The sequence below is a fragment of the Physcomitrium patens genome, chromosome 10 (assembly GCF_059467195.1).
Source record: "Physcomitrium patens ecotype Gransden chromosome 10, ASM5946719v1, whole genome shotgun sequence".
Taxonomy (NCBI): domain Eukaryota; kingdom Viridiplantae; phylum Streptophyta; class Bryopsida; order Funariales; family Funariaceae; genus Physcomitrium; species Physcomitrium patens.
The window spans coordinates 11933234-12077412 of record NC_143419.1 but is presented as its reverse complement, the minus strand read 5'-3'; the positions used below and the strand labels follow the sequence as shown (position 1 = coordinate 12077412).

The 144179-nt window shown below is 32.9% G+C and overlaps 7 protein-coding genes and 4 long non-coding RNA genes across 15 annotated transcripts; 5 read left to right on the top strand and 6 right to left on the bottom strand.

The window, feature by feature from the left end:
- Positions 1–11608: 11608 nt before the first annotated feature.
- On the bottom strand, positions 11609–13343 carry LOC112287499 (GDSL esterase/lipase 6). 2 transcript variants are annotated; one of them, XM_024530539.3, is made up of 3 exons: positions 12502–13343; positions 12204–12284; positions 11609–12058 (listed from the first exon to the last, which is right to left on the bottom strand). In XM_024530539.3, exons 1-3 carry the CDS (start codon positions 12725–12727, stop codon positions 11766–11768), a joined length of 600 nt encoding a protein of 199 aa, XP_024386307.1. In that variant the 5' UTR covers positions 12728–13343; the 3' UTR covers positions 11609–11765. The 2 variants fall into 2 exon arrangements, with proteins under 2 accessions (XP_024386307.1, XP_024386308.1); XM_024530540.3 differs by having other exon boundaries at positions 12204–12325; positions 12502–13293.
- A 13837-nt stretch (positions 13344–27180) lies between these two features.
- Positions 27181–29012, top strand: LOC112288049 (uncharacterized). Of its 2 annotated transcripts, XM_024531830.3 has the most exons (3): positions 27181–27659; positions 27788–27836; positions 28026–29012. In XM_024531830.3, exons 1-3 carry the CDS (start codon positions 27561–27563, stop codon positions 28346–28348), a joined length of 471 nt encoding a protein of 156 aa, XP_024387598.1. In that variant the 5' UTR covers positions 27181–27560; the 3' UTR covers positions 28349–29012. The 2 variants fall into 2 exon arrangements, with proteins under 2 accessions (XP_024387598.1, XP_024387597.1); XM_024531829.3 differs by having other exon boundaries at positions 27788–29012.
- A 1213-nt stretch (positions 29013–30225) lies between these two features.
- On the bottom strand, positions 30226–32102 carry LOC149988286 (uncharacterized). Its single transcript, XR_016505180.1, has 2 exons — positions 31863–32102; positions 30226–31193 (listed from the first exon to the last, which is right to left on the bottom strand). It is a non-coding gene; the product is annotated as an uncharacterized LOC149988286 (long non-coding RNA).
- Positions 32103–32769: 667 nt separating this feature from the next.
- On the bottom strand, positions 32770–36303 carry LOC149988285 (heat shock 70 kDa protein BIP1). The gene has a single exon (XM_090253765.1). The coding sequence runs from the start codon at positions 35152–35154 to the stop codon at positions 33166–33168; it is 1989 nt and encodes a 662-aa protein (XP_090109891.1). The 5' UTR covers positions 35155–36303; the 3' UTR covers positions 32770–33165.
- Positions 36304–68087: 31784 nt separating this feature from the next.
- On the top strand, positions 68088–71621 carry LOC112288048 (heat shock 70 kDa protein BIP1). The gene has a single exon (XM_024531828.3). It carries the CDS (start codon positions 69237–69239, stop codon positions 71223–71225), a length of 1989 nt encoding a protein of 662 aa, XP_024387596.1. The 5' UTR covers positions 68088–69236; the 3' UTR covers positions 71226–71621.
- A 667-nt stretch (positions 71622–72288) lies between these two features.
- LOC149988284 (uncharacterized) lies at positions 72289–74266 on the top strand. The gene is made up of 2 exons (XR_016505178.1): positions 72289–72528; positions 73198–74266. It is a non-coding gene; the product is annotated as an uncharacterized LOC149988284 (long non-coding RNA).
- Positions 74267–75378: 1112 nt separating this feature from the next.
- On the bottom strand, positions 75379–78028 carry LOC149988283 (uncharacterized). 2 transcript variants are annotated; one of them, XM_090253764.1, is made up of 3 exons: positions 76732–78028; positions 76555–76603; positions 75379–76365 (listed from the first exon to the last, which is right to left on the bottom strand). In XM_090253764.1, exons 1-3 carry the CDS (start codon positions 76828–76830, stop codon positions 76043–76045), a joined length of 471 nt encoding a protein of 156 aa, XP_090109890.1. In that variant the 5' UTR covers positions 76831–78028; the 3' UTR covers positions 75379–76042. The 2 variants fall into 2 exon arrangements, with proteins under 2 accessions (XP_090109890.1, XP_090109889.1); XM_090253763.1 differs by having other exon boundaries at positions 75379–76603.
- A 21593-nt stretch (positions 78029–99621) lies between these two features.
- On the top strand, positions 99622–102405 carry LOC112287341 (cytochrome b561 and DOMON domain-containing protein At5g47530). Its single transcript, XM_024530250.3, has 4 exons — positions 99622–100254; positions 100349–100785; positions 100915–101166; positions 101416–102405. The coding sequence occupies exons 1-4, from the start codon at positions 99921–99923 to the stop codon at positions 101695–101697; spliced, it is 1305 nt and encodes a 434-aa protein (XP_024386018.1). The 5' UTR covers positions 99622–99920; the 3' UTR covers positions 101698–102405.
- A 1810-nt stretch (positions 102406–104215) lies between these two features.
- LOC112287440 (uncharacterized) lies at positions 104216–105675 on the top strand. The gene is made up of 3 exons (XR_012218293.2): positions 104216–104341; positions 104879–104983; positions 105416–105675. It is a non-coding gene; the product is annotated as an uncharacterized LOC112287440 (long non-coding RNA).
- A 7014-nt stretch (positions 105676–112689) lies between these two features.
- LOC112287885 (E3 ubiquitin-protein ligase BRE1-like 2) lies at positions 112690–121634 on the bottom strand. 2 transcript variants are annotated; one of them, XR_016505176.1, is made up of 19 exons: positions 120651–121614; positions 119695–119856; positions 119375–119462; positions 118751–118990; positions 118288–118455; positions 117586–117794; positions 117195–117278; positions 116889–117008; positions 116569–116755; positions 116258–116418; positions 115941–116012; positions 115647–115723; positions 115286–115480; positions 114905–114977; positions 114695–114781; positions 114211–114348; positions 113664–113861; positions 113290–113455; positions 112690–113161 (listed from the first exon to the last, which is right to left on the bottom strand). XR_016505176.1 is itself a non-coding variant. In XM_024531481.3 (19 exons), the coding sequence occupies exons 1-19, from the start codon at positions 120765–120767 to the stop codon at positions 113030–113032; spliced, it is 2679 nt and encodes an 892-aa protein (XP_024387249.1). In that variant the 5' UTR covers positions 120768–121634; the 3' UTR covers positions 112690–113029. The 2 variants fall into 2 exon arrangements, 1 of the variants encoding a protein (XP_024387249.1); XM_024531481.3 differs by having other exon boundaries at positions 113664–113866; positions 120651–121634.
- Positions 121635–134468: 12834 nt separating this feature from the next.
- On the bottom strand, positions 134469–135583 carry LOC149988282 (uncharacterized). Its single transcript, XR_016505175.1, has 2 exons — positions 135097–135583; positions 134469–134968 (listed from the first exon to the last, which is right to left on the bottom strand). It is a non-coding gene; the product is annotated as an uncharacterized LOC149988282 (long non-coding RNA).
- Between the last annotated feature and the right edge of the window lie 8596 nt (positions 135584–144179).

The window sequence follows — 144179 nt, the reverse complement described above, 5'->3', positions numbered from 1 at the left end:
AATTGATGCTGACTTCCTTGACCAGGTACAGGCCGCAACCATTGAAGATTCTCTAGCCCTTGATATCAAGCAACATGCTAGTGATGATAAATTCAAGATAGAAGGAGATCTAGTATATTTCGAAGAGCGGTTGTATATCCCAAAAGGACCAACACGACTCCGAGTTCTTCAATCTCGTCATGACTTTCTAGCTGCGGGACATTTTGGATTCAGTAAGACCTTGGAACTTATTTTCTGCGATTTCTGGTGGCCTCAAATGTGGAAGGATGTGAAAGATTTTGTTGTATCTTGTGACATTTGTTCAAGATCCAAAAACCCTCGACATTGGCCTTATGGACTTCTACAGCCATTGCCTATTCCGCGCCGACCATGGTCTTCAGTTTCCATCGACTTTATTACGGATCTACCACCATCGAATTCATTTGACAGCATTTTTTTTGTCGTAGACCGGCTTACAAAGATGGCGTATTTTGTCCCTTGCAAGAAGACATCGTCAAGCGAAGACACAGCAAGACTCTTTCTTGATAATGTGTATCGATATCATGGTCTACCAGATGATATCGTATCGGATCGAAGAACCCAGTTTGTGTCAAAGTTTTGGAAATCTCTTTTTGAAATATTGAAGGTGGATATCAAGCTTTCTTTGGTATTTCATCCTCAAACGGACGGCCAAACAGAACGGGTGAATCAAGTTTTAGAGCAATATTTACGTTGCACCATCAACTATCAACAAGATGATTGGGTCGCATATCTACGGCTAGCCGAGTTCGCATATAACAACACCCTTCATGCGTCAACTCAACAAATGCCATTCTTTTCCAATTATGGATACCATCCGAAGCTTGACTTATAGAGTTCGTCAACGATTAACAATCCGACAGCTGAAGGATTGGTGAAGGAGCTTTCGCAGCTTCAAACTACATTGAAGCTTCAATTGCAAACTGCCCAAGAATCTTACAAGGCGTCCGCGGATAAATTTCGGAATCAGGCACCTAAATTCACGATTGGAGACAAAGTTTGGCTGCTTCGACGAAATATTAAGATCAAGCGGCCATGTGACTAATTGGACTATCGGAGATTGGGACCATTTGTTATCCAGAAGCAGATCAATCCTGTAGCGTATCGTCTGGAGTTACCAACTACTATGAAGGTACATCCTGTCTTTCATGTTTCTTTGTTGGAGCCTTATCGAGAATCGTCTTCTCCTGGAAGAGTACAATGTCCACCACCTAGCATAGAAATAGAGAACCACGAAGAATACGAGGTGGAAAAGGTCCTGGATTCACGGCAAAGACGGGGTAAATTAGAATACTATGTGCATTGGAGTGGTTACGATATTAATGAACGAACATGGCAGCCGGCCGAAAATCTCGCAAATGCGTCGCAAAAGGTACAAGAGTTTCATCGACGATATCCAGAGAAATCCAAGCCGGTTCGACGATAGCTTCTTACTGAAGCTTGCTCATCCAGAAAACAGAAAAGAGGAGAGAGCACCACCAAAATCTATAGTTGATGTAGTCATTCTCTCCAAGATAGCGTAGAACTTTGTTAGTAGCCCAAGTTTGTTCTTATTGATTTAGCCTATGAATATGGATAGCCAAGATACTACACTTGTCATGTCATCTCAAGCAACTAGCTCACGAAGACGACCGCGAGATAAAGAACCGCCTACACCACGACAACGTCGAAGGATTCCGAGCAACAGATCGCTGGTGATTGTATTTGAGGTCGAGCCTGCCTACAATGGTCAGCCAGAAGGAGTGTTTGCAAGACAATTTCACAATGAAGACACGGAGGTTCATGCTTGGTCAGAAGTTGAAGGCGTGGGCCACTATCGTTGGCTTCAAGGACCATTGAATCACTTGCCTCGTGAACAACAATTGGAGTTCATAGCAGAGGTTATGCGACAGATCTTCATTTTCTTGCGTTGGTATTGACTGATGATAACATTGCTTCTCGGAGACCTCGAAGCTAAAGGAAGAAGTGATGTTAGGGATATAGTCCTTAGACCTTTCTAGAGACAAGTTTCTAGAACCTTCTAGAAAGAAGTCTCTAGAAACTTCCAGAAGATTCCTTGAATATTCTCTTAGAATATTCTTCAAAGATTTCTCAAAGATTCTTTGAAGATTCTCTAAAGATTCCCTTAGAAGGCTCTAGAAGATTCTTAGAATATTCTAGTAGATTCTAGGAAGTTACTTGAGAAGCTTCCTAGCTCTTGGGTAGTTGCTTGAGAAGCTTCATAGTTCTTGGGAAGCTTCTTGATGCGCTTCCTTAGAACCATAGGCCAGTAGTATATATAGGAGTCGAGGCTGAAGGGTTCTTCAGTCTCGACAACGCATCTCTTGAAGCTCTAGCTCAATTCTCTTGGCGTTGCTCTTGTACTCATCTGATAATCTAGTTCTTGTCATTTCTTCTTGAACTTCTTGTTTAGATTTCTTGTTTGTATTTTTGGTCCGTGACAATTTCCTCAACATATGATGATCGGTCTTCGTGAAACTCGTCCCTAGAAGGGGAGGTAATATCATGGACATACTCATATAAGCTAATAATTACATATATAAATAGGTGGAAGTAAGCAAAAGTAGGTAAAAGTAAGTTAATTCTATAATATTTAATAAAAAAGCTTCCTAGAAGCTTCATAAACACTGCTTTGACTTCATAAGTGTCTTTAATTGACTTTTTGGATTAAAAACGTGGTCAACAAGTTAGCCATGTGCCACACATGTTGTTAGCTTGAAGATCAAGCTAACTATGTGGCCCACATGTAGAAAAACTTGCCTTGTAAGTCAAGGCATGTGTCTCACAAAGTCAATTTATATTGGAGGTCCTAGAGAACGTCGCCACGTAGTCCCTAGTTGGATAGTATATATAGAGACAAGAGTGAAGCCTTCTTCACTCTTGTCAATTTCTTTCTTGCTTCTAGTTTAGTTACAAGGGTCTCTAGTTTTCTTGTCTTTTGGTAATAGCCATTCCAGTTTCTCTTTCAATATACATACTTGTTTATTTACATTTTGTTATCTTTCTTTGAGTGAAGGCTCACTTGTCTGAATTTTTTTTTTCGAGTTCTTGTCGTTGACAACTATCCATCTTTAATTTGATAATTTAGTTTCTTAATGATGATTTTTTTCCTTCAAAAGAATGAATTGATATTCTTTGAGGAATTTATTGTTTAATAGTAGAGATTGTGGATTACCTTCTATTAATTTCACTCATAATTTTTTTGAATAATCTATGAAAGAAAACATTATGGATGCTATTCTTAACCAAAATAAGAATAGATTTGCAATCATTACAGATATCCATAAGCTTGTCAACTCTCTTATAGTAGAAATCTCATATTAACTATGGAAGTATTATTACAATGCCTATGGAAGAAACCTGAATCTTGTTGTTGACTTTATGTCAAGAAGTTGTGCAATTGAGATTAAATTTATAATTAAATGAACAAAGGTTTATTTCTACAAGTATGAAGGAAGCAAAGATAAGTATGCTGGAGAAGTATGATGGAATAAGATCAAAGTTTTGAAGATTTTTAATAAAAATGAAGCTCTTCTTAAAATTACATCGTTTCTAATATCTTGAAAAATTCACTCAAATAGGATTCATAGGTATACTTCTTTTTGGAAGTATTTTTTCTTCTTTTGTATATTTGATAGAAAAAGATTCATGACTATTCTACTATTAAAATTCATTCTTGAAAGTCTTTAGGTCCACATTTAGAGAAATTGATAGAAAAAGAATAGTAGAGACCAAATTCCTATCCTTACAACAAAGATCACGTTTAGCTAATATATATGTTGTAAAATTCCAAAACTTTGCTTGCAACATACACTAGAATAACAAAGCTTTTATCAATTAATTTTGATATGGATTTAAAGATAATATCAAAGATTTATTATTCACAATATCACAAGTAGATTCATTGAAGTAATTTATTACTTATGCTATAGTATGCAACAATTATTTCTTTAAAAGACTCCAAGAATAAAGATTTAGTTGAAGAGATTTAAGTCAATTCATAGCAACAACTTCTAAGTTCATAGAAGCTTATTCATTAATACCAAAACTTATCTAAATTAATATAACAGTCTCAAATGTCTTATGAAGCAAAAAAAGAATAAATGTTGTTAACAAAAATTGTGCTTATATTATGAAGAACCTAAGCACACTCCTCAACATTGTCCAAAGAAGCAACATAATTAAAAAATAAGGAGTATAACTGCCAAAGTAAACAACATGTTGAAAAACCAATCTTTTTAAATACAATAAGGACCATGTCACTAAAATCTTATAAAACACCTACTAAAGGTCTTGTTCTTTCTTCAGATTTTTCACTTTATTTTATGATAAAATTTTATTTAGAACCATAAAATCACAAAGTCTTAGCTTTATTAGATTTAAAAGCCTTAGCTTATTTTATAAACAAAGCCTTTGTTAAAAAAATAAGAAATATCTTTAATTAAGAAAAATAAATCCATACATGTAGAAGTCATAGATGGTCGATTTGTTGTTCTTTAGAGATGTTACCTATAAAAACTTTCTTTTAGATGTAGCTATTAAAGTTTATATGACATAGTAATATTCAATGTATTTAGATCTCTTTTTAATTTAATTATTTTAGGATTATTATAGTTAAAAAAATATAATCTTTAAATAGACTAGATTTCTTGTAACTTTGATTTTTTCTATAATTTAGCCCAAAATTTTGTAAGTCAAATAAAAACTCATAAGCTCAATATCTCCAAATCCTTATTAATAGGTGCAAGAGTTTTTTATGCATGCTACAAAAAAAAAGTTAATTTTTGTTATATATACCACACTTATTTCTAATAGAAAAAAAAATCAAGTTGCATTTCAAGCAAGTATCAAGATTATCAAGATGTATTTGAAACAAAGTATGTAAATATTCTTCTAAAATATTGTTCCTATGATTTGTTTTATTGGTTTTCAAAAAATAACTCAACTAGTATTTGAACCAATCTATAGCCTATCATAAAATAATTAGGCTAAACTTAAAGAATAAATTAATAAGAACTTGACTAAAAACTTCATATGCCATTCTAAATCTCCAACAAAAACTCCTATCTTATTTGTGAAGAAAAAAAATAAATCTTAGTAGATGTTTGTAATCTATCAATGACTCAATAAGATTATCATCAAAAATAGATATCTTCATCTTTGATTTCAAGACTTTTGGTTCAATTAAATCAAATAAAAATATATACAAAAATAGATCTATAAAGAATATATAATTTGGTATCCATTAAAGAAAGAAGTAAATGAATAATTATATTTTAAACCAAATATGGATATTTTGAATATGATGTCATGCCTTTCTAATTAATGAATATACAAGCTCTTTTTTAATATTTAATAAATAATATCTTTGTAGAATTTATTGATGACTTTGTCATTTGTTATATAGACAATATTTTTATCTCCTCTAAGAATATAGAAGAGCATAAACTTTATATTTATCGAATATTACAAAACCTACAAAATACAAGATTGTATGCTAAGATGGAAAAGTATGTATTTTACATTACTCAAGTTGACTTCTTAAGATATATCATTTCAAATGATGATATTATGATGGATTTTAAAAAAGTCTAGACTATCAGGGATTGGATGATCTAAAAAATAATAAAATATGTATAATATTTTTTAAGATTTGTCAATTATTATCAAATTTTCATCAAGAAATTTTCTCAAGTCACAGTTCTTTTTACATATTTGTCCTATAAAGACAAACTTGAGTGGAGCAAAGAAGCTAAAACATCTTTTAAAGCCTTGAAGATAATATTTATTTTTGTATTAATCTTATATTGCATTGATATTTCTAAGATATTTTTTATAAAAAAATATACATTATACTTTGTTGAAAGTGAAATGTTGTCACAACTAGAAGCAAATGATAAGCTCTATCTAATAGCTTTTCATTTCAAGAAATTTTCAGTAATTAAAATCAACTACAAGATCTATGATAAAGATTTTTTTTGCATTTGTGGATTCATTTCAAAAATGACATCATTATCTAAAAGATGCTTTTAGTTGAATCGTCATGTATATAAATCATAAGAACCTTGATTATTTCATATCAGTACATATTTTGAATTGTCACCAAGTCCATTGGAGCATGTTGTTATCAAGATTTGATTTCATGATTATTCATCAATTCATAAGACAACAAGATTTATTGAACACCTTTTTTAGATTTTTTTATCTTACACCAAAAGAAAGTAATGTATTATTTAATCAATGAAGAAATAATTTTCTTAAATATTATTTTTAATTAGTAAAAAAAATATTCTCTTGAAGTTGGAGGATTTTCATCTTCAAGTAATGAAATCAATATTGATTAGTGATTCAACCTTTTTCAAGTAAGTCTAATTTTGTATATCCTCTAATCTTCTTATTTATGATTTTAAGAATAATTCTTTTAAGTCTTATAATAATTCTTAGTTTGAATTCAAGAATAATCTATTATATTTCAAGGATTGATTATATATTCTATAAGATATATTACAATTACGTATTCTTTACACTCGTCATGACTTTCCAACAACCAAATATTTTGGATCCAACAAGACTTTGGAACTAATATCTTAAGATTTTTGGTAGCCTCAAATATAGAAGGCAATCAAAGACTTTGTACAACCATGAGACTTTTTTTTAAGATGAAAAACTCTTCTTCATCAACTTAGTAGACTTCTTTAGCAATTATCTATTCCAAAAAAATCATGGTTTTATGTTTCTATGGATTTTATGACAAATCTTTTAATCTTAAATTCTTATATTTTTATATTTGTGATAGTAGATTATTTTATCAAGATTGCATATTTTATATTATATACAAGTTATATCAAAAGTTAAGAAATAGTTAAGTTTTTTTTTTATAACATATATTGCTATTATAAATTTGTAATGGATATTATATCAAATAGAGAAATGCAAGTTGTATTAAGATTTTAAAAAATTCTTTTGTAGATTCTGAAGGTAGACTTAAAACAATCTTTGACATTTTATCTTCAAATTAATAGATAAATAATATAATTGAATCAACTTTAGTATAATATTCTAAATGTACCATCAACTATCAATAAGATGATTTGATAACTCTTTTCTCATTTACAAAGTTTGCTTATATTAACATGGTACATTTTCTATTCAACAATTATTTTTCTTTATCAATTATGGTTACCATTCCAAACTTGATACTTTTGACTTTTGGAAAGTTGATAATCTTGTTGCAAAAGGTTTAGCAAATTATTTATTAGAATTATATGCAAAAATAAAGGCACAACTTAAAAAAACTTGAGAATAACAAAATATCAATGCAGATGCTTATTCCAAGGAACAACCTTATTTCCATATTAGCAATATAATATAATTACCTTATTGTAATATCAAGACTATTTATCCTTATAATCAATAGGATTACCATAGATTTAAACCATTTCTTATGTATAAATAAATTAATTCAATTGCTTATCAATTATACCTACTAAAATTTATAAAGATCCATCTTATATTCTATGTGTATCTTTCTGAGCCATATAAGATAATAGATATATCAAGAAGATAACAAATACCACTTCTTCTTATAGAATTGAATAATAACCAAAAGTTTGAAGTTGAAGAAGTCTTAAACTCAAGGGAGCATCAAAATAGGTTACAATTTCTTATTTATTGGTACAAATATGATATTTATAAAATCACATAAAAGCTAGCCAAGAAACTTGCAAATGCAACAAAAAAGGTTGATATTTTTATATTGACAACATCCATCAAAATTAAGATAAAAGATAACAAATCTTTGTAATAAAATAAATGTGGTTCAAAAAAGATTACATTCTATCTTTTACTTTATAATTTTTATATATTAATCATGTTAAAGACATGAAGAATTAATAATTAGTAATTTCAACTTATGAGCTATTATTTGTTGAGTTACTAAATAAGACATTTTGACTATCAGAATCTTTAAGGTAGCATAATTGAGATGAAGACTCTTTAGTATGACATAAACTTCTTTGAATAGATAGTGAAACACAACGTATTTGATATCACAACCTTGGAAGAAACTTCCAATGCTTCATAATATTATTAGAAGTAGGAATTATTTCTAATGGTATTTTTAATGTTTTATTTAAAGGGAGTTACAAAGGCCTCAATAATGATCAAATAATAGAGTAGTCTTCTTTTTCTAGTATGAGACACTATCATTAGTTGAGAAGACCTATCAACCACTTTCAAAGGAAACAAATATCAAAATATGTGACAAATATAATCTGTCACATATTAGACTTTTTCAATATGTGATCACCACTTTTAGTAGAACTTATACCTAAAAGGAGGCATAATGTCATGGACATACATATTTACTTAAATAAGCATTAGATAGAAAATAAATATAAGTAAATTTAATATTATCTTATAGCAAAGCTTTTTAGAAGCTTCATAAATACATATTTGATTTTAGACTTGTTTGTAGTTGATTAATAGGTTAGAAATTTAGCCAACAAGTTAGCCATATGTTGTATATATTAGTTGTTTATGGAACAAGCTAACTACATGGTACACATATACAAAACTTATCTTATAAGTTAAACACATGTCTTGCAAGTTGGACACATGTTGGAAATCTTAAAAAACATTGTAATATAGCTTCTAATTAGATAGTATATATGGAGGCAAGAGTGAAGCCTTCTTCACTCTTATTAATGCTTTTTTACTTTTTAGTCTTATTTCAAGACTTTCTAGTCTTTTTATATTTAACAATAGTTATTTTAGTTTTAATACTATATTAATTTTGAATGAATATCTATTCTTTTTGAGTTACAAACAAGTGTATTGAGTTTTTGGTTCTTCAAGATTCATATCCTTGAATTTTTTTTTTAGAATAAGTTTCTAAATTTAATACTATATGACCAACTTATAATACAAGTAGCTAAATATATAACATGTGGCTAGCTTATTGATTAAGTTCTTAACCTACTTAATTCTTATAAACACATCTAAAGTCTACAAAGCTTCTTAAAAACTTTGTAACAAGATATTAAAATTTTAAGTTACTTTTATTTATTTCTATATAATTTTAATTATCAAGATAAATTAATTAATAAATTTAGCTATTTATTACATTTATAGTGATGTTAAATTTACAAAAAAAAATTCAAGTGATTTTTAGATGATAATGGTAAATGAAACTATTATCTACAATAGTATCTTTACATATTTTATAATTTAAATATAATATTTTATTTTTGATTTTATAATTAGTATGGACTACCACTTAGATTTTTTATAAATTTTGGTAAATTTTTTATTCTTTGGATTAGATCTCAAAATATATTAGTGAATTTATAAACATGTAGATAACAATTTAATCTACTTCAATAGTTATCTAGAGTACATGATACAAGTAAAAATGCAATAATACAAGTTAAATAATATGGATAAATAGTATATTAAGTGTATTATTAAAAATATTAAATATAGATATAAACTTAAATCTACTTAACTTAGTTTAATCTTTTTTACACAAACATATACTTTAGCCTTATCGAATTCTTATAACTTTATTATATAGTTATAAATTTTAATGTAATTTAGAATTGGATATTCTAACTAAAGCATAAAATAAAATAATATAAAATTATCAATAACCATAAAAAAATATGCATATTGAGTAATAAAATCAATCAAATTTGTAGTTGTATTAGTCTTGTATGTAGGTGTAAAATCTCTTATATTATATATATGCTTATAAAAAAATTTAATAGATACTTAAAAATATAAGTCTATTAAATAATTAGAAATTAATTCAAATATCTTTTTGAAAAGAAAAAAAAAAAAAAAAAAAAAAAAAACTTTTTGTAATAAAAAAGGATGTCAAAGAACAAAATAGAAATATTATTTCATGGCCTAATTATCAATTATATTATAAAGCACTGTAAAATATATATATATATATATATATATGCTTAGAATAGATATAAATATTTAAGAAAAATACATATATTATATAAAAAAAATAAGTTCTAATTAAGAAGGTTTTTATTTTTATTTTATGATTATCTTATTTACTTGTATTTTTCTCACAAAATACAAATGTACTAGTATAGTCTTGATTCAAAAATCTAATGCTATAGAAATTAGTATACAATAATAAAAGCATTAAAATCGAAAGTTACTATATTGTCTTTTATTGCTATATAAACATATTTACTATCTTACAATACTATCACATATATGTAAGCTAATTGTCAAGATTTTCTTTGTTGAAATGGTTCTTAATCTTAAAGCAATTGTACACCAAGCCAAAACTTTAATATAGTCAATTTTTGGCATTGTTTAATGAACAATTCTTCTCTAGTGTCAAACTAGATAATTAATTTTAGATGAAATATTTTTTAAAATTAAAAAAAATTATAAGTTTTTAATTTAAAAATCTTATTACACTATTATTATAAGAAATTCAACCATCTAAAAAATATATAAAGACTAAGTAAGACTACTTCAAATTATAAATGTGTGTATATATATATATATATATATATATATTAGCCCTTGAGTTGTAAAGATTTGAAATACAATACTAGACACTAAGAACTATTTCAGTAGCTTATTAACATGTGTAGGGAGCTGTAAGCTATCCATAAACTTGTGTGAGACACTTGAAAAAAATATAATAATACCAAATTATATAAATCTTCAATGTCATCAATAACTCTTTTATTACTTCAATGGGGTGCCAATTGCAATTATATATATAATTTGAGTACCTTCTAAGGCTTAGTTAATATTGTGGTACTATGATGTTATTGCACAAACTTTCTATTACTAGTAAAAGAGAGAGAGTGGAGATCTCTATGAATACATTTAAGTACCTAAAGAACTCTCTTATGCGCTGCTCAATGTCTTGTTTTTACTATGGTGCCACTACTCGTTACTATAGTAATTTCTACCAATGTGACTTTAGTTGATAAATTTGCTGATGTTACCACTAGCACTAAAAATATAGAAATATAAATTTCTTGATCTCATTCAATTGTGACACTCAACATATACATTTGATATGAGTTTCTACAAAATATTAGAAAACAAGTCTTTAGTTGCATTAAATGTTAAAAAATAACAACTATGTCTTAATGTAGATAAAATATAAATATATAGATCTTGCATCTTTTCTTGTTTTTCTTAATTTTTTTAAAAAACTTAATTTTTCTTAATTTTCTTAAAAACTTAATTTACTAATAATTTTTTATAATTTATTTTCTTGATTATGTTTAAATATAATATAAATTTTTATTGATATTATATATATATATATATATATATATATTCTTCTTAATAGATAAGCCATGCCAATAACTTGTCTTATATATAATTGAATAGTAAAGTAGAGTATTCTAAAGTTTGATTATTTAGAAAGTTTTTATTTTTCCATATGATTTGAATAAAAATATTTTTTCTTTTATTTATTGAATAATTATTAATTTTTCTCTATTTTGATCTATCTAAATAGACAATACAAAAAAAATTGCAAGTAAATCAAACAAAATAAATTAGTTTGAAACCAATTCAAACCACTACTATCTTGATGTAGAATGTGATATTTCTTGTCAATGTCATGATCATTGTGAAAAAGACCATAGCAACTCTTTTATATAAAGAAAGAAAGAAAATGTACACACCGGTCCGAAACCAGAACCAACTAATGTGCGTTCACACTGGAAGGTAGCAGTATCAGCCAGAGCATTCTAAGGCAAACCCGACGGGGCATTGCAGCAGATTCTTGAGCTTCTTTCCAAGTATCCGCTTTGATGTCTTGGCATTCTATCCCTCACAAATGACGAACAATCCTTTACAGAGCTGCCAACGCTTTTAAGTTGATAGGGTATGCCATAGTCGTATTGCCGGTGATCAACAAGTCGGCGAGGATAGATACCACATGCTCTGTTGGGTGCGCCCAATCCCAGAATTGGGACTTGTAGGGGCGGCTGCACAGATCTTGTGTAGCGCCGAGTTGAACTTGGGCGCTCATCGACACAACCTGCCATGGCCAAGTAGGCTAATTGTCAGTGGGACTAGTCACGACACATTGAGTTAGCGGAATTGTCACCACCAAGATTCACAATTGAAGCACGCAGATGACTTAATGGAAACTTAGAGGTCCCAGAAACGAGGAATGGACTCACATGACGATCTTCGCTGGTGGATTCTAGGAGCCCGCTCCCGCCTGAGGCGAAGTTGACCCCTTTGATGAAGGAAGCGTGAGGCTGCAAGAAAGGTGGTGCAAATGGGAGCTCCAATTTTTGAGCTGTTTCAACAGTAAAAAGCATCAGGACTTTGCCTTTTGATGCATACAACTAACAAGCTAAATCTCTAGTAGTACGATTATCGAGATAGCAGAGATTGAACTCCACAAAAACGGTCATGATGTGCAAAAAATTGATCAAACCTTCTGCTAATACTAACTACAGCTCCGGAGCTCACATATAAAATCGACAATGGTGCGGCCATTTGTGAATCGTCCTGTGGGTTTCCAGAAGAACGTCTTGCCGTAAGGTGGAAAGTCGGCTCTGACTGTGACTTGGGGAATGAAAGTGTTGGTTCCGGCATCAGCTAATGAATCACCAAATACAAAAATCGCAGGTACGTGAAGTTCCTTGTGCTCTCTACTGGCGTCTACCGAAATCACCGAAAGTGCAGTCAACACCATAGCAGCAAAAACCTAAACAGCTTTAAAATCCATTAACTCCTACGTCCGATCACGCCCACTTCGTCAGTGCAGTACGTTCAACTCCGCCTCCACCACAGTAACCCAGTACGAATCTGCAGTACATCAGCTGGAGCAGAATCAACGTCCTAGTAGAGCTTCACAGTCGCTCCGACAACCCCTCGAAGTTGCAATCGGGTCTTCAATTCAACCTATGCGGTTTTCCAATAGCTTCAACCGAAAGCGTAAAACGATTCTCAACACATGGTCCAGTAACGGTTCGCTGATTGTACATGTCATCAGTCCTCATGAAACAGTCTCGGGACTCGGCTGTGGTTGAATCCCCGAACTCAACTGTTCCGGAGCCGCTACGAAATAGTTGAAAAAACGCAACCACGTGTTGACTATCGCAAACACCAAAGCTTCGGTGATCAACTTGGTCCGTCCGGTGGGCGAAAAAGCGTGATCGGAGAGCATTATTCAAGAAAGAATCGGAAGGAAGGGAAGGGAAGCGTAGCAGTGCTGGAAGGTGCGTGAGTGAGTGAGGCCCTGACTCTAAGTGACCCGGAGTCTCGTCGTATGCTTGCTTGATTCCTCATCCATCTCCCTAATTTCTCCATTCATTCGTTTGTTGCTGAGGTGGCACTTCTCGTTCATCCCTTGTTTGTAGAGTCGGATTCATTCATCCAGTCCAATTTTTTGTGAGACTCGTCGCCAAGTTCATGGCCACATCATTGATCTTGACATGTCATTGTTGAGTGTAAAGTATCCCCATTCGATTTGATTTTTTGTATGTTTTTCTTGGTTTTTGACACTATTTACAATTATGAAAATAAATTCAAAAATATATATAAAAAAAATCTTGTTGCAAAACATAATTAGCATTAAGGAGGTAAAATATAAAAGCCTTCTAAAAGTCTTTTGCTTTGTCAAAAAAACCCTTTTTTTGAAGTTACAATCATTGCAAAAAGTATCAAGTGAGTAAAAACCAAGAAATGGTTCAAATTCAATTTTATTAAAAACTTAAATATGATGACCTATATCTTGACTTTGTCAAATATAAAAAATATAGTATAGAATTTTTTCTTTAACTAATGGATATTCTTGACTTTGTAGCATAATAGTTTGTACATCATTTTTTTTTTTTTTTTTTTTTTTAAATAGCTTGTTGAAGTAGACCTATGATAAATCTTAGAGAATTCTATTCATACCACATAGCAATAAAGTGCATTTCATCTCATCTTTTTAGCTAATAATTTTTTTGAATAATTTTCTTCTTACTTTTAATTAAGAGGTCAAATAGAATAATTCCTCTAAGTCTCATGATACTGTCAGTTTTGAGTTTAAGAATAATCTATTCTATTTCAAGGAATGATTATAAATTTAAAAAGGCAAAGCACAATTACATGTTCTTTAAGATTGTCATGACTTTCTAATAGCCAGACATTTTGGATACAGTAAGACTTTGGAGCTAATATCTAGAGATTTTTGGTAGCTTCAAATATAGACTACAGTCAAAGACTTTATATAATCATGTGATATTTGTTCAAGATCCAAAATTCTTTGACATCGACCTTATGGACTTCTTCGACGATTATCTACTCCGTAACAACTATGATCTTCTCTTTCTATGGATTTTATCATACATCTTTCAATCTCAGATTTATATGATTCTATATTTGTGATAATAAATCATATTATTAAGATGGCAGATTTTGTACCATGTACAAAATCTATCATAGGTAAAAAAAAAAAAAAAAAAAAAAAAAAAAATAGCTAAGTTTTTTTTGACAATATCTATTACTATCATGGATTGTTCAAGGATATTATATCAAATAAGAAGACTCAATTTATATCAAGATTTTGGAGAACTCTTTTTAAGATTTTAAAGGTGGATATAAAGCTCTCTTTAGCTTTTTATCTTCAAATTGATAAAAAAATGAAATAAATAAATGAAGTTTTAGAGTTGTATTTGAGGTATACCATCAATTATCATCAAATAATTGATATTTTTTTTACCATTAGCAGAATTTGCATACAATAATTCAACACATTCTTTTATTTAATAAACACCTTTTTTATCCAATTATGGTTATCATCTATAATTTGATACTTTTAACTTTTTGAAAGTTGATAATCCTATAATACAAGATTTGGAAAATTGTTTATCAAAGCTATATACAACAATGAAGGCATAGTTAAAGAAAGTCAAGAATAACAAAAGATGAGTGCAGAAACCTATCACAAAGAACAACCACAATTCAATGTAAATGACAAGATATGGCTATTTCATTGAAATATCAAGACTACTCGTCCTTGTCACAAGTTGGACTATTGTAGACTTAGACCTTTCTCTATTAGTAAACAAGTCAATCCTATTGCTTATCAATTATATCTACAGAAGCATATAAAGATTCATTTCATATTCTATGTATCTTTTCTTGAGCCATATAAGACAATAAATATTTCGAGAAGAAGACAAATGTGACTTCCTCCACAATCAATAATCAATAATTCGAGGTAAAAGAAGTCTTAGATTTAAGGTGGCACCAAAATAGCTAAGCATATCTTGTTCATTGGTGCAAATATGATATCAATGAATATATATGAAACTAGAAAAGAATCTTGCAAATGCAATAAAAAAGATTGAGATTTTTTATCAACAACATCTATCAAAATCAAGATAAAGAATAGCAAATCTTTGCTATAAAAGAAATAAGATCCAAGAAAGATAGCATTCTACCTTCTACTTTTGTTTGTAACTTTTGTATATTTGTCATGCTAATGAGATGGAGAACCAACAACCATCAAATTCAATTCAAAAGCTATTACTTATTGACTTACCAAATAAGACATTATAATTGTTACAATCTATAAGATAATGTAATAAAAATGAAGTTCCTCAAGAATGACATATCCTTCCTTGAATAAATGATGAAATACAATGTGTTTGATATCACTACCTTATAAGAAACTTTCAATGTTTGGTAAATCATTATGTTTGGCAAAATAATGTCACACATATATATACTTAATCTAATATTTATCTAAATGATTACGTATAAGAAAATAAAAATAAATTTATTTCATTATATTTTCTAGAAATGCTTCCTAAAAGCCTCATAGATGCTATTTTGATTTTATATGTCATTATAGTTGATTGACAGGTTACAAACTTGGTCAACAACTTAACTATGTGCTCGTAGCTTATGCAACAAGTTAACTATATGGCATACAATTAAAAAAATTGTCTTACAAGTTAAGATATGTGTCTTATAAAGTCAACATATTTTGGAGGTCTCACAGAACATCGCCATGTAGCTCATAATTAAGAGTATATATGGATGCAAGAGTAAAGCCTTCTTGACTCTTATCAATGCCTTTCTAGTTCTAAGTCTTGTTTCAAGACTTTCTAATCTTTTTGTCTTTTGCGATAGCAATTCTAGTTCAATATACTACCTTCTTAAGTGATTTATAAGTCTTTTTAAGAAATACAAGAGTGGATGTGATGGTGTCATGATGTAACATGACTAATAGATAAAAGAGTGTGGAAATTATTATAATGTACGAGATCTTAGTTCAAAGTATTAGAAAAAATTATCTTAAAAATATAGTTAATAGTAAAAAGGATAATAAAATTAAAAATAATCAATACAACTTTTTAAAAAGGTGACTTCTATTTACTTTGTAGGACCATAAATAAGGCAAAATAAAGTAGATTGGAAAAATTAATATTGTAGTCATCTTAAGAAAGAAGTTAAGAGTACATTCTAGCAAAATTTACTAAGAAAAACTAGGTATTGATACCCAGAGAGGGCAGGTTATGAACCAAGGACAAAATCAGACCCTGAGGCAAAAAACCAAGTCTTGACGACGACTTTGGAGTTCTTTTGCAAATCGAAGAGTGGCATTTAATAGCACACTAGATAAGATTTCTATAAGCATTAATTTAAGATGATTTGTAGTTTTTATGACTTTGTGAGAGCTTTACAAAGTCAAGATTGTTTTTGGATGACTTGGCGATTGTGAAATAAAATAGGATTTATGTTTCTAGTGATTTAAAGAATTTTGTAATAGATCTATAAGTGAAATTTTGTGGATTAATGGTCATAGGTGTGCTTAATATGTATTATGAATCTTAGCTCGATCTAATAGATGAATTAAGGATTATTGAGGTTTAAGTGAGTCAAGGTCTCAAGAAGTAGAATTTTAGGTCCAATGACGGTTTTTAAGATTTCTTGCAATTTATGTGAGAGAATATTAGATTTTTTTTTTATGTGTATGAGACAATTGACATCAATCAAATGGTGAAAAGAAGAAATATTTGCTCTAGGAGATTTGCATCAAGATTAGAAAAGGAGGCTAGCCATTACCCGAGCACGTTTTTGAGATTAACATCTATTTGGTACTATCGATTCTTTTCAAAAATTTTGATCTTATTTTCAACTTAATTTTTAAGAATTGAGAAAAAATTGAGTTAAGATCAACAGTTCATTCATTAGAAATTGACGTTTAATTCTAATCTAGAAATTACTAGGATTTGCTTAGGATTTGATTTAGAATAAAGGTTTATTTAGGATTTGATTTAAGGTTAGAATTTGGTTAGGATTTGGTTTAAGTTTAAAGATTAAAATTAGGATTTAGTTAGGATTTGATTAAGGATTAAGATTTGATTAGGAATTGATTAGAATTTGATTTATGATAAGGATTTGGTTTAGAATTTGAGATTTGGTTAAGATTTGATTTAGGATTAGGGTTAAAGATTTGGTCAGTATTTGATTAAGGGTTTAAGATTTAGTTTAGGATTTAAGGTATAGTTTGGAGTTTAAGGTTTGGTTAAGGTTTGATCAAGATTTTATTTAAGATTTAGTATTTTATTTAGTATTTAAAGTTAGATTAAGATTTAATCAAGATTTATTTTAGAATTAAGAGTTTTATTAGAGTTTATTTAAAATTTAAGATTTAGTTTATTTATGCCTCAAAGTTTAAATGAAGTTAGATTTCAACTAGGATTAAATTAAGAATGAAATTGAGATAGATTTGAGATATGTTTGTAATCATTCTACTATTTCATTAAGATTTCTTATTGTTTCATTGGAATTCTTTTGGAGATTTTTTGAATCTGAATAAAGCTTGTTTGGCATTGTTAGTATTTTAAAAGAATTCGAATATTTTTGTGGTAATTTCTATTCTACCTTCCACAGTCAGGTGTCCAAAGTATTTTCAAGCAAGACTTCACGTATAACGACAAGGGCTACTCACATATAAGTCAGTAATTACTTATATAAATAGGTAGAAGTAAATAGAAGTAGATAAAATTAAGTTGATTCCATGATATCTTCTACAAAACCTTCTTAGAATCTTCATAGACGCTGCTTTGACTTTATAGGTGTCTTTAATTGACCTTTTGGATTAGAAACATAGTCAACAAGTTGATCATATGCCACACATGTTGTTGGCTTGAAGACTAAGCTAATTATATGGCCCACACATAATAAAACTTACCTTGTAAGTCAAGGCTTGTGTCATACAAAGTAAACACATATTAATCGTCTTTTGGAACATCATCATGTAGCTCTTGGTTAGATAATAAATATAGAGACAAGAATGAAGCCCTCTTCACTCTTGTCAATTCCTTTCTTATTTTTAATCTAATTTCAAGAGTCTCAAGTTTTCTTCTCTTTTGGAAATAAGCCATTCTAATTTCTTTTTAATATACGTACTTCCTTATTTTTATTTTGTTACTCTTTTTTTGACATGGGTTTCATTAGTTGATGTACATCTTTTAGTTCATGACCTTGACAAATAGACAAGAATACACTTACAATATCAAAGCTTTATCTTGTCTTGATTAAGAGTGGATTACCTCATTTTCATGATAAGAAATAAAGAATTACCTTCTTTTAAACTGATATTGTTCTTAGTATTTTCTTTGTCCTCAAGTATTTTTTTCTATTTGTCTTAATTGGTATTAGATATTTTTTTGAGTGTTATTATGGCAGAGCTTGTTGAAATGAAGAATGTAATGTTACATATACAAGAACAATTATAGGAGTTGATGCTTGCAATGCATCAACTTAGCTTACTACTATAAGGATCAATGAGAATAGTAGGAAGTGAAGATATAAAGATGATTAGAGCTACTTCAATATCTGTACCAAATCATATTCCTCCATCCATGATGGAACATTCATCAAATATTAAAACACCAAAAGTTGCTTTGCCCAAGAAGTTTGATGGTACAAGATCCAAATTTTGAAGATTTATCAATCAAGTACAACTTGTGATTGGACTTTAACCTCAAAACTATCCAACTCTAAGATCACAAGTTAAATTCATTGGTACACTTTTTTCAAATTTAGTACCATTGTGATTTTCATCTTTTTTTAAATAACGAGATCTAATATTGGATAATCTCAAGGTATTTTTGATAGAATTTCATTCCATGTATGGAAAATATGATGCAACTCGTGTTGCAACCAACAAGATCTGTATTTTACAACAAGATAATCAATCTATAACATTATATGCTTCATAATTTTGACTACTTGTAACTGATATCAAGTTAGATGATGTTGTACTTATTAGCCAATTTCTCTATGGATTCCAATATGAAGTAAAGAAATTGATGCTCAACATACTTAATCCTTAAACATTCAATCAAACAATAGACTTTGTTATAAAATACGACAATTGATTTTTTGAATTTTGATCTGAGAGTCACACAAATGGGCCTCAATGTTACTATAATTTGATGGAAATACCAACATCTTTTCAACACATACATTCAAAAGTAGAGGATATGCAAATTGATGCAGTACATTTTAAACCTCATATTGAGCAAAAAAAGACTCATCGCCATCAAGAAGGATTATGCTTATATTATAGAGAATCTAAACACATTGCTCAACATTATCCAAAGAAGCAACAAAACCACAAAATAAAAAATACAACTGTCAAAAAAGACAATGTGTCAAAAAACAAATTTGTCCAGTTATAAAAAGAACCATACAGCTAGAATCTTGTACAATTTCTAATGAAGGTCCTATCCTCTCTTCAAAATCTTCTCCTTGGTTTATAATAGATGTGAGTTTAGGACCTAATAATTATAAAGCCTCCACCTTGATAGATTTAGGAGCCTCAACTTGTTTCTAAGACGTAAAATTTATTAAAAATCATAAAATATCGTTAGTACAAAAAACTAAACTTTTTCATGTAGAAGTCATAGATAGTCGTCCGTTATCTTCTAAAGATGTTATTCATAAAACACTTCCTATAGATGTAGCAATAAATGGTCATAGTAGTTGCATAATCTTTAATATAATTAAATCTCCTTCTGATCTAGTCATTTTAGGTTTATCAAGGTTAAAAAAGTATAATCCTTATATAGATTGGAATTCTTGTATCCTTGGCTTCTCTTAAAGCATAATTAAGAGTAAAATTAATCCAATAAAAAGTCGTAAGTCTAATACAATTAAACTTATGTTTGTAAGAGCAAGACCTTTTTTGTATGTTGCAAAAGAAGGATCACCTTGTGTCATTTATGCCACACCTATTTCTAATGATGCAAAGTCTTCAAGTGGCATTCCAAGCCAATATTAAGAGTTTCAAGATTTATTTGAGAGTAAGAATGTAGATACTCTTCTAGAATATCATCCCTATGACTGCTTAATTGACCTTCAAGAAAGAGCACAACTACCATTTGGACCAATCTATAGTTTATCACAAAATGAATTAGTTAAACTCAAGGAATATATTGAAGAAAATCTGGCCAAGAATTTCATATGCCATTCCAAATCGCCAGTAAGAACTTCAATCTTATTTGTGAAGAAGAAAGATGGATCATTGCAGATATGTGTTGATTATCAAAGACTCAATAAGATCACGATCAAGAATAGGTACCTTCTACCTTTAATATCCAGACTTCTTGATCAACTAAATCAAGCTAAGATCTACACAAAAATAGATCTATGGAGAGCATGCAATCTAGTACGTATTAAAGAAAGAGATGAATGGAAGACTGCATTTTGAACTAGATATGGATATTTTGAATACAACGTCATGCCTTTTGGACTTACAAATACACCAACAGATTTTCAACATCTAATGAATGATATTTTTTGAGAGTTTTTAGATGATTTATTACTTGTTATCTAAATAACATCTTGATCTATTCTAAGAACACAGATGAATATGAATTTCATGTTTGTCGTGAGTTACAAAAATTAAGATATGTAAGACTCTATACTTTCAAGATTCTAAAAGTGGATATAAAACTATCTTTGGCATTCCATCCTCAAACTGATGGACAAACGGTGCATGTTAATCAAGTTTTGGAACAATATTTAAGATGCATCATTAATTACCAACAAGATTATTGGACAATTCTTTTGCCATTGGCACAATTTGCTTATAATAATATGGTACATTCTTTTACAAAACAAACACCTTTTTTTGCTAATTATGGTTACCATCCACAACTTGATACTTTTGACTTTTTAAAAGTTGATAATCTTACTACAAAAGATTTGGCGATTCATTTATTAGAGCTACATGCAACGATGAAGGCACAGTTAAAAGAGGCTCAAGAACAACAAAAGATCAATGCGGATGTCTATCGAAAGGAACAACCATCATTCCTCTTCGGTGATAAGGTATGGCTACTTCATCGCAATATCAAGACCACTCGTCCTTGTGACAAATTGGACTATCAAAGACTTAGACCATTTTCTATTTCTGTACAAATCAATCCAGTTGCATATCGTTTACATCTACCGGAGTCAATGAAAATCTATATAGTATTCCACATGTCTCTTCTTGAACCATACAAGATAGTGGATATACCAAGAAGACGATAAGCTCCACCTCCTCCTATAGAAGTGGACAATAATAAAGAGTTTAAAGTAGAAGAAGTTTTAGATTCAAGGCGATGCCAAAATAAATTTGAATAACTTGTCCATTGGTGTGGATATGATATTAGTGAACCCACATGGAAGCCAATAAAGAATCGTGCAAATGCAACAAAGGCGGTGGAGGCTTTTAATCGATGACATCCATCAAAATCAAGATGAAAATCTTCTTTATAAAAGAAACAATGTCTAGGCAAGATAACCTTCTACTTTCAATCCTTGTTCGTAGCTTCTTTACAGTAGTGGCGCTTTGGAGATGGAGAACCAACAACTAACGAATTTGATTCAAGAACCTTCATTTGTTGATCTACCATACGAGACATTACGATTGTCACAACCTTCAAGACGACGCAATCGAGGTTAAAATGTTCAAGAATGACATGTTCTTCTTCGAATAGATGGTGAGATACAACACGTTTGGTATCACGACATGGGAAGGATCTCTCGATGTTTGGTGATTTTTCTAGAGGTAGGAACAACTCTTGATGGTGTTTCAAATGTTCTATTCGTAGGAAGTTATGAAGGCCTCAACAATGATCAAATAACTAGGTGATCTTTCTGTCCTAATATGGGATACTATCGATGGTTGAGAGGCCCTATTCATCATCTTCGAAAAGAACAAAGATCATAGTATGTGACAAATATAATTTGTCACATCATAGATTTTGTCAACATATGATGGCCGCTCCTCGTGGAACACATCCCTAGAAGGTGAGGTAATATCATGGACATACTCATATAAGCTGTAATTACATATACAAATAGGTGGAAGTAAGTAAAACTAGATAAAAGTAAGTTATTTCTATAGTATTTAATAAGAAAGCTTCCTAGAAGCTTCATAGTCGTTGCTTTGACTTCATAGGTGTCTTTAATTGACTTTTTGGATTAAAAATGTGGTCAACAAGTTAGCCATGTACCACACATGTTGTTAGCTTGAAGATCAAGCTAACTATGTGGCCCACACGTAGAAAAACTAGCCTTATAAAACTAGGCATGTGTCCTACAAAGTCAATACATATTGGAGGTCCTATAGAACGTCGCCTCGTAGCCTCTCGTTAGATAGTATATATAGAAAAAAGAGTGAAGCTTTCTTCACTCTTGTCAACTCTTTTCTTGCTTCCAGTCTAGTTTCAAGGGACTTTAGTTTTCTTGTCTTTTGGTAATTCTAGTTTCTCTTTCAATATACATACTTATTTATTTATATTTTGTTACCTTTCCTTTAGTAAAGGATCACTTGTGCGAATTGATTTTTCATCGAATTCTTGTCTTGAATAAGAAGATGCTTCTAATCTAATCACCATATATACGAATCACAAGAATCTCGAGTACTTCATATCAACACGTGTTTTAAATCGTCGCCAAGCCCGTTGGAGCATGTCTTTATTAAGATTTGATTACAAGAACACATATCGATCCAAAAAATAACAAGATTTATCAGATGCCTTTATTACACATTCTTATCTTGCACCAAAAGAAGAAGATGCAACCTTTGATCAATAAAGAACAATTCTTTTGAAGTCACAACATTTTCATCTTTGAGTTATAAAAGCAACATTGACTATTGATTACATCCTTGTGAAACAAATCCAATCAAGTATGTCTTTTGATCCTCTTATTCACAATATCAAGAATCTTTTTTCTAAGTCCTAAGATACTTCTAAGTTTGAGTTTAAAAAAAATCTACTCTATATCAAAGGTCAATTATATGTTCGAAAAGAAGAATCATAATTACATGTTTTTCAAGCACGTCATGACTTTCCAACAACATGACATTTTGGATACAACAAGACTTTTGAACTTATATCTAGAGATTTTTGGTGGCTACAAATGTAAAAAGATATAAAAGACTTTGTTCGGTCATGTGACGTTTGTTCAAGATCAAAAATTCCTCGTCATCAACCTTACAAATTTCTTCAATTATTATCCATTCCAAAACAATCATGGTCTTCTGTTTTTATGGATTTCATCATGAATCTTCTAATCTTAGGTTCTTATGACTCTATATTCATGATAGTAGATCATTTTACCAAGTTGGTACATTTTGCACTATGTACAAAATCTATCATAGTTGAAGAAATAACTAAACTCTTTCTTGACAACATCTATCACTATCAAAGATTATCTAAGGATATTATATCTAATAAGAAAACTCAATTTGTATCAAGGTTTTGGCACATTCTTTTCAAGATTCTAAAAATAGATATAAAACTATCTTTGACATTCCATCCTCAAACTGATGGACAAATAGAGCATGTTAATCAAGTCTTGGAGTAGTATTTAAGATGTACCATCAACTACCAACAAGATGATTGAACAATTCTTTTGCCATTGGCAGAGTGTGCTTATAATAACACTATATATTCTTCTATAAAACAAACACCTTTTTTTGTCAATTATGGTTATTATCCACGACTTGAGGCTTTTGACTTTTCAAAAGCTAATAATCTTGTGGTAGAGGATTTGGCAAATCATTTGTTAGAGCTATATGCAACAATGAAGGCGTAGTTCAAAAAAACTCAAGAACAACAAAAGATCAATGCGGATGTCCATCGAAAGGAACATCTACCATTCCACATAGGTGACAAGGTTGATTACTTTGTTGCAATATCAAGACCACTTGTCCTTGTGACAAGTTGGACTATCATAGGCTTAGATCATTTTCTATTTCTACACAAATCAATCCAGTTGCATATCATTTACATCTACTTGAATTAATGAAAATCCATCCAATATTTCACATGTCTTTTCTTGAACTATACAAGACAATGGACATACCAAGAAAAAGACAAGAACTACATCTTCCTATGGAAGTGGACAATAATGAAGAATTTGAAGTGGAAGAAGTCTTAGATTCAAAACAGTGCCAAAATAAGTTAGAATATGTTGTTCATTAGCACAGATACAATATTAATAAATGCACATAGAAGCCAACAAACAATCTTACAAATACAATAAAGAAAGTGGAGGCTTTTCATCGACGACATCCATTAAAATCAAGATGAAGATATTTCCTATAAAAGAAATAAGATCTAGGCAAGATAACATTCTACTTTTAATCCTTGTTTGTAGCTTCTTTGTATTTGTGGCAATAAAGAGATGGAAAACCAACAACCAATGGATTCGATTGAAGAGCCTTCATTTGCTGACTTGTCAGACAAGACATTGGGGTTGTCACAACCTTTTAGACGATGCAATCGAGATGAAGATCCTCAAGAATGTCATAAACTCTTTCAAATAGATGGCAAGATACAACACGTTTGGTATCACGACCTTGGAAGAGACTCCTAATATTTGGTAATTTTATTAGAAGTAGGAATAACTCCTGATGGTGTTCCAAATGTTTTATTTAAAAGAAGTTATGAAGGCCTCAACAATAATCAAATAACAAAGTGGTCTTCTCGCCCATGTATGAAACACTACCGATTGTTGAAAGGCCCTATCAATCATCTTCGAAGAGAGCAAAGATTTGAGTATGTGGCAAATTTAATTCATCGCATCATAGATTTTTTCAACATATAATGACTGCCCCTTATACAACTCGTCTTTAAAAGGGAGGATAATGTCACGAACATATACATGTAAGCCAATAATTACCTATATAAATAAGTAGAAGTAAATAGAATTAGATAAAAATAAGTTAATTCTATAATATCTTCTATAGAAGCTTCTTTGATGCTTCATAGATGCTACTTTGACTTTATAGGTATCTTTAATTGGCTTTTTGGATTAAAAAAATAGTCAACAAGTTAGCCATGTGCCATACATGTTGTTTACTTGAAGACCAAGCTAATTATGTGGCCCACATGTAGAAAAACTTGCCTTATAAGTCAAAGCATGTATTCTACAAAGTCAACACATATTAGAGGTCCTATAGAACATCGCCACGTAGCTCCTAGTTAGATAGTATATATAGAAATAAGAATTAAGCCCTCTGCACTCTTGTCAACTCCTTTCTTGCTTCTAGTCTAGTTTCAAGAGTCTCAAGTTTTCTAGTCTTTTGACAATAAGCCATTCCAATTTATTTTTAATATACGTACTTCCTTATTTCTATTTTGTTACTCATTCTTTGACACAGATTTCATTGGTTTATGGATCAACTTTTAGTTTATGTATTTGACAATGGATTAAATATTTCTATTTTCTAGATTCATGTCCTTGACAAATAATGATAAAAGCAAATGTTGCAGATTAATATTAAATAAGCTTGCATTCAATTTTGGACCCAAACCTGGCAACTATATATGCTGATTAATAAGCCCAAAATTTTTTCATCCCTTTATATTCCGTGTTAGAGTCTAGGTATCAACAATCTCTTCTCTCTTCCCCCCTCCCTTCCTCCCCTCTCTTCCTTCTCTTCCCTATACTTCCATAGCTCCCTTGGAATGCTAACAATGAAGCAAAAGTATTGAGAATCTACTATGCTCCCTTCATCACCAAATTCTACCTTACTAATTAACTCACGAATAATAGAGTTCACCCTCCTTACCTTGTAATTGAGCTACACAACTACAAATGTAGAGAAACTCATAACTCCCTAGGTTTTATTCCAATCAAATCTTTCCAAATTTTCACCATGTTGCTTATGCAATTCCAAAGATTACAACCTTGAGGTGCAACCAAAATATATATATATATATATATATATTGATGATGTATAATTAGCCCCTTCATATGTACAACTCCACTAATGCAAAAATTAAATTTTGATAGTTCATGCATATCATTTCCAAGTAAATTGAATTTTATGTAATGCTCACAATGCAACATCAATTTAACCAGCCTCCCACCTATGTTTGACCATAGGATGCCAAAATTGGTCGTAATTAGGTTGCCAACATAATAGAAATACTCAACCCCCTAGGTCAAACGGAGATGGTGGCAAATAATAGGTTGGCTCCCTTATGTCTTCAAGAATGCATGACATGACACTACAGAGTCCATGGATTGCCACTACAGAGTCCATGGATTGCCTCTACAGGTGCAGTGTAAAAGCACACATTCCTCAACTGGACCCCATCCCTTGTCTTCACAGCCATTGCATACTTTATTGTATGGACTACATTTACTCTGGAAATGATTACTTGTGCTCAAATATCCCTTACGCTTTCTGGCTTTCCTCACTCTCAAGAGTTTCTTTAGCCTATTTTGTTCATTTCCATTTCTGTTCCCATTTGCGACATGAGACACAGGAAGTTGTGCATGTACCACCATTGCAACAAAATGGCACTGTTGCCCTGCTCAACTCCACAGATCCACACCAGGAAAAACAAGAAAGAAAGGGAAGCAGGTGCAAACCAGCACCAAAGACGATGCACGCTTGGAGGAAGAAGGAGATGAATGAAAGCATCGATGGATCGATGACTGATGGGAAATGCACCCACCGGAGAGGATGGGAAAGCCACGTCACGGAAACTAGGAGGATTGGAAAGCTCCCAAGAGGCCCGACCCATGGATAAGGAAAGTAGCGAGAGAGAGAGGCACAGAGAGAGCCCTCAGGGTACGCGTGCTTCCCAGGCCCCACTCTGCCTGCCTGCCTGCCTGCCTCCACTCTCACTGTCGCCAAGAACCCCACCTCCTCCCAACGCTTCCTTCCCTATCTCTCGCTCTCTGTCTGTCCGTCTCTCTCTCTCTCCCACTCCATACTCTCTCTGGAATCGCAACTCCCACGCCTCCCTGCGCTTCCTTCCTTCCTTCCTTCTCGCCCGCGGCGCTTCTCTCCATGGCTACTCCCGAAGGTGTGTCCACGCCGCCACGCAGGGATTCCAGAACCTCAACTCTACACTTCCTGCACTCTTCATCGAATGCGGATCCGCAATCCCGAATGTGCACCTGATCCTTGCGGACGTGCCCTGCCAATTCCCGCTAACTTACGCTTGTGCGCAGCCGCCACGAGGTAGCGCGCTCATCGGTGATTCACCAGACCAGCCATGAGGAGGCGGGGAGAGAACTCCTGCCGCGTGCCGATGTGTCGCGACTGCAAGGATGCCATGCGAGACGCATCCACACACGACGCCTCCGCCAGACAGGTCCAATTCTCGCTGTTTCTCGCCTCTGGGGTCAACCCAGTGCTTGCACCTCCGATGTATGCCCTTGTCTACCTCGGCACGGACTTGGTGGCCCCACCGTCTCACGAGCACGGGGTGTGTATTTGCAGGGAGAGACACCGCTGCTCACAACACCTGGTGGCAACAGCGCCGCACCTGGTACTGCACATTGGTCTCCAACTCATGGACGCGTTCAGCTCCCCGACGTGGATGCAATTAGGTTATGGGGTGCACGCATGTTGGAACCTCATGTCCCGAATGTCCGTCTCTTAGTGCTGAAAATTTCTGTTTCGGATTGTGGGTTGCCGGTTCGTCTCGTGGTGACCGTTTCCAACCGCACCGTGGCAGGAACTCAAGAACTCGACGACCCCGCCGTTCAGCTTGCCAACCTCACTATTGACCTCGACGACAACTGCGTGGAGCGCATCAAGGTGAAAGACAACGAGTCGGCCGAAGAAGTGGCCAGAAAGGTATGCCGGAGCAATAACCTGCCGGGCCAATTTGTGGCGCTTCTTGCAGAGCATATCATCGATCGCTATCCACGGCGACCGGTGGACCAGAAACCTGAGGAAGCCGCTGCAGTGGCAGGCGGCGAAGAAACCAGAGACAGCAAACCAGGGAGGAGCCAGAACGAGGGCACAACCATTCGGGAGAGCCCTCACAAAATATGACACGAGGAAGGGGAGGGAGCAAGGAGAAAGGGAAATGAACTTGCCACCTCAAACCGTGTAGTGCGACGCCCCTGGTCTTCCGATGCATGTTCTACTGCACAACCACCAACCTGGGGTACGAAATGCAGGATTCAGAATGCAACTGTGCATTAGAACAACATAATCGAATTACAAATAACCAATCCGTGCTAATACAGGGTTTGAGTCGCACCTCGTCGAGGAGTCGTGACACCTCCTGGTCGCGCCTTCCTCAACACCATAAAATTTAGGAATAACCATGTTTACTAAACATTAAACATTAAGTATTACTAAACATTAAAAATTTAGGAATAACCATGTTTACTAAACATCAAACATTAAGTATTACTAAACATTAAAACTACTTAACACTAAACAAAAGAGTAGTTCCAACATGTTATAAAGAGTTACAATCTAAGCACTTCTTAGAGCAAGTTCTAGAAATATAAGAATATAAAGCTTACAAAAGAGAGGATGAGTTGAAGATGTTCTACATAGAAACATGGGCACCAATAAACCTTTCTTCATAAGTATGGTTACAAATAGTCTTGCTTCCAACTAATGGCCAAAATTTGATGGCTCTTAATATACTATGTAGAGACAAAAAAAAATATAAATAAAATTCGCAATAGAAGAAATGTGAAAGTTAGTTTCTACCAGAGAAAAAGAACCAATTCCAATCACAAATTTAAATGCAACAATCACCCCACCACTAACAAATCAAGTAGCTATACTTCCTTGAAAGAAGTGCTTGCATCCATCTAAGATTGCTTAGACAACTTTATATTATCACATGCAAGAGCATGCAAAACAACCAGCTAAGCATCATTGGTCTTGGAAAATACTCTTTTTTCTTTGACAATGTTATAATTTAAGCATAATTACAAGAAAATCTTATTACATTAAAAAATGAAAGCAAATGAGAGATTAACATAACATTTGTACAACCTCAAAACACTATTCTAGCCATGTTACTTTGTAGGAATCATGATTCCATCACAAATTGAAGTTCTCACTCTAATAAGGTCCATGCCATCACAATATGGCACAATGATTCAAACATTGTGAACAAGGACAACAATCATATAAAAATTGCAATCCTCTTTGAAAAGAGACTACCATCAAAGGCTTGTCTTTAAAATCACAGCATGATGCAAAGGCAAGGACAAGTGGCAATCAAAATCAGTTTCAAAGTACCCCAAAAAAGACCACAAGAATCCAAAAAATAGATCCAAATCAACCTCCCCTTGCCCTTATTGCAAAAATATGGAACATTGCAATTATGACTATTTTTAAAACAAATCAAAAGATACCACAAATATACCAACAACTTCTTATGAAAACGCAAAGTCAAAATCTAGATAGAAGTTTAAAAAAATATGGAGGATATACCTCTTATATTCTATGTCCATATATACCACACAAGCATTTTTCTTCCAATAATCACTTTAATTAGAGACAACAAAAGATAAACAATGGTTCATTAATACAAAAGCCACACAAGATTTGATACACAACAAACAACAATTTGTCACACTCCATACTTGGTTGAACAAGGACTTCTCTACATTTGGTTTAATATTTGGTCAAGCAAAGACTCTACCTTGGTTGGTTCAATAGCAAGCCTCCATCTCCACACCTCTACTACCTAATCCAATCCTAATTCAACCTTTATCTTAATCCAATCAACCAAATCCTTCTAACTACCAATCTAATGATTGTTTGAACTAATTCTCAACCAACAACAAAAGAAGCATATTGATATCAATCCAACTCCAAACTTAAACTAATAATAAACACATATAATTACAAAAAATTTAACCATTCAACAGCCTGTATCACAACACCACCTCGACACCTCCTTTCCAATTAACATTCTAACCAAAAAATATGCACAATCTCAACCTTTCATAAATCCAAGATATCAAACAACTAATCAATGCTAACACATGGTTAGTATTGCACATTATCAAGGAGTCGCTACTCTTCATGCTTGCACCTTCCACCACACCTCCGAACTTCTTTAACCAGGTCTATACAATAACATTAAACACTAAACATTAAAACTACTTAAAACTTAATTAAGCAGTAGTTCCGATACTGTGCTTCACTGGCCTCGGGAGTGTGAGGTCGTCGGACTACAGAGCTGGGGCCACGCCTGGGGCCATGAGAAGCGGTCCAAGAGAAAGAACAAACCGGGTTGTGAATTCGGTGTCCATTGAAGCACGGAGTAAATATTCCACGTTTGCTGGGGCACCACGCGTGACCAAAGTTGCATTGGTCGCCATGACTGCAGCACGCCACCGGCACTTCGGCGAATCGTGTCTTCCATGAGCATTTGTTGCAACGTGGAGAGTCTGCGCCCAAGCAATCCCGCAACGCCGGATTGCTTCTCGCTCAGCTGACCTTCTGGTTCTGGGTTGCTGTGCTTGGCCTCGCTGACATCAGGAATGTCAATGACGAACGCATTTGTCGCAATAAATGTTTCGTTTTCCTGCCTTTTGTACATTATTCCGTTGACCAAATGATCGCCATCAAGTCTATCGTTGTTCATAACCTGACCCGAACTGGCGTTTTAGTCTGCGACGGACAATCTTCGTTGGGATCAAGAAGAGGTGTGCTTCAAACCGATCGACTGCGACATTCCTCGCTTACCAGAACCCTCCGCAACACTTGCCTTGTCGGAAACCGCACATTCTCTACAATGGTTCACGACGCCGCAGCATATGAGCAGGGCTTTCCTGTAACATCCAACTATCATCGATGCTAAACCCTTGGGTGTCCAGCCTACTCAGAATTGCCATAAATTCAGATCCTCTTCGTTGACCTGCCTATCAAAACGATGTCATGCATCTGTTCTGTGTATATCGTACTCTCAATACAAACTCTCAAAGTCATACTCGATTATGTCATTCCATAAATTGTCCAACTCATGGGACCCAAAACCGTCCATAAAGCGGTGCTAGGCTGAAAAGGATTCCATCATTTCGCACCATACCGACACAACACTAACCAGCACAATAGATATTGCTTACATGCACCAGCTCTGTTATGAACTTGCTATTCGACCGACTTGCACCCCCAATAACCCGATACCCATTTCAGAAGCTCCATGCACACAACGCAAAGCGGTCAACCAGCCCCAACATGTTCTTTGCCCCGTCAACAGCTCATCCATGACAACCATCACTTCGATACAACTCAGACGACATTCATCCTCAACACCAACTACACAACCTAGTAGCATCATCATCGTCATCAAATCCGTCATAGCCTCGAAAAGCAACATCGAAAATACACACACCGTCCATTCATTCCTAATCTCCAACCAAGCCCACCACCCTCAACATAACGTCATTACTTCGAGCCAGTCCACTAGTCAGCGATGCTATGTAAACAAGCAAAACATACACAATCGAAGCAGTCACCCTACGGACTCCGGAGGCGGAACCTATTTCGAAAACAAGACCGAGGTATCTGCCAAGCATCGACTCACAAATGTTGCATTCCCACTCCCGAATCCTGCCTGCTTCCATGACCAAGCCACACAACCTTCAATACCCTCCACCACTTTCACCCATGCACGGCACGAAATGCCCACCAGCAAAGACAACTGCCACGGATAAGGGATCCACAGAGCTTGACCAAACATTCCTCGACATACAACCCCTGACGACAGAGCAAAACCAACCCAACTCTGCCACGCCCCGGCACAATTCACGCATGTGAAATTCATGTCTCCAATCGCATTAGCAGCAGAATCCCCCTGCCCCTGACACCAAAATCTAGGTCACTTTCATCCACTCAAGTGGCTTCCATCCCCAACTAAACCCAAAACCTCAAAAACCCCACCTTGCACCACACCCTGCGCAGGTGCAATTGGCATTTAACCAGAACAACCTCCAGACAAAGCCCACATCACCTCGCATCCATAGACGTATGCCTCGCTTTCAATTCGATATCTTCACGGCCCACCTAAAACCCTCTCCAACCGCTGCCTTCTCAAGCTTGCAACAGCACCTCCCGCAATTGACTGGCCTCACTCCTAATACCCAAACGGCCCCTACAATCAAATGCTGCAACAAAATTGCAGCAATGTATCCCAACACAAAACACCCATACGCCCCAATCATGCACTCGAACTTCACCTGAAAGTCGGTGAAACTTCACCACTCCCCTTCCCCAAAATGACCCACTCCCATTCCACACATCCACCTCACCAACCACGCCTGCAATACATCGCACTCGCGTGTACCCATGCCTCCACAAATTACCAAACCGACGACGACATTCCCATACTCTGCTCACCTCAAAACCATCACAATCATTCCCATCCGCTCCACGACGACTCCAATTCGATAAGACAAAATGCACATGCCAACCCGCACCCCGACACCGCGAAATGTGAATGCATCACAGATGAAGTGATGATAGCTCTACATTAGTCTCACATGCATCACAACGTCCACATGAAACCCACTTAAAGACGTGGGATAGGTCGAAAAAAACTCCCACACCATCGTTTCTCTCCCTGCCCAATCTCTCTCCTCTGGTGGTGGTGGTGGTGGCTGCTGCTGCTGCTGCTGAATCTCGACTTCGGGCGAATCACTAAGCTGCGCCGCGGGTGCCCGTCCCTCGAGCCATCCCACGATGCCGCCGCGAGGAATCCCCACACCCCCGCCCTGGACGCCCGTCTCATACGAGCAGACCTACGCTTTACATCACCTCTACAATCCTCCTAATCACCGAACCGGGTGCGAATTCCGCACCCCGCCCGTTCCTACGCCTCCCCTGCCCCATTACAACTCCTCGTGGCTCTCGTCGTCGCTCTCGCCGTCCTCCGACGCGCCCGCACCCGGTGCTCCACCCGCGGCCTGGTACAACTTCGTCACGATCGGGTTGCAGATCCCCTCCACCTCCTTCAGCTTCTCCTGGAAGTCCTCCTTCTCCGCGCTCTGATTCTCGTCCAACCACTCCAACGCCTCCTTCATCGCCGTCTCGATCGTCTCCTTGTCCTCGGCCGAGATCTTCTCGCCCAGCTTGTCCCCCAGCTGGTTCTTCATGTTGTACACGTACGTCTCCAGACTGTTCCGGGCGTCGATCCTCTCCTTCACCTTCTTGTCCTCCTCCGCAAACTCCTCCGCCTCCTGCACCATCCGGTCGATCTCCTCCTGGCTCAGCCGACCCTTGTCGTTCGTGATCACGATCTTCTCCGACTTCCCGGTGCCCTTGTCCTCCGCCTTCACGTTCAGAATTCCGTTCGCGTCGATCTCGAACGTCACCTCGATCTGCGGAACCCCCCGAGGAGCCGCTGGGATGCCCGTCAGGTCGAATTTCCCCAGCTCGTGGCAATCCTTCGTCAGACTGCGCTCTCCCTCGAACACCTGGATCGACACCGTCGTCTGCTGGTCCTGATACGTCGTGAACACCTGCGACTTCTTCGTCGGAATCACCGTGTTCCTGGGAATCAGCTTCGTCATCACCCCTCCCACCGTCTCGATACCCAGCGTCAGTGGCGCCACGTCCAGCAACAGAATGTCCTTCGTCTCCTCGCCTCCCTCCCCGCTCAAAATCCCTCCCTGCACTGCCGCCCCGTACGCCACCGCCTCGTCAGGGTTCACGCCCTTGTTTGGCTCCTTCCCGTCGAAGTAGTCCCTCAACAGCTGCTGCACCTTGGGAATGCGGGTGCTGCCCCCCACCAGCACGATCTCGTGAATGTCCGTCTTCTGCAGCCCGGCGTCGTCCATCGCCTTCTTCACGGGGCCCATCGTCTTCCTGAACAAATCGTTGTTCAGCTCCTCAAACCTCGCCCGCGTCAGCGGCTCCGAAAAGTCCACGCCGTCGAACAGCGACTCGATCTCCACACGGATCTGGTGCTGGTTGCTCAGGGCCCTCTTCGCCCTCTCCGCCTCCCTCCTCAGCTTCCCGATCGCCTTCTTGTCCTTGCTAATGTCCCGGTTGTGCTTCTTCTTGATCAGCTTGATGAAGTATTCCATGATGCGCTGGTCGAAGTCCTCCCCTCCCAAATGAGTGTCGCCATTCGTCGACAGCACCTCGAACACGCCGTTGTCGATCGTCAGCACGCTGACATCAAATGTGCCGCCTCCCAAATCGAACACCAGGATGTTCTTCTCCCCGCCCTTCTTGTCCAACCCGTAGGCGATGGCGGCCGCGGTGGGCTCGTTGATGATGCGAGCCACGTTCAGCCCCGCTATCACTCCCGCATCCTTGGTGGCCTGTCGCTGCGCATCGTTGAAGTACGCGGGCACCGTCACCACGGCGTCCTTGATCTTCTTCCCCAGGTACGCCTCCGCGGTCTCTTTCATCTTCACCAGCACCATGGCGCTGATCTCCTCCGGCGTGAACACCTTCACCTCGCCGTCCTTCACCTTCACCTGGATGTGCGGCTTCCCATCCTTGTTCACGATCTTGTATGGAAACAGCTTGATGTCCTTCTGCACCTCCTTGTCCTCGAACTTCCGACCGATCAACCGCTTCACGTCGAACACCGTCCGCTCGGGGTTCACGGCGGCCTGGTTCTTCGCCGCCTCGCCGATCAGACGCTCATTGTCCGTGAATGCCACCCACGAAGGAGTGATACGATTCCCCTGGTCGTTGGCGATGATCTCCACATGCCCGTTCTTGTATACGCCCACGCACGAGTAGGTCGTCCCCAGATCAATTCCGATCACGGTGCCCAGCTTCGCCGCCTCTTCTGCGGCGCCGAAGCTCCCAGCCACGCCGGCCGCGAACAGCAGGCCCAGCACCAGCAGTGTGTGGCGCCCCATGGTGCCCCACTCCGCGCAAACTCTCAGTCCGCGAACAAAAACCTAACAGCAAGCACCTCCCGCAAAACCGACCCAAGGCGGATAACGTCCGACACCGAAAACAAAAACCTCCTCGATCGAAACTAGTCCCTTAGGCAGTGCCCGCAGATTTATGCAAGCCCAAGCACCGCAGATCTAAGCACGTAAAAGGTAGCCACGACAAGAAAGACGAAAGCGCACCCTCGATTGACGCAGTGCCAGAGGCGAGTGCTGGGAATATAGGGCTGCGCGGGGCCTCGTAAGTTCTGGAGAATTCGCTTCGCCGTGAACCGGAGGTTGGTCGTTACCAAGCCAGCCCCTCGCCCTGTCGGTGTGAATGCAACCGCTGGCCGAGAGGCTCTGGTTGGCCCAGATTAGTTCAGGCCTAGTCATCGGAGGCCGTGATTGGCCCAGGGGACGCCCGATCGCGTCACGGCCCCGGGGAGGGCTGCCATTGGTGGGCACGCGTATGACTGGGATCTATGACGTGAATTGGTGGGGGTTAAATTTCTGCCCACGTAAGCTTCTTCTACTTCCCTGCTACTGTTCTACCCCGCCCCCCCCCCCCCGCCGCTACATGCCCCATCCCTTGCAATCTTTGTATGCATGTGTATGGATTTCTGCTATTCCCACACTCTTTCAACAGAAATAAAATAAAATAAAATAAAATAAGCATCGCAACGCATAACTATTCAATTATTTATACTCATACACATGCACACAATTCGAATGCATCGGCATCGGCATCTTCACTTAATTTTAAAGAATTAGTTTAATGTAAAATTAAAATTATTTCAATAATAAAGATATCTAACCATGTTTGTTTTCTGAATTATTTTAAGATACACATGTTTGGTTTATTATTTTGATACCAATAATGTATTGATATTAAAATAGCAGCAGTAATTGTTTTTAACATGTAAAATATGCCAAAGTCAAACCTACAAGTGACTTTAATAAAAGACCATAAAAGATACAATAGTTCTGCAAGATTGCATAAATAACTAGGTACACATCACAGATAATGGTACATTCTAAACAATCAAGATTAACAAACAGTTTGGAATTAATTTCATTATCATCAAAGCCATACTTTCTTGATCAAATGGGTTGTTTTCTGTTTGGTGTGTTATACACTAATCCAATATATTGTTAACAAATACACTGACCAAAAATTGTAGTTTCAATATATTTTTGCTCTTAATATATAATATTACCAAACAAATATTTTTTTCAAAGACAAAATTTATCATAAATAATATCAAAGAATAGTTCCTATTTTTAAAATCTGTAAATTTATAAAATTATTTAATTTTGGTATAACATAAGTATTTAATCATATTTAAATTAATAAAAGATTTATCCTTGGTGCATCAAAGTTAGCATAATTACAAGATTTTCCAAATATTTAATGGTATATTTATTACTTCAATAAGCCAATATTTGAACTTGTTTCACAAATGATGTCTTATATTTGAAACTTTTTATGTACAACCTTGGTCAATGTGATCATATTATGTGAAAACCAACTTGGAAATGCAGTGTGCACCAAGATGTAAATACTAAATTGTATTTGCAAAAGACAAAGAACCTTACATCTCAATTAAATTCTAAACAAACTTAATTTGATGGAAAAGAAATAATGTCTTGTCTATAATCTTAATTAATTCTTAGAAGTGGATGTTTTTCATATAGAGGACACATTCAATATGACTTACAAAAAGGATCTAAATGTATTTTTTTTTATTAGGAAGACACATTAAACATAATCTAAATAATTTCCATCTTTGTATATATACAAAATTTAAGTAGTCTTAACATGTATAATTTATAGTTATTATATCTTTAAAGTAAAAAGATAAAATTATTTTATAATTAAAAAAAAGAAGAAAAATTAACAATACAAAAAATCTTCTTTCAAAACATAGTAAAAAACTACCTTAGAGATATAGATAATAGTCAAAGAAGTAGTAAAAGTAACAAGTGCTAATGCTATCTTTTTAAAAAATAGACTTCTATTTAGTTTGTAGAGCTATAAATATGACATAACAAAGTAATTTAATAAAATTATTATCATGGATATTTTGAAATAGAAATAAATAGTAGTTTATAGAAAAATTTACCTACAAAAATTAGATGTTGATACTTGTCACGAATATACTATATAAGAAACCAAACAAGAAGTTGAACAAAAGAATTTTAACAAAAAAAAAACTTACAAGAACTTGATTAAACTAGATGAGTATAAGATCAACACTAAGAATAGTGAATTAGAACCCTAAGAGATGTGTTGTTGAGATTGAGGATCTCCTCAGCCTCAACTCCAATATATATTAGATGTTAGGAAGTTTTTCAAAAAGTTTCTATGTTGCTTGAAGATGAAGCAACCTTAAGAAGCTCGTTGAGAAGTTTCTATGTTGTTTGAAGATTAAGCAAACTTAAGAAGTTTTTGAAGAAGTTCTTATGTTGCTTGAAGATTAATCAAACTTAAGAAGTTTTTGAAGAAGTTCTTATGTTGCTTGAAGATGAAGCAATCCTAAGAAGCTTCTCAAATAACTTCTTTAATCTTCTTAGAACTTTTTAAAACTAACTAGATTATTTTAAGAACCTTAAAGAACCTTTTAAGAATCTTTTAAGAATCTTTTGAAATCTTTTAGAATCTAATAGAATATTTTAAAGAATATTCTTTAAAACTTCTTATTGGATGTTTGTAACAATACTAAGAGATGACCAATTATGAATTTAAGTCAAAATTACATTTTAAGATACAAAATTTCATTCATACAATAATTTCGATATTTTTTTTTATTGATCAAAGAACAAAAATAAAGAGAAGGCTTAATAGAGTTTGGTCAAGAGTTGATTTTAAGTAGTTTGGATTAATATTGAATTGTTAAGAGTTTTTTAAAGTAAAAGGTGCTTTAAGTGGTTTGGATTTTAGAGAAATAAAATAGAGTTTATATGTGTGAGAATTTTGTGAACATTATAATATATTTGTGACTAAATATTTTTAGGCTTATGTATCTATTTATCTTAAATATTTTTTTGTAAATTTAAAATCAAAATAATAATTAGATCATAGATTATTAAAATTCAGCTTGGTTAGGATCTTAGAATTTGGGTTTTCAAATTCAATTAAGATTTCTTTGATTTTGAATATTCTTCCATATATATATATATTTTTTGTGAGCACATTGTAAAGTTAATTTTTAAACAGATTGTCAATTTTAAGTACAAGTAAATGATTCAACAAACAAGTATTACTGATAAAAGATCAATGTTAAGGTTAGAGAAAGAGGACAATTGATACATTAGAGATTATAATATATGCAAAAAATTTAAGCAAAATCAACAACTTCATCAATACTTATTAAGGTTTTAAGATTGTCTTAGGATAAACTAGTATCAATTAGATTTTGATTAGGATTGTTATAGACATCCAACAAGAAGATTTTGAAAATATTTTGAAAATATTTTATTAGATTCTGGAAGTTTTTATAAGATTCCTCAAATATTCTAATAGGAGGTTTTTAAAAAAATTTAAAATATTTTAATAGAAGATTTTAAAAAAGATTTCTAAAATACTTTAGAAGGTTTTAGAATATTCCTAGAATATTATAATAGATTCTAAAAAGTTCTAAGATGATTAAAAAAATTGTTTGAGAAGTTTCCTAAGATTGCTTTATTTTTAAGTAAAATGAAAACTTCTTAAGAAGCTTCCTGATATTTAGTATATATTGGAGTCAAGGCCAAGGGAATCTTTAATCTCAATAATATATTTCTTGAGGTTTTAGCTCACTTCTCTTAGTGATGATTTTATACTCATATGATTTAATCAAGTTCTTGCTAGCTTTTTTATTGAAATTCTTTTGTTCAACTTCTTGTTTGGTCTCTTGTATAGTATGCCCATGATAGTTTGTTAAGATTGCCTTCTTATCTATACTAGAGCTTGATCCTTCTTGATAGAGAGTAGATTACCCCTCTTCTTCAAGGCATCTAAGCAGTTTAGAAATTACAAATCATATTCTATTAAATTGGTATTGTTTAGAAATTTTATTTTTTATCATTTACAATGGCTAGAAGTGAAGATATTAGTATAATTGAGTCTCTTGAGTCTAAGTTAGATATTATTATTAGTATGCTAAATATTTTGTCTTATAACATTATTAAAATTGAGGAATGTTTTGTAAGTTTTCATAGTGATGCAAGACCTAAAATAATTCAACTTGTGATACAATTACTTTCTCAAGCTTCTACATATAAGGAGGCGGTGGTATCTGTACTTCAATAAGAAAATTCAACTATTCAACAACGTAAGGAGCCTTGAATTAATCTTCCAAAATAATTTGTTGGCACATGCTCCAAGTTTCAAGGATTTGTTAATTAAATTTGATTGGTATCATTTTTACAATCTAAGCGCTATTCAACGAAAGAGTCACAAGTTAATTTAGTTGGAACCTTGCTCACAAGTCAAACCTTATTTTGATTGAAAGATAAGATTTAGTGATCTAGCCTAGCCTTCATCAATCAATTTTGATATAAGTTGAAAGATAATGTCAAAGATTTATTGTTGACAATGCCAAGAATAGGTTCATTGAAGCAATTTATTGCTCGGGCCTTTGCATGGATCAATCAATGCTTAAAAAAAAGATTTAATTAGGTAAATAAAAGTGAAGCCATATCGACATCTTCTAAGTTTTTGGAAGTTTACTTGTCTAAACCAAGGCCTATGAAAATTAACACAATATATTTTAAACTTCTTATTGAACAAAAAAGACTTATTGTTGTCAAAAATATTTGTGTCTATCTTGTAGAGAATCCAAGTATATTGCTCAACATTGTCTAAAAAAAAAAAGCAATCACAAAATGAAGAGCATGGTTGCCTAAGAGGATGATATATTGAAAAACAAGTTTCTCCAACTACAATAGAGATCATGTAGCTAAAATCTTTCATAAATCCTATTAAAGATCCTATTCCCTCTTCAAATCCCTCACCTTATTTTACAATAGAAGTTTTTTTAAGACCAAAATATCACAAAGTCTTAGCCTTATTAGATTTAGGAGCCTCAGCTTCTTTTATAGATAAAGACTTTTTCAAAAAAATAAGATATAACCTTTGTTAATATAATCAAACTTATAGATGTAGAAGTAATAGGTGGTCGTTCTTTATGTTTTTGAGATGTTATCAATGAAATTAAATCTTGAGAAGTAATATTTAATAGTTATAATAGGTAAATAATATTTAATATAATTAGATCTTATTTTAATCTAATTTTTTTTAATAGTATTGTGTATAAAAAGTCATAACTCTGAAATAGATTAGTTTTTTTGTTACTTTGATTTTTTTCATAGTTTTATCGAAGATTTTGTTCGAGATTTAAAAAATAATAAGACCTATACATACAAACTATTATAAATTAGTGTGAGAACTTTTATGCATGTTGCAAAATAGTAGTCAACTTTTGTTACGTACACTACATCTATTGTTCATAGTGAAAATATTTTAAATGGCATTTCAAGCCTATACCAAGTTTATTTTGATATTTTTAAAAAATAAATAAAGATATTCTTTCAAAGAATTGTCTTTATGATTTTTTTCATTGATCTTCAAGAAAGAGCTAAACGACTATTTGAACCAATCTATAGCCTATCACAAAACGAGTTGATTGCACTCAAAGAGTATATTAATGAAAATTTTACTAATAACTTCACATGCCTTTTTAAAGCTCCAATTGGGGCTTTTATATAATTTGTGAAGAAAAGTCTAATCTGTGAGGATGTATATGGACTATTGAGGACACAATAAGATTGCTATCAAGAATTAGTACCTTCTATCTTTGATTTTAGGACTTTTTGATCAATTGAATGAAGCAAAGATGTATGTGAAAATAGACATACAAAGAGCATATAATCTAGTATGTATTAAAGAAGGAGATGAATGAAAAATTGTGTTTCAAATCAAGTATATGCATTTCAAATATAATGTCATGCCATTTGGATTTATAAATGCATTGGCTACTTTTCAACATCTAATAAATAATGTCTTTAGTGAGTTTCTTAATGATTTTGTCTTTCATTAATTAGATGATATTTTATTCTATTCTAAGAATACATAAGAGCATAAAGTTTATATTCATTGTGTTTTAGAAAAAAATGCATGATTATATGCTAAGATAAAAGAGTATATATTTCACACTACTCAAGTTGACTTCTTAAGATATATTATCTCAAACGATGGTTTTATAATGAATCCTAAGAAGGTCAAGACTATCATAGTTTCGAAGATGTGATAAATTGTCAAAGATATGCAATGTTTTTTAAGATTTGCAATTTGTTCTTAGATCTTAATGTAAAACGTTTTTACATTTGACACTTTGTCTGATACATCTGATAGTTAATGACAAAGTAGAGTAGTGCAATGAAACTAAAGCATTATTTGAACCTTTAGAAAATATATTTATTTATATATCTTAATTATATTAAATCAATTGTTTTGAGGCATTTTTTATTAAATCACATTCATTTAAGTTTCCTTATGGTGTTGTTTTATAATCAATGGGAATAGATGACAAGCTCTACTTGGTAACTTTTTATTTTAAGAAATTTTTAATAGCTAAGATTAATTTTTAGATTCATGACAAAGAGCTCTTTATAATCATAGATTCATTTTGTGAATGGCATCATTATCTAAAAGACACCTTATATTCAGTTCTTGTATATATGAATCATAAGAACTCGAGTATTTCTTGTTGGTATATGTTTTGATTTATCATTAAGCTTATTTGAGCATGTATTTATTTAGATTTGATTTTAATATTATTTATTGATAAAAAAATTTAAGATTTATTAAACTCTATTTTTAGATATTATTATATTATATTGAAAGAAGATCATCTATCTTTTTATCAATAAAGAATGATTTCCTTAAACTTAAAGAATTTTCACCTTCTAGTAATAAAATTAACACTAACTATTGATTTAGCCTTTGTCAAGTAAGTTCAAATAAGTATGTACTTTGATTTTCTTCTTTAAATATTAGAAATAATTTGTCTAAGTTTCATGATACTTTTAAGTTTGAATTCAAGAAAATATACTTTATTTTGAAGGTCACCTATATGTTCTATAAGAAGAAGCACAATTATGTGTTTTTCAAGCATGACTCAATTTTCTAGTAATAGGATATTTTGGTTTCAATAAGAAATTGGAGCTTATATCTAAAGATTTTTGGCGGCTATAAATATAAAAGGCTATAAAAGACTTTGAGCACTCATGTAATGTTTGTCTAAGATTAAAAATTCCTTGTCATAGATTTATGAATTTCTCTAGCAATTATCTATTTTGGAACAACCATAGTCTTTAGTTTCTATGGATTTTATAATAGATCTTTTAGTATCGAATTTGTATGATTTTTATTTGTAATAGTAGATTGTTTTGCCAAAATAGCACATTTTGTATTACATATAAAATCTATCACAAATAAAAAAAAACAACTAAATTTTTTCTTGGTATTATCCATCAATATTATAGATTATTTAAGGATATTATATCGGATAGCAAAATCCAATTTATATTAAGATCTAAGAGAATTATTTTTGAAATTTTAGTTATGGATTTATATCTCTCTTTGATCTTTTATCTTCAAATTAATGGACAATTAAAATGGATGACTCAAGTTCTTGAAGATGATTTGAAGATTACCATCAATAATCATCAAGATGATTGAACAGTTCTTTTGTCCCATGGCAAAGTTTGCATATAATAATTTAGTATATTTTCTTATTTAACAAATATCTTGATTTATCAATTATAGTTATCATCCATGACTTGATACTTTTGAATTTTCAAAAGTTCATAATCCTACAACAAAAGATTTGATAAATCATTTATCAATACTTCATACAACAATGAAGATACTATTAAAAGAAATTCAAGAATGATGAAAGATCTATGGAGTGTCATGATAGATAGAATTGCTTGAAGAAAGCATTGCACCTCTTGTTGCCACTAATTTTTCAAACAAGTTGTAAGATTAAAAAATAAAAATATAATTATAGTTTGTTTTCAAAAAGAAAAATACATCAAATATACAAATATAAGATGTTGTCAAGGACATACACTAGGAAGTTGTAGAAGATTCTAGAAGGTTCTAGAGAAGCTTTATAGTTCGTAGAAGCTACTTGAAAAGTTTTCAAGCTCGTGGAAGTTGCTTGAGAAGTTTCCTAGCTTGTGGAAGCTGCTTGAGAAGCTTCCTAACTTATAGAAGCTACTTAAGAAGCTTCCTAGCTTGTAGTATATATAAGAGCTGAGATTGAAGGGATCCTCAGTCTCGACAACACACCTCTTGGAGCTCTAATTCACCTCTCTAGTGTTATTCTTGTACTCATTTGATTAATCTAGTTCTTGCCGACTCTTCTTGAGCTTCTTGTTTAGATTTCTAATCAGTATTCTAAATTTGTGACAATTTGTTGAGACTGCACTCATCTTTCATATTAGAGCTAGTTCTTTCTTCTTAGAGTGTAGATTAGTCCTCTGCTTGAAGGTACTAGTATTTTAGAGGTTGCGGATTATCCTCCTCTAAATTGATATTTCTTCTATAATAATATTGGAGTCTTATCTTTCTTGGAGAGAGTGGATTATCTCTCTTCTTGAAGATTTTAAGGCATTTTAGAGGTTGCAGAGTACCCTCTTCTAAACTAATACTGCCTTCTTGTAGAGTCAATTCTTTCCTTTTCTTAGAATGGCTAGAGGTCAAGATATTAGTATGACTAAAAGTTTGGAGTCCAAGTTGGATGCCATTATAAATGATCTTGCTACGTTGTCGTATTACGTGCTTTCCTGCTCGAGAACACGCCGGACGTCTGGCTGTAGAAGGTAGTATGGAGATTCGCAGATAGTCAAGCAGTCTATCAGTTTTTGACTGTTGGAATATGAAAGACTGCAAGAATACACCGTAAATCTATACAGATGTCCTTCGACTGCTTGTCGAAGTCCTTTTTGCCCCAGCCGGTAGGTCTCTAGACGTTACAGAGAACCCCGAATAACCCAAACTGCTAATCTTCAATACCGCTTTATACTCACGATCTTGTATCCACCGACTGTCTTGTTAGATTAACCCAATAAATTTCATTCACTCCGCATACTCAATCCTATAGATACCCTTTTAACTCTTCATCATAGACGTAACTCGATTTCACAAAACAGTCAAGAGTAATCAATCCACTTCATTAAAAATCCCGATTCACCATTACAACACTGACTTCAGCAACGATTGCCTCAGTCTTCCCAAAACCCTATGAAGAAAAAAAAATCCAATTCTCTGTCTTCTTTCCCCGCCCGAAGCGTGAAGCTAGCTCTCTCCTATCCTTAAAACTCCTCCAAAACTTATTCTCCCCCCTAACCTTATCCTTTGAATTTCTTCAATCTTCCGTCTTGGATCCGAAATTGGCTCCCACCGTCAGAGCTTGGATCCAAAATTGGCTCTCGTCGTCAGAGCTTTTTTTTCTATTTTTACCTTTAAGAGATCCTTTTACCAAAAACAACGTTCCTTGAAACGGCACAGAGAACAGGACAGCCTGAAACAGAATCGAAACCCCGTAATCGGGACCACATTGCGTCCCCCGACCAATTCAGGCCTCATATTGGCTAAGAGTCCAGTAGTAAGACCCGGATGTCCCCGTAATTGGATCAAATTGGTCCTTCACATCAGATTGGCTGAGGCCCGTAGTAAGACCTGGATTTTCCCGTAATTAGACTACATTGGGTTGCTCGGCTAATTCAGGTCTCATATTGGGTAAGAGGACCCGGATTAGATTCTTGAAATTGGATCCAATTGGCTCTTCGAACCAAGCTCACCTGTCGTGTGAATTGGTCCTTTCTCTTCCTGCTGACTCCCATTATTGGAATCGAACGGAGCATTTCAATATGCCCCGACTGACTGTAACGGGGTGACTGAACCTGGCCACTCAGTATTTGCACTGAAGTTGGTCGTTGCTCCCAATATTCGAGGTAACTGAACATTAATAAAAGTCCCTTTTCTTTATATTTTCACGGTATACTCGTGTTACAACACGACATCCACCCCCTCTGAACCTGTGCATCCTCCGGTATGCACCAATTTATCCAATTGCTGTTTGATTCAGAATATATCCTCTACGTCTTTGTCCAGTTCGTATCACGGCCATAATCATGTAAGCTAGTAATTACATATAGAAATAGGTAGAAGTAAATAAAAGTATATAAAAGTAAGTTAATTCTATAATATTTAATATAGAAGCTTCCTAGAAACTTCCTAGACGTTGCTTTGACTTCATAGGTGTCTTTAATTGACTTTTTGGATTAGAAACGTGGTCAACAAGTTGGCCATGTGCCACACATGTTGTTAGCTTGAAGATCAAGCTAACTATGTGGCCCACACATAGAAAAACTTGCCTTGTAAGTCAAGGCATGTGTCCTACAAAGTCAACACATATTGGAGGTCCTATAGAACTTCGCCACGTAGCCCCTAGTTAGATAGTATATATAGAGACAAGAGTGAAGGCTTCTTCACTCTTGTCAACTCCTTTCTTGCTTCTAGTCCAGGTTCAAGAGTCTTTAGTTTCTTGTCTTGTGGCAATAGCCATTCCAGTTTCCTTTTAATATACCTACTTGTTTATATTTTGACTTATTATATCGAGATAGCCTTTTGGTGTATATTTTCCCTCATCGAGTCTTTGTCCTTGACAGATTGACAAGAGTACACTTACAATATCAGAGCTTTGTTTTTTCTTGAGTAAGAGTGGATTACCCCTTTCTCTTGACAAGACACAAGCGTATTAGAAGTTTGCGGATTACCCACTTCTAAACTGATATTGTTCTTAGTATCTTCTTTGTTATCAAGTCTTTCTTTTCTTTTGTCTTAAGCAATATCAAACAAATTTTTCTTCTTAGTGTCATTATGACAGAGCTTGTTGAAATAAAGAGTGCAATGGCACAAATGCAAGAGCAAATGAAGGAGTTAATGCTTGCGATGCATCAACTCAATTCACCAACACAAGAAAGAACAAGAATAGCAGAAAGTGGAGATATAGAGATGATCGGAGCTGCTTCAACATCTACAACAAATCACGTTCCCTCTCCAATTGTACAACACCCTATAAGCACTAGAGAACCAAGAATTGCCTTACCTGAGAAATTTGATGGTACGAGATCAAAGTTTCGAGGGTTCATCAATCAAGTACAATTGGCAATTGAACTTCAATCGCAAAGCTATCCAACTCCAGGATCACAAGTCAGGTTTATTGGCACTCTACTTTCTGGTTCTGCATTATCGTGGTTTTTGTCTTTTCTTGAACAACGAAATCCAATATTGGACAATTTGGAAGCTTTTTTGGCGGAGTTTCGATCTATGTATGGTGAACACGATGTAACTCGTGTTGCAACAAATAAGATCCGAATTCTGCGACAAGAAAATCGCTCAGTAACAGTATATGCTTCACAATTTCGACAACTTGCAATTGACATCAAGTGGGATGATGCTGCACTCATCAGTCAATTTCTTTATGGATTGCAATACGAAGTAAAGAAATTGATGCTCAACTTACCTGATCCTCAAACTTTGAGTCAAGCAATCGATTTTGCGGTAAAATGTGATAATCGACTTTTCGAATTTTGATCCGAGAATCATTCACGGGAACCTCAACGTTATTACTCAATGGCAACATCAACATCTTTGCCAAACGTACATTCAGAAGTAGAAAACATGCAAATTGACGCGGTACGTTTTAAACCCCTAACTGAGCAAGAAAAGATTCGTCGTTGTCAAGAAGGATTATGTTTATATTGCGGAGAACCTAAGCACACTGCTCAACATTGTCCAAAGAAACGACGCAACTATAAAATGAGGGGTACGACGGTCAAAGAAGACAACATGTCGGAAAACGGATTCGTCCAGCTACAATAGGGACCGTGCAGCTGGAACCTTGTACAATTCCTAATGAAGGTCCTATCCTCTCCTCAGAACCCTCTCCTTGTTTTATAATAGACTTATATTTAGGACCTAAGAATTACAAAGCCTCTGCTTTATTAGATTCGAGAGCCTCAGCATGTTTTTTAGATGAACAATTTGTTAAAAGTCGTAAAATACCCTTTGTACAAAAACCTAAACCAGTACATGTAGAAGTCATAGATAGTCGTCCCTTGTCTTCTGGAGATGTCACTCATGAAACTCATCCTATAAAAATAACAATAGACGGTCATGATAGCTACATAGCTTTTAACATAATTAAATCTCCGTCCAATCCAGTTATTTTAGGTTTATCCTGGCTAGAAAAATATAACCCTCGAATAGATTGGAATTCGCGTAAACTTGACTTTTCCCAAAGCGTTATTAATAGTTCTACCAACCAAGTAAAAAATTATAAGTCTAGTATAGTAAAACCCGTACTGATAGGTGCAAAAGCATTTATACACGCAGCAAAAGAAGGATCAACTTTTGCTATTTATACTGCACCTATTTTTGAAAACGTAAAGACTTCAAGTGGCATTCCAAGTCAATATCAGGAGTATCAAGACGTTTTTGAGAAAAAGAATGCAGATATTCTTCCTGAGCATCGCCCATATGATTGTTCAATCGACCTCAAGGAAGGAACTCAGCCACCATTTGGACCAATTTACAGTTTATCGCAAGATGAGATGGCTGAACTCAAGACATATATTGACAAGAATTTAGCGAAGAATTTTATACACCATTCAAAATCTCCAGCAGGAGCTCCAATTCTATTCGTAAAGAAAAAAGATGGATCTTTACGAATGTGTATTGATTATCGAGGACTCAACAAGATCACAATCAAGAACAGGTATCCATTACCTTTGATATCAGGACTCCTTGACCAGTTGAATCAAGCCAAGATCTATACAAAAATAGATCTAAGAGGAGCATATAATCTAGTACGGATCAAAGAAGGAGATGAATGACAGACTGCGTTTTGAACCAGGTATGGACATTTCGAATATAATGTCATGCCCTTTGGACTCACGAATGCACCAGCTGCTTTTCAACATCTCATGAATGATGTATTTCGTGAATTCTTAGACAATTTTGTCGTCTGCTATCTAGACGATATCCTGATCTATTCTAAGAACGTCGAAGAACATGAAATACATGTTCGTCAAGTATTACAAAAACTTAGAGATGCAGGATTGTACGCCAAGATGGAAAAGTGTGTATTTCATACTACTCAAGTTGACTTTTTAGGATACATCATTTCAAATGATGGTCTCATGATGGATTCTAAGAAAGTCCAAACAATCATGGATTGAAAGATTTCAAGGACGGTAAGAGATGTCCAATATTTCTTGGGATTTGCCAATTACTATCGGATCTTCATCAAAGATTTCTCACGAGTTGCAGCTCCACTTACATGCTTGACTAGTAAAGATAAATTTCAATGGAATCAAGAAGCGGAAGCAGCATTTGAAGCCTTGAAGACATCGTTTGTCTCTGCACCAGTCTTATATCGTGTTGACTTCTCCAAGGCATTTTTTATGGAAACAGATGCATTAGATTTTGCCTTGGGTGCAGTTTTATCACAAATGGGAACATATGACAAACTTCATTTGATAGATTTTCATTCAAGAAAATTCTCAGCAGTCGAGATCAATTATGAGATCCACGATAAAGAACTTCTTGCGATCGTGGATTCCTTTCAAGAATGGCGTCATAATCTAGAAGGCGCTTCTAGTCCAGTCACTGTGTATACAGATCACAAGAATCTCCAGTATTTCATATCAGCACGTGTGTTGAATCGTCGTCAAGCTCGTTGGAGTATGTCTTTGTCAAGATTCGAGTTCATTATCACTTATCGGCCAGGAAAACAATAAGGTTTGTCTGATGCCCTATCTAAACGTTCTTATTTTGCACCAAAAGAAGGAGATGCAGCTTTTGAGCAACAAAGAACGGTCCTCTTGAAACCGGAGCAATTTAATCTCCGAGCAATGAAATCAACATTGACTGTTGATTCAACTTTTCTCATGCAAATCCAGTCCAGTATGTCCTCAGACCCTCTTGTTTATGATATCGAGAATAATTCTTCCAAGTCTCGTGATCATTCTAAGTTCGAGTTCAAGAATAATCTATTATATTTTGAAGGACGCCTATATGTTCCAGAAGAAGAAGCACGTTTACGTGTTCTTCCAGCACGTCATGACTTTCTAGCAGCAGGGCACTTTGGATATAATAAGACTTTGGAACTCATATCAAGAGATTTTTGGTGGCCACAAATGTGGAAGTCAGTCAAAGACTTTATACAATCATGTGATATTTGTTCAAGATCAAAAATTCCTCGTCATCGATCTTATGGACTTCTTCAGCCATTACCTATACCAGAACAACCATGGTCTTTTGTTTCTATGGATTTCATCACAAATCTTCCAAGCTCAAGATCTTATGATTCTATATTTGTGATAGTAGATCGTTTCACCAAGATGGCATATTTTGTGCCATGTACAAAATCTATCACTAGTGAAGAAATAGCTAAGCTTTTCATTGATAATATCTATCGCTATCATGGATTACCTAAAGATATCATATCAGATAGGGGAACTCAATTTGTGTCAAGATTTTGGAGGACCCTTTTCAAGATTTTAAAAGTGGACATAAAACTATCTTCGGCTTTTCATCCTCAAACTGATGGACAAACAGAGCGCGTAAACCAAGTCTTGGAGCAATATTTAAGGTGTACTATCAACTACCAACAAGATGATTGGACAACCCTTCTGCCATTGGCAGAGTTTGCTTATAATAATATGGTACATTCTTCCACGCAACAAACACCTTTCTTTGCCAATTATGGCTATCATCCATGACTTGATACTTTTGATTTTTCAAAAGTTGATAATCCTGCAGCAGAAGATATGGCAAATCGGTTGTCAGAGTTACATGCAATAATGAAGACGCAATTGAAGGAAGCTCAAGAACGACAAAAGATAAACGCAGATCTATATCGTAAGGAGCAACCACAACTCAATGTGGGTTATAAGGTATGGCTACTTCGTCGCAATATCAAGACTACTCGACCTTGTAACAAGTTGGAGTATCGTAGGCTTGGCCCCTTTTCTGTTTCTGAACAGATCAACCCAGTTGCATATCGGTTATATCTACCGGAGTCAATGAAGATCCATCCTGTATTCCACGTGTCTCTTCTTGAACCATATAAGACAGTGGATATACAAGGAAGAAGACAAATGCCACCGCCTCCTTTAGAAGTAGATAATAATGAAGAATTTGAGGTGGAAGAGATATTAGACTCAAGGCGGCGACGAAATAAGCTAGAATATCTTGTTCATTCGTGCAAATATGATATTAGTGAACCCACATGGGAGCCATCCAGGAATCTAGGAAATGCTTCAGCTAAAGTCAAAGTTTTTCATCAATGACATCCATCAAAACCAAGATGAAAATCTCTCTTATAAAAGAGACAAGATTGAAGCAAGATAACATTCAATTTCCTATCCTTGTTTGTAACTTCTTTGCATTTGTGATGGTAATTAGATGGAGAGCCCACAACCAGCGGATTCAACTCAAGAACCTTCGTTTGCTGACCTGTCGGATGAGACATTATGATTGTCACAACCTTCAAGACGACGCAATCGAGATAAAGATCTTCAACAACGACATGTTCTTCCTCGAACAGATGGTGAGATACAATGCATTTGGTATTACGATTTGGGAAGGATCTCTCGATGTTTGGTGATTATGCTAGAGGTAGGAACAACTCCTGATGGTGTTCCGAATATTCTATTCGTACGAAGTTATGAAGGCCTCAACAATGATCAAATAACTAGGTGATCTTTCTGTCCTAATATGGGATACTATCGATGGTTGAGAGGCCCTATTCATCGTCTTCGATAAGAACAAAGATCATAGTATGTGACAAATATAATTTGTCACATCATAGATTTTGTCAACATATGATGGCCGCTCCTCGTGGAACACATCCCTAGAAGGTGAGGTAATATCATGGACATACTCATATAAGCTGTAATTACATATACAAATAGGTGGAAGTAAGTAAAACTAGATAAAAGTAAGTTATTTCTATAGTATTTAATTAGAAAGCTTCCTAGAAGCTTCATAGTCGTTGCTTTGACTTCATAGGTGTCTTTAATTGACTTTTTGGATTAAAAATGTGGTCAACAAGTTAGCCATGTACCACACATGTTGTTAGCTTGAAGATCAAGCTAACTATGTGGCCCACACGTAGAAAAACTAGCCTTATAAAACTAGGCATGTGTCCTACAAAGTCAATACATATTGGAGGTCCTATAGAACGTCGCCTCGTAGCCTCTCGTTAGATAGTATATATAGAAAAAAGAGTGAAGCTTTCTTCACTCTTGTCAACTCTTTTCTTGCTTCCAGTCTAGTTTCAAGGGACTTTAGTTTTCTTGTCTTTTGGTAATTCTAGTTTCTCTTTCAATATACATACTTATTTATTTATATTTTGTTACCTTTCCTTTAGTAAAGGATCACTTGTGCGAATTGATTTTTCATCGAATTCTTGTCTTGAATAAGAAGATGCTTCTAATCTAATCACCATATATACGAATCACAAGAATCTCGAGTACTTCATATCAACACGTGTTTTAAATCGTCGCCAAGCCCGTTGGAGCATGTCTTTATTAAGATTTGATTACAAGAACACATATCGATCCAAAAAATAACAAGATTTATCAGATGCCTTTATTACACATTCTTATCTTGCACCAAAAGAAGAAGATGCAACCTTTGATCAATAAAGAACAATTCTTTTGAAGTCACAACATTTTCATCTTTGAGTTATAAAAGCAACATTGACTATTGATTCCATCCTTGTGAAACAAATCCAATCAAGTATGTCTTTTGATCCTCTTATTCACAATATCAAGAATCTTTTTTCTAAGTCCTAAGATACTTCTAAGTTTGAGTTTAAAAAAAATCTACTCTATATCAAAGGTCAATTATATGTTCGAAAAGAAGAATCATAATTACATGTTTTTCAAGCACGTCATGACTTTCCAACAACATGACATTTTGGATACAACAAGACTTTTGAACTTATATCTAGAGATTTTTGGTGGCTACAAATGTAAAAAGATATAAAAGACTTTGTTCGGTCATGTGACGTTTGTTCAAGATCAAAAATTCCTCGTCATCAACCTTACAAATTTCTTCAATTATTATCCATTCCAAAACAATCATGGTCTTCTGTTTTTATGGATTTCATCATGAATCTTCTAATCTTAGGTTCTTATGACTCTATATTCATGATAGTAGATCATTTTACCAAGTTGGTACATTTTGCACTATGTACAAAATCTATCATAGTTGAAGAAATAACTAAACTCTTTCTTGACAACATCTATCACTATCAAAGATTATCTAAGGATATTATATCTAATAAGAAAACTCAATTTGTATCAAGGTTTTGGCACATTCTTTTCAAGATTCTAAAAATAGATATAAAACTATCTTTGACATTCCATCCTCAAACTGATGGACAAATAGAGCATGTTAATCAAGTCTTGGAGTAGTATTTAAGATGTACCATCAACTACCAACAAGATGATTGAACAATTCTTTTGCCATTGGCAGAGTGTGCTTATAATAACACTATATATTCTTCTATAAAACAAACACCTTTTTTTGTCAATTATGGTTATTATCCACGACTTGAGGCTTTTGACTTTTCAAAAGCTAATAATCTTGTGGTAGAGGATTTGGCAAATCATTTGTCAGAGCTATATGCAACAATGAAGGCGTAGTTCAAAAAAACTCAAGAACAACAAAAGATCAATGCGGATGTCCATCGAAAGGAACATCTACCATTCCACATAGGTGACAAGGTTGATTACTTTGTTGCAATATCAAGACCACTTGTCCTTGTGACAAGTTGGACTATCATAGGCTTAGATCATTTTCTATTTCTACACAAATCAATCCAGTTGCATATCATTTACATCTACTTGAATTAATGAAAATCCATCCAATATTTCACATGTCTTTTCTTGAACTATACAAGACAATGGACATACCAAGAAAAAGACAAGAACTACATCTTCCTATGGAAGTGGACAATAATGAAGAATTTGAAGTGGAAGAAGTCTTAGATTCAAAACAGTGCCAAAATAAGTTAGAATATGTTGTTCATTAGCACAGATACAATATTAATAAATGCACATAGAAGCCAACAAACAATCTTACAAATACAATAAAGAAAGTGGAGGCTTTTCATCGACGACATCCATTAAAATCAAGATGAAGATATTTCCTATAAAAGAAATAAGATCTAGGCAAGATAACATTCTACTTTTAATCCTTGTTTGTAGCTTCTTTGTATTTGTGGCAATAAAGAGATGGAAAACCAACAACCAATGGATTCGATTGAAGAGCCTTCATTTGCTGACTTGTCAGACAAGACATTGGGGTTGTCACAACCTTTTAGACGATGCAATCGAGATGAAGATCCTCAAGAATGTCATAAACTCTTTCAAATAGATGGCAAGATACAACACGTTTGGTATCACGACCTTGGAAGAGACTCCTAATATTTGGTAATTTTATTAGAAGTAGGAATAACTCCTGATGGTGTTCCAAATGTTTTATTTAAAAGAAGTTATGAAGGCCTCAACAATAATCAAATAACAAAGTGGTCTTCTCGCCCATGTATGAAACACTACCGATTGTTGAAAGGCCCTATCAATCATCTTCGAAGAGAGCAAAGATTTGAGTATGTGGCAAATTTAATTCATCGCATCATAGATTTTTTCAACATATAATGACTGCCCCTTATACAACTCGTCTTTAAAAGGGAGGATAATGTCACGAACATATACATGTAAGCCAATAATTACCTATATAAATAAGTAGAAGTAAATAGAATTAGATAAAAATAAGTTAATTCTATAATATCTTCTATAGAAGCTTCTTTGATGCTTCATAGATGCTACTTTGACTTTATAGGTATCTTTAATTGGCTTTTTGGATTAAAAAAATAGTCAACAAGTTAGCCATGTGCCATACATGTTGTTTACTTGAAGACCAAGCTAATTATGTGGCCCACATGTAGAAAAACTTGCCTTATAAGTCAAAGCATGTATTCTACAAAGTCAACACATATTAGAGGTCCTATAGAACATCGCCACGTAGCTCCTAGTTAGATAGTATATATAGAAATAAGAATTAAGCCCTCTGCACTCTTGTCAACTCCTTTCTTGCTTCTAGTCTAGTTTCAAGAGTCTCAAGTTTTCTAGTCTTTTGACAATAAGCCATTCCAATTTATTTTTAATATACGTACTTCCTTATTTCTATTTTGTTACTCATTCTTTGACACAGATTTCATTGGTTTATGGATCAACTTTTAGTTTATGTATTTGACAATGGATTAAATATTTCTATTTTCTAGATTCATGTCCTTGACAAATAATGATAAAAGCAAATGTTGCAGATTAATATTAAATAAGCTTGCATTCAATTTTGGACCCAAACCTGGCAACTATATATGCTGATTAATAAGCCCAAAATTTTTTCATCCCTTTATATTCCGTGTTAGAGTCTAGGTATCAACAATCTCTTCTCTCTTCCCCCCTCCCTTCCTCCCCTCTCTTCCTTCTCTTCCCTATACTTCCATAGCTCCCTTGGAATGCTAACAATGAAGCAAAAGTATTGAGAATCTACTATGCTCCCTTCATCACCAAATTCTACCTTACTAATTAACTCACGAATAATAGAGTTCACCCTCCTTACCTTGTAATTGAGCTACACAACTACAAATGTAGAGAAACTCATAACTCCCTAGGTTTTATTCCAATCAAATCTTTCCAAATTTTCACCATGTTGCTTATGCAATTCCAAAGATTACAACCTTGAGGTGCAACCAAAATATATATATATATATATATATATATATATATTGATGATGTATAATTAGCCCCTTCATATGTACAACTCCACTAATGCAAAAATTAAATTTTGATAGTTCATGCATATCATTTCCAAGTAAATTGAATTTTATGTAATGCTCACAATGCAACATCAACTTAACCAGCCTCTCACCTATGTTTGACCATAGGATGCCAAAATTGGTCCGTTTCAAGAGGACCGTTCTTTGTTGCTCAAAAGCTGCATCTCCTTCTTTTGGTGCAAAATAAGAACGTTTAGATAGGGCATCAGACAAACCTTATTGTTTTCCTGGCCGATAAGTGATAATGAACTCGAATCTTGACAAAGACATACTCCAACGAGCTTGACGACGATTCAACACACGTGCTGATATGAAATACTGGAGATTCTTGTGATCTGTATACACAGTGACTGGACTAGAAGCGCCTTCTAGATTATGACGCCATTCTTGAAAGGAATCCACGATCGCAAGAAGTTCTTTATCGTGGATCTCATAATTGATCTCGACTGCTGAGAATTTTCTTGAATGAAAATCTATCAAATGAAGTTTGTCATATGTTCCCATTTGTGATAAAACTGCACCCAAGGCAAAATCTAATGCATCTGTTTCCATAAAAAATGCCTTGGAGAAGTCAACACGATATAAGACTGGTGCAGAGACAAACGATGTCTTCAAGGCTTCAAATGCTGCTTCCGCTTCTTGATTCCATTGAAATTTATCTTTACTAGTCAAGCATGTAAGTGGAGCTGCAACTCGTGAGAAATCTTTGATGAAGATCCGATAGTAATTGGCAAATCCCAAGAAATATTGGACATCTCTTACCGTCCTTGAAATCTTTCAATCCATGATTGTTTGGACTTTCTTAGAATCCATCATGAGACCATCATTTGAAATGATGTATCCTAAAAAGTCAACTTGAGTAGTATGAAATACACACTTTTCCATCTTGGCGTACAATCCTGCATCTCTAAGTTTTTGTAATACTTGACGAACATGTATTTCATGTTCTTCGACGTTCTTAGAATAGATCAGGATATCGTCTAGATAGCAGACGACAAAATTGTCTAAGAATTCACGAAATACATCATTCATGAGATGTTGAAAAGCAGCTGGTGCATTCGTGAGTCCAAAGGGCATGACATTATATTCGAAATGTCCATACCTGGTTCAAAACGCAGTCTGTCATTCATCTCCTTCTTTGATCCGTACTAGATTATATGCTCCTCTTAGATCTATTTTTGTATAGATCTTGGCTTGATTCAACTGGTCAAGGAGTCCTGATATCAAAGGTAATGGATACCTGTTCTTGATTGTGATCTTGTTGAGTCCTCGATAATCAATACACATTCGTAAAGATCCATCTTTTTTCTTTACGAATAGAATTGGAGCTCCTGCTGGAGATTTTGAATGGTGTATAAAATTCTTCGCTAAATTCTTGTCAATATATGTCTTGAGTTCAGCCATCTCATCTTGCGATAAACTGTAAATTGGTCCAAATGGTGGCTGAGTTCCTTCCTTGAGGTCGATTGAACAATCATATGGGCGATGCTCAGGAAGAATATCTGCATTCTTTTTCTCAAAAACGTCTTGATACTCCTGATATTGACTTGGAATGCCACTTGAAGTCTTTACGTTTTCAAAAATAGGTGCAGTATAAATAGCAAAAGTTGATCCTTCTTTTGCTGCGTGTATAAATGCTTTTGCACCTATCAGTACGGGTTTTACTATACTAGACTTATAATTTTTTACTTGGTTGGTAGAACTATTAATAACGCTTTGGGAAAAGTCAAGTTTACGCGAATTCCAATCTATTCGAGGGTTATATTTTTCTAGCCAGGATAAACCTAAAATAACTGGATTGGACGGAGATTTAATTATGTTAAAAGCTATGTAGCTATCATGACCGTCTATTGTTATTTTTATAGGATGAGTTTCATGAGTGACATCTCCAGAAGACAAGGGACGACTATCTATGACTTCTACATGTACTGGTTTAGGTTTTTGTACAAAGGGTATTTTACGACTTTTAACAAATTGTTCATCTAAAAAACATGCTGAGGCTCTCGAATCTAATAAAGCAGAGGCTTTGTAATTCTTAGGTCCTAAATATAAGTCTATTATAAAACAAGGAGAGGGTTCTGAGGAGAGGATAGGACCTTCATTAGGAATTGTACAAGGTTCCAGCTGCACGGTCCCTATTGTAGCTGGACGAATCCGTTTTCCGACATGTTGTCTTCTTTGACCGTCGTACCCCTCATTTTATAGTTGCGTCGTTTCTTTGGACAATGTTGAGCAGTGTGCTTAGGTTCTCCGCAATATAAACATAATCCTTCTTGACAACGACGAATCTTTTCTTGCTCAGTTAGGGGTTTAAAACGTACCGCGTCAATTTGCATGTTTTCTACTTCTGAATGTACGTTTGGCAAAGATGTTGATGTTGCCATTGAGTAATAACGTTGAGGTTCCCGTGAATGATTCTCGGATCAAAATTCGAAAAGTCGATTATCACATTTTACCGCAAAATCGATTGCTTGACTCAAAGTTTGAGGATCAGGTAAGTTGAGCATCAATTTCTTTACTTCGTATTGCAATCCATAAAGAAATTGACTGATGAGTGCAGCATCATCCCACTTGATGTCAATTGCAAGTTGTCGAAATTGTGAAGCATATACTGTTACTGAGCGATTTTCTTGTCGCAGAATTCGGATCTTATTTGTTGCAACACGAGTTACATCGTGTTCACCATACATAGATCGAAACTCCGCCAAAAAAGCTTCCAAATTGTCCAATATTGGATTTCGTTGTTCAAGAAAAGACAAAAACCACGATAATGCAGAACCAGAAAGTAGAGTGCCAATAAACCTGACTTGTGATCCTGGAGTTGGATAGCTTTGCGATTGAAGTTCAATTGCCAATTGTACTTGATTGATGAACCCTCGAAACTTTGATCTCGTACCATCAAATTTCTCAGGTAAGGCAATTCTTGGTTCTCTAGTGCTTATAGGGTGTTGTACAATTGGAGAGGGAACGTGATTTGTTGTAGATGTTGAAGCAGCTCCGATCATCTCTATATCTCCACTTTCTGCTATTCTTGTTCTTTCTTGTGTTGGTGAATTGAGTTGATGCATCGCAAGCATTAACTCCTTCATTTGCTCTTGCATTTGTGCCATTGCACTCTTTATTTCAACAAGCTCTGTCATAATGACACTAAGAAGAAAAATTTGTTTGATATTGCTTAAGACAAAAGAAAAGAAAGACTTGATAACAAAGAAGATACTAAGAACAATATCAGTTTAGAAGTGGGTAATCCGCAAACTTCTAATACGCTTGTGTCTTGTCAAGAGAAAGGGGTAATCCACTCTTACTCAAGAAAAAACAAAGCTCTGATATTGTAAGTGTACTCTTGTCAATCTGTCAAGGACAAAGACTCGATGAGGGAAAATATACACCAAAAGGCTATCTCGATATAATAAGTCAAAATATAAACAAGTAGGTATATTAAAAGGAAACTGGAATGGCTATTGCCACAAGACAAGAAACTAAAGACTCTTGAACCTGGACTAGAAGCAAGAAAGGAGTTGACAAGAGTGAAGAAGCCTTCACTCTTGTCTCTATATATACTATCTAACTAGGGGCTACGTGGCGAAGTTCTATAGGACCTCCAATATGTGTTGACTTTGTAGGACACATGCCTTGACTTACAAGGCAAGTTTTTCTATGTGTGGGCCACATAGTTAGCTTGATCTTCAAGCTAACAACATGTGTGGCACATGGCCAACTTGTTGACCACGTTTCTAATCCAAAAAGTCAATTAAAGACACCTATGAAGTCAAAGCAACGTCTAGGAAGTTTCTAGGAAGCTTCTATATTAAATATTATAGAATTAACTTACTTTTATATACTTTTATTTACTTCTACCTATTTCTATATGTAATTACTAGCTTACATGATTATGGCCGTGATACGAACTGGACAAAGACGTAGAGGATATATTCTGAATCAAACAGCAATTGGATAAATTGGTGCATACCGGAGGATGCACAGGTTCAGAGGGGGTGGATGTCGTGTTGTAACACGAGTATACCGTGAAAATATAAAGAAAAGGGACTTTTATTAATGTTCAGTTACCTCGAATATTGGGAGCAACGACCAACTTCAGTGCAAATACTGAGTGGCCAGGTTCAGTCACCCCGTTACAGTCAGTCGGGGCATATTGAAATGCTCCGTTCGATTCCAATAATGGGAGTCAGCAGGAAGAGAAAGGACCAATTCACACGACAGGTGAGCTTGGTTCGAAGAGCCAATTGGATCCAATTTCAAGAATCTAATCCGGGTCCTCTTACCCAATATGAGACCTGAATTAGCCGAGCAACCCAATGTAGTCTAATTACGGGAAAATCCAGGTCTTACTACGGGCCTCAGCCAATCTGATGCGAAGGACCAATTTGATCCAATTACGGGGACATCCGGGTCTTACTACTGGACTCTTAGCCAATATGAGGCCTGAATTGGTCGGGGGACGCAATGTGGTCCCGATTACGGGGTTTCGATTCTGTTTCAGGCTGTCCTGTTCTCTGTGCCGTTTCAAGGAACGTTGTTTTTGGTAAAAGGATCTCTTAAAGGTAAAAATAGAAAAAAAAGCTCTGACGACGAGAGCCAATTTTGGATCCAAGCTCTGACGGTGGGAGCCAATTTCGGATCCAAGACGGAAGATTGAAGAAATTCAAAGGATAAGGTTAGGGGGGAGAATAAGTTTTGGAGGAGTTTTAAGGATAGGAGAGAGCTAGCTTCACGCTTCGGGCGGGGAAAGAAGACAGAGAATTGGATTTTTTTTTCTTCATAGGGTTTTGGGAAGACTGAGGCAATCGTTGCTGAAGTCAGTGTTGTAATGGTGAATCGGGATTTTTAATGAAGTGGATTGATTACTCTTGACTGTTTTGTGAAATCGAGTTACGTCTATGATGAAGAGTTAAAAGGGTATCTATAGGATTGAGTATGCGGAGTGAATGAAATTCATTGGGTTAATCTAACAAGACAGTCGGTGGATACAAGATCGTGAGTATAAAGCGGTATTGAAGATTAGCAGTTTGGGTTATTCGGGGTTCTCTGTAACGTCTAGAGACCTACCGGCTGGGGCAAAAAGGACTTCGACAAGCAGTCGAAGGACATCTGTATAGATTTACGGTGTATTCTTGCAGTCTTTCATATTCCAACAGTCAAAAACTGATAGACTGCTTGACTATCTGCGAATCTCCATACTACCTTCTACAGCCAGACGTCCGGCGTGTTCTCGAGCAGGAAAGCACGTAATACGACAACGTAGCAAGATCATTTATAATGGCATCCAACTTGGACTCCAAACTTTTAGTCATACTAATATCTTGACCTCTAGCCATTCTAAGAAAAGGAAAGAATTGACTCTACAAGAAGGCAGTATTAGTTTAGAAGAGGGTACTCTGCAACCTCTAAAATGCCTTAAAATCTTCAAGAAGAGAGATAATCCACTCTCTCCAAGAAAGATAAGACTCCAATATTATTATAGAAGAAATATCAATTTAGAGGAGGATAATCCGCAACCTCTAAAATACTAGTACCTTCAAGCAGAGGACTAATCTACACTCTAAGAAGAAAGAACTAGCTCTAATATGAAAGATGAGTGCAGTCTCAACAAATTGTCACAAATTTAGAATACTGATTAGAAATCTAAACAAGAAGCTCAAGAAGAGTCGGCAAGAACTAGATTAATCAAATGAGTACAAGAATAACACTAGAGAGGTGAATTAGAGCTCCAAGAGGTGTGTTGTCGAGACTGAGGATCCCTTCAATCTCAGCTCTTATATATACTACAAGCTAGGAAGCTTCTTAAGTAGCTTCTATAAGTTAGGAAGCTTCTCAAGCAGCTTCCACAAGCTAGGAAACTTCTCAAGCAACTTCCACGAGCTTGAAAACTTTTCAAGTAGCTTCTACGAACTATAAAGCTTCTCTAGAACCTTCTAGAATCTTCTACAACTTCCTAGTGTATGTCCTTGACAACATCTTATATTTGTATATTTGATGTATTTTTCTTTTTGAAAACAAACTATAATTATATTTTTATTTTTTAATCTTACAACTTGTTTGAAAAATTAGTGGCAACAAGAGGTGCAATGCTTTCTTCAAGCAATTCTATCTATCATGACACTCCATAGATCTTTCATCATTCTTGAATTTCTTTTAATAGTATCTTCATTGTTGTATGAAGTATTGATAAATGATTTATCAAATCTTTTGTTGTAGGATTATGAACTTTTGAAAATTCAAAAGTATCAAGTCATGGATGATAACTATAATTGATAAATCAAGATATTTGTTAAATAAGAAAATATACTAAATTATTATATGCAAACTTTGCCATGGGACAAAAGAACTGTTCAATCATCTTGATGATTATTGATGGTAATCTTCAAATCATCTTCAAGAACTTGAGTCATCCATTTTAATTGTCCATTAATTTGAAGATAAAAGATCAAAGAGAGATATAAATCCATAACTAAAATTTCAAAAATAATTCTCTTAGATCTTAATATAAATTGGATTTTGCTATCCGATATAATATCCTTAAATAATCTATAATATTGATGGATAATACCAAGAAAAAATTTAGTTGTTTTTTTTTATTTGTGATAGATTTTATATGTAATACAAAATGTGCTATTTTGGCAAAACAATCTACTATTACAAATAAAAATCATACAAATTCGATACTAAAAGATCTATTATAAAATCCATAGAAACTAAAGACTATGGTTGTTCCAAAATAGATAATTGCTAGAGAAATTCATAAATCTATGACAAGGAATTTTTAATCTTAGACAAACATTACATGAGTGCTCAAAGTCTTTTATAGCCTTTTATATTTATAGCCGCCAAAAATCTTTAGATATAAGCTCCAATTTCTTATTGAAACCAAAATATCCTATTACTAGAAAATTGAGTCATGCTTGAAAAACACATAATTGTGCTTCTTCTTATAGAACATATAGGTGACCTTCAAAATAAAGTATATTTTCTTGAATTCAAACTTAAAAGTATCATGAAACTTAGACAAATTATTTCTAATATTTAAAGAAGAAAATCAAAGTACATACTTATTTGAACTTACTTGACAAAGGCTAAATCAATAGTTAGTGTTAATTTTATTACTAGAAGGTGAAAATTCTTTAAGTTTAAGGAAATCATTCTTTATTGATAAAAAGATAGATGATCTTCTTTCAATATAATATAATAATATCTAAAAATAGAGTTTAATAAATCTTAAATTTTTTTATCAATAAATAATATTAAAATCAAATCTAAATAAATACATGCTCAAATAAGCTTAATGATAAATCAAAACATATACCAACAAGAAATACTCGAGTTCTTATGATTCATATATACAAGAACTGAATATAAGGTGTCTTTTAGATAATGATGCCATTCACAAAATGAATCTATGATTATAAAGAGCTCTTTGTCATGAATCTAAAAATTAATCTTAGCTATTAAAAATTTCTTAAAATAAAAAGTTACCAAGTAGAGCTTGTCATCTATTCCCATTGATTATAAAACAACACCATAAGGAAACTTAAATGAATGTGATTTAATAAAAAATGCCTCAAAACAATTGATTTAATATAATTAAGATATATAAATAAATATATTTTCTAAAGGTTCAAATAATGCTTTAGTTTCATTGCACTACTCTACTTTGTCATTAACTATCAGATGTATCAGACAAAGTGTCAAATGTAAAAACGTTTTACATTAAGATCTAAGAACAAATTGCAAATCTTAAAAAACATTGCATATCTTTGACAATTTATCACATCTTCGAAACTATGATAGTCTTGACCTTCTTAGGATTCATTATAAAACCATCGTTTGAGATAATATATCTTAAGAAGTCAACTTGAGTAGTGTGAAATATATACTCTTTTATCTTAGCATATAATCATGCATTTTTTTCTAAAACACAATGAATATAAACTTTATGCTCTTATGTATTCTTAGAATAGAATAAAATATCATCTAATTAATGAAAGACAAAATCATTAAGAAACTCACTAAAGACATTATTTATTAGATGTTGAAAAGTAGCCAATGCATTTATAAATCCAAATGGCATGACATTATATTTGAAATGCATATACTTGATTTGAAACACAATTTTTCATTCATCTCCTTCTTTAATACATACTAGATTATATGCTCTTTGTATGTCTATTTTCACATACATCTTTGCTTCATTCAATTGATCAAAAAGTCCTAAAATCAAAGATAGAAGGTACTAATTCTTGATAGCAATCTTATTGTGTCCTCAATAGTCCATATACATCCTCACAGATTAGACTTTTCTTCACAAATTATATAAAAGCCCCAATTGGAGCTTTAAAAAGGCATGTGAAGTTATTAGTAAAATTTTCATTAATATACTCTTTGAGTGCAATCAACTCGTTTTGTGATAGGCTATAGATTGGTTCAAATAGTCGTTTAGCTCTTTCTTGAAGATCAATGAAAAAAATCATAAAGACAATTCTTTGAAAGAATATCTTTATTTATTTTTTAAAAATATCAAAATAAACTTGGTATAGGCTTGAAATGCCATTTAAAATATTTTCACTATGAACAATAGATGTAGTGTACGTAACAAAAGTTGACTACTATTTTGCAACATGCATAAAAGTTCTCACACTAATTTATAATAGTTTGTATGTATAGGTCTTATTATTTTTTAAATCTCGAACAAAATCTTCGATAAAACTATGAAAAAAATCAAAGTAACAAAAAAACTAATCTATTTCAGAGTTATGACTTTTTATACACAATACTATTAAAAAAAATTAGATTAAAATAAGATCTAATTATATTAAATATTATTTACCTATTATAACTATTAAATATTACTTCTCAAGATTTAATTTCATTGATAACATCTCAAAAACATAAAGAACGACCACCTATTACTTCTACATCTATAAGTTTGATTATATTAACAAAGGTTATATCTTATTTTTTTGAAAAAGTCTTTATCTATAAAAGAAGCTGAGGCTCCTAAATCTAATAAGGCTAAGACTTTGTGATATTTTGGTCTTAAAAAAACTTCTATTGTAAAATAAGGTGAGGGATTTGAAGAGGGAATAGGATCTTTAATAGGATTTATGAAAGATTTTAGCTACATGATCTCTATTGTAGTTGGAGAAACTTGTTTTTCAATATATCATCCTCTTAGGCAACCATGCTCTTCATTTTGTGATTGCTTTTTTTTTTTAGACAATGTTGAGCAATATACTTGGATTCTCTACAAGATAGACACAAATATTTTTGACAACAATAAGTCTTTTTTGTTCAATAAGAAGTTTAAAATATATTGTGTTAATTTTCATAGGCCTTGGTTTAGACAAGTAAACTTCCAAAAACTTAGAAGATGTCGATATGGCTTCACTTTTATTTACCTAATTAAATCTTTTTTTTAAGCATTGATTGATCCATGCAAAGGCCCGAGCAATAAATTGCTTCAATGAACCTATTCTTGGCATTGTCAACAATAAATCTTTGACATTATCTTTCAACTTATATCAAAATTGATTGATGAAGGCTAGGCTAGATCACTAAATCTTATCTTTCAATCAAAATAAGGTTTGACTTGTGAGCAAGGTTCCAACTAAATTAACTTGTGACTCTTTCGTTGAATAGCGCTTAGATTGTAAAAATGATACCAATCAAATTTAATTAACAAATCCTTGAAACTTGGAGCATGTGCCAACAAATTATTTTGGAAGATTAATTCAAGGCTCCTTACGTTGTTGAATAGTTGAATTTTCTTATTGAAGTACAGATACCACCGCCTCCTTATATGTAGAAGCTTGAGAAAGTAATTGTATCACAAGTTGAATTATTTTAGGTCTTGCATCACTATGAAAACTTACAAAACATTCCTCAATTTTAATAATGTTATAAGACAAAATATTTAGCATACTAATAATAATATCTAACTTAGACTCAAGAGACTCAATTATACTAATATCTTCACTTCTAGCCATTGTAAATGATAAAAAATAAAATTTCTAAACAATACCAATTTAATAGAATATGATTTGTAATTTCTAAACTGCTTAGATGCCTTGAAGAAGAGGGGTAATCTACTCTCTATCAAGAAGGATCAAGCTCTAGTATAGATAAGAAGGCAATCTTAACAAACTATCATGGGCATACTATACAAGAGACCAAACAAGAAGTTGAACAAAAGAATTTCAATAAAAAAGCTAGCAAGAACTTGATTAAATCATATGAGTATAAAATCATCACTAAGAGAAGTGAGCTAAAACCTCAAGAAATATATTATTGAGATTAAAGATTCCCTTGGCCTTGACTCCAATATATACTAAATATCAGGAAGCTTCTTAAGAAGTTTTCATTTTACTTAAAAATAAAGCAATCTTAGGAAACTTCTCAAACAATTTTTTTAATCATCTTAGAACTTTTTAGAATCTATTATAATATTCTAGGAATATTCTAAAACCTTCTAAAGTATTTTAGAAATCTTTTTTAAAATCTTCTATTAAAATATTTTAAATTTTTTTAAAAACCTCCTATTAGAATATTTGAGGAATCTTATAAAAACTTCCAGAATCTAATAAAATATTTTCAAAATATTTTCAAAATCTTCTTGTTGGATGTCTATAACAATCCTAATCAAAATCTAATTGATACTAGTTTATCCTAAGACAATCTTAAAACCTTAATAAGTATTGATGAAGTTGTTGATTTTGCTTAAATTTTTTGCATATATTATAATCTCTAATGTATCAATTGTCCTCTTTCTCTAACCTTAACATTGATCTTTTATCAGTAATACTTGTTTGTTGAATCATTTACTTGTACTTAAAATTGACAATCTGTTTAAAAATTAACTTTACAATGTGCTCACAAAAAATATATATATATATGGAAGAATATTCAAAATCAAAGAAATCTTAATTGAATTTGAAAACCCAAATTCTAAGATCCTAACCAAGCTGAATTTTAATAATCTATGATCTAATTATTATTTTGATTTTAAATTTACAAAAAAATATTTAAGATAAATAGATACATAAGCCTAAAAATATTTAGTCACAAATATATTATAATGTTCACAAAATTCTCACACATATAAACTCTATTTTATTTCTCTAAAATCCAAACCACTTAAAGCACCTTTTACTTTAAAAAACTCTTAACAATTCAATATTAATCCAAACTACTTAAAATCAACTCTTGACCAAACTCTATTAAGCCTTCTCTTTATTTTTGTTCTTTGATCAATAAAAAAAAATATCGAAATTATTGTATGAATGAAATTTTGTATCTTAAAATGTAATTTTGACTTAAATTCATAATTGGTCATCTCTTAGTATTGTTACAAACATCCAATAAGAAGTTTTAAAGAATATTCTTTAAAATATTCTATTAGATTCTAAAAGATTTCAAAAGATTCTTAAAAGATTCTTAAAAGGTTCTTTAAGGTTCTTAAAATAATCTAGTTAGTTTTAAAAAGTTCTAAGAAGATTAAAGAAGTTATTTGAGAAGCTTCTTAGGATTGCTTCATCTTCAAGCAACATAAGAACTTCTTCAAAAACTTCTTAAGTTTGATTAATCTTCAAGCAACATAAGAACTTCTTCAAAAACTTCTTAAGTTTGCTTAATCTTCAAACAACATAGAAACTTCTCAACGAGCTTCTTAAGGTTGCTTCATCTTCAAGCAACATAGAAACTTTTTGAAAAACTTCCTAACATCTAATATATATTGGAGTTGAGGCTGAGGAGATCCTCAATCTCAACAACACATCTCTTAGGGTTCTAATTCACTATTCTTAGTGTTGATCTTATACTCATCTAGTTTAATCAAGTTCTTGTAAGTTTTTTTTTTGTTAAAATTCTTTTGTTCAACTTCTTGTTTGGTTTCTTATATAGTATATTCGTGACAAGTATCAACATCTAATTTTTGTAGGTAAATTTTTCTATAAACTACTATTTATTTCTATTTCAAAATATCCATGATAATAATTTTATTAAATTACTTTGTTATGTCATATTTATAGCTCTACAAACTAAATAGAAGTCTATTTTTTAAAAAGATAGCATTAGCACTTGTTACTTTTACTACTTCTTTGACTATTATCTATATCTCTAAGGTAGTTTTTTACTATGTTTTGAAAGAAGATTTTTTGTATTGTTAATTTTTCTTCTTTTTTTTAATTATAAAATAATTTTATCTTTTTACTTTAAAGATATAATAACTATAAATTATACATGTTAAGACTACTTAAATTTTGTATATATACAAAGATGGAAATTATTTAGATTATGTTTAATGTGTCTTCCTAATAAAAAAAAATACATTTAGATCCTTTTTGTAAGTCATATTGAATGTGTCCTCTATATGAAAAACATCCACTTCTAAGAATTAATTAAGATTATAGACAAGACATTATTTCTTTTCCATCAAATTAAGTTTGTTTAGAATTTAATTGAGATGTAAGGTTCTTTGTCTTTTGCAAATACAATTTAGTATTTACATCTTGGTGCACACTGCATTTCCAAGTTGGTTTTCACATAATATGATCACATTGACCAAGGTTGTACATAAAAAGTTTCAAATATAAGACATCATTTGTGAAACAAGTTCAAATATTGGCTTATTGAAGTAATAAATATACCATTAAATATTTGGAAAATCTTGTAATTATGCTAACTTTGATGCACCAAGGATAAATCTTTTATTAATTTAAATATGATTAAATACTTATGTTATACCAAAATTAAATAATTTTATAAATTTACAGATTTTAAAAATAGGAACTATTCTTTGATATTATTTATGATAAATTTTGTCTTTGAAAAAAATATTTGTTTGGTAATATTATATATTAAGAGCAAAAATATATTGAAACTACAATTTTTGGTCAGTGTATTTGTTAACAATATATTGGATTAGTGTATAACACACCAAACAGAAAACAACCCATTTGATCAAGAAAGTATGGCTTTGATGATAATGAAATTAATTCCAAACTGTTTGTTAATCTTGATTGTTTAGAATGTACCATTATCTGTGATGTGTACCTAGTTATTTATGCAATCTTGCAGAACTATTGTATCTTTTATGGTCTTTTATTAAAGTCACTTGTAGGTTTGACTTTGGCATATTTTACATGTTAAAAACAATTACTGCTGCTATTTTAATATCAATACATTATTGGTATCAAAATAATAAACCAAACATGTGTATCTTAAAATAATTCAGAAAACAAACATGGTTAGATATCTTTATTATTGAAATAATTTTAATTTTACATTAAACTAATTCTTTAAAATTAAGTGAAGATGCCGATGCCGATGCATTCGAATTGTGTGCATGTGTATGAGTATAAATAATTGAATAGTTATGCGTTGCGATGCTTATTTTATTTTATTTTATTTTATTTCTGTTGAAAGAGTGTGGGAATAGCAGAAATCCATACACATGCATACAAAGATTGCAAGGGATGGGGCATGTAGCGGCGGGGGGGGGGGGGCGGGGTAGAACAGTAGCAGGGAAGTAGAAGAAGCTTACGTGGGCAGAAATTTAACCCCCACCAATTCACGTCATAGATCCCAGTCATACGCGTGCCCACCAATGGCAGCCCTCCCCGGGGCCGTGACGCGATCGGGCGTCCCCTGGGCCAATCACGGCCTCCGATGACTAGGCCTGAACTAATCTGGGCCAACCAGAGCCTCTCGGCCAGCGGTTGCATTCACACCGACAGGGCGAGGGGCTGGCTTGGTAACGACCAACCTCCGGTTCACGGCGAAGCGAATTCTCCAGAACTTACGAGGCCCCGCGCAGCCCTATATTCCCAGCACTCGCCTCTGGCACTGCGTCAATCGAGGGTGCGCTTTCGTCTTTCTTGTCGTGGCTACCTTTTACGTGCTTAGATCTGCGGTGCTTGGGCTTGCATAAATCTGCGGGCACTGCCTAAGGGACTAGTTTCGATCGAGGAGGTTTTTGTTTTCGGTGTCGGACGTTATCCGCCTTGGGTCGGTTTTGCGGGAGGTGCTTGCTGTTAGGTTTTTGTTCGCGGACTGAGAGTTTGCGCGGAGTGGGGCACCATGGGGCGCCACACACTGCTGGTGCTGGGCCTGCTGTTCGCGGCCGGCGTGGCTGGGAGCTTCGGCGCCGCAGAGGAGGCGGCGAAGCTGGGCACCGTGATCGGAATTGATCTGGGGACGACCTACTCGTGCGTGGGCGTATACAAGAACGGGCATGTGGAGATCATCGCCAACGACCAGGGGAATCGTATCACTCCTTCGTGGGTGGCATTCACGGACAATGAGCGTCTGATCGGCGAGGCGGCGAAGAACCAGGCCGCCGTGAACCCCGAGCGGACGGTGTTCGACGTGAAGCGGTTGATCGGTCGGAAGTTCGAGGACAAGGAGGTGCAGAAGGACATCAAGCTGTTTCCATACAAGATCGTGAACAAGGATGGGAAGCCGCACATCCAGGTGAAGGTGAAGGACGGCGAGGTGAAGGTGTTCACGCCGGAGGAGATCAGCGCCATGGTGCTGGTGAAGATGAAAGAGACCGCGGAGGCGTACCTGGGGAAGAAGATCAAGGACGCCGTGGTGACGGTGCCCGCGTACTTCAACGATGCGCAGCGACAGGCCACCAAGGATGCGGGAGTGATAGCGGGGCTGAACGTGGCTCGCATCATCAACGAGCCCACCGCGGCCGCCATCGCCTACGGGTTGGACAAGAAGGGCGGGGAGAAGAACATCCTGGTGTTCGATTTGGGAGGCGGCACATTTGATGTCAGCGTGCTGACGATCGACAACGGCGTGTTCGAGGTGCTGTCGACGAATGGCGACACTCATTTGGGAGGGGAGGACTTCGACCAGCGCATCATGGAATACTTCATCAAGCTGATCAAGAAGAAGCACAACCGGGACATTAGCAAGGACAAGAAGGCGATCGGGAAGCTGAGGAGGGAGGCGGAGAGGGCGAAGAGGGCCCTGAGCAACCAGCACCAGATCCGTGTGGAGATCGAGTCGCTGTTCGACGGCGTGGACTTTTCGGAGCCGCTGACGCGGGCGAGGTTTGAGGAGCTGAACAACGATTTGTTCAGGAAGACGATGGGCCCCGTGAAGAAGGCGATGGACGACGCCGGGCTGCAGAAGACGGACATTCACGAGATCGTGCTGGTGGGGGGCAGCACCCGCATTCCCAAGGTGCAGCAGCTGTTGAGGGACTACTTCGACGGGAAGGAGCCAAACAAGGGCGTGAACCCTGACGAGGCGGTGGCGTACGGGGCGGCAGTGCAGGGAGGGATTTTGAGCGGGGAGGGAGGCGAGGAGACGAAGGACATTCTGTTGCTGGACGTGGCGCCACTGACGCTGGGTATCGAGACGGTGGGAGGGGTGATGACGAAGCTGATTCCCAGGAACACGGTGATTCCGACGAAGAAGTCGCAGGTGTTCACGACGTATCAGGACCAGCAGACGACGGTGTCGATCCAGGTGTTCGAGGGAGAGCGCAGTCTGACGAAGGATTGCCACGAGCTGGGGAAATTCGACCTGACGGGCATCCCAGCGGCTCCTCGGGGGGTTCCGCAGATCGAGGTGACGTTCGAGATCGACGCGAACGGAATTCTGAACGTGAAGGCGGAGGACAAGGGCACCGGGAAGTCGGAGAAGATCGTGATCACGAACGACAAGGGTCGGCTGAGCCAGGAGGAGATCGACCGGATGGTGCAGGAGGCGGAGGAGTTTGCGGAGGAGGACAAGAAGGTGAAGGAGAGGATCGACGCCCGGAACAGTCTGGAGACGTACGTGTACAACATGAAGAACCAGCTGGGGGACAAGCTGGGCGAGAAGATCTCGGCCGAGGACAAGGAGACGATCGAGACGGCGATGAAGGAGGCGTTGGAGTGGTTGGACGAGAATCAGAGCGCGGAGAAGGAGGACTTCCAGGAGAAGCTGAAGGAGGTGGAGGGGATCTGCAACCCGATCGTGACGAAGTTGTACCAGGCCGCGGGTGGAGCACCGGGTGCGGGCGCGTCGGAGGACGGCGAGAGCGACGACGAGAGCCACGAGGAGTTGTAATGGGGCAGGGGAGGCGTAGGAACGGGCGGGGTGCGGAATTCGCACCCGGTTCGGTGATTAGGAGGATTGTAGAGGTGATGTAAAGCGTAGGTCTGCTCGTATGAGACGGGCGTCCAGGGCGGGGGTGTGGGGATTCCTCGCGGCGGCATCGTGGGATGGCTCGAGGGACGGGCACCCGCGGCGCAGCTTAGTGATTCGCCCGAAGTCGAGATTCAGCAGCAGCAGCAGCAGCCACCACCACCACCACCAGAGGAGAGAGATTGGGCAGGGAGAGAAACGATGGTGTGGGAGTTTTTTTCGACCTATCCCACGTCTTTAAGTGGGTTTCATGTGGACGTTGTGATGCATGTGAGACTAATGTAGAGCTATCATCACTTCATCTGTGATGCATTCACATTTCGCGGTGTCGGGGTGCGGGTTGGCATGTGCATTTTGTCTTATCGAATTGGAGTCGTCGTGGAGCGGATGGGAATGATTGTGATGGTTTTGAGGTGAGCAGAGTATGGGAATGTCGTCGTCGGTTTGGTAATTTGTGGAGGCATGGGTACACGCGAGTGCGATGTATTGCAGGCGTGGTTGGTGAGGTGGATGTGTGGAATGGGAGTGGGTCATTTTGGGGAAGGGGAGTGGTGAAGTTTCACCGACTTTCAGGTGAAGTTCGAGTGCATGATTGGGGCGTATGGGTGTTTTGTGTTGGGATACATTGCTGCAATTTTGTTGCAGCATTTGATTGTAGGGGCCGTTTGGGTATTAGGAGTGAGGCCAGTCAATTGCGGGAGGTGCTGTTGCAAGCTTGAGAAGGCAGCGGTTGGAGAGGGTTTTAGGTGGGCCGTGAAGATATCGAATTGAAAGCGAGGCATACGTCTATGGATGCGAGGTGATGTGGGCTTTGTCTGGAGGTTGTTCTGGTTAAATGCCAATTGCACCTGCGCAGGGTGTGGTGCAAGGTGGGGTTTTTGAGGTTTTGGGTTTAGTTGGGGATGGAAGCCACTTGAGTGGATGAAAGTGACCTAGATTTTGGTGTCAGGGGCAGGGGGATTCTGCTGCTAATGCGATTGGAGACATGAATTTCACATGCGTGAATTGTGCCGGGGCGTGGCAGAGTTGGGTTGGTTTTGCTCTGTCGTCAGGGGTTGTATGTCGAGGAATGTTTGGTCAAGCTCTGTGGATCCCTTATCCGTGGCAGTTGTCTTTGCTGGTGGGCATTTCGTGCCGTGCATGGGTGAAAGTGGTGGAGGGTATTGAAGGTTGTGTGGCTTGGTCATGGAAGCAGGCAGGATTCGGGAGTGGGAATGCAACATTTGTGAGTCGATGCTTGGCAGATACCTCGGTCTTGTTTTCGAAATAGGTTCCGCCTCCGGAGTCCGTAGGGTGACTGCTTCGATTGTGTATGTTTTGCTTGTTTACATAGCATCGCTGACTAGTGGACTGGCTCGAAGTAATGACGTTATGTTGAGGGTGGTGGGCTTGGTTGGAGATTAGGAATGAATGGACGGTGTGTGTATTTTCGATGTTGCTTTTCGAGGCTATGACGGATTTGATGACGATGATGATGCTACTAGGTTGTGTAGTTGGTGTTGAGGATGAATGTCGTCTGAGTTGTATCGAAGTGATGGTTGTCATGGATGAGCTGTTGACGGGGCAAAGAACATGTTGGGGCTGGTTGACCGCTTTGCGTTGTGTGCATGGAGCTTCTGAAATGGGTATCGGGTTATTGGGGGTGCAAGTCGGTCGAATAGCAAGTTCATAACAGAGCTGGTGCATGTAAGCAATATCTATTGTGCTGGTTAGTGTTGTGTCGGTATGGTGCGAAATGATGGAATCCTTTTCAGCCTAGCACCGCTTTATGGACGGTTTTGGGTCCCATGAGTTGGACAATTTATGGAATGACATAATCGAGTATGACTTTGAGAGTTTGTATTGAGAGTACGATATACACAGAACAGATGCATGACATCGTTTTGATAGGCAGGTCAACGAAGAGGATCTGAATTTATGGCAATTCTGAGTAGGCTGGACACCCAAGGGTTTAGCATCGATGATAGTTGGATGTTACAGGAAAGCCCTGCTCATATGCTGCGGCGTCGTGAACCATTGTAGAGAATGTGCGGTTTCCGACAAGGCAAGTGTTGCGGAGGGTTCTGGTAAGCGAGGAATGTCGCAGTCGATCGGTTTGAAGCACACCTCTTCTTGATCCCAACGAAGATTGTCCGTCGCAGACTAAAACGCCAGTTCGGGTCAGGTTATGAACAACGATAGACTTGATGGCGATCATTTGGTCAACGGAATAATGTACAAAAGGCAGGAAAACGAAACATTTATTGCGACAAATGCGTTCGTCATTGACATTCCTGATGTCAGCGAGGCCAAGCACAGCAACCCAGAACCAGAAGGTCAGCTGAGCGAGAAGCAATCCGGCGTTGCGGGATTGCTTGGGCGCAGACTCTCCACGTTGCAACAAATGCTCATGGAAGACACGATTCGCCGAAGTGCCGGTGGCGTGCTGCAGTCATGGCGACCAATGCAACTTTGGTCACGCGTGGTGCCCCAGCAAACGTGGAATATTTACTCCGTGCTTCAATGGACACCGAATTCACAACCCGGTTTGTTCTTTCTCTTGGACCGCTTCTCATGGCCCCAGGCGTGGCCCCAGCTCTGTAGTCCGACGACCTCACACTCCCGAGGCCAGTGAAGCACAGTATCGGAACTACTGCTTAATTAAGTTTTAAGTAGTTTTAATGTTTAGTGTTTAATGTTATTGTATAGACCTGGTTAAAGAAGTTCGGAGGTGTGGTGGAAGGTGCAAGCATGAAGAGTAGCGACTCCTTGATAATGTGCAATACTAACCATGTGTTAGCATTGATTAGTTGTTTGATATCTTGGATTTATGAAAGGTTGAGATTGTGCATATTTTTTGGTTAGAATGTTAATTGGAAAGGAGGTGTCGAGGTGGTGTTGTGATACAGGCTGTTGAATGGTTAAATTTTTTGTAATTATATGTGTTTATTATTAGTTTAAGTTTGGAGTTGGATTGATATCAATATGCTTCTTTTGTTGTTGGTTGAGAATTAGTTCAAACAATCATTAGATTGGTAGTTAGAAGGATTTGGTTGATTGGATTAAGATAAAGGTTGAATTAGGATTGGATTAGGTAGTAGAGGTGTGGAGATGGAGGCTTGCTATTGAACCAACCAAGGTAGAGTCTTTGCTTGACCAAATATTAAACCAAATGTAGAGAAGTCCTTGTTCAACCAAGTATGGAGTGTGACAAATTGTTGTTTGTTGTGTATCAAATCTTGTGTGGCTTTTGTATTAATGAACCATTGTTTATCTTTTGTTGTCTCTAATTAAAGTGATTATTGGAAGAAAAATGCTTGTGTGGTATATATGGACATAGAATATAAGAGGTATATCCTCCATATTTTTTTAAACTTCTATCTAGATTTTGACTTTGCGTTTTCATAAGAAGTTGTTGGTATATTTGTGGTATCTTTTGATTTGTTTTAAAAATAGTCATAATTGCAATGTTCCATATTTTTGCAATAAGGGCAAGGGGAGGTTGATTTGGATCTATTTTTTGGATTCTTGTGGTCTTTTTTGGGGTACTTTGAAACTGATTTTGATTGCCACTTGTCCTTGCCTTTGCATCATGCTGTGATTTTAAAGACAAGCCTTTGATGGTAGTCTCTTTTCAAAGAGGATTGCAATTTTTATATGATTGTTGTCCTTGTTCACAATGTTTGAATCATTGTGCCATATTGTGATGGCATGGACCTTATTAGAGTGAGAACTTCAATTTGTGATGGAATCATGATTCCTACAAAGTAACATGGCTAGAATAGTGTTTTGAGGTTGTACAAATGTTATGTTAATCTCTCATTTGCTTTCATTTTTTAATGTAATAAGATTTTCTTGTAATTATGCTTAAATTATAACATTGTCAAAGAAAAAAGAGTATTTTCCAAGACCAATGATGCTTAGCTGGTTGTTTTGCATGCTCTTGCATGTGATAATATAAAGTTGTCTAAGCAATCTTAGATGGATGCAAGCACTTCTTTCAAGGAAGTATAGCTACTTGATTTGTTAGTGGTGGGGTGATTGTTGCATTTAAATTTGTGATTGGAATTGGTTCTTTTTCTCTGGTAGAAACTAACTTTCACATTTCTTCTATTGCGAATTTTATTTATATTTTTTTTTGTCTCTACATAGTATATTAAGAGCCATCAAATTTTGGCCATTAGTTGGAAGCAAGACTATTTGTAACCATACTTATGAAGAAAGGTTTATTGGTGCCCATGTTTCTATGTAGAACATCTTCAACTCATCCTCTCTTTTGTAAGCTTTATATTCTTATATTTCTAGAACTTGCTCTAAGAAGTGCTTAGATTGTAACTCTTTATAACATGTTGGAACTACTCTTTTGTTTAGTGTTAAGTAGTTTTAATGTTTAGTAATACTTAATGTTTGATGTTTAGTAAACATGGTTATTCCTAAATTTTTAATGTTTAGTAATACTTAATGTTTAATGTTTAGTAAACATGGTTATTCCTAAATTTTATGGTGTTGAGGAAGGCGCGACCAGGAGGTGTCACGACTCCTCGACGAGGTGCGACTCAAACCCTGTATTAGCACGGATTGGTTATTTGTAATTCGATTATGTTGTTCTAATGCACAGTTGCATTCTGAATCCTGCATTTCGTACCCCAGGTTGGTGGTTGTGCAGTAGAACATGCATCGGAAGACCAGGGGCGTCGCACTACACGGTTTGAGGTGGCAAGTTCATTTCCCTTTCTCCTTGCTCCCTCCCCTTCCTCGTGTCATATTTTGTGAGGGCTCTCCCGAATGGTTGTGCCCTCGTTCTGGCTCCTCCCTGGTTTGCTGTCTCTGGTTTCTTCGCCGCCTGCCACTGCAGCGGCTTCCTCAGGTTTCTGGTCCACCGGTCGCCGTGGATAGCGATCGATGATATGCTCTGCAAGAAGCGCCACAAATTGGCCCGGCAGGTTATTGCTCCGGCATACCTTTCTGGCCACTTCTTCGGCCGACTCGTTGTCTTTCACCTTGATGCGCTCCACGCAGTTGTCGTCGAGGTCAATAGTGAGGTTGGCAAGCTGAACGGCGGGGTCGTCGAGTTCTTGAGTTCCTGCCACGGTGCGGTTGGAAACGGTCACCACGAGACGAACCGGCAACCCACAATCCGAAACAGAAATTTTCAGCACTAAGAGACGGACATTCGGGACATGAGGTTCCAACATGCGTGCACCCCATAACCTAATTGCATCCACGTCGGGGAGCTGAACGCGTCCATGAGTTGGAGACCAATGTGCAGTACCAGGTGCGGCGCTGTTGCCACCAGGTGTTGTGAGCAGCGGTGTCTCTCCCTGCAAATACACACCCCGTGCTCGTGAGACGGTGGGGCCACCAAGTCCGTGCCGAGGTAGACAAGGGCATACATCGGAGGTGCAAGCACTGGGTTGACCCCAGAGGCGAGAAACAGCGAGAATTGGACCTGTCTGGCGGAGGCGTCGTGTGTGGATGCGTCTCGCATGGCATCCTTGCAGTCGCGACACATCGGCACGCGGCAGGAGTTCTCTCCCCGCCTCCTCATGGCTGGTCTGGTGAATCACCGATGAGCGCGCTACCTCGTGGCGGCTGCGCACAAGCGTAAGTTAGCGGGAATTGGCAGGGCACGTCCGCAAGGATCAGGTGCACATTCGGGATTGCGGATCCGCATTCGATGAAGAGTGCAGGAAGTGTAGAGTTGAGGTTCTGGAATCCCTGCGTGGCGGCGTGGACACACCTTCGGGAGTAGCCATGGAGAGAAGCGCCGCGGGCGAGAAGGAAGGAAGGAAGGAAGCGCAGGGAGGCGTGGGAGTTGCGATTCCAGAGAGAGTATGGAGTGGGAGAGAGAGAGAGACGGACAGACAGAGAGCGAGAGATAGGGAAGGAAGCGTTGGGAGGAGGTGGGGTTCTTGGCGACAGTGAGAGTGGAGGCAGGCAGGCAGGCAGGCAGAGTGGGGCCTGGGAAGCACGCGTACCCTGAGGGCTCTCTCTGTGCCTCTCTCTCTCGCTACTTTCCTTATCCATGGGTCGGGCCTCTTGGGAGCTTTCCAATCCTCCTAGTTTCCGTGACGTGGCTTTCCCATCCTCTCCGGTGGGTGCATTTCCCATCAGTCATCGATCCATCGATGCTTTCATTCATCTCCTTCTTCCTCCAAGCGTGCATCGTCTTTGGTGCTGGTTTGCACCTGCTTCCCTTTCTTTCTTGTTTTTCCTGGTGTGGATCTGTGGAGTTGAGCAGGGCAACAGTGCCATTTTGTTGCAATGGTGGTACATGCACAACTTCCTGTGTCTCATGTCGCAAATGGGAACAGAAATGGAAATGAACAAAATAGGCTAAAGAAACTCTTGAGAGTGAGGAAAGCCAGAAAGCGTAAGGGATATTTGAGCACAAGTAATCATTTCCAGAGTAAATGTAGTCCATACAATAAAGTATGCAATGGCTGTGAAGACAAGGGATGGGGTCCAGTTGAGGAATGTGTGCTTTTACACTGCACCTGTAGAGGCAATCCATGGACTCTGTAGTGGCAATCCATGGACTCTGTAGTGTCATGTCATGCATTCTTGAAGACATAAGGGAGCCAACCTATTATTTGCCACCATCTCCGTTTGACCTAGGGGGTTGAGTATTTCTATTATGTTGGCAACCTAATTACGACCAATTTTGGCATCCTATGGTCAAACATAGGTGGGAGGCTGGTTAAATTGATGTTGCATTGTGAGCATTACATAAAATTCAATTTACTTGGAAATGATATGCATGAACTATCAAAATTTAATTTTTGCATTAGTGGAGTTGTACATATGAAGGGGCTAATTATACATCATCAATATATATATATATATATATATATTTTGGTTGCACCTCAAGGTTGTAATCTTTGGAATTGCATAAGCAACATGGTGAAAATTTGGAAAGATTTGATTGGAATAAAACCTAGGGAGTTATGAGTTTCTCTACATTTGTAGTTGTGTAGCTCAATTACAAGGTAAGGAGGGTGAACTCTATTATTCGTGAGTTAATTAGTAAGGTAGAATTTGGTGATGAAGGGAGCATAGTAGATTCTCAATACTTTTGCTTCATTGTTAGCATTCCAAGGGAGCTATGGAAGTATAGGGAAGAGAAGGAAGAGAGGGGAGGAAGGGAGGGGGGAAGAGAGAAGAGATTGTTGATACCTAGACTCTAACACGGAATATAAAGGGATGAAAAAATTTTGGGCTTATTAATCAGCATATATAGTTGCCAGGTTTGGGTCCAAAATTGAATGCAAGCTTATTTAATATTAATCTGCAACATTTGCTTTTATCATTATTTGTCAAGGACATGAATCTAGAAAATAGAAATATTTAATCCATTGTCAAATACATAAACTAAAAGTTGATCCATAAACCAATGAAATCTGTGTCAAAGAATGAGTAACAAAATAGAAATAAGGAAGTACGTATATTAAAAATAAATTGGAATGGCTTATTGTCAAAAGACTAGAAAACTTGAGACTCTTGAAACTAGACTAGAAACAAGAAAGGAGTTGACAAGAGTGCAGAGGGCTTAATTCTTATTTCTATATATACTATCTAACTAGGAGCTACGTGGCGATGTTCTATAGGACCTCTAATATGTATTGACTTTGTAGAATACATGCTTTGACTTATAAGGCAAGTTTTTCTACATGTGGGCCACATAATTAGCTTGGTCTTCAAGTAAACAACATGTATGGCACATGGCTAACTTGTTGACTATTTTTTTAATCCAAAAAGCCAATTAAAGATACCTATAAAGTCAAAGTAGCATCTATGAAGCATCAAAGAAGCTTCTATAGAAGATATTATAGAATTAACTTATTTTTATCTAATTCTATTTACTTCTACTTATTTATATAGGTAATTATTGGCTTACATGTATATGTTCGTGACATTATCCTCCCTTTTAAAGACGAGTTGTATAAGGGGCAGTCATTATATGTTGAAAAAATCTATGATGCGATGAATTAAATTTGCCACATACTCAAATCTTTGCTCTCTTCGAAGATGATTGATAGGGCCTTTCAACAATCGGTAGTGTTTCATACATGGGCGAGAAGACCACTTTGTTATTTGATTATTGTTGAGGCCTTCATAACTTCTTTTAAATAAAACATTTGGAACACCATCAGGAGTTATTCCTACTTCTAATAAAATTACCAAATATTAGGAGTCTCTTCCAAGGTCGTGATACCAAACGTGTTGTATCTTGCCATCTATTTGAAAGAGTTTATGACATTCTTGAGGATCTTCATCTCGATTGCATCGTCTAAAAGGTTGTGACAACCCCAATGTCTTGTCTGACAAGTCAGCAAATGAAGGCTCTTCAATCGAATCCATTGGTTGTTGGTTTTCCATCTCTTTATTGCCACAAATACAAAGAAGCTACAAACAAGGATTAAAAGTAGAATGTTATCTTGCCTAGATCTTATTTCTTTTATAGGAAATATCTTCATCTTGATTTTAATGGATGTCGTCGATGAAAAGCCTCCACTTTCTTTATTGTATTTGTAAGATTGTTTGTTGGCTTCTATGTGCATTTATTAATATTGTATCTGTGCTAATGAACAACATATTCTAACTTATTTTGGCACTGTTTTGAATCTAAGACTTCTTCCACTTCAAATTCTTCATTATTGTCCACTTCCATAGGAAGATGTAGTTCTTGTCTTTTTCTTGGTATGTCCATTGTCTTGTATAGTTCAAGAAAAGACATGTGAAATATTGGATGGATTTTCATTAATTCAAGTAGATGTAAATGATATGCAACTGGATTGATTTGTGTAGAAATAGAAAATGATCTAAGCCTATGATAGTCCAACTTGTCACAAGGACAAGTGGTCTTGATATTGCAACAAAGTAATCAACCTTGTCACCTATGTGGAATGGTAGATGTTCCTTTCGATGGACATCCGCATTGATCTTTTGTTGTTCTTGAGTTTTTTTGAACTACGCCTTCATTGTTGCATATAGCTCTAACAAATGATTTGCCAAATCCTCTACCACAAGATTATTAGCTTTTGAAAAGTCAAAAGCCTCAAGTCGTGGATAATAACCATAATTGACAAAAAAAGGTGTTTGTTTTATAGAAGAATATATAGTGTTATTATAAGCACACTCTGCCAATGGCAAAAGAATTGTTCAATCATCTTGTTGGTAGTTGATGGTACATCTTAAATACTACTCCAAGACTTGATTAACATGCTCTATTTGTCCATCAGTTTGAGGATGGAATGTCAAAGATAGTTTTATATCTATTTTTAGAATCTTGAAAAGAATGTGCCAAAACCTTGATACAAATTGAGTTTTCTTATTAGATATAATATCCTTAGATAATCTTTGATAGTGATAGATGTTGTCAAGAAAGAGTTTAGTTATTTCTTCAACTATGATAGATTTTGTACATAGTGCAAAATGTACCAACTTGGTAAAATGATCTACTATCATGAATATAGAGTCATAAGAACCTAAGATTAGAAGATTCATGATGAAATCCATAAAAACAGAAGACCATGATTGTTTTGGAATGGATAATAATTGAAGAAATTTGTAAGGTTGATGACGAGGAATTTTTGATCTTGAACAAACGTCACATGACCGAACAAAGTCTTTTATATCTTTTTACATTTGTAGCCACCAAAAATCTCTAGATATAAGTTCAAAAGTCTTGTTGTATCCAAAATGTCATGTTGTTGGAAAGTCATGACGTGCTTGAAAAACATGTAATTATGATTCTTCTTTTCGAACATATAATTGACCTTTGATATAGAGTAGATTTTTTTTAAACTCAAACTTAGAAGTATCTTAGGACTTAGAAAAAAGATTCTTGATATTGTGAATAAGAGGATCAAAAGACATACTTGATTGGATTTGTTTCACAAGGATGTAATCAATAGTCAATGTTGCTTTTATAACTCAAAGATGAAAATGTTGTGACTTCAAAAGAATTGTTCTTTATTGATCAAAGGTTGCATCTTCTTCTTTTGGTGCAAGATAAGAATGTGTAATAAAGGCATCTGATAAATCTTGTTATTTTTTGGATCGATATGTGTTCTTGTAATCAAATCTTAATAAAGACATGCTCCAACGGGCTTGGCGACGATTTAAAACACGTGTTGATATGAAGTACTCGAGATTCTTGTGATTCGTATATATGGTGATTAGATTAGAAGCATCTTCTTATTCAAGACAAGAATTCGATGAAAAATCAATTCGCACAAGTGATCCTTTACTAAAGGAAAGGTAACAAAATATAAATAAATAAGTATGTATATTGAAAGAGAAACTAGAATTACCAAAAGACAAGAAAACTAAAGTCCCTTGAAACTAGACTGGAAGCAAGAAAAGAGTTGACAAGAGTGAAGAAAGCTTCACTCTTTTTTCTATATATACTATCTAACGAGAGGCTACGAGGCGACGTTCTATAGGACCTCCAATATGTATTGACTTTGTAGGACACATGCCTAGTTTTATAAGGCTAGTTTTTCTACGTGTGGGCCACATAGTTAGCTTGATCTTCAAGCTAACAACATGTGTGGTACATGGCTAACTTGTTGACCACATTTTTAATCCAAAAAGTCAATTAAAGACACCTATGAAGTCAAAGCAACGACTATGAAGCTTCTAGGAAGCTTTCTTATTAAATACTATAGAAATAACTTACTTTTATCTAGTTTTACTTACTTCCACCTATTTGTATATGTAATTACAGCTTATATGAGTATGTCCATGATATTACCTCACCTTCTAGGGATGTGTTCCACGAGGAGCGGCCATCATATGTTGACAAAATCTATGATGTGACAAATTATATTTGTCACATACTATGATCTTTGTTCTTTTCGAAGATGATGAATAGGGCCTCTCAACCATCGATAGTATCCCATATTAGGACAGAAAGATCACCTAGTTATTTGATCATTGTTGAGGCCTTCATAACTTCCTACGAATAGAACATTTGAAACACCATCAAGAGTTGTTCCTACCTCTAGAAAAATCACCAAACATCGAGAGATCCTTCCCATGTCGTGATACCAAACGTGTTGTATCTCACCATCTATTCGAAGAAGAACATGTCATTCTTGAACATTTTAACCTCGATTGCGTCGTCTTGAAGGTTGTGACAATCGTAATGTCTCGTATGGTAGATCAACAAATGAAGGTTCTTGAATCAAATTCGTTAGTTGTTGGTTCTCCATCTCCAAAGCGCCACTACTGTAAAGAAGCTACGAACAAGGATTGAAAGTAGAAGGTTATCTTGCCTAGACATTGTTTCTTTTATAAAGAAGATTTTCATCTTGATTTTGATGGATGTCATCGATTAAAAGCCTCCACCGCCTTTGTTGCATTTGCACGATTCTTTATTGGCTTCCATGTGGGTTCACTAATATCATATCCACACCAATGGACAAGTTATTCAAATTTATTTTGGCATCGCCTTGAATCTAAAACTTCTTCTACTTTAAACTCTTTATTATTGTCCACTTCTATAGGAGGAGGTGGAGCTTATCGTCTTCTTGGTATATCCACTATCTTGTATGGTTCAAGAAGAGACATGTGGAATACTATATAGATTTTCATTGACTCCGGTAGATGTAAACGATATGCAACTGGATTGATTTGTACAGAAATAGAAAATGGTCTAAGTCTTTGATAGTCCAATTTGTCACAAGGACGAGTGGTCTTGATATTGCGATGAAGTAGCCATACCTTATCACCGAAGAGGAATGATGGTTGTTCCTTTCGATAGACATCCGCATTGATCTTTTGTTGTTCTTGAGCCTCTTTTAACTGTGCCTTCATCGTTGCATGTAGCTCTAATAAATGAATCGCCAAATCTTTTGTAGTAAGATTATCAACTTTTAAAAAGTCAAAAGTATCAAGTTGTGGATGGTAACCATAATTAGCAAAGAAAGGTGTTTGTTTTGTAAAAGAATGTACCATATTATTATAAGCAAATTGTGCCAATGGCAAAAGAATTGTCCAATAATCTTGTTGGTAATTAATGATGCATCTTAAATATTGTTCCAAAACTTGATTAACATGCACCGTTTGTCCATCAGTTTGAGGATGGAATGCCAAAGATAGTTTTATATCCACTTTTAGAATCTTGAAAGTATAGAGTCTTACATATCTTAATTTTTGTAACTCACGACAAACATGAAATTCATATTCATCTGTGTTCTTAGAATAGATCAAGATGTTATTTAGATAACAAGTAATAAATCATCTAAAAACTCTCAAAAAATATCATTCATTAGATGTTGAAAATCTGTTGGTGTATTTGTAAGTCCAAAAGGCATGACGTTGTATTCAAAATATCCATATCTAGTTCAAAATGCAGTCTTCCATTCATCTCTTTCTTTAATACGTACTAGATTGCATGCTCTCCATAGATCTATTTTTGTGTAGATCTTAGCTTGATTTAGTTGATCAAGAAGTCTGGATATTAAAGGTAGAAGGTACCTATTCTTGATCGTGATCTTATTGAGTCTTTGATAATCAACACATATCTGCAATGATCCATCTTTCTTCTTCACAAATAAGATTGAAGTTCTTACTGGCGATTTGGAATGGCATATGAAATTCTTGGCCAGATTTTCTTCAATATATTCCTTGAGTTTAACTAATTCATTTTGTGATAAACTATAGATTGGTCCAAATGGTAGTTGTGCTCTTTCTTGAAGGTCAATTAAGCAGTCATAGGGATGATATTCTAGAAGAGTATCTACATTCTTACTCTCAAATAAATCTTGAAACTCTTAATATTGGCTTGGAATGCCACTTGAAGACTTTGCATCATTAGAAATAGGTGTGGCATAAATGACACAAGGTGATCCTTCTTTTGCAACATACAAAAAAGGTCTTGCTCTTACAAACATAAGTTTAATTGTATTAGACTTACGACTTTTTATTGGATTAATTTTACTCTTAATTATGCTTTAAGAGAAGCCAAGGATACAAGAATTCCAATCTATATAAGGATTATACTTTTTTAACCTTGATAAACCTAAAATGACTAGATCAGAAGGAGATTTAATTATATTAAAGATTATGCAACTACTATGACCATTTATTGCTACATCTATAGGAAGTGTTTTATGAATAACATCTTTAGAAGATAACGGACGACTATCTATGACTTCTACATGAAAAAGTTTAGTTTTTTGTACTAACGATATTTTATGATTTTTAATAAATTTTACGTCTTAGAAACAAGTTGAGGCTCCTAAATCTATCAAGGTGGAGGCTTTATAATTATTAGGTCCTAAACTCACATCTATTATAAACCAAGGAGAAGATTTTGAAGAGAGGATAGGACCTTCATTAGAAATTGTACAAGATTCTAGCTGTATGGTTCTTTTTATAACTGGACAAATTTGTTTTTTGACACATTGTCTTTTTTGACAGTTGTATTTTTTATTTTGTGGTTTTGTTGCTTCTTTGGATAATGTTGAGCAATGTGTTTAGATTCTCTATAATATAAGCATAATCCTTCTTGATGGCGATGAGTCTTTTTTTGCTCAATATGAGGTTTAAAATGTACTGCATCAATTTGCATATCCTCTACTTTTGAATGTATGTGTTGAAAAGATGTTGGTATTTCCATCAAATTATAGTAACATTGAGGCCCATTTGTGTGACTCTCAGATCAAAATTCAAAAAATCAATTGTCGTATTTTATAACAAAGTCTATTGTTTGATTGAATGTTTAAGGATTAAGTATGTTGAGCATCAATTTCTTTACTTCATATTGGAATCCATAGAGAAATTGGCTAATAAGTACAACATCATCTAACTTGATATCAGTTACAAGTAGTCAAAATTATGAAGCATATAATGTTATAGATTGATTATCTTGTTGTAAAATACAGATCTTGTTGGTTGCAACACGAGTTGCATCATATTTTCCATACATGGAATGAAATTCTATCAAAAATACCTTGAGATTATCCAATATTAGATCTCGTTATTTAAAAAAAGATGAAAATCACAATGGTACTAAATTTGAAAAAAGTGTACCAATGAATTTAACTTGTGATCTTAGAGTTGGATAGTTTTGAGGTTAAAGTCCAATCACAAGTTGTACTTGATTGATAAATCTTCAAAATTTGGATCTTGTACCATCAAACTTCTTGGGCAAAGCAACTTTTGGTGTTTTAATATTTGATGAATGTTCCATCATGGATGGAGGAATATGATTTGGTACAGATATTGAAGTAGCTCTAATCATCTTTATATCTTCACTTCCTACTATTCTCATTGATCCTTATAGTAGTAAGCTAAGTTGATGCATTGCAAGCATCAACTCCTATAATTGTTCTTGTATATGTAACATTACATTCTTCATTTCAACAAGCTCTGCCATAATAACACTCAAAAAAATATCTAATACCAATTAAGACAAATAGAAAAAAATACTTGAGGACAAAGAAAATACTAAGAACAATATCAGTTTAAAAGAAGGTAATTCTTTATTTCTTATCATGAAAATGAGGTAATCCACTCTTAATCAAGACAAGATAAAGCTTTGATATTGTAAGTGTATTCTTGTCTATTTGTCAAGGTCATGAACTAAAAGATGTACATCAACTAATGAAACCCATGTCAAAAAAAGAGTAACAAAATAAAAATAAGGAAGTACGTATATTAAAAAGAAATTAGAATGGCTTATTTCCAAAAGAGAAGAAAACTTGAGACTCTTGAAATTAGATTAAAAATAAGAAAGGAATTGACAAGAGTGAAGAGGGCTTCATTCTTGTCTCTATATTTATTATCTAACCAAGAGCTACATGATGATGTTCCAAAAGACGATTAATATGTGTTTACTTTGTATGACACAAGCCTTGACTTACAAGGTAAGTTTTATTATGTGTGGGCCATATAATTAGCTTAGTCTTCAAGCCAACAACATGTGTGGCATATGATCAACTTGTTGACTATGTTTCTAATCCAAAAGGTCAATTAAAGACACCTATAAAGTCAAAGCAGCGTCTATGAAGATTCTAAGAAGGTTTTGTAGAAGATATCATGGAATCAACTTAATTTTATCTACTTCTATTTACTTCTACCTATTTATATAAGTAATTACTGACTTATATGTGAGTAGCCCTTGTCGTTATACGTGAAGTCTTGCTTGAAAATACTTTGGACACCTGACTGTGGAAGGTAGAATAGAAATTACCACAAAAATATTCGAATTCTTTTAAAATACTAATAATGCCAAACAAGCTTTATTCAGATTCAAAAAATCTCCAAAAGAATTCCAATGAAACAATAAGAAATCTTAATGAAATAGTAGAATGATTACAAACATATCTCAAATCTATCTCAATTTCATTCTTAATTTAATCCTAGTTGAAATCTAACTTCATTTAAACTTTGAGGCATAAATAAACTAAATCTTAAATTTTAAATAAACTCTAATAAAACTCTTAATTCTAAAATAAATCTTGATTAAATCTTAATCTAACTTTAAATACTAAATAAAATACTAAATCTTAAATAAAATCTTGATCAAACCTTAACCAAACCTTAAACTCCAAACTATACCTTAAATCCTAAACTAAATCTTAAACCCTTAATCAAATACTGACCAAATCTTTAACCCTAATCCTAAATCAAATCTTAACCAAATCTCAAATTCTAAACCAAATCCTTATCATAAATCAAATTCTAATCAATTCCTAATCAAATCTTAATCCTTAATCAAATCCTAACTAAATCCTAATTTTAATCTTTAAACTTAAACCAAATCCTAACCAAATTCTAACCTTAAATCAAATCCTAAATAAACCTTTATTCTAAATCAAATCCTAAGCAAATCCTAGTAATTTCTAGATTAGAATTAAACGTCAATTTCTAATGAATGAACTGTTGATCTTAACTCAATTTTTTCTCAATTCTTAAAAATTAAGTTGAAAATAAGATCAAAATTTTTGAAAAGAATCGATAGTACCAAATAGATGTTAATCTCAAAAACGTGCTCGGGTAATGGCTAGCCTCCTTTTCTAATCTTGATGCAAATCTCCTAGAGCAAATATTTCTTCTTTTTACCATTTGATTGATGTCAATTGTCTCATACACATAAAAAAAAAATCTAATATTCTCTCACATAAATTGCAAGAAATCTTAAAAACCGTCATTGGACCTAAAATTCTACTTCTTGAGACCTTGACTCACTTAAACCTCAATAATCCTTAATTCATCTATTAGATCGAGCTAAGATTCATAATACATATTAAGCACACCTATGACCATTAATCCACAAAATTTCACTTATAGATCTATTACAAAATTCTTTAAATCACTAGAAACATAAATCCTATTTTATTTCACAATCGCCAAGTCATCCAAAAACAATCTTGACTTTGTAAAGCTCTCACAAAGTCATAAAAACTACAAATCATCTTAAATTAATGCTTATAGAAATCTTATCTAGTGTGCTATTAAATGCCACTCTTCGATTTGCAAAAGAACTCCAAAGTCGTCGTCAAGACTTGGTTTTTTGCCTCAGGGTCTGATTTTGTCCTTGGTTCATAACCTGCCCTCTCTAGGTATCAATACCTAGTTTTTCTTAGTAAATTTTGCTAGAATGTACTCTTAACTTCTTTCTTAAGATGACTACAATATTAATTTTTCCAATCTACTTTATTTTGCCTTATTTATGGTCCTACAAAGTAAATAGAAGTCACCTTTTTAAAAAGTTGTATTGATTATTTTTAATTTTATTATCCTTTTTACTATTAACTATATTTTTAAGATAATTTTTTCTAATACTTTGAACTAAGATCTCGTACATTATAATAATTTCCACACTCTTTTATCTATTAGTCATGTTACATCATGACACCATCACATCCACTCTTGTATTTCTTAAAAAGACTTATAAATCACTTAAGAAGGTAGTATATTGAACTAGAATTGCTATCGCAAAAGACAAAAAGATTAGAAAGTCTTGAAACAAGACTTAGAACTAGAAAGGCATTGATAAGAGTCAAGAAGGCTTTACTCTTGCATCCATATATACTCTTAATTATGAGCTACATGGCGATGTTCTGTGAGACCTCCAAAATATGTTGACTTTATAAGACACATATCTTAACTTGTAAGACAATTTTTTTAATTGTATGCCATATAGTTAACTTGTTGCATAAGCTACGAGCACATAGTTAAGTTGTTGACCAAGTTTGTAACCTGTCAATCAACTATAATGACATATAAAATCAAAATAGCATCTATGAGGCTTTTAGGAAGCATTTCTAGAAAATATAATGAAATAAATTTATTTTTATTTTCTTATACGTAATCATTTAGATAAATATTAGATTAAGTATATATATGTGTGACATTATTTTGCCAAACATAATGATTTACCAAACATTGAAAGTTTCTTATAAGGTAGTGATATCAAACACATTGTATTTCATCATTTATTCAAGGAAGGATATGTCATTCTTGAGGAACTTCATTTTTATTACATTATCTTATAGATTGTAACAATTATAATGTCTTATTTGGTAAGTCAATAAGTAATAGCTTTTGAATTGAATTTGATGGTTGTTGGTTCTCCATCTCATTAGCATGACAAATATACAAAAGTTACAAACAAAAGTAGAAGGTAGAATGCTATCTTTCTTGGATCTTATTTCTTTTATAGCAAAGATTTGCTATTCTTTATCTTGATTTTGATAGATGTTGTTGATAAAAAATCTCAATCTTTTTTATTGCATTTGCAAGATTCTTTTCTAGACTTATAATCCTTGCTACCTTCTTTTAGATTTTAATTTATTATTTTATTATTGAAATTTTATTATTTATCAAAATGTGTAGGATTGGTTATTTGGCTAATATAATTAGAACAAGATAGATAATTTAATAGTCTCATTTTTCATTTCAATATTGTAATATTTAATTTTATTTTTATATTTACAATAATTTTTGCATCAATGATTTATGTATATAGGAGGTTAAATTCTTTATTTGTTGCATGAGTTATATATCTTTATTGTGTCTGATAATTTTTAGCATCAATATGTTATTTGGATTTTATATTTATTTTACAAAAATACTTGCCTATTTTAATATAACTTAGTATATTGCATTTAAGGATTATTTACATTGTGTCAATGTTGCTGACTTCAAAATAAGAAGATGATGTAAGATTAATTAGTATGCATCTATTATGTTGTGATTATGAGATTTTATCTTATCTTATAACTGGTATGTTTGTGGGCTTGTCTTTGCTAATAGTGATAAGTCATTTTTTTTGCATGTCTTAAAGGTTGATTTTAGAATAAGTAAAGAAGAGCAAAAATATTAGATAATGCTTTATGGTATTATTAATAGATTTTTTATCTCTAAAAATTAGTTTTTGTATGAATAGAGCCTCGTGTTTTTATTTCTTTTAATATAAATATACTTTGAATGTAGTTCAAATTATTAAATTTAACTATCTCAAGTTAGAAAAAGTAATGTGTGGTAAGCCTCTCTCTCTCTCTCTCTATATATATATATATATATATACATATACATTACTGTCAATAGCAAGAGATTATGTTATAGCAATGTTTTTTTATATGTGGATTTGTCCTTAGAATGTGATTATTTGTCATAATGTAATATTGTGTGCAATCTGGTACATCCTGCTATATTTGAGTTTACTTTCTATTTGATTATTTTATATTGATTTAAAGTACTAATGTGACTAGTATCAATCCTCTTTATCACTGATTTTTTTTTACTTGTTGATTTTTTTGTTATTTATTATTATTTTACTTTAAAATGCATGTATATTTTAAAATAATAAAAATCTTAATGTCTTTATGTATATATAAAAAAACCTAAAAAATATTAAATAATATTGATAAAGGATCATAATTTATATATATCATTAGTTTTTAGTTTTTAATTTTATTATACATAAGTAAAAAATATAAAATATGATATAAATATTTTTAATATTATAAATATTCAAAAAAAAATAAAAATCTAAGTTTTATGAAAATATTTCTATTGTTATTATAAAACCAACTTATGAATTTTTTAGATTAAACTTGGTCACATTTTTTTTTTTTTATATATATATATATTTTAGTAGGATTTTAATAAATATATCAATTTCTAAATTTTTAGATTGAAAAAATTCTAATATTTATTTTGAAGGTATTTAGTAATTTTATTTTTTTAGATCTTTTTTAATATTTTTACTAAGATCAAACATTATTTCTTGCCACAAAGTTTAATTACTGTATATGTGCACTATTTTATTTTATTGTAGTGTTTGTTTGTATGAAATAAATTTTTTAAGTAATTATAAGATTAACTCTCTCTCACTAAATCAAAAACTCATGAATGATTAAGTACCCCTTAAATTTAGTTTTTTTACAATTACAAATTTTTGACTTTATTACAAATTTCTTCAAAATTGGTAGCTATGGCTTTTCTAAATAATATACTAGAATATTTGAGAGTACTTATTAAAGTCTTAACAAATCAAGGAAGAAATTCCTTTAAAGTATTTAAAGCTTTATATAATAAAGCATTAATATATCATTGTACTATCTCTTGAAATCATATTGAGGTAAATGGCTTAGTTGAATAAGTTGTTTAGATTGTCAAGCATAGTTAATAGAAGTATAGATTACTTCATAGCAATCATTGTGATTGGAATTTAATGTTACCATGGATTTTTATAGATTATTTCTTTAATAGATAAGCATCTTTGAATCATCTAAATCTATAATTAAAATTAGTTAATAATTACATAATCAAGTAGAGTTCTTTAAATAAACTAGCCTATTGTTATGAAAAAGTTATTTATTGCTCAACATCACAATACTTTATAGTATGCTTGCATTCATAATAAAACTTATTAACCTTAGTTGCAGAGATTCTTCAAAGGGGATAATATATATTTGCAACGTAAAGTACCTATAATACTTGATGTTAAGACATGGCATACAATTCTATGTGTAAAGAATGTATTACCTAGTTATATTTTGCTAAAAGGTGAGGATGGTGTGACCACTCAATTACGCTCCAAAATTTAAATTTTTGTTATTTCTTTATTTTATGATAATTAGGCATGTGAGATTATGATTGATATAAGTAGAATTTTGCTTTATAAATTTTTAGGATTGCAATCTTTGATGGTATAAATCATATCCTAATTCCTTGAGTTAGATTAATTAGGACCAAAGTAAAAAAAATAGAAAATTAAAATAGTAACTTAGTTATTTTTAATAATTTAGAGGTTGTTAGTCACTACTATGAGGGTTGACTAAAAGCCTATGAATTCACCTACAAATATTTCATATGATTTAGAGTGACTTAGAATTATAATTTTCTAAAGATCTAGTGAAATTTAGTAATAATAGTTTGGAAATTTCTTCCAAATTCAACAAATTCAAGTGGCAAAGTAGTTCTTCTAATTAATAGAATTTTTTTTAATACAATGGTGGCACCGGATTCATCATGTAGAGTGAAGAAAACAAGATCAACACCCTCTCCTTCAAAATACAAGTAGAGCAAATAAATTCTCATTTTGAAGAATTTTACAAGAATTGCGAAGATCCTTCTAGGTAAAAACTTTCATAAAAATTGCAATTGAGTATGGATTGAGATATGTGAGTAGTCGATCTTAGCATAAAAAGGTGTTTTGAATACAATTTTGAAGTTAGCTTTACCAAAAAGTTCTTTCTTCACGACTTACAAGAGCTATCAGCCTTAATAACGAAATTGGCTCTTGGATGAATGAAGGATGTAGATTTACATTAGAAATCTTAGAGATCAAGGGTAGAGATGTGGCTACCCTCCCACAAGCCACTACTCAATTATATAAGAATAGCTTGGTTCTCCAAGCCCTCTCTCTCTCCTCTTTTGGTAAAGGACAAAGCCATGCCAAATTTTGGTTCTAAACTCTACTCTTAATTTTATTTTTGATTTTTAATCTCATTGTGAACTTTGTGGTTGTGTGAACATGAATCTTGAGTAGTGAGTGATGGTCATTGGATTTTTAAACATACTTCATTGTGATAGATAGCTCCCTTGGCTTTCCAAATACTCCAAGGGTTTCAAGAGCCTCAAATTTCTCTCAATCAATCATTTAATTTTTTGAATTTTAATATTAAATACTTTTTGGTTGTAGCTTTTGGTGTTAGCTTTCCAAAAAAATAAGGATCGCATGATTTAAGGTAAGAGCAAAAATTTTGAGTGCATGGAAGTCGGTTGTCTTGGTAGTTTAGATCACCCATTTTTGGAAAGGTATTTCTCACTGTTTCTTAATTGGATTATTATAAAATTTTAAAAGTAAGTAAATTCTCAAGCTGACCCTCTAATGGCATAAATTTTATTAAGTTTTAAAATAAATTGAATTTTTGGTTAATTTACAAGTAGAGGGAGGTTTCCTACTATAGAAGTCTTGATCAGTCAACTTTGAAGGAGCATTTCTCGCGGCTTATGTACTGGATTGAATTTAAATTTATCGGAGCAGGAGTGCTTTTAAGTCAACTTTGTAAAAAACTAAAAAAATCATTGAATTTGGAGCTAATCACGATTTTTGGAAAAGTTTCGAGTAGAAAGGATTTGATGCCCTCAATTCTTGGACGTTATCAATGTACCTTCGCTTTTATCTCTTTTTAATCCCACTCTTACTTTTATTTTTATAATAATTTATGAATTTCATATTTCAAATTTTAGATTTTAAATTTTAACTTTTAACTTTTAATCTTATTTCTTTTATTTTTAACTTTTATTTTTAAATTTTATTTTTAACTTTTAATCTTAGTCTTCTTTATTTTAATTTAAAATTTTACTTTTAACTTAAATTTTAAATTTTAAATTTTATTTTTAACTTAACTTTTAATTTCTTATTTTAACTTAATTTTTTTTAATTATGAATTAATGGTAATAATTTGATCAATTACTTTTACCATCAGTTATTTAATAAATAATAATAATAAGTTTCAACCAGTTAATCATTTATTTACTCTAATTAATTAAATTTTTATAATCACATAAAAATTAGTAGTTAAGGACCATATAAATGACCTTGAACAAACCATTGAGATTTAAGTGGAAATCATGCAAATAGCCTTGAAGACCGTAGTAAATTTCATCAATTTTTTTTATTAATATTGATAGCCATTGCTTGGAAGGCTTAAAGTTAATTCAATTGCAAATACAAAGATTTAAATTAACTTAGCAATTATTCAATTGAGAGTTCTTCTATTCCACCTCTTAAACTTATTATGTGGCATCAATTTCATTGAGTGGTGAAATTTGGACTAACCAATGGATAAAAATATTGAGAGCATTCAAAGAATTGTATTCCTTGTTATTTTCCTATTGATGATTCTATACATCTTAATTTGGCAGTTGTGTCAATTGATCTTCCTTGCTTTGTATGTAGTGAACAAAAAGAGGCTGTGACGATGATTTTGTGTGATTAATGCCAATGTTATCAAGTTATATATATTCTTACTTGAGAATGTATCAAGCACCTAGTTGTAGAAAAAAAAGTAGAAATACAACAATAATTCTATCAAATCTAATAGAATCATAAATAAACTTTAAATAATCTTTAATAATCCTAATCAAATTTTAACCAATTTGAAGTAAATTTTATAAAAGTTCCAAAAGAAATATAAAAAATATAAATTAATTTTTTAAAAAAATAATAAAAAAATTCTATAGAAATATAAAATAAAAAATTAAAGAAATAATGATAATATTTAAAAATATTAGAAATAATTTTTTAAAGAAATAAAAAATCCTAAAGAAATAATAAAATAAAAAATCTTAAATATTTTCTAAATAAATCTTAACCAAATTTTAATTGAATTCCAATTAAAATTCTAATGAATCTTAATCAAATTTTAGATCAAATTATAATCAAATTATAATTTAAATCCTAATGGATCTTAATAAAATCTTAAATCAAATCCTAATGAAATCCTAATGAAATCTTATATCCTAACCAAATCCTAGACCGGATTCCAATAAAATTCTAAATCCTAAATCCTAGCTTTAAACCAAATTCTAATCAAATTCTAAATTCTAAACAGATCCTAATAAAATTCTAATAAAATTCTAATTAAATCCAAATTAATTATTATAGCTTTTTGAAACCTCAATAAATATTAATTGAATCATTGATCTTAACTAAAATTTCATCCAAACTTCAATCATCAAGAAATTATCAAACATACAAAATTTGAGAAGAATTGGACTTACTAATTCCAAAAAAAGCTCTTAAAACCTCTCAATTGTTAGCCACCTTCCTTCTCCAATTTGAATGTTTATCTTTCAATAAAGAATTTTCTTTTTTGAATTCTTCAATTACTCCAAATATTGATTTTTTTAAAGGTATTTTAGGCTAAATTGCTCTCACAAATCTTTACTTCAATCAAATTAGTAGATATTGCTAGATCGTGAAATCCTTCATTGTTCTTAAATTTCAATTATTTCAAATCATAACCTACAAAAATTCTCATACTCTTCAATTTAACTGCTTGATTGATCTCAAATTTTTCATACATTTATAACAAGTTGTTAAATTTTTATTTTTATATATACTATGAAACTCAAAAAATCTTCAAATTTATAAACTTATTTTTATCTTTTAAAATCTAAACACACTAGATACACATTAATTTTGAAAATCCTTCAAAATCTTAATATTAGTCCAAATGACAGGAAATCAACTCTCAAAAATCTCTTCACAAGTTTCTCCCTAATTCCACTCTTTAATTGATAAAAGAATCTTATAATTGTTATAAGTGTGTGATTTTGTATCTCACGGTGTGATTTTGATTTAGGTTGACAATTGGTCCTCCCTAATTATCAATTTTTGATAATTTGAAGTAATTTTTACTTAAATCTATTGTTAACTTTTTTCTAAAGATGCCTATATTATTTGCTTATCTCATTTACTTTGATTTGAGGCATTTATGCTCCTACAAAGTAAATAAAAAATATTTTTTTAAAAGGCAACATTAAGACTAAATTTTTTATTACATTCCTATCATTTATTTTAATTTTTTTACTACATATGTTTACTAAGCTCTTCTATAATAACATCCATATTTTTATTTTTCACCATATAGTCATGTTACCCCACAACAATGTTTTTGTGTTGTGGTTTGGCTACCATATGAAAATAATGCACATATATATCTTATATATAAATTTACTATTCAATGTAGTGTGAGCCATGCTATTAAATTTTAGTTGATTACAAAATATAATTAGATTACTATTTTGAAGTGGTTAGTTTAAAAGGCTATTATTTAGATTGATTTTATATTGATAATAGTTTTTATATATTTAGAGCCACCTTTATTAGACATTGGTGAATCTTGAAATCTTATTTGTTTCTTTTATTTGGTATTTAAGATACATACTATGTAAAATTTATTAAAAAAAATTGATTAGAGAAAAAATTTTGTATAAAAAAGAGTAGTTATGCCAGTTATATAGATGAATAGAGATAGATGATAAAAATTTCCATTCTTATTGGCCAAAATTCATACCCAATAGACTTCAAGGAGGTTGTCCAAGGCCTTATTAGGAATTAGGTTTATTCTTTTGGAGGCATTTGAATTTAAGAAGCTATTATTAAGATGTTTGGAACTTTGGCTATGGTTTTGGTAAAAGTTTTGAGTTATTTGAAGTTTTTATGAAAAAGATGTAGGCACTCAAAGTTAAGGTATTGATTTTGTACCTACTGTCATTCTTTTGGATATAATGCATGCAGATGGGAAGCAATGAAGAATTGGAAAGTGGAGTTAGAGAGAAAACTTTCTTAACTATAATTTTTATATAATATTTTATGAACTCTAAGGTGGGATGAATGAAATATAGGAAGTTGAAGTCAACACTTGCAATCTAAAGGCAATAGTGACCTGATTTACTAATGGTTGTGTTTTGAAGTATAACTTGAGTAATTTGCTAAGATTTTGGCTCAAAATATTTTATAGTGTGTATTATCATGTTGATAAACTTTATACACAAATTTTGTGGCATTTGGATTTTGGATGTTTGAGATATGAAGAAAATAATATTCAAGTGCTTGTAAATTAGGATTTAGAGCACTTGCTAGGATTTCTAAGATGCCAAACGATCTATAGTAGATTTATTGTTCATTTTTTTTGTGGTAAAGCTTAAAGATAAAGTGTAAATTATCTAGAAATTTAAAAAATACTGAATAGTTGAATCAAGAAATATGAATTTCTAAAATTTAGAGAAGAAAAATCTTTTGTCGGAGAAAAATATTTTATTAGGATTTTGTTAAAATTTGAGCATTTTATACAAAGTAAAGGAGATTTTGGGAGCCAAGTCTTTATTTATATGTGAAAGATGGAGATATGGAGCTATGACAAAATTATGACATAAAGATGAATTTTTGAAAGGAGATTTTAGATTTTTTTTGAATTTATTAGAAATCTAACTTATTAGAAAATAATTAGTTATGATCTGGTATAGCAAAGAATGTTAGGATATTTCTAGATGCTTTAAAAAGCCTTATATACAAAGCTTATTAAATATAAAAAGAGTTTTATTAGTAAAATACTTTTTGATATTATTATATTTATTTGTCATTTATAATAAAGATATATCATTTATTGGAACTTGGCCAATAAGTTAAAGTTAAACTTTTTACAACCAAATACCCAGTATATTTCTAAATAGAAAATCACGCCATACGACATTGTGGGTGGCACATGGCATATTTGACTCTACTTCTTTTAACTCTTTCTTCAATAGATTGGATTTGTCTATGTTATAAGAGTCTTCTAGTCATATCTCATCTATTGATAAGAAAAAAAGATTTCTTCTACCATTTTTGTCACACTTTTTGGTAGTCTAGTTGCTACAATGCCAGCTTGGATGAGTTCAATTTGGCAACAACATCATTGTAGCATTCATCTTCATCTATGTATGTTTTATAGTCCTAATTGACTAGAAGGACTCTTACTTAGCTAAGAGAGGCATTTGAGAGTGTATTGGTTGTACATTTGTATTTGGTTTAGATTACATACTTTGTGATTAGTTTGTAGCACTTGATGTATTGAGTATAACAATCTTTGTTTATATGATAATATTTCTAAAAATAAAAGAAATTAAGCTATAAAAGTTATAATAAAAAAATATCTTTTATTAAAAAAATTCTTAAAATTGAGCTTGCTTTAGCAAAAATACAAGATTGGCATTGAATATAAAAATGCATAATATGTATAATATAATATGATACTATATTGTACATATTATATTGTACAATGAAGTTTGATATTTCTTTAATGATAATCTTGTACATATTGTATTGTACAATAAAATAAAATAAAGTTTGATTTTTTTCAATTGTAATTAATACTAAATAAATAAAATAAAATAATATGACTTAGTTTTAATTTTAAATAAAATAAAAATTAATGGTATTATATTGTATAATATTTAAATAAACATGTTTCAAATTATTTAATTATTCATATAATATAATTTTTTATATATATTACATACATAGCTCGCTTATAATATATTAAAATTTGGTATATTGTTAAACCTAGCTTCTATTATATTATATGAGTTTAATTTATAAAAAAAGGTGTCTTGTAATATTACTTTATTCTTTAAAAATAGATTTTAAAAGTATTAAAAAATAATTAGTTTATCAAAACTATTAACTCTATTTGGTAAAGATAATTTTTATATATTTTTCTTTTATAAAGATATATTTAAAGAAAATAATAAGAAAGACATCTAATAATGATAACTATGGTATATCAAACTCAGATGATAGTATTTAAAAAAATTAAGTTTTTTAAAATTTTGAATTTTAAATTCTAAATTGCTACAAAACATTTTATTTTTAATGTCCAATTAAAATTCGTAAATCCTTTAAGTTTTTAAATACATTAGAAAAAAAGTTTTATAAGTAACATAATTTTATAAAAGATTATATAATTGTTAAATGTTATTAAATTAAAACAAAGGGAGGTAAAAAAATTATATATAGTTTGGAATTGTTTCTAAGGATAAAATTAGTCTAAATTAACTCTCTTAATATTATAAAAGTATTTTAATAAAAAAAATTATTCAATATTTATTAAAGTTATTATTAAGAAAAAATAATATATCTAATATATTTATAATTATACAATATTTTTTCTTAGATATAGATTGTAATATTAGTTAGTAACATCATGATTTTAAGAACCTTAAATGATTACATAGTCTTTCCAAAATATTCATATAATTAAAAATTTTCAAAAAAAGACTTAAAATTATCATTTTTGATTCAAAAATAATATTTTGATATAATTTTAAAATAGAAAATCATTGTTAATTATAATCATTGTTCAAAAATAACAAAAATATCACAATTTTCCTTCATTATATAAATTTATATTGCAATTTAACAAGTTGCTTGTTTTTAAAACACAACAAATCCTTTTTCTCTTTGAAATCAATTTCAATTCTTTAAAACAATATCTCACTTTCAACAATCCTTCAAGAATCTAATTAAATTTGTTATATCTATCTAATAACAATTAGACATGATGATTGCCAACCATACAACCTTGACCTTTAACTGGCAAGAAAAAATCCTACATAGATTAGTATCCAAATTGTGACAATTAAAACATCAATTGTGAAATCACTAACATTTCCTCAGTATTTCCATATATATATATATATATATATATACTAAGTCGGAATTGCGAAGTGCAGCAAACGAGTGGAGCAAACGAGAGGAGCAAACGAGTGGAGATTCACAAACACGAGTTAATATGAGTTGCTGTGAATCGATGGGACTAGATTTGAGGATCCGGGGCATCCACAATCCGGGACTTCCAGGGGGCTCCGCAGTGTGTAGAATTGCGGTGTTTGGGCGCTACCGATGCGGAGTAGCAGCAGATTCAGTTGGCAAGCAAGCAAGGAAGGAAGGAAGAATGGAATCTAGGGGATTCCTGAGTAGCCAGCCAGCCAGCCAGCCATCCATTGTGCCCACTCCCTTCACCGCCGCCACTCCCTGTGTCTGCATCCTCTCCTTTTGCAGAGAGGGAGATTGCACCATTCTGATCCACTGACGTGCATTCCTGGTGTGAAGAAGCTGGTCAAGTGGTGCGTTTCGACGCGGAGGGTGCTGGTAGATTCCAACAGCCATGTTATTAATATCCCATGTTTATTGTATTTTATGAAACATTCCATTTAGGTTCTACCGTTTAATTCTAGCTGGCGTTCGAATGCCCTAGACAGCTGCCGTTGGGCGAAAGGTAAAGCGGTGAACTTCGTAAATTTGACCATAACACATGGTTGCATTACACCGTGAACTTCCCCGATCTAGCTGGGCCTCGTGTTTCGATCTCAACTCGTGGAATTTATAATTTTTCCAGGCTTTTAGCACTGGTGTTGAGGGAAGGGTGGTAATGAGTGTGCTGCTTGCTCGTCCGGATTGTTGAGATTGTAGGTGCGCGTGAAGTTGAATTCGTCAGTGCGATGCTTTGAGGCTGGACCCTACACGGATTTGTGAACTAGATGAGAAGGTGTGCTAGATCTTTTTGTACTTGTGATTAATGTAGCAACCCCAGAGATTGGATTGTTGAGACGCGACGTATGCAGGATGGAGCCCCCTACCTAAACTGCCTATCTCCTCCGGACAAAGGTCATCTTTGTCGCATTTACTGGTTCGCCATTTACAACGTAGAAGTAGGTGAAGAGCCTCTGAGGAGGAAAGGTCTGTGGAGACTGTCCACCATGTCATCAATCTGGAAATGGATCGTTGTGACAGCCATCTTGTGCCTCGTACAAGAAGCCTCGTGTACATACCAATGCGGCAAGGGGATCACACCCAAGATCTACTCCGAGTGTAAGATGCTTCCCTCTCTAGGCGCCTCGTTTGCTTGGACCTTCAACAGATCCGCCTACTCCATGGACTTTGCTTTCACAGGTACACATTCTTTGCGAGGTTCTTGAGGAAGGCCGTTCTGTTAGCTCAGGTATATATCGTTTTCCGGTAACGTCCCGGGTATTTGCTATTGCAGAGGACCTCGAAGATCCGTCTGGTTGGGTGGCGTGGGGAATCAACCCAGATGGCGCGCAAATGGTGGGAACCCAAGCACTGGCGGCGTTTTCCAATACGTCGGGGGTGTACACAATGAGAACTTACAATGTCACTGGGCCAGTGAAGAACAATGAAAGACTCTTGGTTCCGGGTACGGTATCAGTCAACTATTCCAACTACTCTGTTGTTGTGGTGCAAACCACCGTGACAATTGCCGGCACTGTGCTCTTGAAATCAGGACAGTCAACTTCGCTCAACTTGGTTTGGAACCGAGGTCCTCAAGTTCAGACCACCACTTCCGCCCTCATGAGCCACTCGGTTAGCAACAACGAGAACCTGATGAGCACTTTGAGGTTTGATGTGGGCACCGGCGAGTCCATGGGTGGAGGCGAAATCCCTAACAAACGGCTCAAAGATGTAAGTTTAACTCGCTCGTTTCAACGTTCGTGTTAGATATATTGTAAGTATCTTCTGGGTTTGGTAGTAAGATCGACGAGTTGAATCGGGGACCATTCCTGAGTGGGCGGGGCTGGTAAATTTTCACAGATTCATGGCATCATCAACGCGATTTCTTGGGGGATTTTGCTTCCGATTGGACTCTTGGCAGCTCGCTATCTGCGCCCTTTCAATTTTGCAGACCCCGCCTGGTTTTACATCCACGCATTCTGTCAAATTACTGGTTACGCTGGCGGCACGGCGGGCTGGATTTTGGGGTTGCGCCTTCAGAAATTAGCCAATCCGATTAAGTACTATCACCGTAACCTTGGTATTGCAGTCTGGGCTCTGGCCACTTTGCAGGTATTCATCTGCCCAGTTTCCGATCTCTTGGCAATTGCTTGTCTTAAAATTCTGTGTCGCCTACAGCGTGGCGATTGGAAAGTTATTGATTTGAAACATGCTCATGTCCCATTGCTGGAGATATCCTTATGAAGATGGACTAACTTCGATTATTTGCATGCATTATGGTATTTCAACCGGGCTTGGATGCTAAATTTTCAATTAAATCTCTGGTTGGGGTTCTTGATCTTCATGATCCGGTTCGTGCAGATATTGGCTGCAACACTGTTGAGACCCAAGCCAAAAACCAAGGGACGGCCGTTATGGAACGTGATTCATCACACCCTTGGATTTTTGATCGTCATCCTGGGCGTCGTCAACATTTTCGAAGGCATCGATCTGTTGGGCGTAGAGAACTGGAAACGCGTGTACATCACGATTCTTATCTGCATAGGCCTCGTTGCAGTTGTGCTAGAGCTTATCAACTGGTTTTTCTGGATGCAAAAGAAGGAGAGGAGGCATAAACACAGTGTGCTTGTTGGAGATACATAATGATGATCGTCAGTGCACGTCGTATCCTGTTTTGAGAATGGCTAATCCTGAGGTTTAATCTGCAACTGGCCTGTCGTGATGAACATCAATTGGTGGCTTGAAAGCTGAAGCATCCTTTCAAGGACATGTACAAGAGCTCGATCGTCGAGGAAGAGGAGGATCCAGGTAGAGGGTTAACTGAGAGCGTAGGCTTCAAGAGCTTTTTCCTTTGACAGAACAGGAAAAAATTCATTTTCTCGCCATTTTCCTAGCCACAGTTTCTGTTTTCAGTAGATGCACTTACAATTCCCGTTTCCCTACGGCTGAAGCGATTACACCTTCCAACCTTGTCTTGAGAAGGCATTTTTCAGTCTCTGGGGGCTCAATCCTTCGAGGCGACTACAGCGTTTGGAAGGGGTTCAACACAATTGAATAAGAGCTGTTTGATACGGAATTTTGCTGTTTGGTTGAGCCCACTTATAGCAGAGCTTCAGCTTCAATCTATTAAGGACATGAATGGCAGTAGCCCACCATCAGTTTAGAAAAATGTGGACAATACCATTTGACTAAGTAAGTAATCTGCACACCATTTGATCAGTTCCTGCTTACCGTTCCTCACTGTTCTGGAAAGATATGCTTGATTGAGCATCACTTTCTGATGATACAAGCTTCCAATGTAATTTGTATTTCTAATAAGAAATGGAACCTGCATGATGGATTTATGTGCTACCTCGGCATCTTTGAAGGTCAGGATTTTTGCATTTGACTGTTGCCACTCCTCGTTCATGTTGTATCCGAGAATCCTAAGCACCCGTAACTTATATATTAATTTACTCATTAGACATCTACACCGTGTGTCTTAGATCTTATGTTATTCACATTTTCAATCCAAATATCTCATATTATTGTTAGCTTATTAAATATTTTAAATAACGAGCAATTGGGAATCTTAAAGTCCGCTATATCTGTTGAATGTTGAAGATAATACTCATCCTAAGTTGAAGATAATGAATTTTTGTGGTTTTAAGTATAAATCATGGACTTTATCTGTATCACATAGCAAATATTTGATATATTCAAAAAAAGACGAATTTGAGGTTAATGTTTTCAACAAAAAAACGGTTTTTTATGCGAAGTGTTGAACCAGGTTTTGTGTAAAATTAATGAAGAGTTAACTGAAAATTGACATTGAACCAACGTATGAATTTCATTTATGATTTGAAAACTGATTGTATCACCAAAAAAACAAAAAAAAACAAAAAAATAAATATATGTATATATATATATATAGATACATATTACATTATATTGTGCGTTTTTGTTACATGGTTTATATATGCTTGTACATCAATTGCAGATTTTTATGTGGTCTTTTTAAGATCTATTTAACTAGGGTTATTGCATTTTCAAAGCATGAAATAATTCCAGTGAATAAAGTTATTTAATTATTATTGATTGAACTGATTACTTCTAAATCACAAACTTTATAAATTATTTATGCTCGAAAATCAGAATGTATGAAATAATAGATATGATATGAAGAATCATGTATGTGTTTAGATATTAAATTTTCATCACTTTTTACTTTTTATTTTTTTTAAATTGTAAATGTACTATGATTGGTGTGATAGATTAAATCTATTAAATGAATAAAAATATTTTTATATCTAAAACAACAGTATTAAATATTGAAACTTTGCTGCATTTTTGTGAACTGGATGTTTAAACCAGCTGTTTATTAATATACAGTATGTTGTTATTATTGTTTTTAACAAAACAATTTAGTGCTTCATGTGTTATAGTTGAAAAATTAAAGATGTCAGTAGTAAGTATTCAATTGAATTTTTACTTGAAAATGATTCATTAAAAACATCAAACATCTGCAAAATAGATGTATAAATAGTCAGTTCAAAGTTTAAAATATTTATCTGAACATGTTTTATTTATAAATTATGCCTTTTTTCTTTTTCTTTTTTCCCCACACAGTGTACCAATTAATCATGTGTTCACTTAACAGATGCAAAAAGACTCCAAATTTCAAGAAATTGTCCTTTAAGAGTATTACATTGGAGATGAAATGTGAAATTTTTTCTTAAAATTTTCTATCCTTTAACATAAATATTTATTTATTTAATAATAATGAAAACTTGAATTACTAATAAAAAAATTAAGACGATTTGTTACAATGGCCAGGTTTTGCAACAAATTATCTTAATTTTTTATGCATTTATTCCTATCAAAAACCCTTGTCGTTGGGCAGGGAAAAGCTGAAAAAAGATCAGCAATATATATAATAAATTGGAGGTCCTTTTCCAAGTTATGCAGGGCTTTCTTCTAATTAATTATTTCTCTGTCTCTTTGTCTTATACCTAAGCTTTCTTATTATATAGATACAATTTGAACATAATTGCAAATCCACTATTTGTTCAGTCTGCTGTGGCAAAAGATTGTTACTACCTTAATGCCCGGATTCAAGCCTCACAATCGGGTATTTAAATATACGGCTCAACTTGTTGTAGGGTTTCAAACTTATGGTGGTTCACGAGAATGTGCTCGCAAGGTTTCGTCAGCTATGGCGGATGATGGAAGTCCTCAAGTGCACAAGTCTTGCCGAGCATTGGCTCTGAGTCTGGTCAAATGCCTCGATGAGTCTGCTTGCATTAAGGTCCTCCAGAATTTCGTTTACTTTTTTGAAAATTTGGAATAGATTGTGAGATAATTTTGGGATTCTGGATGTGGACAGTTTAGGGTTGGGCGTGGGCTTAGGTTGTAGTTGGTGACAGTAGAGTTAGGAGATGTTTTAGAAGAATTTATTCTCGCTCTCTCGAATAACAGACTTCGATTGTCTTCCACACGTAATCAAGGCCCTCGTCGGATCTCATGTGGGAGAGAAATTGGTATCTATGAATTTGCTTAGAGTGTGCTTTCGCTGTCGCGGTGTAATTTATGGGAGATAGTTTGATGAAGTTCGATGAGGAATATTGTTGTGGATTATTATCATTGATGCTTTAAACCAACGTTGAGACATTGGGAGTGGTTATTATTTTAATTTTTGAGGGTGCATTGCCAACTTCTTTCACAGTAAATTGTAGAATTTTTTTACGTTTCTCGTTTTCATGTTTTTCTTATTGTTTCATGGTGAATCATTTTTGACCTGGACGTGATATGCTTATGATTTTTGAAGTGATGTTCCTTTGCTCAGGAAAACAAACGGTCTTACAAGGATTGTGCATTAGATAAAAACTTGACGGCATCGTCTACGTGTAAAGACATTCGCGACAACTACATGAAATGCAAACACGAGCAGGTAAGGACTAAGCATCTAGGCCACGAAACATAGTATATTGGCATTCGGTGGTCGATGTATGCGATGTCGCAGATTATCTTTTGCCATGTTTTAACGAAGGAAAGTTGTTGTAATGCTTAGGGATTTGCAATGACAAGTTTTGTTCATGAATTCTTGATTGAAGCATTAAAATTTGTGGGGATCGTTGACATCTGCATCTTACAGGTGTAGAATCGGAGTCAAAAGATCCAATTTTTTTAGCCAGTAGAGCACGTGGGAAGGATATGATGCAATGTGTAACCATGTAGAGTTTTCATTATTTAGTTGCCAGTCACTCGATGCAATTGCCGAATTTTGACAAGATTTATAGCTACTACAAAATTATGGTGTCTGACATGGTTCGATCACCAGGAAACTCTCGTATATTCTAATCCTGAAATTTGTATTTTGTAGGTTGGCATTGTCGTACGAGAGCGGCTCCTTAACAATCCTGAATTATTTAGGTTTGTGTAGTTCAAAGTACTCAGTTTTGTGCTTTGCGTGGTCGTGATCTCGGTGGAATTTTTGGCATGGCATTGGTTCATTTACTTTCTGAGACATTTAATTGCTACGTTTTTGTTGACAATCGTCCATGCCTGGTGTTTCCCCAACGCAATTGTTGTAAGTGCAAATAAGTTCGCACTTTTGATGAATTTGATCTCACTTTTTTTGAACTATTGAACCCTTGAGAAACCCGGAATCAATTGTTTAATGTGTAGTTAAGCAGTTAGGATCTGGCGTTATATTCGCGAGGCCTTGCTAATTCAATGATCAAGGAGGGCAAGGTTGCTTGATTTAAGTATGTGGGGTCCAAGTCTTTCAGCATTTGAAAGGATGAATACACCCTACAAGTGCAAGTTCACTGTTGCTTGGTTCCTGTCGAAATAAACGAGCGTTTTCTTTAAGCTAGTCAACTCTTAATACGCGAAGAACTTACCGCACTTATGTAGATCCTGCAAGGTATGTCCATGTACTTGCTTTCAGTACAGTAAATCAGCAATTTAGTACCACAGAACTTGGAGTTCGAAAGGAACCCAGAAGCATGGGAAACGGATGCTAGCTTTTGGGGTCCTTTCAAACTTCAGTTCAATCTTCCTAACCACTGTTGCGGAGCATCAGACCTTGTGCAGGTATCATTTCGTACATTTCATCCTGTTCGCCTCGAGTTTTTCAGTCTGGAATCTTAACATAAGACACAGATATCGCAGATGGGTTATTGTTTTCGTCGTGTAACCCACAAGAGGATCCATGTCCGCCCAATATTTGGGCATTGCACATCTGTCTAAATATTCCTTAAATACATAAATTCTTATATATGTATACATATGTATATATCTATATATCTATGTACTTGGTCAGCTTTGGCACTTCAGTGGATTCAAAAGCAAACCACCTTCCCTTACCACCTTCCCTTTGCCTCTAGCAAGTTTCCTAGGGCTATTCTTGATAGAAAAAAAACTCACCTTTTGGCCTCATTTCCTATTTGAAGTTCTAAGCCTCATTTAGTCCCTCACTTCCAGTTATTGTAGATGAAGATTACAATTTAACATCAGTGAATAAGGGTTTTATAGATAGTCTTTTTGGTTTATTTTGTTTTTTTTTGTTTATTGCTTCTTTTTTTCTTTTTTTTTCTTTCCTATTTATTTTAAATTCTTTAATATCTTGTTGCTTCATCTTCTTTACTTCTCATACTTATCTCCTTTTTCTTACCTAGCTAAATTCTCAATCGTCTATCTTTCTAGTAATTTATATCTCTCTATCAAATTTAAGTAGATGTATGTAAATACATATTGTATTGTATAACATTTAAGTGCCAACCTCTACTGATGGATACAAAAAAAAAATCTAAATAATAAATAATAAACATGCACATGCAAAAAGTAAAGGTTTGTAGCTTGATTCCAAACAAAATGTTGATCTTTAATGATGCCAAAGATAATAGTAGTGCCATTCAAAAGTCCCATAGTAAGCTTTCTCATTAAATGTCTTAGTGTGAATCCCACATCACATCAAGGCTTTATGCATATAATGTAAAGTAAAGTGGATAAGCTATGAAAATAAGAAACTATGTAGAGGATGCTTTCATTTTATTGACTATGACAAATAGATATGCATTATTCTTTTTAATTGCCGATGATTTACTTGATCATTTAAAATGTCACTAATATTATGCCATATAGGTCTAATAATTTAAGAAAATGTAATTTTAAGTATTGAATGTGGTTCCAAGTTGGTCTAAAACCACTGAAGATGGAAAGCACAAGAATTCAATATTATAATATCCACAAGAAAGATGAAGAGCTTGACAAATATAATATTCATCAATGACAAACTTCTTTTATAAATCACCTAATGGAAGTACATTGTTGAAAATGTAGCTTATATAAGAAGACCAATATATTAACCACCATTGTATAAATTGTATCAACTTCCAAAAGAGACTTTATCATGAATCATCTAAGCCTTGAGTTATTCTAGCTTGTAAATAACATTGATAGGACTATCTAACAATAAACAAATTTGCATACTCCAATATCTTAAAATCTTTATTATTAATAAGGATAATTTATAAGGAAGTTGCTTAAAGCATCTATAAATAATATAAGAAGAAAATAGCTCTAGATATAAGACTAACAATCTATTAATGTGATGTTGTGATATACATATGGATACAAATTCATTATCTTTACAAATGTACCCCTCGACTTCAAGGCAAATCTTTAAAATAAATTCCAAAGTAGTAATAATATCAATAAATATTTTTAGAAGGATGATACCATCTTTTAATAGATTCCAATGAATAAATTATACAAAAAGTAATAAAATGAGATTAATAAGTGAAGTCTGAAGGTTCAAAAAAACCACAATGTCATGACACCTAAATAATTCATTAGAAGAATTCTACATTAGAAATGGATTATTAGAGTATTGTAAAAAATAATTTAAAGAATCTATAATTGATTGATTTATCAAAAAAAATTAAATTAAATTTATTTTTAATAAAATTGGTCCAAAAAATAAATCTAATATAAAAGTAGTCCAATCAAATACAATCTCTACTACCATAGGTATAATATTTTTTATAAATTCCACAAGAATAAATTCTTTTCTACCATTCTAAATAAACCATCTTGGTCTAATTTATTCTTCATTTGTCTAATTTTTTAGACCAAAATCAATTGAATAAAGGATTTAATAAACAATCAAAAGATTATAGTTGGTTGTAGTAACTACATACTTACGGAACAAGTGTAAGTAAAATAATCCAAAATCAACATAAAATTTCAACTATAGTAGATTTTTGGTTTAAATCATAGCATAATTTTTACTTATAAGTAATACAATAATTATAAATGGATAAGGCTTAAGAATAAAGGTCTCTAAATCTAACTTCTATACAAGTTGTTTGCTAACTATAAGTAGGTGGATACTTTAATGTCAATTTATAGTATAATATTGGTGGTGTTATTATTCATGTTGCCAACAACTAAGATATCATTGCCATTGAGCAATTGAACCATTATCAATTACAAATATTATAGCTCATATTTAGACTTAGATAAAATATAAGATAAATAAGCTTTTATTTCAACTAATGAATTGAATTTAATATGAATCATTCATGACAAAGGTTGAAATATCTTGAATAGCTAATTTGGCCAAATTTTGTAGATTCTCAATTTTAAAAGGCTCTACCATTGCTTAAAGAACCTCTAGAAATGACATGTCTATTTTCTCTTCTAATATCTTATCAGTTAAATAAAAAAAACTTTTAAAGGCTGATAATTTGGTGATACTACATCAACTCTATAAAATAGTGGCAATTATAAAATTTTGTGAGCTTAAGCCAATCAAATATTTAAAAATAGTCTCTTCAATATATCTACACAAAAAAAGGAAGAAATCAGCTAGCAAAGTAATATTAGCCAGGAAAAATGATGATGGCAATCAAGCTTGACTAATAAGATCAATTACACAACTTTGGCAATCTCATATATTATATTAAATCACTTATAATAGGTGATACATACTTGATTGCAATCTAAGCATATATAGCTTCTATAACTACTATATGTCTTGTCACTCTCTACATATATAAATTTAAATACAAAAAAAGCCAAGCTTTTTCTTTATAAAGATTAACATTCAACAACTTGAACTAATAATACAAATGTCACAAATCTCTTCTTTAATACTACCATCTTAGCTTCTATAATCTATTTTTTCAAAAAAAGGCCTCAATTTTAAAATGAAGCTTAAAATAATGCTTATCATTATTGTTGAACTTGTCACAAAGACTATATTTTGATTGTTTCTTCTTCTTCTTCTTCTTCTTCTTCTTCTTCTTCTCAATGTTGTTGTTGTTGTTGTTGTTATTATTTTTTTAAAGACTAACAACATAAATGGTCATTCTTTTTGTAGTTAAGTTCACTATAAGTCCAAAAGACCACTCTAATTTTATAATTAATGTTAGTAAAGTTACATTAAGCAAGAAAAATCTTCTTGAGTAAAGAAGCTTTAGTCATCCAAGGCATTATATTTCTAGTATCATATTAACAAAGAGTCTTATCTTACTTTTCTACTAAAATAAGGGCTTAAGTTAAAGTAGCTTTGTTATTATAATTAAGAATGATCTTTGATATATCCATCTCTTAAAGTCATTTATCTATGTTGGATAAACTAATCTTAGTTTCTTACACTTTTAATTTATCTATGTTGAATTTATAACTTCTAATTAGAGAAAGAAATGCCTTTTGCACAACTTGAAAACCAATCTTGTATCATGTCTCAAGAATCCTCTTCCATTTCATTAAGAGAATTTATGTGCCAAATAAAAACCTCATTAGAGGGCTCCAACATTGAATCAAATTGAAAATCTTTAATTTTGTTCTACCAATATGTTAACACATATTACAAGCTTACTTTTAAAATATAAAATTAAAAATATTAATTAATAGTACAAATTATAAGTCATTATTATAAACAATAGTAGTAGATAAATATATTATATTAATAACATGTATTTTTGTAATAACTACAAAAGCTTAGGTGTTTGGATATCAATTTCGGGTCATTAGAAGGAATACAAGCACAACCTACTTTGTACACATATAAAAGGTCTTATTGACTATTAATCCAACCTCACCACCATTGTATGCCCATAATGTAAAAATTAAGTACAATGTAAAATTGAATAATATCAAATATATTTTAATAATAATAATTTTAAACAAGTATGAAGACAAAATTATAGTATAATTTTTTAAGAAAAAAGGTCAACAAGCCAAATTATACTTAAAGAAGATAGCAAGGCTATTATATTATAAAAGATTTGATATAATAGTATAATAATATTTTTTGTCTAACTTAATCTATAATTAATGTATACTTGACGATTTCTTGAAGATACCTCATTTTTAGGATGGAAAAGTCTTATTTTATAATTAATTTTTTAAAGAATATTAATGCTAATTACAAAAAAAAATATATATTTAATTCAAGTTTAATAAAAAAATCACTAAAATTATTACTATTTAAGAAAATAAAAAATAAAATTTAAAATTAAAATTATATAAATCTCTCAATTTTGTGTATAAAGGGTAAAAAAATAAATAACAATTGAATAGTAAAAATTAATTTTAGTACATTTGAATAGAATAAGTTTGTCCACTATTGGTTATATCTTCTCTTACTGGACAAATAGGCTAAATCAAACTCAAATTATTTTTCTTTTTGATTTAATACTTTAAGTTTATAAATTATTCAAAGATTGATGCTCATTATTTCAATATTGTATTATCTCTTGATTTACTATTTATTTATTTTAATTTTATTTTAGTATTTGTAATAATCTATAAATATAAGATATCATGTATAACATTTATTAGGATAGGTTGTGTTAGCATCATCTATCCTCAAAAATATTTCTATCTTTGATACAATTATATTTGTACAAAAAATCTTAATTTTTATATAATTTGTATAAATGTATGATAAAAAATAATTATATTTATGATAGGACTTAAGGTAATCAAAGAAATAGAGCAAAAGTTTGCAACAATACTAACAATTCTTAATCAAGTATAGTAGGAAGATGAAGACTTATAATACAACTAAGAATTGTTGACAAGGCGATATTGTGTTATATGAAAATCAGCTCGGAAATGCACTAGGCATTTGGTTGTGCCTTGAAGTTAGATTTACAACATAAAAATAATGCACAAAGTGTTTAAAACATCGTTTTAACAAACTTGAACAACCTAAGTAAGCTTCTAATTTAGTTAAAAACACCTTATCAACTCTAAGAGAATCCTAGAATTATTTAATTAAATTCTAATCAATTCTAAATAAAAAATAATAATTAAATACCAATGAAATTCTAACTAACCAAAAAAAATACTAACCAATCAAAAGAAATCTTAAAGAAATTCTAAATAAATTATGAAAAAATTATGAAACAATTCTAAAGATATTCCAAGGAAATCATAAATAAATCATAAATAAATCTTATAAAAATCCTTAAAAAAACCTAAAGAAATCCTGACTAAAGAATAGCCAACACTAAATAAATTTTGAATAAATTATAATTATATTCTAATTAAATCCTAACCAATCACTAAATAAATCTTAATGAAATTCTAAAGATATTATAAGTTAATTTTTAATAAATTCTTAATATATTTCTAATAAATTTCTAATAAATTCCTAATCAAATTTTGTCTAATAGCTATGCTATAATACAACAACAAAATAGGCACAATTTGATAAAAGTTAGGTAAGAGTAATAAACTCAATGTCATGGTTTGTAATGCAACCTATGAATAAATACACATTACATTATAATAATGAGATGTTAGCCAATAAGAAGATGGAGGTAACTAAGATTATAATTGTCAGAGATGAAAAAATAAGAAGATAAACGCATATTAGATCATGATTGGAAAAAAGATAAGATGAGAAGATGAAGTTATGTTAAAGAAATAAAAAAGATAAAGCAAATGGAAGAAGTAAAAATTAAGGTTTTAAAATAAGCAAGAAAAGAAAAGTAGACATTGTTCGCACAACTTTTGTCCACTAAACTTAGTTTACAATTTCAATCTTTCAAAATTAGTCCAAAAAGGTTCATTAAGACCCAAGACTTTATCAGAAATGTGGAGTTGATATGAAGGTTGTTTTTAGGCCCACAAATATAAATAAGGATTACATCCAACAACCAAGTTTATATAATATTACCAAACTTGAATAATAACATTTAAAAGAGGAGAAAAAATCATCTTAACATTCAACACTCAAAATTTTAAAAAAATATAGAAGTACCACAGTCTACTTTTTTATTTTTTTTATTTTTTGTAAATGCATACAAAAAGATAAGAAATAACTTTGTGTTATGGAGGCACAGCTAACTGAAGTAAGTGTTATCAGAGCATTGCTATTTGCACATGTCACATATTTCCGTGCTCAATTATCTCTTTATTTACATAGTGCTTCGAAGCAAATTCAAATAACTCTGACTGGATAAATGAAAAGAAACCGATAGCATATGGTCTTGGAAAAAGATTGTCTGCTGCTATTGTGTACATAAGCACCACTTCTACCACACTGCAAAATGCAACACCTAATCACAATCAACTTAGGTTCCATGATTTGATCAATGACCCAATATTGCATTTCTAACCCAAACAAATGCGTTGAGAGTAAGCTACAATAGATTAAAAATTACAGTTTTGACTTCTATACTAAAATAAAAGCCACCACAACAAATTTATATTATCACTTTTGTACAATTTCGACAGATCGACTAAGTTTCCAAGGAGCAGAAAAAAAGAGAAAAAAGAAATCGACATGACAACTTCACAGGCCACATGAACCAGGCCTTGTAATGAATGCATGCATTCTTTCAAATTCCACCTAATCTGACAGCGTATACAAATCGGTCCTAAAAAGTGAATGTCACTTGTGACACCCTTCTTCACAGTACAGGAGGGGAAGGGGGGATATGATCGCCCACGTCCATAGGATGGCATCTTGCTAAATGTAAACGTTTCGAACATCACTTTGACCAAATGGAATCCCGCAAGCAGGACACTTGCGATGCCTGAGCTCCAAGTTCCTCTGGATACAGTGGCCGCAAAACAAATGAAAGCATTTTGTGATGACAACCTGCAGAATGAAAAAGATTCATGGGAAATTGTGAAAACCTGGAAATAAAAAGTTATGAAAAATGTAAATGTTCAGAATTTAAAATTCGACAAGTTCCTTGTCCTGGCGCACAGTAGGAGCATGCTTACCTCTTTTGGATGATCATGGCAGACACCACATTTTAGAATGGCCTTATATTCTTTTATCTCCTCCTGAAGCCGTTCTATTGCAGAGCCTCCCTCATGATGTGATCGCAGCCGTGCCACCTTATTATTCAACGCCTCCAGCTCATCCTGAACCCTTCGTTTCTCAAATCTGAACATGAATTTAAGTTGTCAACAGAGACTAAAGAACAGGTCATGGACAATAATTTTGTAAAAAGTAAAGCCTACGCACTATTGCAACCACGCCATAATTCCCGCTAGAAATATTTCTGGCGTCAGCTACGTGCTTACAAACAATATTCAAAGATAACTTGACAATTAAAAAACTCCCAACAGAAAGAAATAAAAGCTGGACTCACCTTTCTTTATCGAGCTGCTGTTGAGCCTCAACAAGTTTCTGACCACGACCTTCAATTCTTCTATTTGCGGCTTCCAGTGCTGCTTTTGTTGACACGAGCTGTTTCTCAATTTCGACCGTCTTGTGCTTCAAAGCTTCCAAGGCTAATATGTGTTGTCTACTATCATCCATTACCTTGCCTGTTTGCTCCAAGTAAGATCTGATCTGCACAAAGATATCCACGTCCATCATGTTGACAATCACCAAATATTACGTAACATAGCGACACGATGGTCATAACAGCTAAGGGTCACAGCAGATCAACACAAGCAAAATGAAAAATCATGCAAATTGGAACTTTAAGCGAAAGATCTAGAAAGCTGCTAGAAGTTCAAAGACAACCACAAAAAATCCTCAAAGACCTTAGCACTATCGATCACATCAACATGTACCAACACGCTAAGCTTTAAATTTCTTTAAGTAACACACGTGAATTTCGTAAATCCTACTTTCCCAAAAGGAAACTCAGCAGTAAAGATAATCATAACATAAACCATGAGATATTTTACCTGATCTTCTAATCGATTTACATGCTGCTTAAGGGGGTCAGCACTAGCAATTGCATGTTGCACACGACTAGCCAGAACTTTCTTCTCTGCTTCAAGGAAAGATTGTAGCTGTTTAGCCTTCTGGCTCTCTGCCACCAGCTAAGATTCATATACAACAAAAATACAAGCTCAGATGTTGTTCACCCAACTACAAGTTAAAGCAGTTATAATGCAATTGCTGAAACTCTAATGCATCCAACCTAGGTCCTCTCATGCTCCTTTCTTTAACCGTCAAATTAATTGATTTCCCATAATTCTTCTATATGAAATAGTGAACAACATCTCACGCTGCTACGAGCTCACACCAAATATTCTGTTTGAAATCCGGATTATTCAACACACAGAAATCGCATGTCATATACTTTTACATCTGATAATGGTCTAGATACGTAAGCCATCTGACACTGATTTCCTCAAGCCAAAATCTGAAATAGTCACCAAATACCTGAGTGTTGTAATCATCACGTTCAGTGATTTGATGGAGTAGCCGAGAGTTTTGTGTCAGCATCTCATCATATGCTTGGCCAAATGTCTGCTTAATCAAATAGTGTACAACATTTGAAATCAGTTCCAACTCCATCCAACTAAGTTTAGATCATTCTAATGACATGTTTGGAGAGGAACAAGAAAAAAAGAAAAACAGTTAGAATCGAACCTCTATTACAATGACATAGGCGTCACCTTCTTCATCCTTAGATTTCAACGTCTCCTTAAGTTCCATGACAACCCTGCACAAATGAACATATCCGCAAAAATGAATATGCGCACTTACGCAACCAATGGGTACCTCCATATGGAAGCATGTATAAAATTGACAAAACACTTCCTTGAATAACAAAGAATTCAAGCAAATCAACACACTGCAACAAATGTTTCGAGAAAAATAGATGATTACAGAATGTGATTTCAGTTGACCCCACTAGAAACAAAATTGACCATATCAAGATACCTTATTCTTCAACACCGCCCTCATAGAAAGTACATCACAGTTGGATTATGTATCAACATAGATAATAAGAAAAGGCTGAAATAAAACCTTTCTGAGTCGTCCAGCCTCAGATGGTACTCAGCAATCTCAGCCTCCGCAGCTGCTAGTCTTTGCTGGTAAAGAGTCTCGGCTTCATTGGCAGCTTTCACCCGGAGCTCTAAGCTATGCTCATCAAGTGCTCTCTTCAAACGCTCGATTTGCGCTAGTGTTTTACTATGATCTTGCTGCAACTTCAGGATGGTTCTGCACATCCACCCTCAAAAATTAATCTCATGCCACAAAAACTCGTGCATTCTTAAAACACATATCTGAAGATACCTCATTACAGTGAGAACATAAGGATGGGGTCAACAAGGTTAGGATGTATCCACTGTCACTGCAGCTCTGAGGAAAAAATCATTTAACACACCTTGGATCCTTCGACTCTTTCTCATACATCTCCAACATAAGCTGCAGCCCTTGATCACTTTGTCGCAAGCCTTCCAACTGAGTAGAAACGAGCAGTTTAGAGACACAAATGGGGGTAGTTCGTACTTTCATCTTCCAAATCCAATGAAGTGCTATTTTTGTTGCACAAAACAATCATGCAAGATCCTGCGACGACGACGCCAACAGCGCATATCTATCTACACAAGCCCTACGAGGCATTACGTAACAATGTACTAACATTGTTATAGAGTGTAAAACCCAATCCCTAGTATACCTTCGCTTTCAATGATGTCAACTCAGCAGCTTGGGCGACACATCGATTTGAAAGATTTTTGCATTCCAATGCCTGCAAAACAAAACATCAACACGTCGCATAAGCCACAGAGGGCAAGGTTGCGAATAGGGATCAAACTCTTTGAAAAACATATTGATTCCTTGAAAAAAGACTCTTAAAATGCTGGGCGTGAGTTGCAGGAAGAGGAAAAAGGACTGATCCACTTCTGTAAATGTTGACACTATGTTTCAGAATCTGATGAAATCTGAAGGTAAAATTCTACTGTATACACTTCAGATGTTGAAATTTGTACGTGCCTTTCTTTCAAGGATTTCGCGAAGGGAGGGCATCTTTGCTTCAAGTAACTCAACTTCGCAAGCTGCATCCTTGGGTTTTCTCAGTTGTGCCTTCGTCATGCTCATCTCTTTTTCAAGTGTGTACTTCATCACCTGCAATTCAGGTACTGAATCCTTCCTTCCTACAGAAATTTTAAGAGACGAGTTAATAACAGCGGGTCATATGACCTACATGATTTCACCAAATCTAATCCCATATAACACCATAATAGCAACCTGAGACGTAACCTATAAACCTAGTAGTTGATGGAAGAAAATATCAATTACTGTACCTGCAGATTGAAGGGCATCCTCTAATCTGAGTTGCAATGCGTCTCGATCAGCCATGCACTCTTGAAGTTTGGTTTCTAGCTCTGCAGCTCTATCATCAGAAATAGCACCTGTCCGATGGGCTGCTTCACCAGCCTCAGCCTTCAATAGGATCTCCTTATCTCTTCGAGACATTGAATCACATTCAGTCTGTGACAATTGGAACAGGCTTTAATCCTCGCATTAAATAAAATAGCTGTATTAATTATGTTAAATGCAGTAAGATGCTTCTAACCGTTACCAGTGAAAGGATAATTACAGATAACTACATGTAGAAACATGCCTGGAGCTTGTCCACTAGGCCTCGATATCTTTCGACTTCATTCTTTAGAAACTGAGCTTGATCGTCGAGTACTAGATATGGACGAGATGACAAGATTCTCTGTTCATCAAGTAGGGCATCCTGTCGTGATCATGGACAAATGCGACAAAAAGGAGTTAATCACCAGGGAGGAGACAATAGTAAAATTTGAGAGCGAAGCACAAGTTGGAGGCCAGTGGCAATATGAAAATAAAAACTTATTCCTGCTTTGAACACTCCGCCATAGTGTGAAGTAGGACATAAAGATCAAAAGGAAATATGATTAACCTGCATTTGCTGCATTCGCTGGGAGAGGTTCAACTGGGTTTGCAGTGTTTCTTGGAGCTCAGTAAGTCGTTTCGACGCCAATGTCTGAAAACATAACATATTACCAAGCTCTTCATTGAAAAGATTGAACTTTCCTGTTTCTTCAACTATTCACACTATAACGCCTAGAACCCCACAAATTGAAAAATATTCCGACTCTGTAAGGGGAACTGAGGGAACAAGATAAATATGCAAACTTGAGTACTTATTGAAGTTTCTAAATAGAAAAAAGTAAGCGTATCATGCAAATATTAGACTGCAGAGATATTACATAAATATGCATTCTATACTAAAGTAGACAAATATAGAATGCGAATAAGATGTTACTAGAAAATTCAAGTACAAGCTGCACCTTCATTTCTTCTAATGCAGCTTCCAGTTCACGAGCTTCTCTTGAAAGCTTCTCAGCGCCTGAAACTCGATCCCCACCCTCAATCTTAGCACTCAGTTGAACAGAAGCTATTGTAGGCATACCAACAGCTGCAGCTTCCTTCTGACTTTTGAGTGTTGCTAGCTTCCGTCTACACAATTCCAGCTCACTAGCAGTCTCCTCTAGCTCACCTGCACAAATGTTCATAGAAGTCACGCATGATTCAACTCAAGCTAAAGGGATTTTTAAAAAGCTCAAAAACCATGCTTATTGCAATATAAACTAGTTAATAAACCGATAGTTGAAGTGTTAAACTTCTGCAGTCACACACAAACTTCAAACAAATATGTAAAAAGCTTTCAGGGAAAAAAATAGTGAAGTATAGTCATAACTTCAACTAACATTTTGAGAAAAACTTGCAGAAGTTCGACAACTTAAACACTTCAACTATAGTACAGATTGCTACACTATGGTCAAGGGAAGTTGATCACCAATAATGTTACTAAAAAAATGTACTATTCTAACTGCCATAACTGCATGCACAAGTTCCGAAATTTACACTTGCTCGCGGTCAAGCGAAATTTAATGGGACCATAAATGAATGAGCAAATCAATAGACTGATTAAATAGTTAATTGATAGCTGAATATCCAATTCCACATAGCACAACTGAAGACCCACTAACCCGATAGACACTTGATCTTGGATTGATCCTTTGTTTTAAGGTCGCGAGCAGTTCCAATTTCAGCTAACATTTCATTGTGTTTCAGATGCAACGCTTCCAAGACCCCTCGAATCGTAGTTATTTCTGTACGTAAATCCTCATTTTTTTCCTCCAGCAATTGTCCAGCATCTGTTGCAACATCATCAAAGTGTGTTCAACCTGAGGTGCTCCTGAAAATGTATTTCTATCATAGTAATACTAATGATCATGTTAAGGGTTTTGCAAGCAGGAAATAACTGCAAGCAATGTAAAGCTATAAAAGGTTGCAAATGCTCCAATAGCTCCCTACAGCAAAGCTCGATGACTACATGAGCAGCTCAGAGTCAGTGCGACGGAACACATCATCGTATGTGCAAGTACTGTACGTCTGTGCAATGGAGAGACCCGGCACGCCAGTCATCTTAATAAATAGATAGGAACTTACCATGAGGATGAACAATATCTCGCAATGACGTTTCAAGTTTATCATTCTTCGCTCGTTGAAGGTCAATAGCTTGAAGCAGATACTTCATCGTCTTCATCGTCTTAGCCTTTCTAGAAACCAGCCCAGCCTCTACTACTGACCCATTGCTACTTTCTTCATTGTTGCTACTTTCAGTAGCTCCCGTTTCCAAGAGCCTCTGCAGAAATGTCTCTTCAGGCGGAGCAGCTGAAATTTTCCTCTCTGTGAAGACAAAGGCCGCATAAAACTAAGAAAATTGCTAGAGCTTCGGACTGGCTTTGACTAAACATATGCAGTTGGACTAGGGTGATCGACGTTTGTATTTGATGTCTAGACTGTAACCCAGTAAAAAATCATAAGAGAGCATAGGAAACGGCATAAGGAAGAAGGATAGTAGACAGACAATTACTTTTCAAGGACAGCTTTGGTAGTAATATAAATCGACTAACCTTTGAATTTCAAACAACACCAACCTAGCATGTTCTAACGAGTGCCACAGTTAAATTTGTCTTCAGCACTGCAATTATGAGGAAAAATAATCATGAATAATGCTTATCTCTCATACATAATGTCGAATTTTTCATTGAATTAAGAGATGAGTCTTACCATTGGCTACCGACAAGGGCTCCAGCACTTCTAGACCACTCGTGGGGGTATTTGCGCGCACTGCAAGGAACTCCAAATCGTCCACTAGCTGTAGGCCACTTCGCATTTGTTCAGTACAACTGAATATCAAGCGTAAGAATTGATTCTAAATAGATAAAACCTTAAAATACGATTCTTCTTACAGCATATCGCTAATTTTAGGCACCAATGCATTTAACTATTTCTAGAACACAACGAAGTAACAATGCAAACGATCAAGCTACCGAATGCACTATTATTCACATCTGCATTTGCTGAAAACGATTTGCAACAGTACTAACCAGATTCCATTTGCGATTCACTGCGATGAGTGTGTTATCATAAGAGGCTTGCTTGCTCTTGAACTCAGCACATCTACTCTCTAGAGTACTGATCTCTGAACGCTGATGGTCCAGTAGCTGAGCCAACTTTTGATTCTGGTACTGGGGCGTCACTGGTTCCACCTGCAAGAAGTTTCACCCTGTAAATAACCTTCCTTCAAAGACAAATGAAGTAAACGGAGGGAATCTAAGGTGATCTGATAGTGAATCGTCATTGCTGGTAACTTTTTCTCCAAGTATCAAACCATATGATTTCTCAAGCTAGTGTACACGGATTGATGCGGCATGACCCAGCAATTACTCGGGTTCTCCTGTATTAGAAACAATTTTTAGGGCTCACGCGAGTTAAACAGAATGAAGTCAAACATAGCACTCTAATTCGAGCCTGACGAAGAGCCTAACATATTGAACACGCCCAGTGTCGAGACCACGATCATTGTTAAAATTTCCTGAGCAAGACAATGTACACGATAATCCTCTCCAGCACAATCGTACCTCATCCCATTCAAAACTAATCCCACAAATTTCAAAAATTGCAAAACTAGGTTTCTTCCCAAAAACTATATACGTGCCTAAATGCTACTTGCTTATGATGAGATTAAGTTAAACACTTAAATTCGTTGTCGTAGCATCGGAATACAAAAAATAGGTCATTCATGTACTCCAGACGATCCTTGAGGCGTAGAAATTAAAAATATTTCTTCAAACCCTACTGCACAATTTAGACTGACAACTAACCTGCATCGCCGTTGCTTCTTGCTCAATTAGAAATAAAAATGCGAGGAATTACCACAGGAGCATGCCCATACATAACGCATGCAGATGTTTTTAACATGTAAAGACGATTATTTTCTTGACCGAACAATATCGCAATAAACCCTTACATGAATACCATATTGAAAAGAAGGAAGCCATACCTTCTTATCGTCCGAGGCGGAAGTAATAGCCGGCTTCTTAAGGGGCGGGGACGCAGACAGGGGATGGTGGAGATTATTGTGGCGCCGCTTGCGTTCAGGCTCCTCTGTACTTCCCATGATGCCCCGGCCCAGGCCTTGGGGCACATCATCAGACGCAATCTACTTCAAATGCACCTGCACGGTCTGAGCTACCTCCAGCTCGAGTAGCTCGACTGCCTCACTGCGATGAAAATACCGACAGGGCCAATCCTAGAGCTACAGAGACTATACAGAGGACAATAATAATGGTAACGATAACACCAACAATAATTTTACTTTCAAAATTGAATATTGTTTAAATTATTATCAAAACAAACCACGCCTCGCCCAAACACTTAGACGCAACAAGCTGTGCCTCACACGCTTATGTAAATACGCTCGAATTCGCTCAAAACACGATCATTCCTCTCATGAGAAAACACAGATAAAGCGCAAGCCCCCTACAAATCGCATGATTTTCAACCCTAATCCCCATCCCTCCAAAGGGTCTCTCCCCCAACCCTAATCTCGTCTCAAAACCATTACAGAGAACATCAAAAAAATTCCACGCATACTTGAAATGAAAACCGCACACTCAATCTCTCCACTCCTCCACGACCGCACCTCTCAAATGACTCCCGAAACCCCTTGGCCTTGCGAAACCTAAGAGAAAATGTACTACGCCAAAAAAGTGGATATAAAAATACAAAAAACAAAAACAAAAACAACAACAAAGTCGTCTCGCACAATGTAATCAGGCAGACGATCACTAAGAAACAGGATTTCAGAGGAGGAGGAGAAGAGACGAGGAGTATAGCAGGAGTCAGGGGCCACGGAATTAGAAGGGAGGGGGGAAGAGGAGAGGAGGGTGGGGGAAGGGCGAAACAACAGCAACAGCAACGGAGGGAGGGAGGGAGGAGAGCCAGGAATGAAGGAAGGGGAGGAAGACAAGAGGGAGGGGCAGGGGAGGGGAGAGGAGAGAATGCTCACAACGGCTGTGGCGCCCCTGTGCTCGGAACTCAGGGGCAACCTTTTCTTTAAAAGTAAAGTAAAAAGTCGCCCCAAGAAGGATTCCATTCCTTTCACTCCGGAAATCATTCATCCCATTGTCGGCATTTCGCCACCACAGCTCTCTTTTTGGTGCCTCGGTTTTCTTTCTTTTTCTTTTCATGTGTTTCTTTTCTTTCAAAAAAAGGAAAAAAACATGGCAAGGGAACTTTTTTTTTTTTTTTGCAAGATACCGTTAAGATTTTTTGAGATTTTGTAGCTGAGATTTAATTTTCCAACTTTTGTGGTATTAGATCAATTGTGATACTGAGATTTAGAATCCTTAACCTTGACTTTAGCACTTCCAAACTAAATGCTTCCAAGCTCTAGTGTTAACCTTTCACTTTGTTTTTCATACTTCTGCACATCTATATACCATTACATATTATTTATTTCAAATAAAATATCTTTATTATAATAATAATAATAATAATAATAATAAAGAGATAATAAGTTAAATAATTTATCATTGTTTTATATCAAAAAAATACACACTTACAAATAAATAAAAAGAGAGACACCAAACAATGAATTTGAGAAGAAGGTAAGTGTCTTTGTGTGGCATTATATCTTCTTCTTTTTTCATCTATATAAAAATACTATCAACATTTTTTCTTCTTTTATTTTATTATTTTTTTCTTTAAAAAAAGGAAACATGAAAAAAATTAAGTCTAGAACTTATGTTTCATGTTATTTTAGAGTATAGAGAGACATGAGAAACTCTATGTGGACTAATTTTGTAAAAATGTAATTTTTTAAAAAATATTTTAAGATAGTAAATCATGCATAGGTTTAATAATTTGCTTTAAAATATAATTTATAAGATGTATTTTTATCAAATCCAAATTTTATAAAATTAATAAAATAATTAATTAAAAAATAATTTAATATAATTTATTTCTTTTAAATGAACATACAAGTTTGATACTTTGATAGATAAATGTTACTCTTGGATTATTGTATGAAAATTACCTATATTATTCAAATAAATAGGAGAAATTAGAATTAAATAGAAGTAAGTAAAATATATTACATAGATATTATCTTCTTTAGAAAATTATAAAGATTGTTTTTAGGCATAAAATAGATCTTAATATATGCCATGTGGTTATTTAAACTTTTGCCATTTTATCTTATTTTACAAATCTTATTTGAACCAATGTATTACTTGACATCTAGGCCATAAGTCTTGTGGTCTTTCAAAAGCTTCTACAAGACCTTCTTAATAGCTAATATATATGTAGACAAGAGTGAAGTCATCTTCATTCTTATCAATATCTTTTTTGTATTCTAAACTTAGTTCAATACTCTCTAGTTTCTTTTTATCTACTAATATGCATTGTAGTTCTTTTCTATATTATGTCTATATCATTTCTTTTTACTCCCTACTCTTTTAAATAGTATATGAGTAGATTATTTTTTAAATTTAGTATAAATAAAAATATAGAAACTTATGTTGTTTTATTATAATCAAACTTAAGTTTTGCAATATTATATTTTCTTAAACTATGTACTAAATTTATTAAATTTCTTAATGATTATCTATAGAATTATGTAACTACTTATTTGCATAGAAAAATATACCATACTTTAGAAACATTGTCCTTATTTTCTCTTAAAAACTTTATAGAACTAATTCTAAATAGTATACAAATCTATTTTGTAATATTTTATATTAAATAGATAAAATAAAAGTCTAAATTTTAATAAATATATTTTTAATTTAAATTTAGTATTAACTAAAAATATATAATAAAAGATATTTTATCAAAAAATATTTTATTATTTGATTATCATTCATTAATTATAATTTAAAATAAAAATAAAAAATTAGTAAATTAAATAAATAATTTCTTAAATCAATCCATCTATATTAGAAACAAAAATCATAAATAATCAAAATATCAATACATTCTTATATTATTAAAAAATAATTAATAATTATTCAAAGATAGCATAATATTAAAACTAGAATGATTATTATTAAGAACAAAACGACCAAAGATTCTTGAAATAAGACTAAGAAAAAAAAGACATTGATAATAGTGAAAAAAGCTTCACTTTTGTGTCTATATATACTATTTAATTAAGAACTAGACAGTAACATTCTATAGAATCTCAAATTTAAGTCCAACTTAGAAAACACATTATTGTATTGTAGTTTGGCTACCATGTGAAAATAATTTATATATATATATATATATATATATATATATGTATATATATCTAATATATATAACTAATATATAATTTATTATATAATACAATGAAAGCCATATTATTAAATTTTAGTTGGTTACAAAATCTAATTAGATTACTACTTTAAAGTAGTTAGTTGTCTATTGTCATTCTTTTAGATATAATACATGCATAGAGGAAGCAATGAAGAATCCGCAACTGGAATTCTTTGCTACACGTTTTATATACTACTTGATGAACTCTAAAATGGAATGAAGGAAATATAAGAAGTTAAAGTCAGTACTTGCAATCTAAGGGCAATAGTCACCTGATTTACTAGTGGTTGTGTTTTGAGCTATAACTTGAATAATTTGCTAAGATTTTAGCTCAAATTTTTTAATAATGTGTATTATTATGTTAAAAAACTTTATATGTACTTGCTAGGATTTTTAAGATGCCAAACGATCTAAAGTAGATTTATGATTCATTTTTTTTTGTGGTAAAGCTTAAAGTTAAAGTTTACATTATCTAGAAATTTTAAAAAAATTGAATAATTAGATTAATAAATATGAATTTCTAAATTTTGAAAAAAAAAGAAAAAAAGAAAAGAAAAAAAAAGAAATCCTTTGTGGGAGAAAAATATTTTGAAAGGGTTTTGCTATAATTTGGGCATTTTATACAAAGTAAAGGGGATTTTGGAAGCTAAGACTTCATTTAAATATTAAAAATGGAGATATGGAGCTATGAAAAAATTATGATATAAAGATGGATTTTTGAAAGGAAATCATGGATTTTATTTGAACTTATTAAAAATCAAGCTTGCTAGCAAATAATTTAGTTATGACTTGGTATAGCAAAGGATGTTAGGGCATTTCTAGATGCTTTAGAAATCCTTGTGTATAAAACTTCTTAAATATAAAAGGTTTTTAGTAGTAGAATATCTTTTGATAGTATTATATTTATTTGGCCTTTATAATAAGAATACATTACTTATTAGAACTTGTCCAATAAATTAAAGTTAAATTCTCTATAGTTAAGTACTTAATATATTTTTAAATAAAATATCATGCCATAAAAAAATATATCTAATTTGTAAAATAATTTTTGTATATGTATGCTACATAAACAACTTATTAGTCATTTTTTTAATCTATCAATCATATATAGATATGTAAAAAGCCAAACTTGTATCTATATAGATTCTAAAAATCTTTTGCATATAATTTCATAAAATTAATCTGTTTTTACTTATTTTTATTTATTTCAATCTTTATAATTATTAATTATGTCTACGATATTATTTTTTCCTCCCTCTTTTTGTTTTTGTTTTTTTTTTGTTTTTTGAGATATATTTTCAAAGAAGTGGTGATCACATGTTGAAAAAATATAAAATGTAAAAAATTACAATTGTAACATACTTTGATCTTTATTTCTTTTAAAGTTGATTTATAGGTTTTCTCAGCCATTAAAAGTATTTCATACTAGAATGGAAAGACAACCCTGTTATTTGATCATTGTTGAGACCTTCATAACTTCTTTCTGATAAAACATTTAAAACACTATATAAATTGATTCTTATCTCCAATAATAATATCCGATACTAGAATTATCCTCTGAAGTTGTGATATCAAATTTATTATATTTTACCATTTATTTGAAGAAGAATATGTGGTTTTTGATGGTTTATGATTTTTATAATGTTATCTTCAAGGTTGTAATAATTTGAATGCTTTGTTTGATAACTCAACATATAATAGCTCTTCAATGGAATCTATTGCTTATTAATTTTTTATCTTTTTAATATTACATATATAAAAAAAATATATATATATATATATATATATATATATCTTTATTATGCCTTATTTGTATTATACCAAATATTTTTTTGATTCTTAATCTTAATTTTGATGGATGTTGTTGATAAAAAAATATCAACCTTTTTTATTTTATTTTTAAGATTAATGGATGGCTCTTTTATGTATTCACTATTATTATATCTACTCAATTCTACAAGATATTCTAACCTATTTTTGCATTGCCTTGAGTCCAAAACTTCTTCTATTTCAAACTTTTAATTATTGTCCACTTTTGTAGAAGAAGATTTTTTAGTATATCTATTATCTTATATTATTCAATAAAAGATATATGAAATATGGAATGGATCTTCATAAACTCTAATATATATAATCAATATACAACTAGATTGATTTTTTTACAAATAGAAAATGATCCAAATCTATAGTAATCTAATTTTTGTTATAGACAATTAATTATAATATTACAACAAAGTAACTATATGTGATAGATATCTATATTTATCTTTTATTATTCTTAAATTTATTTTTATTGTGCCTTTATTGATACATTGAGCTCTTATAAACAATTTATCAAATCTTCTACTATTGAATTATCAATCTTTGTAAAGTTAAAAATATCAATTTATAGATGATAATCGTAATTAATATAAAAAAGTGTCTATTGAATAAAAGAATATATTATGTTATTATAGAAAAATTCTACCAATAATAAAAAATTATCTCATTATCTTGATGGTGGTTGATAGAATATTTCAAATATTCCTTAAGAAAATTTTCTTAAGGAAAGTTGAATCAACAATTATTGCTAATTTAATTGATTAAAAATAAAATTTCTTTAGCTTCAAAAAAATCATTTTTTGTTGATCAAAAGCTTCATCTTTTTATTTTGGTATAAGATAAAAATGCTTAAAAAGAGGATTTGACAAACATTATTATTTTCTTCATCAATTTGCAATCTTGAATTCAAATCTTGATAAAGATATGCTCCAATAGGCTTGGAAAAAATTAAAAATATGTGCTAATCATAAAGACTCAAAATTCTTGTGATTTATATAAACAACTAATGGATTTGCAATTTTTTTTAGATAATGGTGCTATTATTGAAATAAATCTAGAATTGTAAGAAGTTATATATTATGGATCTTATGTTTAATTTTTTTTGCTGAAGTTCTTCTTGAATAAAAAGTAAAAAGATGAAGTTTGTCATCTACTTCCACTTACAACAATATTGCACATGTGGCAAAGTCTAATAAATGTGTTTCCATAAAAATATCTTAGAGAAGTTGATGCCATATAAGATTGATGTAGAAATAAAAGTCATCTTTAAAACTTTAAATGCTTATTGTGCTTATTTATTTCACTAAAATTTATCTTCATAAATCAAACTTGTAAATGGAGTTGTAACTTGCAAAAACATTTGAATTAAAATGTAATAGTAATTTTTAAATTCCAAAAAAATATTGTACATTTTTTATTGATTTTGAAACCATCTAATCCATAATAGTTTGAACTTTCTTAAGATCTATCATAAAACCATCATTTGAAATGATGTATCCTAAGAAGTCAACTTAAATTGTATAAAATATACAATTTTCCATCTTAGCATATAATCTTGCATCTTTTAGTTTTAATAACATACGATAAATATAAAATTTATATTCTTTTATATTCTTAAAGTAGATTAAAATATTGTGTGGATAAGAATCAATAAAATCATCTAAAAACTCTAAAAATACATCATTTAATAGATGTTAAAAAAATTACTAATATATTTATGAATCCAAAAGGCATGACATTGTATTCAAAATGTCCATACTTGGTTTAAGACATTGTCTTGTATTTATCTCTTTTTTGATATATACTAGATTATATGCCCCTCATAGATCTATTTTTGTATAGATCTTAGTTTAATTCAATTGATCAAGAAGTCCAAATATCAAAAGTAAAAGACACCTATTATTAATAATAATCTTATTAAGCTCTTGTTAATCTATGCATATCTATAATAATCTAATTTTTTTCTTCACAAATAAGTGTAAGTCACAAAATTGATTCACTTATAAATGTAAAGAAAAAAATAATCTTATTGTATTTAAAATCACAAGATTATATTAGTACAAAAAGTTTTAGATGAATAAAAAAAATAGAATATTAGTTGTGAAAATATAATGTCTAGTAGAACTTCTTGAGAATAGATTTTTAAGATGATTATATATATACATATTAAATTTAGATAATATAAAATTCGAATCTAATATTAGTAATTTTAGAAATTATTAAATTTTATAATTAGCTTATAAGCTAAAAAAATTCTTAGATCAAATCAATATAATTTTTTTAATAATATTTAATAAATATAATAAATAAATAAATAATATATAAGTAAAAAAATAATTATTTAAAATAAAATAAAAAACTTTACTACTGGTCCAAATTTTTGAGATTGGATGTTTTTGGTTTTTTTTGGAGGAGATTGCTGAGGTCCACCAATGTTTGAAACTAAACATCATTTTTTTTTTATTTCATTTTTTTAGGTTGTGAATTTTGAGCTCCGTAATTTGAGGAGAATTGTGGTTTTTTTTTTACTTTCTTTTATTTGTGTAGTTTTTGGAGGTTTTTCTTTTGTTATCTTAGTTTGATAGCATAGAGCAGTTGCAATCAGTTGTATATATGTATCATATTGTAATTGATTATGTATGTGTGTTATGTCATATTATATAAAGTCTTATTTGAAAATGTGTCAAGCACCTGATTATGGAAGGTAATAGAAAATTGCAACAACAAGTCGTAACAACTCTAATAGAATCATATATAAATTGCAACTAAATCTTAACAAACATAATCAAACATTGATCAAATCAAATTAAAATTTTAAATAAATTATAAAAAAATATAAAAAAATCCTAAAAAAATCTTAATTGAATTTTAATAAAATCTTAGAAAAATCCCAAACAAATCCAAATCAAATTCTAAATAAATCCGAAACAAATCCTAAACAAATCCTAATCAAATCCTAAATAAATTCTAGTCAAATTCTACACAAAATCTAAACAAATTTTAGAAAAAATTTAGTCAAATTCTAGATAAATTATAAAAAAAATTTATAAAAACTATAGATAAATATTAATCAAATCCTAAAAAATCTTAATAAAATCCTTGACAAATCCTAACAAAATCCTAAATCTTGGATCAATCTTAAATCTTAATTAAATTCTTACTAAAACCTATGGGTGATTGAAACCTTTATAGCTAACAACCAAATCATTGATTTCAACTCAAATTTTGCATACATCTCAAAAATCAAATTAGTAACAAGCACAAATATTTTTAAAAAGATCAAACTTATCAAACAAAAGATAAATCCTATAATTTGCTTGATTGTTAGCCAACATCCTATTCCAATCTTGATGCCAATTATCTTGAGCCAAAATCTCATAATTCCATTATTAAATATCTCTCAAAATTCACATATGTATTGAAAATCAAGTCTACTATCTATATATATAAATTTTACCTTAATCCAATTAGCAAATTGTTAAACATCTTAGAAATCCTCACAAACCTTCAAATCTCTATCTTTGAGATCTGAATTCATTTGAACTTCAATAATTTTGAATCTAACTATTTGATCATTTTTAAATTTAAAACACACAATAAAAATAATTATAAACACAAATATATAAATTTTTACTCATAGATTTATTACCATATTCACAAAATTCTTTTGAATATATTTTATTTTATTTTATTCTATAAAATTAGATTCATCAAAAATAATCTTGACTTTGAAAAACTCTTATAAAGTCATTATAAGCTAAAATTTTCGAAAATTAATACTTAAAAAAATCCTATATATTCTTTTTTCAAATTTCTTTCTTTGATTTGAAAAAAACAAATCCTAGAGTCGTTGTAAATACATAGTTTTGTACCTTGCAATCTAATTTTGATCCTAGTTGGCAACCAATCCTTTCTGAATATCAATTCTTATTTTTTTGAGGTAATTTTTACTAAAAGCAACTCCTAATTTTTTTATATATATCTATATCCTTTAATTTTTTAATCTATCTTATTTTGCTTTATTTATGGTCCTACAAAATAAATAGAAGCATACTTTGTAAAAAGGCAATATTTATACTTTTAATTTTATTACCTTTTGACTTTTATTTATATTTCTAAGATAATTTTTTTCAATATATTTGAAATAAGATCTTTTATAATAAAATATTTTCTTTGCTATTTTATCTATAAATTATATTATACCACAATAATAAATTAAATATATTATATTACCTTTTACTCATGCATATAAAAATATGGTACTATTAAAAGGTTGTGCTTTTGTAGCTACTTATCTAATTATTATTTGTTCATCCACACCTATTAAAACTAGTCAAAAAATAAGGTATTGTCTATTAAGATTGCATACAATTAATTTTACTACCTTGTATGTTGATACTAAGATAAAAGAACTCAAGTACTACTGCCATTGCTGAATGATAATCAATGCCAAATGAGAATTAAATCTAATATTATACTTTGCATGTAATAGTCAACACTAGAATATTGCAATGCCAATTATTCTATGATTTATTTGTACCAAATTCATGATGCAAACTCCAGCTTTACATGAATCTTTTTGTTCCAATCATGTTGCGGTTGTCAAAGCAACAAGGTTGTATCTTAAACAACTAGTGACTTTTGTCACTGCAAGATATTATAGTAGTGGAATAACTTTTTAATTGTCACTAACAACTTTTTCTATTGATTGCAAATTCTTTATCTAACTATTTTGTTTTTTAGTATTAAGTGATCTTATTAATGGATTGTCTTTTTGTTATGATTTTTTTAATATAATATTGTGATTTTGATTTATTTATTTTATTTTTCTTGCTAATGGTACTGATGTAGATTGTAAAAGTTTTCTATTTTTCCACTTTTTCTTGCATGTTGTTTGTATTGTGGCATGTGGTAGTGTTATAAAATCTTGTTGCTAATTTGTACTACATAGTGGCGTCTAACAAATTTGATATAACCTATTATAATAGATGGTAGTATTGTCAATGGATTTTTCATTACAATTGTTCTTGAGCATGATTGTATCATATTTAGTGTGGTCGTTCCTACAGGCTTCTCCCATTCCTATGTCATGATGTTGACTTGATAATTAAAGTTGATATAGTTATATTGTGGAAGTGATTGTAATGGCATTGATAGAGCCTTGATTAAGATTGTGATAGTCATTCGAATAACAAAGTTCTCTACAATGATAATATCATTCAATGTTATTTTTTCTTTGACATAAACAATGTCACCTTAGCTTTGATCTACAATGTAAGGAAGGTCTTATGGCACCTTATTACAGACTTGGATTTGGTATATTATGATAGTCCTTTGCAAAGGATTATAATATTGAAGAACTCTCCTACATCGATTTTCTTATGATAGTGGTGTATAATGGTAGTATACAATTATAAGATCAAATGATGGATCCTAGTTCTTTATGTAGCAATCTGAAATTGTGTGACTCTTGCAGTGTTGTGTGAAGCAATGCTTGTTATAAGTAAAATAACAAGTGGAAGATACATTATTAAACTGGTGGTTAGTATCATTCTTTAGTCTTTTTTAATTGCTATCAAACAAAAACAATGGTATCTATTATCAATTTTATCAAGGTGCAAGGATTGACTTATTGATCACTTAAATCTAGTGAAGAAAAAACTAGTTGTGAGCTCTATAGTTAATGTGCTAAGAAATAAACTAAGCCTAATTACAATTTGAATAGCAAGAAATAAAAATTTACTCACATATAAAGGTCATTGATGATTTAGACTTATACATAGAATACTAGATCATTATTTTTTTTGATTATATTGCCTTGCAATTCTAGCCTTGCACTTAATATTGAGATTGTACATTGATAAGTATCAATAATAGGTAGTTGACTAGTTAGGAAATTAGATTATTATACTCTACTTTAGAGAATTATAATTTTGAATAGATAGGTAGCAAAAACAAGGAACAAAAGAATTCCAAATTGTGTCAAAAAGAAACTTGCTTAAGTCCAATACTAGATGAGAAGAAGTGCACAAAAACTACTATTTTCAATATCCTCAAACTCCTTAGATATAAGAAGGTCAAGGCTACATCCAAAATTAGACAAAATTTTCAAAGTGATATCATTGAAATTTCTATTTGAATAAAAATTACATTTGGATGAAATTATTTGGTAAATTAGATCCATGTAGATAAAATTAGGTTATAGTTAGATAAACCTTATTAAATAAATAATAATTTAGATAAGATTTTATTCTTAGATAAAAATTTATTTATAATTAATAATTTATTTTTGAATGATATTTTATTAATAAATAAATTATATTAATATATATGTATATATTTATAAAATAATATTAATAAAAAAATAAAAATATTAATTATTCATGAATTTTTAGTATGACTTATATTACAAGTATAAACTATAGTGATGGTTTTTTATAGATTAAAAAAGTTAATTTAAAAAGTTAGAAAGTAATTAAATTAAGATTTAAACAATGGATAAAATTCATAAGATTATGTAAATAAATAAATTGTTATAAGTTACAATAACCTTCAAACTAATGAAGGTTATTTTAACTCAAAAAACATAATAGTTCTTACTAGAGATTTTGAATGACATGTAAAACTCTTAACCAAATTCTCATAATTGTATATTTTGAGTTCATTTTATAGTTGCATCATTTCTTTAGGAAATTTTGAATAATGTGCTAAGATTTTTATAATATAAGAACAATCTTATTTAACAACAAAAAATCTTTTTTTTTTCTCAATAAGACGTTTAAAACATATTGCATCAATTTTTATGTCTTCTACTTCTAAATATATGTGTTAAAAAGATAATAATATTACCATTGATTTGTAAAAAAATTGATGTATACTTGTGCAACTTTCAAATCAAAATTCAAAAAGCCAATTGTCACATTTCATAGCAAAATCAATTGTTTTATTTAATGTTTGAAGGTCACATAACTTTAGAATCAATTTCTTTATTTCATATTATAATCAATAGAAAAATTGACTGATAAGAGCAATATCACTCCACTTAATATCAATTATAAGTTGTTAAAATTATAAAGTATATAATATCATCAATTTATTACTTTGTTATAAAATATAAATTTCATTAGTTGCAACGTAAATTGCATTATGTTCTTTAAGAATGTAAATAAATAAGTGAGATATTTTTCAAAGATAGATGACAAAAAAAGAATAAGTAAATATGTATATTCAAGTAAAAATTGGAATGACTATTGCCAAAGACTAAGATACAAGAAACTCTTGAAATTAGACTAAAAGTAAAAAATGAGTTGATAAGAATGAAAAAGGCCTCATTCTTGCTTTTATATATATTATCTAATTAGAAGCTATGTAACAACATTCTATATGATCTCCAACACATGTCCAGCTTGTAAGACACGTCTCTAACTTGTAAAATAAGCTTTCTATACGTGTGCCACATATCTAATTTGTACTATAAGTAGTCAACATGTCCGACATATAGCCAATTTTTTGGTCAAGTTTTCAACCTACCAATCACCTATAGAAACATAAAAGGCAAAGTTGCATCTATGAAGCTTATCCACAAGATATTATCAAATTTATTTATTTTTATCTACTTCTATCTACTCATATTATTTAGATAATTATTAGAGTTTATATGAATGTTTGTGACACTTTGTCTATATTGGACTTAAAAATAAGAATTTACATTAATTTATGCTTCTTAAAAAAGTTTATTTTTTAAAAATACAACAAGTATTATATTTATCAAGAATAAACAATACATGTGTATTGTTGCAGACATGGCTTAACATCTATTGGATTGTTCACAACTCATGTTTGTTGCAAAGCCATATTCTCTTATAAGCTTCAACTTAAACTCTGGACATTCTTTTTTGAAGGACATGCGTGTATGCAAATATAATAGATGTAAAGGTTGTATGTGCATTCAAAATCTTTGTAAAACTTTAACAATATAGATCATATTTTTTTTACTTTATTCTTCACATATTATAAGCATTGATTAGAGTGGAATTCATATATATATATATATATATATATATTACAGATACTACTACTTTTACATAAAAAAAATTACAGAAAATAATTTGATCAAAGCTATTCTAACATGTCTTTTCTTCTTGAATTTATAGGTAGTAGTCATATGTAGAAAATAGGTATTTGCACATGTAAAAGTTTTAGAGTACAATCTAAGCATTGGAGCTTGATTTCATACATTACAGATTTGAACATCTAATGTTTAACAAATTAATGTGATATGAACTAGGTGCAATTTGAAATTCATCACTGCAGAGGATTTATATGGACTTGTCAAGTATCTTCAAAAGTTGAAACATTTTGCCACCAAGATCAAAGTTAAAAACCCATCACATTAACAAAGGTAGTAAAATTTTCAACAGTGTGGAAACATTTCAACAAAATCAACAAATTGTTAGAAAGACATTGTTTGTGGTATGGTCTCACAGTGCAGTCCAATGGTTCTTATAGAATAAGATGATTGTATTAAAATTTGGTCATAAACTACGATTAAATAACCAGTGCAAATCCACTTTGCAAGCAATATGAGTGTAATCGGGCGGCATCCTATGATACCTATTACCAGAACTCGCTGGTTTGCATGCAGAAAGCTCTTCTGAACTATATCACAGATCACCACCATGTCTCAAAAGCACAAAAATAAAAATAAAACAAAAACAAAAAGTATAAACCAGGTTCTTTGTGCCTGCACCAAGGAGCTCTATGCAGCTTAGAGAAGGCCGTTTGAAAGGATTACCTTTCAGAATACAAAAGCGTTTTGCTTACCAGTTAGGATAATTAAATGTCTCATATATTGGCTAATATATAAACTAGGAAGCATTAGAGTCGGTGCCTGTGGATGCAAAAAATGTAAGTGGTTCTCTTTACCTCTATTCCTATCACTTAAAAACACGTAACGTCAGTTGTAGAGCTTTCAAAGTCATCCCGGTTCGAGGTTGAGAAAGATTTGCTGAAATTTGACAACAGTTTATGCTGCAATACTGGTCGCCGGAATGTTGTGAAGGATCGCTCTGGCTGCCGAAATTCGTGGTTGACCATTCCCTGACTAGGAGGATCGGAGCCCTCGCTGTTGTAGTAGCACTGCATCAAATCAGTGCCAGTCTCTTCAAGCCCACATCAGCTCTCTGGACAGTCAACGTCCTGCACACCGCGATAAGCACCGAAGTACATCACTTACGTTGTTTCCATACCATCTGTCATCGGCACTAACTCCAGGATCCTCCCAAATGCAATAACTTCATGCAACAGATAATTGTTCCTCAACTTACAGGGCGCAAAGAACCCAACGAACAACGAACAGAACCATGTTTTTCTTGACGTGGGGGCACACTATCATGAAAAATACTTCGTGCGCGCGCCTGAGCTCATCAGATCCGCCGGCGTTCAAAACTGGTACGTCATCCTTACATTCAGTCATGGTGAGAACGTCTTTTAGTGCACCAATGTCCTACACAACGTCGCACTGCTCTCCTCAACGCACCTGCCACCTCGTATTGCTCCATGAATTCGGCTCAAATCGAGGGCGTTTGTCATACCGACGCGTGAACGTTTAAGTTTTTGTGTACTTGGTGTTTGTAGTTTCCTCTGGAGCTGGATGAGAACCCTTCCATCCACTTCATTTTAGGAGGTTGAATCACCCAGCATCAGATAACATCTTTCAAGTGACGGCTCCCTCGCTACATCCACGCCTTCTCGCCAACCTCGCTTTCGCTCCACGCCTACATGAGCCCTTCACGCTCCACAGGAGCGCTCCGTGAGAGAAAAAAAAAAAAAAAAAAAAAAAAAAAAATGTTGGGTAAACTCAATCGCACACATGGTCTACTCCCGCATGAGACTCACAGCCACACTCACGGCCACTTCGTAGGAATACTCGTAGTCTACCACACAATACTTGAAAGATTCATCCTTTTTCGTATGTTTCGGTGTTGTTTCCTCACATTGTCCCAGGCATTGGTTTCCACAAACACAGAAAAGGACTCTTTTGACATGCGCAGAATATCTCATGACGTGCTCGACCGCCCCACTGATAGGCAAACTTGTCGCATTATCACTCTGTAGTAGAATATCCGTCCCCACAGTGACGCTTTGCACGAGTCAAGCTCCCGTTGCCAGGTCTGTGTAACCGCGTTGCTATTCTGCACCACAGATCGATCCACTGGTATGGATCTTTGCAGCGCGAGTCATATCTCTAGACATCCGGCAGCAGACCAGAGGAGTGACGTCCAATCTGAGCTTCCCATGCTGCGCATTGAGACCAGTGCGGGGGGCGGCGATGCCTGCCTCCGAGAAATCCATCAGCGTTGTGTAGCAAACCAAGCATTTCAACAACGAAATGTGCCGAAGTTGTGCTTCCATAGCGCAATGCAGTGATGGTCATGCCTGAGGTGGCGCCTTTAGGGGTCGGTGATTGGCTTACTTGGCATTGCCGACCCTCCAGATATTGTTGGAACCAACTGAAGGGGGCCACATGGGTTTTCTTCATAGTAGGTATTGAGGGTAAAATAATAATTCTCGAAGCAACCTGGGGAAAGAAAAAACTAAAAAAAAAACAAAACAGAAACAAACAAACAAAACAAACAATATAATACTCACTTGTTTCTTCTTGAGATATGAACATATTTCTCACTTTTCTTTTTCTTTAGAACTACTCATGCCTTGAATGTAGGTAGAAGAGAGCTTGGACAATATAATTTAGGTTGTTGGTTTGTATGCTCATTTTACTTATATAAAATTGACAAATAATAATAAATTAAAAAGGGTGCTAACTTTGGTTTTTATGTTTATTAAAAAGATATTACATTCTAAATAATCACCAAAGTTAAAAGGTACAAAACTAGAGAAGATGGCACAAAAAGAATAAATACCTTGTCTTCTAGATCTTTGATCTAAACTTTGGCTCTTCCAAAATCTAAACATCTTCTTTTGGATCTTTGATCTAAACTTTGGTACTAAAGGCTTATTCTAATCTAAAACCTAGATATTTCCTTATAAGGTCTTTGGTTTCGATTTTGATAATATAAGTATTTGTTGATCTAAAGTCCATACTACAAATTTGGATCTTTAATTAGATATCATATTAATGAAAGATCTATTATTTTTATAGATGTTATCAAAGAATGACTTGATTGTTATTTTTTTATAATAATATTTATACAAGTTACAAATTGTGTTATTTTTGTTAAACAATCTACTATTAAAATACAATTATAAGAATTTAAAGTTAAAAGATTCATATAAGATATTACTAAAATTATTATTGATGTTATTTTAAAACTTATAATAATAATGAATAGTATGTTTTTTAGATCAAATAATATATATATATATATATATATATATATATAATAATAATTTGATATATAATAACTATAAAAAATCTATAAATATAAGCCATAAATTTTTATTATATTTAATGATATATAAGTAATAATAAATATGAAATGTGAAGTATATATACTTATATTTGACTATTTAATATAAACATAAATATCCTCTAAAATAGAGTAGTTTTTTTAAAATTAAAATTATTTCAATCATAATCAATTCATTTTTTTATTTTGAACTAAATTTCTTTTTGATTTTTAAATATTTTATTTTATTTTAAAATATTTTAATAGAAGTTATTAATCTTATTTTAAAACAAAAATTGTATTGGCATATTGATTATAAGTTATAAATCTTTTTTTAGAGTAAAATAAGATTATTAAAATAAGACATCTAATATATTTTTTAAAAAATATAAATTATATATTATTAAATATAAATTATAATAATTATATTTTTTTAATATTCTTAATAGAAATTTAAAACATATATTGACATAAAATACTTAAATTTATTGTATTTAGTGTGAGTTATAAGTATTGTAAAAAATAATAATGAAAATTAAGTCTATAAGATGTTTAATTTATTAAAAGTTTATATATTCTTGATTACAGGAAATATAAAATAAAATACATAAAAATAATTAAACATTCAATAACATCAAATACTATTGTATTATGATAACCATATAAAATCACTTTCATACAAAATACTTCTTAAATAATTTATTTAGAAGGTAAAAATAATACTAATAATAAAAATAGTAATACATATATGTATATATAATTTTTTTGTTATATATATTTTATTTGTAGTTAGTATTTTTTTTAAAACAAATAAGTTGAAGATCCAAAATTTAATGAAGAAAAGTTAGAAAATACATTATTTTTAAGTCTAAAAGAAATTTATTCTATAAAATAAAATAGTGATAATAATAATAATAATAATAATAATAATAATAATCATAAATAATTAAAAAGAATATGTTTTACAATTTAGTATTAGATACGAATTCATATTTTTATAACTAAGCAAAAAAATTCTAATCAATTGTCTTTTCTATTTTATTTTTTTATTTTTTTAAGTAAAAGTTCTTCTATAAATAATATAAGATAACATTTTTAAAATCCTTAAATTATAGTTAATGCTTTTTGTAATCAATTTTTTTCTTTTCTAAAAATATTTATTTAATGCATTGATGAATTAAGAGTGATAAAAATAATATCTTAACCTACAATATCTAAATCAACGGAGTTAAGAGTATTTTTTAAAGTATTTACTACTGCTTTTTAATTTTTCTACTTGCATGTAATATTAAATCACTTTATGGTATTCTAAAGTTGTTTATGATTATCTTTTGTACTTCAGAACTTATTGTATGCTTTGCCATCCAGGATTTGTTCCATCTTTTGAAATGGGTATCTTCATGCTTGAGATGTTTTTTTGTTTCTTCTCTAAGATTTTTCTACTAATTTGTTCATATTCTCTTGGAATTTATTAAATTACGTTTTGATATAAAGGTCACTTCATACTTTCTTGTCAAAAAGTTATTTATTTCTTTAACTCAAATGATCTATAAACAATATTATAATTTAACAAAATAAGATACTACAAAAGCATTTAAAGCAAGGTAGCATGTTTTCTAGAAAGATGAATTATTTCAATAAGAAGGCATTCTATGGTTTCTATTTTTAAGGATTAAAATTTAATTTAATCAAAAAAAGAATAGACCAATTCTACAATCTAAAATCTTGGTAACTTTCCTAAAATCTATATAAGGTAGTTCTTGGCTTTTAAAGAGAATATAATGCATAATGGATATCAATATGTAAATTGACTTGGCATCTTTATGTATTAATTGCTAATATTTTATGCTAAATAAGCCAAATAAACTTAGTTTTTTTTTTTTTTTTACAAGAGTAGAACAAAAACTAGATGTTATTACATTTCAAAGAGAATTATAATCTAATAAGATATATATATTTTTTTTATTGCATTAATAATAAGAATGTATTTTTGAAATAATATTCTTTTAAGTTTAGCAAAGTATCTCATTAATTCTTCACTTATTGTCTAAGAGCACAATTTAAGATTAAGGTTGAGTTTATAGATCAAGGTAAAGATTAAATTAATGTCATTTAATTTAATTTTTTTTGACTTGTTTCTAATCCACTTGAATAATTTAAAAATTAAAACAAACCATATGATTTTCTATATCAATTAGAATTTGGTTTTCTTGATCAAACAATAGTCACTCATGAAAGTGAAGGATTTTGGATTAGACACATATCAAGAATATTTTAATTCTAGTAGATTGAAAAAATAAAAACCATTTATCTTCTCTAAATCTTTTATATTGAATAATAATTTAGAAGATTGTTATAGGTAATTGGTTATTTTTTCCAATATTCAGATCAATCTAGTCTTGGAATTTAGATAAAGACTTGGCTTATTGAAGTAAGATTTTTCAAGTACTAAAATAATAGTAATGTATAAATATCAATATATATATATATATATATATATATATACATATTCAATGATATTTATAAGTTAGTATTTAGCTTTAATTTATTATGTAGTAAATTTTTGATTCTTTAGAGGCTGTTTGAGTATAAAATTGCACCTTGGTCAATAAGTCAATAAGAAGAAAATAAGAAGAAAATAAGAAGAAAATTTATAAAATATAATCTTTGGTTAAATACTTCTAATGGAATATATATTCAATAAGAAGAATAAGAAGAAGTCAATAAGAAGAAAATTTATAAAATATAATCTTTGGTTAAATACTTCTAATGGAATATATATTCCCTTCTTATCTTATTTCAATGTAACATCATCTTTGAATTGTAAGGTGGCCTATGTAAAATTTTCTCAAAGAGTCTACCAAAAAATTCTTGACTAACTAAATTGTAGGAGTATTACAAATAGGCCGTGTCAATGTCCAAGAATTTATCAGATTTAAAATGATCAATACTAAATTAATTGTTGTAGAACAATTGTTGTCGAAATTTGTACAGACATTACTTCAAAATAGCATCATTAATTCGAATACATAATTATAAACAAAAAAATAATTTAAATAGAATATTTTAATTTTTATGGATTAATATTTTTTGAATAACTTTGGCATATATTACATATGTGGTATTTAATAAGGTAATAGGCCTCAAATTCCTTGCATAGATTTGTCTTCTCATTTATAAAATAAATTGAAAATATTTTTAATAATAATTTTAGAAAAATTAATTCTAACTAATGCTAAAGTAATTATTATTATTATGTACAAAAAATGAATTATAAATCTTCTTTAAAATTTTCTTATAATTATTTTTTAAAGAAAAATTATTCTTTAAAATTTTATTATTTAGTTATTCTATCATTTGTAGATTTACAAAAGTTATCAACTTTAAAGAATTAAATAAGATTTTTTTAGATATGAAATTACTTTATTTTACTATTGAACTAGTGGTATCTTTATAAAGATTATATTCATTAATTTATGTTTATCTTCTCTAATAATATTCCCAAATGGTCTAAAAGAACTTGACTCTAATACCATCAAGTCCTAAAGCCTTACATTTTTCTATTCCATCAATTGTTTTTTCTAATTTGATTAAAATTATAATGAAGGTATAATTTTTCATTCATCCTAGTATCCACTTTTCTTATAATATTATTTGAAAAGAAATTAGAGGTTTTTTTTTGGATATAAGTATCTAAATCATTTTTATATAAATAAAAATAGTTATTAAAAGAAATATTTTTAAATTCTTAAGAATTTGTTTAAAATATATCTTGAAGGTTTTATATTTATGTTTTTAGTTTGTGTTCATAGATTGTAAGTGTTTTTATTTTGATTTTATTAAAATATTCTTTAGCATTTCTATTTCTACTTGATTCCAACAAATCTCAATTCAGATTCTTTGACTTTCTTCTTGCTATTATTTTAATTAATCAATTTGATTTTTTTTTTAAAGTTTGGCTACTATATTAAAGTCTAATGGATTAACTTTTGATTAGAAATAAGTAGGATATAATTAGATTTTGAATTTAATACACTATTATAATTTCAAGAAATTTTATTTTATATAGAGTAGTTTATAAAAATATACAAAAAGCTTCATTCTATTTATAAAAGAATATATTTATCTATGTTGAGGCCAAATTCCTTTGATAAATGAAAGGACTTGTGGATCCTTTAAGAAAAAGGATATTTATTTTATAATTAGAAAGTTTTGATTTAAACTTTTGTAGTTAAAAAGTAAACTTAATTAGAAGATTATTTAATAACATACTATCTTCTTCCAAACAATATTCATAGATTTTATTTTCTATATAATAAATTAATATTCATATGAAACCAGTAAATCTAGAAAAGACATAGATCCTATTTCTTTTGTTTTTTCAAAAGTAATTCAATATACTTCCTTGTTAGAAGAAATCTACTAAAATAAATTAAGATTGAAATATCATCTAAGTATTTTTTTATCTTTAAATAGAAGTTTTTAACAAAAAAATATTCATCCTAAGTTTTTTTTTAACTATATTCCAATCTTCACCATAAATAAAGAAGATATTAAAAGATAATGTGTTTGTTAAGTTTAATTACATTTGATTTATGTTTCAATAGTTTTTAGGAGCATAAATATTTATAATATCTATAGATTTATGTAAGATTTTATTTAAAATAATCTAAAAAATTATATTATTCATAAGCAAGCCAATACAAATAAAAGTACATAATCATTTTATTCTTATACTATTAAGATTATTTATAAAAATAGGATAAACTTTTAAAATAAAATAAAAATAATAAACCAACAATAAATTATAGATTACTGCTCAATTTGTATGCCTATGTGTTTGTCATAGACATACATACTTACTCTAATATTTACCTATATGATTAAGTAGAAGTATATAAAAGTAGATTTATTTCATAATATTTTTTTGAAAAGCTTCTTAAAAGCTTCATAGACATTGCTTTGACTTTATATGTATTTATAGTTGATTGATAAGTTAGAAACTTAGTCAATAAGTTAATCATGTATTGGTAGCTTGTAAAACAAGCTAATTATGTAGCACACATGTAAAAAACTTACCTTACAAGTTAAGATACATGTCTTGTTGTCAAGGACAAGAACTCGATAAAAAAACAATCCAGACAAGTGAGCCTTCATTCAAAGAAAGATAACAAAATATAAATAAACAAGTATGTATATTGAAAGAGATACTAGAATAGCTCTTGTAAAAAGACAAGAAAACTAGAGACCCTTGAAACTAAATTGGAAGCAAGAAAGGAGTTGACAAGAGTGAAGAAGGCTTCACTCTTGTTTCTATATATACTATCTAACTAGGGACTACGTGGTGACGTTCTATAGGACCTCTAATATGTGTTGACTTTGTAAGACACATGCCTTGACTTACAAGGTAAGTTTTCCTACCTATGGGCGACATAGTTAGCTTGATCTTCAAGCTAACAACATGTGTGGCACATGGCCAACTTATCGACCACGTTTCTAATCCAAAAAGTCAATTAAAGACACCTATGAAGTCAAAGCAGCGTATATGAAGCTTCTAGGAAGCTTTTATATTAAATACTATAGAATTAACTTACTTTTACCTACTTGTATATGTAATTAATAGCTTATATAAGTATGTCTGTGACATTACCCCTCCCTTCTAGAGACGAGTTCCACAAGGAGCGGTCATCATATGTTGAGAAAATCTATGATGTGACAAATTATATTCACAACATACTTTGATCTTTGTTCTCTTTGAAGATGATTGATAGGGCCTCTCGACCATTGGTAGTGTCCCAAACCAGGGCGGGAAGACCACCCAGTTATTTGATTATTATTGAGGCCTTCATAACTTCTTTTGAATAAAACATTTAGAACACCATCAGGAGTTGTTCCTACCTCTAGCAAAATCACCAAACATCGGGAGTTCCTTCCCAAATCGTGATATCAAACGCGTTGTATCTCGCCATCTATTCGAGGAAGAACATGTTGTTCTTGAAGATCTTCATCCCAATTGCGTCGTCTTGAAGGTTGTGACAATCGTAATGTCTCATCCGGCAGGTCAACAAATGAAGGCTCTTGAGTCCAATCCGCTGGTTGTTGGTTCTCCATCTTTTGCACGTCACAACTACAAAGAAGCTACAAACAAGGATTGAAAGTAGAATGTTATCTTGCCTAGATGTTGTTTCTTTTATAAAAAAGATTTTCATCTTGATTTTGATGGATGTCGTTGATGAAAATCTTCCACCACCTTTGCTACATTTATAAGATTCTTTATTGGTTCCCATATGCATTCACTAATACTATATCCATGTCAATGGATAAGATATTCTAATTTATTTTGGCGCCGCCTTGAATCTAAGACTTCTTCTACTTCAAACTCTTCATTATTGTCCACTTCTATGGAAGGAGGTCGAGCTTGTCGTCTTCTTGATATGTGCACTGTCTTGTATGGTTTAAGAAGAGACATGTGGAATACTGGATGGATTTTCATTGACTCCGATAGATATAAATGATATGCAACTGGATTGATTTGTGAAGAAATAGAAAATGGTTTCAACCTTCGAAAGTCCAACTTGTCACAAAGATGAGTGGTCTTGATATCGCGATGAAGTAGCCATACTTTATCACCCAAGTGGAATAAGAGTTGTTTCTTTCGATAGACATCCGCATTGATCTTTTGTTGTTCTTGAGCTTCTTTTAATTGTGCCTTCATCATTGCATGTAGCTCTGATAAATGAATCGCCAAATCTTTTGCAATAGGATTATCAACTTTTAAAAAGTAAAAAGTATCAAGTCATAGATGATAACCATAATTAGCAAAGAAAGGTGTTTGTTTTGTAGAAGAATGTACCGTGTTATTGTAAGCAAACTCTACCAATGGCAAAAGAGTTGTCTAATCATCTTGTTGGTAGTAAATGGTACATCTTAAATATTGCTCCAAAACTTAATTAACACGCTCTTTTTGTCCATCAGTTTGAGGATGGAATATCAAAGATAGT

What these genes read in the sequence shown, in the direction of transcription:
- LOC112287885 (XM_024531481.3), bottom strand. Translation starts at nt 120,767, where the DNA reads ATGGGAAGTACAGAGGAGCCTGAACGCAAGCGGCGCCACAATAATCTC. An exon ending in TGAATCGCAAATGGAATCTG is followed by an intron (nt 119,463 to 119,694) that starts GTTAGTACTGTT and finishes AGTGGCCTACAG; the next exon opens with CTAGTGGACGATTTGGAGTT. An exon ending in AGATATTGTTCATCCTCATG is followed by an intron (nt 118,456 to 118,750) that starts GTAAGTTCCTAT and finishes ATGTTGCAACAG; the next exon opens with ATGCTGGACAATTGCTGGAG.
- LOC112287499 (XM_024530539.3), bottom strand. Translation starts at nt 12,727, where the DNA reads ATGGTGTTGACTGCACTTTCGGTGATTTCGGTAGACGCCAGTAGAGAG. An exon ending in CACCATTGTCGATTTTATAT is followed by an intron (nt 12,285 to 12,501) that starts GTGAGCTCCGGA and finishes CCTTTCTTGCAG; the next exon opens with CCTCACGCTTCCTTCATCAA. An exon ending in CCACCAGCGAAGATCGTCAT is followed by an intron (nt 12,059 to 12,203) that starts GTGAGTCCATTC and finishes TGGCCATGGCAG; the next exon opens with GTTGTGTCGATGAGCGCCCA.
- LOC112288049 (XM_024531829.3), top strand. Translation starts at nt 27,561, where the DNA reads ATGAGGAGGCGGGGAGAGAACTCCTGCCGCGTGCCGATGTGTCGCGAC. An exon ending in ACGACGCCTCCGCCAGACAG is followed by an intron (nt 27,660 to 27,787) that starts GTCCAATTCTCG and finishes GTGTATTTGCAG; the next exon opens with GGAGAGACACCGCTGCTCAC.
- LOC112287341 (XM_024530250.3), top strand. Translation starts at nt 99,921, where the DNA reads ATGCAGGATGGAGCCCCCTACCTAAACTGCCTATCTCCTCCGGACAAA. An exon ending in CATGGACTTTGCTTTCACAG is followed by an intron (nt 100,255 to 100,348) that starts GTACACATTCTT and finishes TTGCTATTGCAG; the next exon opens with AGGACCTCGAAGATCCGTCT. An exon ending in GGGCTCTGGCCACTTTGCAG is followed by an intron (nt 101,167 to 101,415) that starts GTATTCATCTGC and finishes CGGTTCGTGCAG; the next exon opens with ATATTGGCTGCAACACTGTT.
- LOC149988285 (XM_090253765.1), bottom strand. Translation starts at nt 35,154, where the DNA reads ATGGGGCGCCACACACTGCTGGTGCTGGGCCTGCTGTTCGCGGCCGGC.
- LOC112288048 (XM_024531828.3), top strand. Translation starts at nt 69,237, where the DNA reads ATGGGGCGCCACACACTGCTGGTGCTGGGCCTGCTGTTCGCGGCCGGC.
- LOC149988283 (XM_090253763.1), bottom strand. Translation starts at nt 76,830, where the DNA reads ATGAGGAGGCGGGGAGAGAACTCCTGCCGCGTGCCGATGTGTCGCGAC. An exon ending in ACGACGCCTCCGCCAGACAG is followed by an intron (nt 76,604 to 76,731) that starts GTCCAATTCTCG and finishes GTGTATTTGCAG; the next exon opens with GGAGAGACACCGCTGCTCAC.